This window comes from Brassica napus, chromosome C5 (assembly GCF_020379485.1).
Source record: "Brassica napus cultivar Da-Ae chromosome C5, Da-Ae, whole genome shotgun sequence".
NCBI classification, from domain to species: domain Eukaryota; kingdom Viridiplantae; phylum Streptophyta; class Magnoliopsida; order Brassicales; family Brassicaceae; genus Brassica; species Brassica napus.
Window position 1 is genome coordinate 7561675 of NC_063448.1, and position 115602 is coordinate 7677276.

A 115602-nucleotide genomic window follows, 5' to 3' on the forward strand; every position below is an offset into this window, starting at 1 on the left:
GACTGACTCGATGGGATTGGAAATTGGTGCGATGACAAGAACTCATACATGGAGTATCACTACTCCTACTGATATTCACCTTAATGCAGCACATAAAGTGTTACGTTACTTGAAGGGCACGATTGGTCAAGGATTGTTCTACCCTGCAGACAACAAGTTTGATCTACGTGGGTTTTCTGATGCTGATTGGGCAGCATGTAAGGATACGAGAATATCAGTCAGTGGCATTTGTATGTTCGTTGGTGATTCGCTAGTCTCATGGCGTTCTAAGAAACATGATGCAGTTTCTTGTAGCACAGCTGAAGCAAAGTTTCGAGCAATGGCGTTGGCTACGAAGGAGATGATTTGGCTTGCTCGGTTACTACTTGATTTTCGGGTTCCCTTTCATCCTCCAGCCTATCTCTACTGTGATAATACTTCTGCTATCTACATTGCGAACAATTCTGTCTTCCACGAGAGAACTGAGTGGATAGAATTGGATTGCTACAAGACGCGTGAAGCGATTGAGAGTGGGTTTCCTAAGACCATGTATGTGAAGACTGGCAATCAACTGGCTGATACATTGACGAAAGCCTTACATCCAACACATTTCCGAGATCTCATTCACAAGATGGGAATGAATAACATCTTCATACCTCCATTTTGAGGGGGGGGGGGGGGCTTTTAGTGTAGTTCGGTTAAGGGCTCTGGAATGTTCGGTTTATTATCTTATTTATGATGTAAACCAGTTGGTTATTCTTGGTTTAGTTTAGATTGTATAAAGTCCGGTTGTAACAAACTTTATCATTAATGAGAAATCTGAGATTATATTAATGATAAAGTTTGTTACAACCGGACTTTATACAATATGCAACAAAACTAAACCAAGAATAACCAACTGGTTTACATTATAAATAAGATAATAAACCGGACATTCCAGATCCCTTAACCGAACTACACTAAAAGACTACGCAAACTCTTGAAAGGGAGGTTGTTTTTTAGGATTTGATGGGAACGTAAGGGAGAACGACAATGGCGGCCATTTCTGATTATGAGATTCTCATGAAACGTCGTCAATCTATCGATACGAATGTGTTCCATTGGAAGGGATAAAATATGTTCCTTGTTATAAAAAGAACTGAAATTTTATTATATCGCAGGAATTTAAATAAGGAAATATTTTATACCCGTAGGAAGAAGATAACACTGATAACAAGATAGGATGTGTTATTGAAGGAGAAGGATGGTGTGTAATACAATGAACGAAAAATGTTCGTATATATAGAAAGAAATTCACTGTGCAAATAGTGCAGCGGACCCCACATCTTTTATATTTTCTACAAACGCGGCTGCTCCTTTTTCTTGACTTTCATAACACTCCCCCTTGGGGGCCGGTGTCACTATCCGCTCTCGCTTAACGTCTTTGTTGCCTCGTTAAAAACTTTTCTAAGGAATACCCAATGGGAAAAACCATAGTAAGGTAAAAAGAGTACAACTACGTAAGCTCCCCCTCGTATGAGCAGTCATAGATCCTTCTGATGACGAATTCCAATGTTACGAACATGTTTTCTGAATACCGAAGTCGGAAGTGATTTTGTGAAGAGGTCAGCTGCATTGTCGCATGATTGGACATATCTTACTTCAATCTCTTTCTTCTTTACGAGCTCTTGAGTGTATGAGAAGAACTTCGGATGAATATGCTTCGTTCTATCGCTTTTAATATATCCGTCCTTTGTTTGACCAACATATGCTGCATTATCTTCATATAGAATAGTTGGCTCCGTATATTCGCCAATCCCGCTGCTTGAACAGATGTGTCGGCTCATTGATCTCAGCCATACATATTCTCTACTTGCTTCATGGAGTGCAATGATCTCAGCATGATTTGAAGAAGTAGCCACGAGCGTTTGTTTCTGGGAACGCCAAGATATAGCAGTGCCTCCGATCGTGAAAATGTATCCTGTTTGTGATCGGGCTTTGTGTGGATCTGAAAGATATCCTGCATCTGCAAAACCAACCATTTGACCTTTTGAACTTTTAGGATAAAACAATCCTAAATCAATGGTCCCTTGGAGGTAACGAAAAACATGTTTAATCCCATTCCAATGTCTTCGAGTTGGAGATGAGCTGAATCTTGCCAAAAGATTCACAGCAAATGATATATCAGGCCGTGTACAATTTGCAAGGTACATCAACGCTCCAATTGCACTTAGATATGGTACTTCCGGACCAAGTATCTCTTCTTTTCCTCAGGTGGTCGAAATGGATCACTTTCAATATTAAGTGACCTAACGACCATCGGGGTGCTAAGAGGAGTTGATTTATCCATGTTAAATCGTTTCACCACTCTTTTAGTGTATGTGGATTGATGCACAAATATACCATTTTGTGAATGTTCTATTTGTAGGCCAAGACAATACTGTGTCTGTCCAAGATCTTTCATCTCAAATTCTCCTTTGAGATAGTCTGATGCCTTTTGTATTTCTTTTTGAGTTCCGATAATGTTAAGATCATCAACATATACCGCGATTATTACAAATCCGGATATTGTTTTCTTGATGAAAACACATGGGCATATAGGATCATTCACATATCCTTCTTTTGTTAAATGATCACTGAGACGATTATACCACATACGTCCAGATTGCTTTAACCCATATAATGATCTTTGCAATTTTATTGCACATAACTCTTTAGGTTTGGAACTTAATGCTTCTGGCATTTTAAATCCATCAGGAACTTTCATGTAGATATCAGTATCTAATGATCCATATAGATAAGCTGTAACAACATCCATGAGACGCATCTCTAGATTTTTATCAGCTGCTAGACTCATCAGGAATCTAAATGTAATGGCATCCATAACTGGAGAATACGTTTCTTCATAATCGATTCCAGGTCTTTGAGAAAAACCTTGAGCCACTAGACGAGCTTTGTATCTCGTAATCTCATTTTTCTCATTTCGCTTTCGAACGAAAACCCATTTGTACCCAACTGGTCTCACATCTGCAGGTGTGAGCACAATAGATCCAAATACTTTTCGTTTATTAAGCGAATCAAGTTCAGCTTGTATTGCATTTTTCCATTGTTCCCAATCATGTCTCTTTTGACATTCATAGACAGATTTTGGTTCTGGATCATCGATTTCTTCATTTATTTCACTTGACACAATATATGAGAAAACATCATCAAGGTCATTTTGTTCATTTCTATTCCATATCCTTTTATTATGGATGTAATTAATAGAAATCTCATGATTATCTTTCGATTCATGATGCTCTGATTCATGATGCTCTGATTCATTAGAATCCTTATCATTTATTTCTTCCAAAATATTTTCTGCTATTTTGGGTGCATCATATATTTCAGCTTTCTTCTGTTTCCTATGATTCTTATCCTTAGAACCAACAGGTCTACCACGCTTCAGGCGTGTTTTTGGCTCTCGTGTGTCATCCTCCTTTTCTTGTTCATTTGGCATTTTGATACGAGCAGGAGCATTTGCAGCTGGTATATGAGATTTAGTTACCGTCTTGGTATCTACAAATGCATCAGGTAGCTGGTTAGCTATACTCTGTAAATGCATAATTCGTCGAACTTCTAGTTCTGACTCTTTAGTAGGAGGATCAAGATATAACAATGATGGTACACTCCATTTTATATCACTTCCAACATTTTTTTTTCTCCCCCTAGAACTGGGAATACATTTTCGTCAAAATGACAATCAGCAAAACGTGCTGTAAAGACGTCACCAGTCTGTGGTTCTAGGTATCTTATAATTGATGGGGAATCAAAACCAACATATATTCCCAATCTTCTTTGTATTCCCAATCTTCTTTGTGGTCCCATCTTTGTACGTTGTGGTGGTGCTACAGGCACATATACCGCACAACCAAAGATTCTAAAGTGGGAAATGTTTGGTTCTCGACCAAACGCTAACTGTAGTATGGAATACTTATGGTATGCACTCGGTCTGATCCGAATGAGTGCTTCTGCATGCAAAATGGCATGTCCCCATACAGAGGTTGGAAGTTTTGATCTCATGATCAATGGTCTTGCAATCAATTGCAGACGCTTAATTAAAGATTCAGCCAAACCATTTTGCGTATGAACATGAGCAACCGAATGTTCAACTTCAATTCCCATTACCATACAATAGTCATTGAATGCTTGGGATGTGAATTCACCAGCGTTGTCTAGTCTAACTCTTTTAATAGTATAATCAGGAAACTGTGCTCGCAGTTTGATTATCTGAGTTAGAAATCTCGCAAATGCCACATTTCGAGATGATAATAGACAAACGTGTGACCATCTACTGGATGCGTCAATTAATACCATAAAATAGTGGAATGGTCCACAAGGTGGGTGTATAGGTCCACATATATCGCCTTGAATTCTTTCAAGGAACTTTGGTGATTCTTTATCGATTTTGGTTGGCGATGGCCTTACGATCAATTTTCCTAGAGAACATGCAACACATGTCATTTTATTCCCTTGAGAAATCTCCTGGATTTTCAGTGGATGACCATGTGAACTTTCTATGATTTTACGCATCATTGTAGTTCCTGGGTGGCCAAGGCGATCATGCCATAACGTGAACTCTTCTGGGTTCCGTTCTGCTACAAGATTTGATTCGATCTCATCGATATAAGTATGATGTAACCCCGAAGGAAGCTCTGGAAACTTTTCCAATATGTGTTTTCTGCCACATTTCTCAGAAGTTACATACATGTATTTCTTTCCATCCTCAGTTGCAGACTGAGTATCATATCCGTGGAGATATATGTCTTTAAAACTCAACAAATTCCTTTTAGAACTTGGAGAATATAGAGCATTATTTATGGAAAATTTTGTTCCATTCGGTAAAGTAAAGTTTGCTTTACCAGTTCCTTCAATCACGTCTGCAGGACCTGATATTGTATTGACGACAATTCTTGTCGGTTTTATATCAAGAAATATCTCTTTTGTCTCAGAATAGTGTGCGTTGTTCCACTATCTGATATGCATATTTCACGAATCCGTTTCTTGGATTTTGCTTCATTAGTATTCTGATCCATTTCTGAAATTGTCATAAATATTAATAAAAGAAAAACATAAAATTCATTCATATAAGGAAACACATAATAATTATACAATAAGATGACGTTAAAAACATCATTATTTGTTTAAAACATGAAATATAATAATTATACATGGTAATACTGAAAACTATTCAATACTCTTATCATAGGCATTTCGATTCTCTTCAGGAGTAATCTAGTCCAGCTCATTAGCGAAGTCGGAGGATTCAAGGTATGAGGTCCCTTCAACATTTTCCGTGAGGTTCACCTCTTTAGCCTTTCCTTTTATGGACTCTTGATATAACTTGCACAAATGTGGGGGAGTACGACAGGTACGGGACCAATGTCCTTTACATCCACATCTGTAACATACAGTCTCACTTTTCTTTGTGGTATCCTCTTCAGTTTCTTTGCCTTTAGGAGGTTGTTCAGATCTAACCCATTTGTTAGATCTAATACTTTTAGGATAGTAAGGCTTTCCACGTTTGTTGTTGAAACGCCGACCACGACCTCGGTTGGTCTGGTTTCTCCTTCCCGAATATTCTACCGCCGTAGCATTCACTTCGGGAAATGCCTTGGCTCCCGTAGGTCGGGAATTATGGTTTTTGATTAGTAACTCATCGTTCTTTTCAGCCAACATGAGTGTTACCATCAATTCAGAAAATTTGGTGTACCCACATTTTCTGTAAATTCGGGATAAGACGTTGTGTTCTTTGTGGAAAGTATTGTATGTCTTGTCAAGCATTTCTGCTTCGGTGACAGGGTTACCACAATATTTTAATTGTACAACTATCCTCAAGATAGTGGAATTGTAATCTCTAACCTTTTGGAAATCCTGAAACCTCAGGGTTTTCCACTCTTCAAGAGCGTGAGGGAGATTAATTTCCTTTTGATTATCGAACATATCTTTCAAGGCTTGCCATAGTACGGCTGGGTCCTCAACGTCTCCATAGTCGTGAGTTAGATTCTCATCTAAATGCTTCTTCAGGAAGATTATCGCTTCGGCTATATGCTCGGGTGGCGATTTGTTACCGACTTCTATCGCTTCAGTTATCTTTTTTATTACAAGATAAGGTTTCACATTTGTGACCCATCTGACATAATTTTCGCCGGTTACTTTCAGAGCCGGGAACTGGAGTTTCTCGATGTTTGCCATTTGTATTTCTAAAACACAAAATAATAATTTTATTAGAATTTCATAATTTAAAAACCGTTTACATTAATCATGCAAGCAATTACAAGGAGAAGTGATGTAAAGAAAATTAAACCGATATTCATCTTAAATTCACTCGGAGTAAATTCTCCAACGAATAAACCATAAATAGAAACACAAATAAAAATGGCACATAAAAACAAAAGTGCGCGAATCATCTTTCTTGAAATGAAAAATCGGAGGAGAGCGATTTGAAATTTTTGAGAGAAGATGAAATGTTTTGGATGATGAAATGGAGTGAGAATGAGTTGTATTTATAGATGAAAATTACTGTTCATGACCGTTGGAGAAAAGGGAAAATTTTTGAAAATTTTTCTTTGTGACCGTTGGGGTCAAATCGAGTGCACTAAAAATCAGTATGAAAATATCGTATTAAACAGTCAATCAAATCTATAAAATTTCATAAAAGTAAAAAATTATGGCAATGAAATATTTATGTTATGACAACAAATCATGTGACGGCTCAGCCGATCAATGCAGAGTAATAAATAAATTATACGGCGGCTCGGCCGACCAATTAGCAATAAACAAAATATAAGGCGGCTCAGCCGACCAGTTAACAACAAACAGAAAATAAAGGCGGCTCGGCCGTCCAGTTAACAATAAATAGAATATAAGGCGGCTCGGCCGACCAATAAATTAATTAAAATATTAATAAATAATATAGGCGGTATTCCGACCATTATAACATAATATAAATAATAGTACAGGCGGTATACAGACCATTATAGCAGGGTATATATGATACAATAAATTTTACCGAATTGCAGAACGATCGTGCTGATGACGTGTTATAAAAAGAACTGAAATTTTATTATATCGCAGGAATTTAAATAAGGAAATATTTTATACCCGTAGGAAGAAGATAACACTGATAACAAGAGATGATGTGTTATTGAAGGAGAAGGATGATGTGTAATACAATGAACGAAAAACGTTCGTATATATAGAAAGAAATTCACTGTGCAAATAGTGCAGCGGACCCCACATCTTTTATATTTTCTACAAACGTGGCTGCTCCTTTTTCTTGATTTTCATAACATTCCTCTGTTTTTTCCTTCCAGCTTCTATTTTTTTGGTTGGGTCCTCTGTTTTATTTTTTTAAACGACACAGTTTTTGTAACCCGTCCAGTTACATTGATGGCGTTAATTGGTAATATTTTGGAATTATAAAACTATTTAGCTTTTCAGTTTGACCCCAAAAAGACATATTATAATCCAATTCAACCAACTTTTACTAATTTTGTAAAGATACAATGATTGTTTAGAAAAACAAAATACAGAAATTAATTAAATTTCTCCGATAAATTATAAAGAATCACCATATTTTCATATTAAAGAGACTAGAGGCTTTTCCCGGGCTACGCCCGGGGTATTCGTATAAGTTTTAATTAAATTAAAAAAAATTACAATAACATTTGAATATAATTTGTTATATATACTACAATCGATTTTAAACTATTAAATTGGTAAGAAATTTAAATTCGTTTAAATTTATTGATTGTCTTGTGTCTAAAATATTTCATATAATTTAACTCACAATTTGTTATTAAAGGAAATCATATATAGAATGATCAGTAAGATGGGTCAAAGTTAACTAAACCTTGTTATACTTTAAAATAGATTTATCTTATTAATTTAGGTTTTGTATAAAACAATTGTAAATTTAAAACCGATTTAAACTTTGTTTTAACTTTAGAATTATTGAGTTGTAATACCATATTGAACAGTTTGATAACAGAAATTAAATTGAATAAAAAATTGATCCAAACTAAGGATAATGTTGTTCTCCAAATCAATTCATTAAAATACATAATAAATAAAAATTATAACAGACCAAACCAGTTTTAAGACAATTTTTTTAAATAAACCATCACCGAAACTTTATATTTACATCACATAAACCAATAATAACTCTTTAAATTAAGATATTCCGGCCTCGTCACAAAGAGATTAGTCTTTACTTTTATGTTGATTTCTACCTTTGGTTATTTATTTTAAAGTTATAATCTGGTGTTTTTTAAAAATTTATATATGGTGAGGATTTAGTTTAATATTCACAACTTTAAATTACTTATGAAGATTGTTGTTGAATGAATATAATTTGAAGAAGTGGTCTAAGTCTAAATTCTTAAACAACTCTCCATGATGTGTTTGAGTCTCCATTTTACACTCTTTTCATCGTAACTATTACCAATGAAATGTGTTCAAAATTTCAATCATCGTAATTACTACCAATTTTTGTATTTAATTTTAGACTAACTACATATGTTGTTTTGAGCCCAGTTATTCATCGTACCATGTTACAAAAAGAACATACGAATTATTTGAAAAATGTAATCCATTGGAACAAATTGACAGTGATTAGTTTCCAATATATGGTGTAAGATTAAATACTTTCAACGGCGGGCAAGTCTCACACATTGTTTTCTTAAGTTTTTTTATGCTTTTTTTTGCTAAAATTTGGTGCAATTGTCTTTCTAAGTTCTTTATGTATCTTAGCTAATTTATTAGTCAAATAATTTATAAAAGGTTCCCAACTTGGATTTTGATATATAAACTTTATGTGTATATATGGTCTTGAAAGTCTTCAGAAACATTTAATCTTTCTATCTTTTTGTGCAAAGATCACTTTGTCCCCAAACGATATCTTCTTCTTCTGAGATTCTTCCAGACATCAGCAATAACTCAGGAGAGAGAGAACTAAATTAAAGCTTAAAAATCACTAAACTTAGGAGATAGTTATTAGAAACCTAAAATAAAGATTAAAAAAGGCTGCAATGGTTGCCATGTGCCCCGGAGAGGCAGCAAGAATTACATCCTCCGGCCATGTATTCAATGGATAGAAACAACCGAAGCTCAGGGACACGCGTTGCTAAATTATTTAGACTCCCCCGTCCCATGTCATTTAGCGCCGGTAATTAATTTGACAAATACTTTTGAAGATTGAGTATCATCTTCAGAGGCTTTGGTTTCACCGTGTTCCTGTATTAAAGAAAGAAACAAATCTCTAGTCTCAAGCTCAAGAATTGATTAGTGAATAAAAGATGAATGGTAAATTTGTCCAAAAAAAGATTAATGATAACACTTAGCACCATTGTCTCTAGAGGGAATTTATTGGCAATTGTCTCGGGTTTATCAGTGAACCCATGCAAAAAAAATTAAGTCTTCAACAATCTGGAAATAAAATTTGATTTAAAAAGAAAAGGACTAAACAAAAATATTGCTATAGATCTTTTACAACTCCCGGACACAGAAAGGAGTTTGTTTCTTAAGTTATTACCTCGGAAGCTGGGATCTCTATGTTTACAGATGACTCAGGCTTAACGACAACTTCAGAAACATGTCGTGGAAGAAGTTGAGGGATATCATTACTATGGAAACATTAAGAAGTTGGGTGGTAATATGGAATACAATTTGCTTACTCTTTAGGTTGTACGTGTACCAACAATCTCCTTCCCCGTGATCATGTCAAGGACTGGACGTTGCTGGAGATGATGTCCAACGATGAGCTTCGTGTGCCCAATAAATCTAAAACATTAATGCACCTAATACAAAACGGGGAGGAGAGGTCAAAACTGTTGGGGAATATTAAATAGATCCCTTTTGTGGAGACCAGGTTCATCCCATCTATAATTCAATTCTCAATTTTATAGTCTATATGTAATTATACTACAATATAATTGAATTCCATTTTATTAGTTTGGTAAAACTGTATCTGATTTTTGAATTTAAAAATATTTGCATCATTTATATGGTTTTAGTAGAACCATCTAACAATACTCCCCAAATTCTCCAAAACTCTTTATAGTTTTTTAACATTTTAGAAAACATTAATTTGTCTAAAAAATATCTATCAAGCTGATCAACGTTGATATTTTTATTTGATATTATTTTTAAAAGGGATAAAATTTGTAAATGAACGAAATTCTTCTTTAGAAAGATAAAAAAAACAAAAAGCATGTTGTTGTAAAACAAGAGAATAAAATCTGTATGTTTATATCTTATTCATAAACATAAGAAGTCATTTATATATAGGGAATTACACCGTCATAGAATAATGGAAAGACTAGAGAAAGAAAATACAAATATGGAAAGAGTACAAATCATAAACTAATAAGGAAAAGTGAAACTAGGGTTTCTCTCTCTCCAGCCACCGGCTCTCTCTCTCTCTCTCTAGGGCGCGGCCGTCTCTCTCTCTAGGTATGGGCCGGTTATGGACATCCACAATATGATTTATAACACTCCCCCTTGGATACCATAACCATACAGAGTTTGTAATACCCTTTAGATGTTGTCTCATTAAAACCTTACCAAAAAAACCCAGTGGGACAAAACCATGGTGAAGGGAAAAGAGTACAACACGTATTACTCCCTCTGTTCTGAACATCACTGAAGGTCTTTCAGTCTACGCATTCCAATCTGATGCATGAGCTTCCTGAACGTGCAGGCAGGAAGTGATTTGATGAACAGGTCGGCTGAGTTGTCACTGGAACCAACTTGGACGACTTGGACCTCGTCGGCTTTCTGAAGCTCGTGCGTGAAGAAGAACTTGGTCAGTATGTGCTTCGTCTGGTCTCCTTTGATGTAGCCATCCTTAAGCTGAGCAATGCAAGCTGCATTGTCCTCATACATCACGGTTGGTGTGTCCTTGCCTTCGGTCATAGTGTTGGGTTCGCGGGTCAACCCGCCCCGACCCGCCCCGCCCCGCCGCGGATCGAATCATTTTTTCGATTCAAAAACTCGACCCGCATAACCCGCAAACAAAAACTTTTATATCCGCACCCGCCCCGCCAAAATCCGCGGGTAACCCGCCAAACCCGCGGGTAATATTAATTATATTAAAAATAGTCATTTTAATTAAAAATGATTATTTTCTAACTATATAATAATTATTTTAATTAAAAATAATTATTTTTTATTTATATAATAGTTATTTTAAAAAAATACTATTAAAAAAATATATTTATAATTAAAATTATACAGATATTTATTGTTTTTTATATATTTTACGAAAAAATGTTTTTTTTTTCAAAAACGTTTTTTTTTTTTTTAATTTGCGGGTTGGCGGGTACCCGCGATTCAAATTCGGCTGACCCGCACCCGCCCCGCTCAAAATAATCTCGACCCGCACCCGCACCCGCGATTTAAAAATTTCAAATGGTTCGACCCGCACCCGCCCCGCGGCGGGTCAAACGGAGCGGGGCCCGCGGGCAATGATTAAAATTTCCAGCTCTATTCGGTCATCTCACAATCAACTCGGATATGGTTGGTCATGGACCGTAACCACACAGAGTCGCGGCTGGCCTCGTGAATAGCCAAGATTTCCGAATGGTTTGATGAAGTGGTCGTGATTGTCTGCTTCATGGAACACCATGAGATGGCCGTACCACCATGAGTAAAGACGTAGCCGGTCTGTGATCGAGCATTGCGAGGATTCGAGAGATAACCTGCATCAGCAAAGCCAACTAATCTTTCTTTGTTATGGTTAGTATAAAATAAACCCAAGTCTTTCGTTTCTTGCAGGTAACGAAGAATATGTTTAATCCCGTCCTAGTGCCTTTAGGTTGGACAAGAGCTAAATCTAGACAATATATTCACGGCAAAACATATATCTGGTCGTGTGTGACTAGCCAGATACATCAAAGCTCCTATGGCACTGAGATATGTCACTTCGGGACCAAGGACATCTTCATCGTCCATCTTAGGACGGAATGGATCAGTGTCCAGGCCGAGCGACCTCACGACCATGGGGCTAGATAAGGGGTGAGACTCAGTCATGTTAAATCTCTTGAGTATTTTTTGTGCATATGCCATTTGATGCACAAGGATTCCATCTCTTATGTACTCAAGCTGTAATCCCAAACCGAATTTCGTTTTTCCTAGATCTTTCATCTCGAATTCTTTCTTAAGATATTCAACTGTTTGAGAAATCTCTCCAGAGGTTCCTAGGATATTCAAATCATCAACATACACTGCTATGATTACAAAGCCCTGGCCGAATTTATTTATAAAGATACAAGGGCTGATCGGATCATTCTTATATCTCTCTTTCACTAAGTACTCACTTAGTCTATTGTACCACATTCGGCCTGATTGTTTCCATCCATAAAGTGATTTATTCAACTTTATACAGTGTTTTTCTCGAGTACTCGATCTGTTTTTCAACTCTATACTCTCTGGTACTTTCATATAAATCTCATTATCCAGTGGCCCATATAATTATGCAGTTACAACATCCATTAATCGCAAGTCTAATTTTTCTCTTATAGCCAGACTTATTAGGAATCGAAAAGTAGTAGCATCCACCACAGGGGAGTATGTCTCCTCATAATCTATTCCTGGTCTTTGTGAGAATCCTTGTGCAACAAGCTGTGCTTTATATCTAACGACATTACCATGTTTGTTTCTCTTTCTCACAAAGACCCACTTATGGCCGACTGGTTTAACATCATAAGATGTCCGGACTATTGGTCCAAAGACATCTCTCTTCTTTAAAGAGTTTAACACTACGTTTATAGCTTCTTTCCATTTGATCCAATCTGATCGTTGAGTGCACTCATAAATAGACGTGGGTTCATGATCCTCATTATCATCCATGATTTCAAGTGCTACATTGCATTCAAATATATCATCAATGTCGACATTCTTTCTTTTCCATTGTATCCCAGACAAGACATAGTTTATTGAGATCTCATTATTATCAGGACCTTCAGTACCTTGAATCTTGGCATCCCAAGAATCAGTATTAGATACATCAGGGCTGGCCGAATCTAAGCATTCATGATCGGCCGCGATTGCTATTAGGGTTTTGGGATCGGCCGCGGCAAAGTCTCGGGATTTAGGAACGGCCACGGTCGTGTCTAGGGTTTTAACAACCTCGGTTTCAATCTCTGCACCTTTCTTAGTTTTCCGGGGGTTTTTATCTTTGGAACTTATTGGTCTACCACGTTTTAAACATTGTCTAGACTCTGTAGCAACTTGATTGTGTCCCTCTTGAACATCAATTCTTATTTGTGCATTAGCAGCTGGTATATATGACTTAGCCACTCTTTTCGGGTCAGCAAAGGAATCTGGCAATTGATTAGCTAGCTTTTGTAAATGTATAATCTTTTGGACATCTAAATCACACTCTTGAGTCCGAGGATCTTGCCAAGATAAGGATGTTTGATTTCATGTAATTTCTTTTACCATTTTACTGCTATCTCCCCCTAATGTTGGATGTTCGGATTCATCAAAGTGACAATCCGCATACATGGCCTTAAATAAATCATCCGTACTTGGCTCAAGGTATTTTATAATCGTGGGAGAATCATATCCAACATATATCTTCATCCTCCTTTGAGGTCCCATCTTTGTTCTCTGTGGTGGTGCAATTGGCACATAGACGGCACAGCCAAATGTTTTAAGATGAGATATGTTTGGCTCATGACCCGTAAGCAATTGTAATGGGGAATATCTATGTTCACTAGACGGTCTTATACGAATCAGTTCAGCCGCTTGCAAGACCGCGTGTCCCCAAGCTGTGGCCGGAAGCTTAGACCTCATAAGCAATGGTCTAGCTATTAGCTGAATTCGTTTTATGAATGATTCGGCCAAGCCGTTCTGTGTATGTACATGTGCCACGGAGTGTTCCACACTTACCCCCATGGACATACAGTAATCATTAAACGCTTGGGATGTGAACTCACCAGCATTGGTCTCTATCATTCTGACCTTAGCATAGTAAAAGGTCAGTAGAGAGCGCATGTATAGACTCTAGGACTTTCTTATAGCCTTGGCCGATCTCTATGATCTGAAGGAACTCTTTGTTTTCTTCGCCCTTAGTTTCAATATGAAAGTCATTCATTCAAATGTCTTTAAAGCTCAATAGGCTTCTCTTAGAGCTGGGTGCGTACCCTTAGGCAACATGATATTAGCCTGGCTGTAGCCCTCTATGAGACTTTAGATATTTTTATATCAAAAACTTTCATTCATTAATAAAATACGTTCAAAGCAATCAAAACATAGAAAACCCAAAGCAAAGAACACAAAAACATATATGTCGAATTCAACTTCATTCTTTTAAACAATCAGACGTTTCATACTCCATGAGATCGTCTTGTTCATGATTGAAATCATCTTCACCATCTTGATAAGTCATATGAGCTTCATGATTCTTCCCTTTCAATCTCTCTTGGTAATTCTTCCCTTTCAATCTCTCTTGGTAGAGGTCAACGAGATGTTTAGGAGTACTACATGTCTTATCCCAATGATTATCCATACCACATCTATGGCACACGAATTTGGTCGAGTTTTGTGGTTTAAATGATGTACCACGGCCTCGGCCATGACCACAACCTTCATAAGAGTTTCCTTGGCCACGACCATATGAGTTGCCTCGGCCTCGACCAAACGAGTTTCGGCCTAGACCACCACGTCCATGCCATTTTCCACGACCACGGCCGTGTTGGCTATCACTCTGGACATGGTTCGACTCTTTCTTATACTCTACGGCCGCATGTGCCTCAGGTAACGGGTTTGTTCCAGGAGGTCTCAATTCACTGTTTCTCATCAACAGTTCATTGTTCTGCTTAGCGAGCAAGAGACAAGAGATCAGATTAGCATAAGTTGTGAAGCCCTTCTCTCGGTACTGTTGTTGTAACGACACATTGCTTGTGTGGAAGGTGGAAAAGGTTTTCTCAAGCATATCCTTATCCGTTATATCCTCACCACACAGTTTCAATTTAGAAACTATCTTAAACAAGGCCGAGTTATACTCGTCCACGGACTTGAAGTCCTGGATTCTGAGATTCCTCCAATCATACATAGCCTTTGGTAATAACACCGTTCTCTGGTGATCATATCTCGTTTTCAACTCTGTCCAAAGGTCTAGAGGATTCTCAATAGTCAAATACTGATCTTTGAGACTCTCAATAAGATGATGATGTATAATTAATATAGCTCCATATCTATCTTTCTCACTTGCATTATTGCCTTCGGTGATACATTCACCGAGTCCCTTGGATTTTAGGATGATCTTAGCATCAAGTGTCCATTGCAAGTAATTATCTCCAGAGAGATTTAGGGCAGCAAAATCCAAGTTGTTGATTTTCGACATCTGAAATTATATATTTCATTCCTAAGATTTATAATGTTCTGATAATGTATACAAGACAATCAAATATATAATGCAAATTGGTCACACGACCAAACGGATATGATGCATTTAGTTCATACGATTATGCATGCATGATATGCTAACAAGCCGCACGGCCAAACAATCCGAACATGCATAATGCAAGACAAGCCGCACGGCCAAGAGTATGAACAATCTTAGCAATCGGTTTCTATATGATCTTAATGCAATCGGTTATTCATCTTTAGCAAGAACGATTCTAAGTGATCATGAAACCTCAATAAAACAATCAAGCAATGCATCAAGGGGTTTAGTTACGATCAACCTAACGATCATATTCAATGAGATTAATGCAATTATGGTTTCAATATGAACAAGCCGGTCGGTTTCAAGTTTTAAACAAGATGAGAACTAATCAACTTAGGCGATTTCTATCGCAAGATAACATTCAATTAGTTCATCAATTCAATCAACCAAATTCAAGTATGAGATTAATCAATCCTAGCAATCGGTTCTATGTGATGATAATCAGATTCAAAACATTCAATCAAGTAAACAATCAAATCAAATTTCTATTAGGGTTGCATGGTATGCATGCGGCTAGGCTTTAGGGAATTGGGGTTTCGATTTTAATCAAACAATAAGATTCAATTTAGGTTATTAGGGATTGGATCTGTTGCCTTAGGGTTTGGTTCTTAGGTTTTAGTTTACCTAAACCTCAAGTCGGGTTGAATGGACCACCGAATAGAGAAGAACGCGAGCTGATCGTTGTTGTCGGGTCGCGAACGGGTTGCTGTCTGTCACGAACAGATTGAAGCTGAGACGAGTCGTGAACGGGAGCAAGCAGCTATCGGGTCGTGAACGTGCTGGCTATCGAACGATATCGGGTCGCGTCGAGCAGGCTGAGATCGTGTCTCGCGAACAGGCTGAAGTCGCGAGCTGAGGAACAGACTGAGGTCGCGTGCTGAGATCGGGAACGCCTTGAGTATGGGGTTTTAGGTTCTCGATCAGATTAGGGTTCGTCGTCGGGTTTAGGGTTTATCGCCGGGATGAGATTAGGGTTTTAGGGTTCGGACTTTAGCTTAGGGTTTAGAGCGTAATCGTGCTGATAACGTGTTGTAAAACAAGAGAATATAATCTGTATGTTTATATCTTATTCATAAACATAAGGAGTCATTTATATATAAGAAATTACACCGTCATAAAATAATGGAAGGACTAGAGAAATAAAATACAAATATGGAAATAGTATAAATCATAAACTAATAAGGAAAAAGGAAACTAGGGTTTCTCTCTCTCTCCAGTCACCGGCTCTCTCTCTCTAGGGCGTGGCCGTCTCTCTCCCTCTCTAGGTATGTGACGGTTATGGACATCCACGATATGATTTATAACTCATGTAATATTTTCAAGATGACAAATGAAAATATTCATGTTTATGCAATTTAGGTTAGTGACCACGTGTTGATATAAATAATAATAAAAATGCTGGCAGCTACGTTACATCGGTTACAAGACAAAACACAAAAGTAAGCATTGCAGTCAAATAATACAAAGCTATCGTTATGTAAAGCCACGAGCTAGTGGCGATAATGAAGCACGTCCCTACAACAGTCTTCTTCTTGCTCTCCACTCTCCTCCTCGCCGTCTCCATCGAGTCTCCACCACCGCCACTGTTTCCCGATGAAGCTCTACCCACTAAATCCGGTTACCTCCCGGTTAAACCCGCCCCAGGCTCCTCCATGTTCTATGCCTACTACGAAGCCCAAAAGCCAACCACAACTCTCACCGACACTCCACTCCTCGTTTGGCTCCAAGGTGGGCCAGGCTGCTCTTCCATGATTGGCAACTTCTACGAGCTTGGCCCTTGGCGAGTAGTTTCACGCGCCACAGAGCTAGAACCCAACCCCGGCGCTTGGAACCGCCTCTTCGGCTTACTTTTCTTGGATAACCCCATCGGTGTCGGATTCAGCATCGCCGCTTCAAAACAAGACATACCAAGTAATCAGAGACAGGTGGCAGAGCAGCTGTACGCAGCTCTCGTGGAATTCACCGAGCAGAACCCAGGTTTTGAACACCGACCGGTTTACATAACCGGCGAGAGCTACGCCGGGAAGTATGTTCCAGCTATTGGTTACTATATCCTCAAAGAAAAGCCCAATGGGAAGGTTAATCTAAAAGGCCTTGCCATAGGAAATGGGCTAACCGACCCGGTAACCCAAATCCGGACCCATGCGGTCAACGTCTATTACTCGGGTCTGGTCAACGCGAAACAGAGAGAAGCGCTCGAGAAAGCTCAAGAGATATCAATATCTCTCGTGAAGGCTCGGAAATGGCGCGAAGCAGCAGATGCTAGACTCGAACTATTGACGCTACTAGGCAACATGACAGGACTCGCGACGCTTTACAACACCGCACGGATGATACCGTACAGGACGGACCTGGTGGTGGATCTCATGAACCAGAGGGAGGCAAAACGGGTTTTGGGAGTGAGCGAAACGATGCGTTTTGAGGAATGCAGCGATGAAGTGGAAGAGGCTTTACGAGGAGACGTGATGAAGAGCGTGAAGTTCATGGTGGAGTACGCGGTGGAGAGGACCAACGTGTTGTTGTATCAAGGTATGTTAGATCTAAGAGACGGCGTCGTTTCGACTGAGGAGTGGATGAAGAATATGAACTGGTCCGGGTTGGAGATGTTTTTGACGGCGGAGAGGCGGGTGTGGAAGGATGGTAACGGTGATGTCGCGGGCTACGTACAGAGGTGGGGAAATTTATCACACGTGGCGGTTTCAGGAGCTGGGCATTTCGTTCCGACAGACAAAGCTGTTAACTCAAGGGATATGATTGAAGCTTGGGTTCTGGGTAAAGGTTTGTTCGGTGCTGAGGACGTACATCAGACATTAACGTCAAGCGTTTTAGAGTCCAAGTCCAATAGATTTGATTCTGGAAATTGAGTGAAAAATCTACTGTACTAGTTGAGTTGTGTAACACTGAATAAGAGTCTGATTCTAGTTGTTCTTGTAATTTTTCATTGTACGTGCAATTGATCATTATGTTCTTAAAGTATTTACTTTCTTGGATATAGTATTTCTCCGGGGCTAATCATTTGCCTGTTATATGAAACTTCATCGAGATTTAATATTAACAAACCAAACGGTGGCTGAAAAAAATAATAAGTAAGTAATACTAAGAACTTAATTTGATTGATTATAAGAAAAAAAAGCATGTTATGGCGATTGGAGGCGGGATTGTGATAAGAGACTCAAAGTGAAGAGTAGAAATTACTCAACACAAAGAGAGCACATAGAAACCCGTACTATGAAGCCATTTTATCGTTTTAGGGAAAAAGAAGTAAGGGCACCCCGTAGAAAACCTACGAGTATTTCAGAGCTATTGATCATATATATCTCTCCCCTTTTTAATTTGCTTCATTCCCCGATTCATTTTTTGCGGCAAAAACCATTCAAGCAAACAAAAAAACCAACAAAAGATTGTGAAAAGCAACTCCGACAGAGAAAAAGACCAACATAAACTGAAGCTCTTTAGTCTCAGCTTAAGATTGGAATCCAAAAGGCGGCTCTGGCTCAATTTGTGAAACTTGTAGCTTTTATAGTGCTATAGCCAGTTAGGGCTGACGATAGTCGCTGTCACTGAAGCTGGCTGGGCTTACCTCAAATTGAGTTTGGAGTTAACTATAAAGCCCATTCAGTTTTATTAGAAAAAAAATATGTAACCACTGTTTGATTGACCTAGTAATACGTTCATCAGACTTATTCTGGTTTCACCCCTAGGATAAAATCGATAAATTCACCGACCAATAAGATTGTGTTATTTCATATTCGATATTTTTTTAAAAAGTAAACAAAATATTGTCAAATTATATTATTTTTTAAAAATTAAAAAGTAAAAAAAAAAAAAAAATAGTAATAATTACAAAAAAAAATATTTTTAACGTCGTTAGCAAAACATTAAACCCTAAATCCTAATCCCTAAACCCTAAATCCTAAACCCTAAACCCTAAACTCTAGGATAAATCATAAACTCTAGGATAAATCTTAAACTCTAAATCAAAATCACTAAACACTAAAACACTCAAGGGTTTAGGGTTTAGGATTTAGGATTTAGGGTTTAGAGTTTTAAGGTTTGTTTTTATTTAGAGTTTAGGATTTATCCAAGCGTTTAGAATTTACCCAAGGGTTTAGAGTTTACCCAAGGGTTTAGGGTTTACCCAAAGGTTTAGGTTTACTCAAGGGTTTAGGGTTTAGGATTTAGGGTTTAGGATTTAGTGTTTTGCTGACGGCGTTAAAAATATTTTTTTTAATTTTTTTTCTGTAACTGCTATTTTTTTTTTACTTTTTTATATTAAAAACATAATATAATTTGAAAATATTTTGTTTCCTTTTTTAAAAGATATCGATTTGAAATAATGAAATTCTATTGGTTGGTGAACCTAAACCTAAAGGTTCCAACAATAACTCCGTTCATCACCCTTTCTCTATTATTTCTGGATCCATTATTTCTTAAATCAATGGCTGCTGCTACCTTAAAAAAATGAGATAAATCTATGATTAATTAATCATAGGAGGCACTATCTCGTACGTCAAAAATACATAGAGGTCAATGGTCATATATAATTATTGGTTGATACAATTATGAACTGATATATTTCCAAATTAATACCCATCATCTTTTTTAGCTTCATCTGAACTTAATCTGTTTAGTTGTATGCATAGCTAATCTTGAATGTCCGACCGTGTCCTCCAATTTGTAAAAGACGTGTACCTGATGAAATCGATAAGTGAAACTGGCAGGAACATGAGGAATGTGGTCCTCTCAATACTACGATTAGGCAACGCGTAAAATCATTTTTATTTCTTAAAGCCAAAGTAATCTTTGTCCGTTTTATATCAAAACAAAAAAAATTATTCGAAAACTTCCCTTATAAATAATGTTACTCAATCCGTCAACTTGTCTCCTGAGCAACAAGAACAAAAAAAAAAAGAAATGGAAGGCACACTGATCTCGTCGTCGCCATTCAGGTTCCACCCTTTGACGACGTCACACAGAATCGCCACCATAACTAAGAGGAGAAAACAAACCACCGTGTGTTGCGACTACTACTACCAAGGAGGACGAGCGGTGGACGAGAACATGGTGGTCCTTAGGAAACGGATCCATGAGATTAAGATGGTTGAACGAAACTACGAACCTCCTTCCCACTGGATGCAGTGGGAGAAGCATTTCTACTGCAGCTACGATGCTACTATCTGTGACGCTCTGTGTATTCTCCAAACTTTCCTCATGAACTCTCGTCCCAGCGTTGCGTTTGGAACGTTGCTTCTCATCTTTTTCAGCGTTCCCGTCTCAACTGCTTTCTTTGCGTTTCGCATCTTTGACATTGTTCTTTGGCTTATGAGTTCCATTCACGTAGGATGATCGTGTATAGTGCGTTAATGTGTTGATATTTTCTTGTAGTTTATTGTATCGGTTCCTAAGATAACAAGAATCCTATTTTGATATGGTTTGGAGAAACAGAGTAGTAAGATATATAAAAGAGAGAAAGATCAAAGAGTGATATATATATGAGATCATAGACAATACGGAGACTAGTGTTTCAAGAGAGTTACCAATTGATTTTAGAGGTGGGCACAATTACTCGTTACTCGGCTTATGCTCGTTACTTGGTTCATACTTGGCTCTTAAAACCGAGTACTAGTCTTGATCAAATCGTGTATCAAGTCATTTATTTTAATTACTCGCAAGTACACGAGTATCAAATACTAAAATAAAACAACTATTTGGTGTTGTTGGCTTGTTATCCGTGGCTTGTTACTCGTTTTTACGTTTGAACAATATTTTTAAAAATTGTAATAGAATAACTCGTTTATACAAGTAATAAATTAAAACTTAATATAGAAAAAAATTAGAGTTTTTTATTTTATATATTGGATGTGGATGAAAAACATTTTCTAGTTATTTTTAATGTTATCCTATATCGATTTAGAACATATCAAAAGTATGAAAATAGTCTTTATAAGAAAAAATTGTTTAGCTTATAATTATAACTAAGTGTTTTTTAAATTCATGTGTAAAGTTTAAGTAGCTAAAATAAAATAAATAACTTAAAAATAATTATTAAATAACTTATAAGCAGTTTATAAATAACAAGTAGTAACATGAGACAAGTAACTTGTAAGTATACTATTTTTTAACAAGTACTTGAAAGTGTAAATATTCGTTTTTAACAAACCAAATACAAATTCAAATTTTTATTATTCGAACAAGCCAAGCCAAGTACTAGGCCTGGGCGTTCGGGTACCCGTTCGGGTTCGGGTCGGGTGATTCGGATTTTCAGGTTTTCGGGTGGAGAGGTGTAGAACCCGTTCGGGTTATTTAGGAATTCAGGTCGGTTTTGGATTATTATGGATCGGGTTCGGTTATTTTCGGGTATAATTGAAACACCCAAATTATATAAGACCTGATTTTTTCAAAAAACATTCAAAAGCCTAAAACTTAAATCGATTGTTAAATAACAAAGTTCCAAACCAAAACCAAACATCCTAGCCGAAACAGAGTAATATATTGTGCAATAACAAACCAAATCCAAAACATCAACCAAACTTAAACAAAAAGCATAGAGTTTTGAGTCTTCACCCGAAAACATGAATCAAAAACACCATGCAAACTTAAGAAACTTGAAAGCCATCTGTGACACCAAAAAGAGACAATTTTAAATATTAGTAGAGTAAACAAGCAAAAGAAATGCAACACACGTATAAAATTTATAACATGTTTTAGCTCTTACCTTGAACCAAATTCATATTAGCTTAGTCCTTTAGTCTTGTGGCTGTGATAGATGTTCATACTCTGTTCAAGTAATGCAAAAGTTAGCGTTAGCAAACATAAAAAAAAAATCATAGCAATATACAAGAATTTTACAAACCTCTCTCCATCTTTTCTTCGTACTCAACATCTCCAAGTATCTGAGCATTGGTGAGTACCTTTGATTCAAGTCTGATGTCTTGTTTCATCCACTGTTCTGTACACATGAGAACTTCAACCATATAGTGAGTTAAACAACTCCTGTGTGGGTCTATTAACCTCCCACTTGTGCTGAATGCACTTTCAGATGCAACCGAGGAGACTTGCATAGCAAAAAGATCACGAGCTATCTGTGATAGAATAGGGTACTTTCCAGAGTTAACTTTCCACCAAGAGAGAACATCATAGTCAGTTCCTAGCATTGCATCTGGATTCTCAACATCAGCCTTTAGGTAAGCTTCCAACTCGTTGATGTCTCTCACTCCACTCTCCTTTAGCAGTGTGCTGTACTTTTTCTCAATCCTGTGGTAGCCGAGTTCATCATCAAGCAAGTCTACTGTTGGCTGTTCTTGAGATTGTGAAGACTGAGTAGACTGAGTAGACTGAGTAGACTGAGATGATTGCACATTTGCTTCAGCTTGTTTGCCATTTCTTTCACTATACTCCTTGAACAAATCAGTTAGAATACTAAGAACTGAATCATTTAACTCTTTGGACTCCATACTGTCTTCCCCGTAAAGATCCTCAAAGCACAACTTTGCAAACTTCATCTTTCTGCTAGGATCAAAGACGCTTGCCACCACTAAAATCTTGTTAATGTTCTTCAACCCATCCCAATACTTATCAAACTTCATCAGCATATCCTCAGCCTTAACTTTCAACTCAGTATCGTACTTATTACAAAGCAACTTCAAATTTGATGCTATGTTCACTATCTCACCATAGCACTTGTGGGCACTAAGGGTGGTAGATGCTGAGACTACTAAGGTTGAGTTATAAAAGATAATAAGAAACCTCTCTAACCTTCCAACAGCACACCAATCTTCACTTACAGGAGGTCCGAGTCTTTTTTTCCCCTTGTCTAACTCCATGAAATGATCGTTGTACGGTTTGTCCTCAAAACCCATCTTATCAAATGCAGTCTTGTAAATAAGTGCTCTTTGCAACATCAAGTAAGTTGAGTTCCACCTAGTCACAACATCAAGTGGCAAACTTCCTCTTTTCATCCTACCAGAATCTACCTTAAGTTCAAATGCTCTCTGCCTATTTGTTCCAGATCTTACATATGAGATTGCATTGCGGATTGCAGTCACACTATCATCTACGTCAGACAAGCCATCCTTAACAATCATATTGATAATGTGACCAGCACATCTCACATGCAGAAATTCCCCTTTCATAACTAATGATTCATCAGATATCTGAGAGAAACTACTTTCAAAAAGCATCAAAGCATTGCTGTTCGCAGTTGCATTGTCCACAGTGATAGAGAACACCTTTTCTATTCCCCACTCAGCTAGGCATTCTAAGAGAACAGATGCAATAGTTTTACCTTTGTGATCGGTTACATATTTGAACCCAATGATCAGTTTGTTCAACCGCCAATATGCATCTATGTAGTGAGCTGTTATCACCATATAGCTAGCCCCTGCGCGAAGTAAGAAACAAAATGAAAGATTAGTTATATCAAAAAGAAGATCTTAAACATAATTTAAAAAATGATCCAAAGGCTAGTATTTACTTGTTACTTGAGAGACCCATATGTCTGTTGTGATGGAAATTCTTTGTTTGTTAGCACGAAACAATTTCTTAAGAGCAGCCTTTCTCTTAACATACATCTCTACTATCTTTCTAGTAGCTGTACGTCTTGAATGAGGATCAGGGAGGTTAGTCTACACATAAAAGGACATATATATTAGCATAGATTTAGATAATGAGTGTTTAAATATTTAAAAAATACATTATTAAAATTACCTTATCGCAGAAGTGTTTAAAAGCTACACTATCAACAAAGGAGAGTGGCAGCTGTCCAATTACGAGCATTTCATTTGTTGCTTCTATGAACACATCCTCTGAAATTTTTGCAGGCTTCAAAGAACCTTCCTTACTAATAACTTGCTGCCTTTTTGTAGGATCTTGACCATCTTGCCATGCTCTGAATTGCTTGCAACAATTAAGATGATTACGCAAATTTGTGGTTACAGATTTTGTTGGACAAGTGTAGGTCTTCTGACAATAGTTGCACATGCATTTGTCACGGTTTTCTTCAACTCTTTTGAAATGAGACCATACGTCGGATTTTGGGGCTAGTACGCGTGCTGTTTTACTCTGTTCCTGACTCTCTCCAGGTGGTTGTTTTCGTTTGCCTCTTTGATCAAACTCTAGAGTTTGAAACTCTTCTTCTACAACATCTGCTTCTCTGTTTGCAGTGCCTTGAAAAAGTGATGATGATGACATCTACGAACAAAACCAAATCAAAGTGAGTTCAATACGTTTTCTCGGTCTCAACTAACAAAAGTATAACTTTGTCTCTGTAACTAACATAATCAAGTTGAATGCATTATGGATACAAGTCGTACGACAACAATTAAAAAAAATAAGTAACATAAATATTGAACAATAAACTAATCAACTAACTTTGTATCAACTTGATACTATCAAGTGCATACCTTTGTCTCTGTCTAAAACAAGTATCATACGACAACAAATCAACTAACGTGTACTTCCCGTACAATAAGAAAATCAAAGACATAACATAATCAACTAAGTTTGTCTTTTTCTCTGTCAATACAACAAGACTTGACAACTACCACTACATAATCAAATAGAAATAGATATAACTTTAACAAAGTTAAATAATTTTGATATAGGATTGAAAAAGAAAAAACCTTTGATTTCTTCCTTCTCGTTGACGACGTCAATGAAGGAGACGAAGCTGATGAGAATAGACTTTTGGATTCCAGTTTGAAAATCTAGTGTATCTAAGATTGATTTTCGATGAGGCAATTTCGGGAAGCTTAACAGATTCTCTAGGATTTAGGCAGCAATGAATTAGAAAGTATATATGTGTATAGGTCACGGTATATTAGTTCGGGTGTTTTCGGGTTGTGCTTTGGTTATCGGATATAACCGTTCGGGTACGGGTATCCGGACTTATTGAATCCTAAACCCGTTCGGGTTTTTTTAACTTCGGTTCGGGTTTCGGTTCGGGTTTTTCGGTTCGGTTCGGGTTCGGGTTCGGGTTTCGGTTAATATGCCCACACCTACCAAGTACTATAGTATGCTAAAAATGGCAAATACTTGGCTTGGGCCCACTGCCGATTGATTTTGAATATTATATTAAGTATCCATTAAATGCAAATAAGCCAAGAATATGTTTCCAAACGAACAACTTCAACGAAATATCTCTGTTTCATATTTGACTATGTTAAATTCTATGTGTTCCTCTATCCATTCATAGATGCTTCTCTCCTCACTTTGGCGTTTGAGTCATCGACCACGTCACTGGTTTTTTTTACAAGGCTTATCAACCTGTTCCCATAAAAAAGGCAATGTTAAAGTCACACATATATAGCTACCACAATCTTGCATGCATATATGATCTTGAAAACTTGATGTACATCTTTTAATGAATCCGGCCACTGGATGGCAGAGAAGTCTTCCTCATGGACATGAAAATGGAGAAATTATTTTGATCTTCAAGCCCCCAAAATTTTTGGAAAAAAATTATATAGACCCATAAATTTGTAAAAAGTAAAATTTCAGGTCCCAAACTATGGAAACTTTTTATCAAATGGGCCCCCAAAATCTCAGGGGTGCGGTCCTGTAGATGTGTATTTGGAGACAGCAGAGTGGTGCCATTCTGAGGCTTCCAGGGTTGTGGAACATGGTTTTCTGGGCATGCTTCCATTGTGATCCTTGCAGGTAAGCTTGGTGTTAAGATCATCAACAAAGTGTGTTCATGAGAGAGGACTAGAGTTCTACTGTAGAGAAGGAATTTGACGATGTTGGTTTAGAGTTTGGACTAGGACGTTGTTTTGGCATTGTACCAACAAACTCCTTAAAAAAAACATTCAAAATCAGTTATGCAGCTTGATATACTAGCTGTTTGTCTGCACAGACTAAAAGGCCGTTGATATATAAACTACAGAAGAAGATGGCCATCAAAACAGAATTTTAAAAAGGAGCTATTCTGTTTTGACATATATAGATATCAAAAAAAGGGGTCTAAATGTATATATTCCAAAATCGAAGAGAAGAATCTATACAATCTGTAAGAGAAGAGAAAAAGAGAACTGAGGCAGGCGACTTTGGCATCTCAACCTCAAATGTCTTTGTATCTGTCTGTAAGTTACGACAAAAAGCAAAGCTCAGCTTCAGTTCCAGCTAATTCCTCTCCATTGTCAAAAACATATGAGCTACTTCCTCTGTTAAATTATTATCTCTCCTTTTCCCTCTCGCTTTCATTGTTACTGAACGTGTTCATAACCATAAAGTTACTGTTATATCTCTTTAGATAATGCGGATTATGGTAATACTTCCGGTTCTTTTGCTGCGTCCTCCAGTAGCACGCAAGCGCCCCAAACGCGCAGCTCGCAAGCGCTATCGCCAGCGCAGCTCCCACCGGCACAACTAGAGCGTTGGTGGGAACCGCCATTTCATCTGCAGCTGCTGCAACAACCACCTCCTCCTTGCTCCCACCGTCACCGTTTTTCTTGTGAGATGACACAAGTTTCTCTCCGTAGTACTTCTTCAAGAACTTGTAGACTTCATCGTGATCCCAGTCGGTGCTCGAAAGGTAACACGACGGGCAAAGCTGCTTCGGTGGCCATATCATCTTCGGGAACTTGGGGTCTCCTGTTCCGAGAGAGGCCTCGTCTTTCTTGAGCCTCTCGTTGACCTTGTTGTGAGCGCTCCACAGCCACAAGACGATGTCACGTGACTTTTTAAACGGAGTTTTCACGCTGTCAAAATGAAAAAAAAAAAAAAAACACATTGAGCTCTTAGTTGAGAGAGGATGCAATAAGCCAACACCCGGAGGATCTCTTTTTAGTTTTGACCTTAAGCACATGTCGTGAAAATGCTGGCGGCATTCATCACACATGAAGAAGTTGTTGATGAAATCGCAAATGGCTGTGAATGCAAACTGGCTTTCTCCATCTTCGATCCTCACGGAAAGTGAATGCATCATGATCCATAATCCGCAGCTGCAGTCATACCATTTTGAAAAGAGTTTAATTACTCTCGCTTGAATCTAAAGACCCTGTTTGCAAAAACACTACCTGAATCCTCTAGTTTCGTTCTTGCTGCCACGGCAAAACATCTGGCGATGCAAATATAAAACGGGAGAATTAGATATCTCTGCGTTTAAGGGAAAACATTAAAAAAGCAAAGTTGTTACGCTCACTCACGTAATATCCACGCGGAAGATCCTTTCCACATATATGGAAGCTTCGTAGTGTATTGTTTTCCACTGCAGAATCATGGCCATAAGAGCATTCGCCTAACGGACACAACTCATCAAAATTCAAGAGAATTTCAGCACTTCCCTTGCGACACCTATGGAGATTTCATATTAGTAGATTAGGCATGTGAATGTGAAATATAGAAGATGATGTTTTTACCTTTTTGAAGGATGATGTGGCACTAAAAGCTGGAGGAACCTGATAAACGAAGTGGTGGTTTCAGATGACTTGATTGCCTGTGGTCATCATTCACTAACTCATCAGCAAGGTGGGCTTAAAAGGGATTATACTTGCATACAACAAAATAAAAAAAAAGGACTTGGTCTACCTTATGTGACAAAATGATATCAAAAGCTTCTTCAGTTGCCTCCTCAATGTCATATAAAGCCTGAGAAATCTGTTGATAAATCAACAACCAGCTCTGTTCAGTCTCTTAGAATACCATTATAAGCAAAAGTGGGGGCAGAACAAAATTCTAAGAGACCTGTTCGTGGTCAGACATATTAGGTAGGAGATGCTCATTTCCAAATTTCTGATCATCCAAGCCATAAGAACTGCACAGCATTGGACACAAAACAGATTTGAGTGCTATGTTACCGAACAGAATGGATTTTCAAATTAGCCGACAATAACATAGAGTGAAATTGCTGAATTAAAGCACAATAGATATGACTTCAGTGTAAAAATAAAATAAAAAAGCTATCAATGCATGCTTACCTGCCTATCTGCTTGTTAATCCAGCTCAGCAAAAGATCAGAAGTGCGCCAATCATCCATTAGGATGATCTCACTTTTATCTTGCTTAGGACCCCAGCTGCCACCAACGAACTTTCTGGGAGGGCCCCACAAGAGCACAGGATAATGAGTAATGGAGAACTTGTCACAGAGCTTCACATTCATCTGCGCTGCCACAAAAAATCACAACCAAACCAATTAGAATAAATTGCATTTACACAGCCCACCATTCAGTATTCAATCCCCAAGTAAGTACCTTTACTGCGCAATCAACTCGGGCCATTAAAACGAGGCCAGGATGTACAGCGTCTGGTCCATTGAAGAGCCTTGCCACTTTTTCATAATGCGGCTGCAAGCAAGCAAAGTCACACAGTTCCCAAAACGGCATTTTGAATACAAACACAAGTTGACAAGACAAAGACATTGAATAACGAAAGAGAGGGACATTGTCTGTACCTTGTAGTTTCTACATGCAGGACACCTTGAAGAATCCATCATCAATTTAGCCACAGACAGAACAATGATCAATGTCAGTCACGGCACAAACCAAGCCTTTTCACAATTCATACATTCAAGTATTAAAGTTTAGTTCTTTCAGTAGAAACCAATAATAAAAAAAAAAAGATGGAAACTTTGTTCAGACAGAAGATCAGGAGGACAGACCAGTGAGCGAAGAACTCCAAAACCGCGTATTTGGCGGGTGTGTCTCGGAAGACTGATTCAAAGTTGGTAGCGTTCAATTCAATGGCGTTATCTTTCCGATCATCGGCGATGGCATTGCCGATGTCCCGGAGAATCGAACGCGATCCCGGGGAAAACGACGCCGTAGCTTCAAGGCTCACCAAACCCACGAGCATTAGCAGGTGTGTCAACACAGACATTTTTATTTTCAAATTTAACTTCCTTTTTCCTTTGTCTGGAAGTTTCACTTGATTAACGAAGGAGACATGAAGCGTTACAGAGGGGAAGATCTAAGAGAAACTGAGCTTCCCTCGCTTCCGTTGAGCTTTGACCGGCGTCGATCGATACTTGTTTGTTCTCCGACTACTTTCATAATGGGATTACTAGGCCCATTACAATTTAAGCCCATTATAATTAAAACCCATTAGAAAGATGAATGAATTGGTTGGGGGCCGATTGAAAGTGGATAAAGTACTTGTACTGGCTGTGTAACGGCTGAGTCAGCATGATCTTCGAAAAATCGACAGTGATTCCAACCACAAGTCAACACCATCTCACACATTAAAAATTTATCAAATACGGATATTCCCCCCCCCCTCCAATATCAATTTTTTTTTGTTCATACGGGAAGAGAAAAATGACACTAAAATGTACCGATCATGTGCACATCCTCTACCTCTAATAATAATAATAAAAGAAAAGAAAAATGGAATTGTAACTACAAGGTCCACGTGCATGAATTCATTTTCTGATATCAAGCGAAGTAGCATTCGTCTGACATATTTTAATATTCTCTGTTTTTTTGTGAGTATTAATAACTGATAACCACTTTAGTATATACTGTGTTCTTACTTCTTCATTTCCATAGACGTATTATGCATGTATGGAATACCCATTGCTTGAAAAAGGTTAAATGAAAGACAAAGAAAAATATATCTATATCCACCTTCAGTCCATGTATATTTTTGTGAACTAACTAAAAAAGATTGAATAATTTAGATCCAGTCTTTTTTTTTTTTGTCAAGTCTGCTAAAATAGCATTTCAAAAGTCCAATCTAAATGTGTTTTTGCCCCTTGCCGTCCGTCAATATCTAGGATCCCACCACAGAGCTTATTACTAAGGCCATCGGTGAATTTGTTATATACTCCCTTATATTATGAGAAATTTCCACTTCTTTCTTTTTTGTTTTGAAATTATAACACAACCCTATAATTCCAATTTAGGACATTGTAACTTTTATTTTGAACAGCTTCAAATAATTTCTTTTCCTGTTAGAAAATGATAGAAAAATGTTTGCTAACCAAACAAAATAAAAACTCTTTCTCACATACCCACTCACAGTGGTTTGGGCGTTGGGGGTGTATTACTGATAAAAAAAGAAATGTGGGTGAATAAGTAACTAATCATAACTACAATGGTGGAATTATGCAAAAAAAAAAAAGTAGCGGTGTGTTCTTCTTTTATTTGACTCTCTCCTCTCCCTCTCTACTTTTTTTTTTTATAAAATCAAAATCTTTCTTTCTCCTCATTTTGCTTCAAATTCAATCGTGTTTAAAACTCCTCAAAACTCTCAATTTAAATCAATCTGTACGACTAGTTGGGTGGGAAGAGTGTTACATCGTCGTCGTTTTGAATCCCTTTTGTGGGGTGTGTGTGAGTGAATTGAAGAAGAGATGCTGGGAGGTGGGTTTCAGTTGACTAAGCTGAACGACGTCTCTAATGGCGGATCGATTCACAGTCAAAAAGGGTCTGCATTGGAAGCGACAACAAGTAACGTAGAGCGGTTTTTGGAGTCGGTCACACCATCTGTGCCTGCTCACTATCTCTCCAACTCCAAGGTCAAAGTCGATACCTTTTTTTTTGTTCTTTTTCATAAAGACAAGAACTTTTCGTTTTGTTCAGAGGCAGTAGTGATGTTGTTTAGTTGCAGACTCCTCCTTACTTTGTTCTTGGAGATGTGTGGGAATCGTTTGCTGAGTGGAGTGCTTACGGCACTGGAGTTCCTCTCTCTTTGCATAACAGCAACTACAAGGATCGTGTCGTCCAATACTACGTTCCTTCTCTCTCCGCCATCCAAATCTATACTGATTCTAATACCTTAACCTCATCTCTTCAAGCAAGGTAGAAAGAAAGAAGCTTGATCCAAATCTATTGCTGATGATCAAGCTTCTTGAACCTGTGCTTCAGCCTAAAGCTTGAGTCTTGTCTCTTTTTTTTTTAAAGGGGGGCAGGTGAGGAGAGCGACAGCGATTTCAAGGACTCTAGCAGTGAAGGAAGCAGCAGTGAGTCAGAAAGAGGACTCTCTGCTAGTATGGACCAGCTCTCGTTAAGAAAGGAGCATCTGGAAGACTCTTCTAGTGATGATGGGGAGCCTTTAAGCTCTCATGGTCGTTTGGTATTTGAGTATCTTGAACGTGATCTTCCTTACATCCGTGAGCCCTTTGCCGACAAGGTTTGTCGATTTTAACTCTGAATATCAAGTTACCAAGGCATTGAACAGGTTATTACTAACCATAAGGATTAAGAAAGAGGTTAAGTGTGTGTTTAGACTAAAACATTAAACATCTCATAGTTTGAAATAAATTCTTTTATGCGGCTACACGGAAGTTAGGTACTGTAAGGCTTTTTGCTGTAATTAGTTAAGTTTAACTTTTAAAAGCAAACACTTGAAGTAAAATCAAATATTTATCTACTGAAGTAATGCTATGAGTCAAACTCAACAACTCTTCATGTGTGATGTTCTACTACTGTCTAGCAACTTCTCTAAATGTCAAAGTGAAAATGAAATTTCAAATAGCTGTCTATTATTCAATTGTTACCATTGCAGATGTTTGACCTCGCCTCTAGATTTCCTGAGCTGAAGACGCTGAGAAGCTGTGGTTTACTACCTTCAAGCTGGTTTTCTGTGGCATGGTATTCCTCTTTGTACTTAATCCACGGTGCCCCCCTGGTGTCTCTTAGAGTCCATTTCTATACTTTTGTAGGTACCCAATTTACAAAATACCCACAGGACCAACGATCAAGGATCTGGATGCTTGTTTCTTGACGTATCATTCCCTTCACACACCCTTTCAAGGTAAGCTTACCAGTTCATCATTATGAGGATAGCTAACACTTGGATAAATATTCATTTCACTATCTATCTTTTGGCTCTTTTAGGTGCAGGCGTTACTACAGAGTCTATGTGTGAGGTGCAGCCAAGGGAGAGCGTTGAGAAGACGGCTCTGCCTGTCTTTGGCCTTGCCTCATACAAGTTGAGAGGTTCTGTATGGACAAGCATCAAAGGATCTGGACACCACCAGCTCGTGAACTCCCTTTTCCAAGCCGCGGACAATTGGCTGAGGTTACATCAAGTCAACCATCCTGATTTCATCTTCTTCTGCCGATGATGATAGGATTATTATGACGAGAAATGATGTAGGAACTCTTTAAAATTACTGTCCTGAGGAAACTCATATATGCATACATACATACATATAGGGAACTTGTTCATGTATTGGGTTTTGATCATTAAACTTTATTGTGAACCCTGCTCAAATGGTGATTGATGTATACAGAAAACTAATTTTCTTTTATATGTAAAACATGTTTTTGCAATAAAAGCTAATAGTTAAGAGGAAAAGACTATGTCTCAGTGGGTTCAACTTCCAGCAGCTTCCTCTTGATGGCATCAGAGCAAAGACGAGCCATCATACGGTGAAATGAGAGCAGATCAGATAGACGCTCTGCAGACAACTTGTCCATTGCTCTCTCTTGCACCTCTTTCCTTTTCATATACACACAAGAGTTCCTCACCGTCGCTCCCATCTGCTTCAGCCTGTTCTCTTGTTTCTTACTTAGAGCCGTGTTTGATGCCTCTAGAAGCTCAGCCATGGAGAAGCTTTTGACTAGCCTCTTCTTCTTCGTCTTCAGCTCCATCACAATCTCTGCTGCCTCAAGTTGCTTCTTCTGAAACGCGGTCACAGCTTTCACAAACTCCTGATAAGCAGTTGCACATCCCGGATAATCAAACTCATCAGAGCCTCCCGAGAGCCTCATCCTCTCGGGATGAAACTGGAGACCCACCAAGAACCGACCTTCCTCTGGATCGTACCGGTTCGGATCGTAAAAACCTTCTATCAAACCATCAGGAGCGTACGCCATCGGCACAAAACGTTCCCCCAGTCTCTTAACAGCTTGGTGATGATACGAGTTCACCATTATCTGATCCATCTCGTCGAACCATTTATGCAACGGCGTCTCCTCCACGACTCTAGCCTCGTGCCTGTGCTCGTCGTAGTTGTCGTAGTCTATATGCTTAGTCGTGGTTCCTATCTCTTTGTCAATGTCTTGGTAAAGAGTTCCTCCGGCGGCCACGTTGAGGATCTGAGAGCCGCGACAAATGCCTAAGAAAGGAATGCTTCTTTCGAGGCAGAGTTTGGCTAGAGTCAGCTCGATGCTGTCTTTCTCTCGGTCGATGGCCGTGTCACTCGCGTGCAATGTCCTGATCTCTTCTATGTCCTCTTGCGAGAGTCCTTGTTGTTCTGCGTCTGCGTAGAGAGATGGGTCTACGTCTTCTCCTTCGCAGAGGAGGACGCCGTGGATGGGCTCGAAGCTCTGGAGCATAGAATGTATCCCGCTTACACGTGGGACAATGACAGGAACTGCACCGTTTGAGACGATGAGGTCGAGATGGTACTCTCCCACAAAGTCCACGAACTTGCTCTTGCGTAGAGTTCGACGAGAGACGATGAGAACTCTGGGGAGAATCTTGGACGAGAGATCATTATCATTAGCAACCACCATGTTTAATTAAATCTGTGTTTATGTCTTTTTTTTTTTTTTTGGTTGAAACCGTGTTTCTGTGTTTGTCTTTGTGTTTAGTTCTTGTTTGTATGCTTTTATGTTTTATTAGTGTTGTGTTCGTCTTTGATTGTGTTTGTTATTTATAGAGTGGAGACGCAGCGTACAGGCAATGCACAGACTCCGCACTCTGTCACATCATCATGTTTATCTGTACTTTTATTGGTCAAAGCTTTACAACTGGATGCTGGCGTGGACTTTTCTGGATATAACCAAATTAATCTTCCTTTTTTGTTAGGCTGGTTGGATTGATTTAAAAAAAAAACGTTTCATTTACATTTCTTTGTTATAATAAAATGTGTTTTGTGATGGGTTTTAGGAGGATTGGATATGGATGGATGACTCAGTGACTTGTTGTAACCAATATTAGGCAGGCATTGCATTACTCTCTTTATTATTTTATATTTTGTACGTAAAGCATATCTTCTGTATTTGGAAAGTCTTGAATTAAATTATGGATATCACGTTCTACGTTATATAATTTAAAAAATCATCCTAAACAACCCCTCTTTTGTTAGTTAGTCTCCTGTCACTCATACGTGTAAGATAAACGTCGTAGACTTGAAACCAATTGGTATGAATGAAAATGTAAGTGTAAGAGATTTCCATTGGTGCCATTCCATTCTTAAGCTCCCATGTCTGGTAACTATTCAGATTTCAGACACACTTGCTAAACAATAATACTTTATACTTCGATCGACATTAACTTTTATTTTGGTTGGCAAGACAAGATTCAAAAAGCAAGAACCAGGAAGGAGCTGATATGGACATTAGAGCAAAGAGTAAAGGAAGATGAGAGGATCGTCAAAGTTTTTGAGCTTAAAAGAAAAGTAGAAAATCGTTTCTTCTTGTGATTCTCAGCCGCTCCACGTTTTCTACCAACTCCCTGCCATTTTACAATAATCTCAACTCATTTAAACGCTTTACTTAAGTAAAAATTACAAGTTTGTTGTATATAGAGAGAGTCTTGAGAGCTTACTTCCATGAAACATCCTCAGCATTCCTCCAAGTGCCTTCTTTGTCTTTGTACACCAAAGAGAACTCTGATTCTCTCTCGAACAACCTCAATCCCGTTACACTCTGCATCCCTGCAGAATGCAACCAACATCATAATCAATCCCATATAAGTCTATTAGGAACATTACAACTTATCTTGAGTCCCATGAGGAGTAGAAAATTCTGAAAATACTTGAAAAAGAAACTGGTACTAAAGCTTCTCATCAAAACCTTACCAAACATATCCTCTAGTTGATGAGCAAGAGTTGAATGCCCTCCATGATCAAGAACACATACCTTACGACCTACCACAAACCCATCCATGGTGACCTTTACATAACCCCACTTCTTTCTCCCTCCTTCATTACTCCAACATTCTTTACCACATCTTCCATTTCTGGCTTCGTGCTTCTTCTGCAGAAACTCGCCACGGTTGGACTTTAGCTCATCTGTAACTTCTCGATATTCTCCCACACCTACCGTTTTAATTTACAATTAAACAAAAGAACAGAAAAGAAACTGGAATGTTGATTGCTGTGGAAGTGAAGAAGACACTAAAATGTTGAAGTGCAGACAATCTTGACCATTAGGGGGAACTATTGTTATGCTTCATATCATAGAAACGAGATAGATTTGAGAGAGGATGGTCATACATGTTAATAAACAGTACGTACACATCGTTTCAAAGTTGAGAACCAAGGAAACATGTTCTGTATACTTTGTGCAAAGGAGACTTATTACTCTAAATATATTCCATACGTTTCATTTTAATTGTCGTTTTAGGTTTATGCACACAAATTAAGAAAACATAAAATTTTACATTTTTCCAAAATAAAAACATCATTACTTATATATCTAACCATATTTCAATCAATAGAAAATAAACTGGAAATATAATTAATAAATTTTGCATTAAAATTCTAAAAACAATATTTTTTTAAACGAAATTTTACTCTATAACGACAATTAAACTGAAACGGGGGAGTATATATTAGCTGCGAGGTAACGGGAAATAATAACCAAAAATCTCACTTTGGCCTGATGTGTGGTAAGGCTCATGTTGTATGGTTCTAAGACTGAGGCCTAAATCGATTACGCTGTCACACACCATGGTCTGATACTTGAAAAGAACTTGGGAAAACACAGGTTGATATGAATCTTCTATGACAAACGGAATAAAAAGGTGAGATGAATGATGTGGATTTATAGCACGCAGCTAAGGCTGAAAGTTAAGAGACATAATTGCAGGCAGGGCAGAGACAAAAGACAAAGAAGAACCCATTACCAATCACGCAAGGGTCAGTTTTGTGGTCCTTTTGTTGTTTGTCTGATGACACTAAGTGCAAGGGATGGGGGAGGTCATCACAGGTTCAGTGTTTGTAACCCCATACGTTGCTGTAATATTTCTTGCCAGCTAGCAAAGAAACCTGAAATCATCAGGATTGTACTACTAATCACACAGACAAATCTCCATCTCATGAGCTGCCTCAATAATATCAGAGTGTCGCCAACTCAATGTCTCAAGTCACAAAACCTGGAATCACTCAAAAAGAAAATATCAGAAGTCAGTATGGTCTAACATGATGGGTAGAAACACACTATCTTTCAAGAGAGACAACTCTGTTGTTAAATACTAGACAACTCAGTTGTATCATTAAGTACATCATGTCTCCCACACCTTACTGAGAAGTAGGACTGTGAGGTTAATTAGTAAATTCCAAGACAAACATGATTCATATTTCCATGTCTATACAAATTCTCTCGTGGATAACTTAAGCCCTCCAAAAGAAGCGGTACAAGGGAACACACCCATACTTGTACAGATAACTTTTCAAATAAATAGCTCGTCGCCATAACAAAGGAAGGTAAATGAGCTTCCACCATCTCATTAGATGTCTAATTTACAGGTGTATGACTTCAAAAAAAAAAATTCCTCATAAGCTAACGTACAGTTTTCCCAAATAGTCAATGTATATGTCTTAAACGGAAATGACATCCTTATTAAGATGCGCTTCTGATACACAGACTTGTTAAGTTGTTATGTACTAACTGGAGACCACCTTAGAGCAACGTTTACATGCCAGGAACGGAAGAGCCCATAAAGTTTCACTTATGCAGAATCATGGTGGCTAAGAAATTCAATTATGCAATGATAGACTTGCTCCACTGCCTTCGGTGAGATTATCAGAGATAGAAAACAAACACGAACATAATATGGCAGTGAACAAAGTTCCAACATGAGAGACCTAGATATGCAACATACCAGTCGGCAGTCGTCCTCCCACTAAATCTTAGTGTGCATAATGTGGTCCGTCTGGTTCTCCAAATAACTTATAAGTGATCAGGGAACAGCTTAACAGTGTCTGCCATATTCACTAGCAACTGTAGTGGTGAGAAAACATAAGACCATAATTAACCCGAGATTTTTAGAGTGGGGTTCTTAGCGGAAGTTAAGAAACTGTTTCTTAACTTTTAACTAAAAACCTCATCCTAAGAACCCAGGTTAATCATGCTCTAATGCATGACAACTACGTTAATTGAACTCTGTCTTGTAGTCGTTATCAGTCTTTGGTGCGTGCATCCTCTAATTTTTGGGCTGGGCTGTAATTAAAGGCTATATGGCTCGTAGTAATAGAAAGGAACAAACTTCACACCCGTTAAATGATCATTAGCTAACTAGAGACTAGAGACCCTAGAAAAGGAGGGATACAAAGAAAAAACTAGGAGGGTGTGAACCTCCGACCTTGTGGCTAAGAGCCATCTGAACTATTCCAGTTTATTGTTGACAATTTACAGTTGTGAATCTTAAGACCAAAGCCAGAACTTTGAGGTTTACAGAACACAATATTTATATATTTTCGGGTCCAAATAAATACAGAGTTCAAACTGGATCAGGATGATATGAGGGCATGACTAATATAGACGACTAGGCTACACATTCAGTCGATAAAATATTGTGTTATGATAAGATTTATGATGTGATAACTAGTTTACATGAATTTGTTCTCTTCTCTTGTTCAATGGGCATTTGGGACCTGTTAGCTACTACTATTGCAAGTTGTTTTCTTCTTGTCAAAAGGTAATGAGAAAGGATATTTGTGGGGTTCAAGGCCCATGCGTCGCTTAGGAATTGACCCACTGCCGTTTGGCCTCTTCCTTAATTTTAGGATAACATTATTTTCTCAATTCACACTCTTTTCTCCCTTTGAGTATCCAATGATTGCTTTTATTCAGTAGGAGTATATTTTATGGCTGTTTTAGCGAGCAAATAATAAAATATGAGCCATTTTATTATGCTTTTGATGACTTTGTCCAATGAAGTTTGCACTCTGTCTTGGATTCCTCCTAAAGGTCACTCTTTTTCACCTCCTTTTACTTTTACCTTTGTTGAATTATGCAAAATTTATACTGCCTTATTATATTAAAATACTAATTTTATTTGTATAATTGACTAATCAACTAAGTGAGCTAGCTGTTTATGGACTAGAAACCTGGAAATATTGAGTTCAGCTGAGAGCTGTAATTTCACCATTTTGTATTATTATTCAAGGACACTGAGTAAACAATTTAAAGATTATTAAACGTTAAATGTTCTTTTTCATCCTAATAATATATTTTTCATCTTCTAATGGAGTATTATTTATGTGTGTGTAGTGTAGTGTAGCGTAGTCCGTATAGACCATTTATGACTGATTGTTGTTATCATTTTGAAAACTCAAAAGTGTGGTGTTACTATGATCATGGCTTCCCATACACACACGGGCCTCCTACTACTAGGAAAAGGTAGTATATGCAATATGCTCATATATCACATTTATCATTATGTCGATCATTTAAAGTAACAAGTTAATAGTATGTCAAACCAAAACAAAAAGGTGCTCAACATACAAAAAAAACATATGAATGACGCAGAAAGTGGCGTTGTCATGATGTAATACAGTCTAATCTGAGTAGTGCGGAGTGTGGACGGCCAAGATCGAAGGAAGGTGTGACCGTGTGAGAGTAGTCCACTCACGGTGTAAAATGGGAATATTAATTACGTAAGAGTGGAGGGTCAACGTAAATAGATATAAAGGTGTTACCTTTTTGTCTATTTAGTCACTAAAGTGTAAAGATGTTTGACAAAACTCAGAAAAAGTTTACGACACGATAAAACTGAGACCCACCTCTGACTGCCACCACATGCACGTCTTCTCTTATGTATTGTTTCTACTTTCTTGAATTTGGATTGCTTTGCAAAAAAATAGTGTAGATGTGATTACAATCAGAAAGCCTACAAGACAATGAATAGACTGAGATTAATTACTAGTGAATCTACTAAAGCTCTGCGAGTCGGTGGAATTAATATGGATTGGGATTTGGAAGATGGATAAATGTGCATTGGGCGATGAATGAGTTCACAATCAGCACACAAAAACATACATATGTGTGTGTACACTATAAAGAGAACGTACGGCGACATGGATGGCCAAATGAGGAAGGCCCATTTATTTGTCTGCTTATAACCTAACATCCAAATCTATACTCATTGCTCTCCGCGTCTTCTTTTGTATTTATATGCAAAATGCATATAAATTACTACTCCCATCTTGATAACAAAAATAAGATAACATCAGAAAGAAACGTATGACAAGTATGTCATTTGAAGTGTAACAACAAAGTAATAAAAAAAGCAGAAATACTTTAACTAAACAATTTGTTTTTGATAAATAATCCTGAAATGCTGTTAAACTAATTTTGTAGACTAATGAACTGTTTCCTTTTTAATTATGTTTTGAAATAAATATAGAAAATGTGGAATTGCGTTTTTTTAAATATAAAACATGAGTAAACATTATATTCAACACCGTCGTGGTAGAATTCACGTATGCTCCAATTAGTATAAACACGAGAAAATAAATATACAAACGTTATATTAACTGTATGAACGAAATAAAAAGACAAAAATATAGCATTTGGTATAGTGAGGACTGAGAAAATGAAGGAAGCTGCACAACACTCAAGGCCAAAGACTATTCCACTATCTCTCCATCTACGTGCCTTTCTATGCATTCCTTCCAGATACGTATTTAACTAGTAACCCATAGTCCCATTATCTAATATTAAGTCGAATAACCATGCTACATGCTTCTTAATATTGTAAAAAGGGTTTTAGGGAAAACATACCCTATAGGCTCGGAGATCAAAGTTATTTAGAATTCTTTTACATTCCCCCAAGATTTATAGTTTTAACTTTTGCCCCCTCAGCGTCATTCTAATCTCCAAATCCCACCCCAAACTGTGTGTCAATCACTTGTATATCATTGCTAATACACAATTATATTTACTTTTCTTTATAATTATTTATATCAGTAAAAGGAGGAGGGACATAGCCTCCTTGACCCTTTATATAAGACGCACTCATCATTCCATACTTTTGCACACTGCATACTATATCAGTCTTCTTCTTCTTTAAGTTACTGCTTTTTTGTTTTCTTTAAGAGATAAGCTATGGTGTCCACAGACGAAGAGGACGACGGTCGAAGGAAAGTGATGGAAGGTGTAATATATATGAATTAACATATTGAGAAAGATGGGCTTTGCAATAATCTACGCTCTTTCATAGAGAAGTAAGTCTAGGGAGAGCGAGATTATTGCATTGCTTGCTGCTGGGGAATCGAAGGTTACTGGTCCGATTTTTTCCTTAACCTGAAAAAAAAAACAATTCTTATATCTATTACTATGATGGTGTTTGTGTGTGTGCTTTGTGTCTGTGTGTGTTCAGCCTACGAATACATTTATGTTGTGTTAATGTTATGAAGAGTCTCCTCTTGTAGTAATGGTATAACTTAATAACAAAGGTTACGTTGCAAATTAAAAGAGTGTAGCAGCATTAATATATATCAAACGGGGTTTAACCTAACTAAAACAACACTTTAACAACGTTTTGAGCTCGTACGATTGGCTAAATAATCAAACTCTGCTATACAGAAAAAATGTGGAAGATCGTTATTAATTGATACAGGATAAAAATAGTTCTCTGATCCAACATATAACACCAGATATCCTTCCCCTAGATCTATACCCCGTAAACTCGCTTCCTAAACCTAGCGTGGAAGCACTATAACTTTGAAGATTACAAGTAATTGAAGCATATAAACCACACTTTCCTGAAGATATAGATTCGTTCTCTTCGAAAGCATATTCGAAGCTTCCAATTGCATTCAAAGCTTTGAGATCATCCCTCTTAGCTTTTTTTTTTTTTTATAAAAAATGAACATAAAACCTTTGTATTGTGCCAACGTCGAGTTGGCTCAGTGATGAAGGGGTTGCTACTGTAATTTCCGCCACTTGTGTTTAATTCGCACTGGGAGAATTTCCTCTACAATGCTTGAATTTCTTGCGAAAAAATGAAACCATTTTTTTTGGAAAAAAAAAAAGTTTTGCATTGTTTTTTGAAAAAAATTCTAGATTTTTGAGTCATCAATCCAGGTGTTGACAGACTCATATATTGGAGCCAGAAATAGGCCAACTATGACGTTATTGACCCATTCCCTCTATTTGAAAGCCCATATTACTGTGTTCACACACTTTTTCTGGAAAAAAAGATTCAACTGGATCCACCGAGACGTGTTCAAATTTCTCAACTTTTTGTATACAAACGGAAAATGGAATCTGAAACATTGCAAACTGAGAGTGAAATAACAAAGAAATCCCTCTTCTCTTCGGTCCTTTCAAATTCTATTATAGCGGCAGCCAACTTGTTAAAAAAATATGGGGGACGAGTTTAGACTTTTCTACTTGGACAAAGACGGGTAGGGAGCCCTTAAGAGCATCTCCAATGGTGTACTCACCATTGGAATCCTTAGGTATATTATAGTATTTTTTTTTTAAATAGTTAAACTCTAATCAAATTAGTATGTCCAATAGTGTTATCCATTAGGAATCCTTAAGAATAAAAAAATAATAAATTTGAAAATATTATAAACATTTTTAAAATAAATTAAAACATCTTAAATTGAAATATTTATTTATTAATCATCATCATTTTACCCACTCCTCTGCTCCCTCAAGACCGCTTCATAGCTACCAACAAACTTGCATACTAGCTCGTTAATCCGAGCCCACCTTTGCTTGCACTGACCAAGCTCTCTAGGTATTGTCCCTACCAGATGACAGCTTGAGTTGTAGTACTCTACAATTCTCTTCCAGAAATGAGGAGCCTTCTGCTCATTGCCGACCACAGCGTCTATACTCGTGTTAAGCCAAGCGCTTATGAGGATTCTATCCTCTTTAAGAGACCATTTTCTCCTCTCCTTGGAAGCTGGCGGATCAGAAACAGGGGTGTTATCCATGACTACAGACTGCTCGGTACTAAACCAAACAGGTTCGGGTGAATATAGGTTGTAAGAAGTTTGGTTATTGAGAAGGTTCACAAAACCAGGGGTATCCATGCCTTTACGTTGCTCTGTGTCACTCTACTAGCATCACAGAGCTTTAAGTAAGAGTTTTTTTTATCTAAGTTGCATTTAAAACCTATCAACTCAGAGGAGTTAGGAAGATAGAAAGTAATGCACTTACATTTAAACCTATCAACTCAGAGGAGTTAGGAAGGTAGAAACCACTTAAGTAGCATTTAACAGACAAACACTTACTAGTCTACGTTTATATTATAAAGACAAACATTTACTAGTCTACGTTTTTATTATAAAGACAAACACTTACACAACTACTCTACGTTTTGTTTCTAAATACAAACATTTACTAGTATGCAATCACAACAACTATACATTTTAATTACTCAAAGAAAAGCGAGTTCGAAGTTGTTTCTGCATTACCTTCTAAAGGTCAGACATTCGGTTTTTTCATCCTCTGAAGCTCCTCCTGAAGACACATGAGATAACAGAGTCACAAGTTTATACAAAAATATGAATAATAATTCAGAAACAGAAGGAACGAAGCTTACCAGGCTCGATGTTAGGACGTTGTCTTTCTCCTCAGCCCACTTCATCATGACCACCATACATATTATAAATAATACACTAACCAACACACTAACAACCAATGGATAGCCATTTGCAATCCCAAATTTCTTCTTAGCTAACTCCCCCACACTCTTCTCTAACTTAACAAGCTTCTCATCAATGTCCTCCCCCACACTCTTCTCTAACTTAACAAGCTTCTCATCAATGTCATTAGCTTGATCCTTAACCTCCCTCAGTTGTCTCTGATAGTCACGCAACTCCTCCGTGACGGCCACATCCCACCATTTCCAAATATGGCACTCTCCGTCATCCGCATTCTCACAAGTGAAGTACCTTCTCCCTATATCTTTGCTTGTGTGAGCTGCTGCAACAACAGGCTCCCCACCACAGTAGCAGGTCTTCGGGATTCCATCATCACACTCAGGTTGAGGAGGGTACTGAACCGGCTCTACTATATGGTGGCTACTCTCAACTTCCTTCCCCGTAGAGGTCGGCTTCGGCTTGAAGAAGCGATGTTATATCTATATCATACTCCTCTGATGATGAAGGCTGGCTGTAGCTATATCGTCCCATGTTTCCTTAACCTGAAAGAAGAGCAACAGAGCCGTTAAAACAAATCACATAATCAAAGCACTTTTCGCCAACATTTGTATAAGCTCAACAGACTCAGAGCACATAGGAGAAGAAGATTACTCCCTAATTGAAAGACTAATCTTTTGCAAACACTTATTAGAAACGAAAATATCCCCCAATCGATTTAAACCTGTATCGTTTTTAAACGTTGATTAGAAAAAAAAAGAATCCCTAAATCGATTCAAACAAAAATTGTTATCAAACGCTAACTTCTCTCCCAAAATTCTATAAATCGATTGAAAACAAAAATCTAAAACCCTAATTGCCGACGAAAATAACATGAACCCTAGCGTAAATCCATAAATCAAGAAGAGGACCCTTCCATTTACCTTCGATACCGTCGAGAACCCTTCGAATATCCTCTTTCACCGACGAGAACCCTTCGATTGATCTTCTTTACCGTCGACACCAATATCGCCTTATCGCCTTCTCTGATTTTTTTTCCCGTCTTCACTCCAAATGAGATGAAATCGCGAAACCCGTGAAGAGAAGGAACCAATTCCCCTGCCACGTCAACAAGGACTAACCAATTTTAATTAGGACTCATCCTTAGCTTATCTAAGGTAAATAATGTTATTATATTGTTAATAGTTAAGGATTAACACCTAAGGACTGAGTATAAACCGCCGTTGCGGTTGCTCTAACAACATCCAAGTTTACGAAAGACGGACCATGAGGGCATAAGGAATGCTGAGGGCCCCACAAAAACCACTAAAATCGGTCCTTAAAAAAATCATGAAATAAGGATCGATTTTGGAGTGTTTCTTGCACTGTTCGCGGGTCTCATTTACACAGTGACGATCCGCGATTGATTCTCTTTTTAATTTTTTTTTTTTCAGACCAAAAGAAAAGAAACTTTTCTAAGATAGACCGGTTTCAGCGTTAAAAGATGGTCTGATGAATCTTTCATGAGTTGGTGATGCGGTTTCCGTTTCTTCTCCAGAACACTATAAATACTAAAACTAGACATCGCTTCTTCACCAGTAGAATATTATCTGTTCGCCACTGTAATAGAATTTGAAAGAGAGGTATTGTTTCTAGTAACTTATATGTCGTACTGAAAACGCACTTGACACTATTTTAGCTTCGTGTTGGTGAACAAAAAAAAAAACTTGGTGTAAGAAAAATGCGACATAAAACATGAATACTAGAGATATTGTTTAATCATTCTTCACAAATTTACATATGAGATTGAAAAAAGGAGAAATAAGGGCGCGCATGGGTCAGCCACCGAGTTCTCTGATACTACCTCTCTTTTTTTCTTCTAAATAATTCATATATATAAAGGACAATTAAAGATGGGTGAATTACCGCCGTTGGATTGAAATCTTCCGATCCGGTCACACGCCTGAATTAATGGAGAGAGAAGCACGAGATCAAATCCCTCCCAACGCGCCGCTGCGTTCGGGAAACGCAACAATCAGCGACCAAAGCCCATCTACATAAAGGACACGTGAAATTGAGATGGTGAAGCCATCCCTCTAAGCACCGCTTGTGGAACACGTGTCCACACTCCAGCTTCCTCACCTCCTCTCCTTCATGCAGCTTCGACAGACACACGACGCAGTCTGAACCGTCTTCGCCTGCGCTCCGGTACGAGGAGAGCCGGTTCAGGCTCAGCTGATCGGCGAGGACGATTGTGTTGGCGAGTCCCGAGGCTATGATGGAGCCGTCGTCGAGGGGGAGATTAGAAGCGGAATCGCAGGGAGGGAGGAGGAAAGAGCGGAGACGGCTGAGGAATACGGCGAGGAGAGAGAGGAGCATGAGAGGGAGTGAATCGGAAGAGACGTCGCTGAGCTGACCTTGTAGCCCCATCTTCTTTTCTTCTTCGTATCATTTGCTTAGCTCATTTCCAGTATATATATATAGCTTTCTTGGCTTAAACCTATTCACCCCTTTTTTAATTCATCGATAAATGGTTCAATCGGTAATATTACAAACTTGTTTTTAAGATTTTAAGTTTCTACTAAATAACACAAATTAAATTATAAGCTATGGTAGGAAAGCGTTTGATTATGTTAGATTTAATATATATTTCACCTAATAATTAGGATTGTAACAAGATTTCTCATATCATTGTGTAACTACAGCTGTATCTATCATTTTCTTACCACTCCGATGATTATTATTATCTAATTAAAACACGTATAAACCCACAAATACCAAACTTTTATGCACGTGTTATGGTATGTACTATATACAAACCACTGTCGTAGAAGATGTTTTTTTTTCTCTTCATATTTCAACCTCCTCTATTGTTCTCTATTCAGAACAAATTGCTGAAGTGAAAAAAAAAAGATTTTGCACGATCCTCGCTAAGTTGTTGGCTCACACCACCTTCGATATTTTATTCGTGATGATAACGAAGCAAACACATGATGATAATGAAGGAAACTTAAGCAAAAGATTGAAGAATAATTAACATCATTACTTAGAATAATGGCAAATGGCGCTGTTAAGTATTCACAGGTTTGCTATATAAAATACAACTAGATCTCTTGATCCGTGCAGCTGCACGGAGTGCATGTTTTATAGTACATACAAACTTTAAAAAGCAAAAAATTTAACGATTCCATCTTTAACTACTTTTGTTTATTGGTTAAACTATGTATTTTATCATTGTGTCATGTAACAGAAACGTCCGTAAAATGTTGTGAGCCATAAATATTGTAGTAAAATTTTTAAGGGGAGCGGTAAAATCGATAACATTTCAAATTATTTGATCAGTTGAATAATCAATATAACATTGACCGGTTTTATAGTTCATAAAAAATTAAGGTCTGTATGTTGGGTAATTATGTCTCTAGTATTGTATATCTGGTTTTTTTTTTTGAAACAACTATATGTGGTTTATACATAACTCTAGTGAATTTATATGGTTTTGGGTTTGTATGAAATGATATTCTTATGATCAATTATGGTTTTGGGTGTGTATGACTTGGTTTGATCTCTAATCTCACGTTTACATCTTATATGTATGTCATATTTCTTGTTTGATTAGCATTGGACCAGCACAAAAACATGTCTAAACATATCCCATATATATTAATTGAGAATCATTAAAAAAATTGTAACCTTAAGTTTGTATTAATTAAAAAATAGTCTTGCTTAGGTGTCATTTGATTAGGCTATCAATTTGGCTAACGTGGCATCATTAGAATCAATTGAATAATTAGTAAGTCCAAAATCCAATTGATAGGAAAACTTATACTAACCCAAACATAAATGTATATAATAAATTTAATATTCTCTCATTAACTTCAATACAAATAAAATTGTTTGCCACATATAATTATGGTCGCCCAAGAAACATACGGTTTGCCCCAAAAGTATGCTTATATAATATTATCTTTTATGATTCACAACAATTTTTTTCATTTTGGATTTAATACAGTGCAAACAATTTTATTGTAATCATTTGTTGTCGTTTTCATAACGAACGCATTCCCACATATGATTCTTCCCACTGATTTTTTATGATGAGTTATTTTTACAATGAGTAAGGTTCTTCAATAAAAGTTTTTCACCATTATGTATACCAAGTTGTCTCAAATAATTTAAGAGTAATGTTTTGTTCAAAACTCAACACATACCAACGGATGTTATAGGTTCTTTAACGGTCAAACTTATTTTCACGATATCAGAGACGATATGATGTGTTATAGGTTTTAGATTTCAGAGACAATGTGGTATAAGTTCTTTAGAGGTCAATTTTTTCTTTAAGCAAATCATACAACGACTTAGAAGTGAGTGTGTTTTATTCAATAGTAACTTTTCTAATTTATTTATTAAACCAAGTAGTAAACAATGAAAATTGTATAATATGGAAGGAGTGGATCATTGATTGTTATATATCCGAGTATAGAACAATGAAATATATTTCAAAACAATATCAATGGGCTCTATAATTATTATATGATTTATACACTGTTGATTTTGGTTATGTGGCATTGAAATTTCAATTTAACCGAACCATAAATCAATCAAATAATTTCAAAATATTAATTTTATAACGAAAAACAAATTTTCATTAACCGTGTTACCTACTTTTAGAATTAGTGTGATTTAGGTTGGTATATATATTATATATATTATGTTTTTATCTATTAAAGAAAAAAATAAATATATAAAGCTTAATCAAATAACTATTATATACATCGAATATATTTGCTTGACACACATTTCTGTATGACCTATATATGGGAATTTATATTAGGTTGTGCGACAGTTAAAGCTATTATACCTTCACCTTAACCTTAACCTAACTAATAATCTTATATAAATTATTGGTTGTACTCCAACGATATCATCATCATTCGATGTAATCATATGTCTATCAGCGACAACATTTTGATGTATAATAATTTACATAAAACTATACTACTATAGTTTGATTTGGTAACATTGTAAAAACCAAATAGATATTATTTCTAGAAACCGTGGTGTATAGATATGGTTTCATTATATAAATCGATTAAACCATATAAACCGAATAAACTGATTAATTAAAATATAGTAGTATAGTTTTATGTAAATTACATAATATAGTTATATACATGTAGTTTATTTTATTTATATGATCTTGAAATTTAAGACGTTAATTTGAATAATTACATTTTTCTTAAATTTAGTATATTACTAATCATTTTTATTTTCTTCTTATGAATCTATAATAACTATAAATTATTTAACAATTATTTTTAATAGTTAAATATAATAGAAAAACATTCTATTTAAAATTATAGTAGTATTTAATAAAATTGATTTTTAATCATACAAAATTAAATTGACAAAATGTAATAAAAGATAAATATAGTTTAAGTTTTTTTTGGTATAAACCAAAAGCCGACAGTATATAAACCGAACCAAACCAAAATAAATATGGTATCTAATTTTTATAAACCAATATATCGAAAAACCAAACCATGCCAGACTAAAATTGAATAAACCAAAAACCGACAATATATAAATTGAACCACACCAAAAAAAAATATGATTTTAATATGGTGTCTAATTTTTATAAACAAAAATATCAAAAAACTGAGCCGAGACCAGACCAAAATCTGGATTAAACAACCATATTTTGAATATATGATTTTATGCATGTTTCAACCCAAAGCGTGGGTCTTATCCTAGTTACAAAATTACAGGCCTATTCGTGTATGTTTGTTTTTTATATAGACTCATTCGTATAGTATATGTAGATTTAGGAAGTTAATTATAAAATATTAAATTAATACATTGCTATCAATGTTTCCAAACAATTTTTTTTAAACTACTATACATGTTTTCAAACATATCTAAATGGTACTTCTACTTTAATAAGATAGATTATAAGTTTAGGTTTATAACAAAGAAAAGAAAGTGGAGAAACACAAGTCTCAGTTTTCGCCGTTCAGACGATCTTGAGAATCCACCGATTGATAAAAGATATATAGCACAAGTTGGGATTAAGAAATTTGATTAACACATTAACTAGGCAACTAACAAGACCGTATCATTGAAGCATAGTAGCTACTAGCTGATAACGAAATGCTATATGGGACTCTGATTGCAGAGATTCAGCAGACTATTAGGCTCAGGTTGGATCCATTGGCTCGATGACAGATAGTTCCACTAGGTCAGCTTTCAGTGTTTGCTACTTGGTTATCAATTTTTGCCGTTTGAAGTTTTTGCAGGTTTTAGTAACGTTCTTTTAGGATGGAGGAAGTTTTTTGTTAGCAGTTGGGCTGTGTAAGCCGGCTAAGTTTTTTTTATGCACAAAGTCCAGTTTTTCGGGCTCGTGATTTTTCTTTGTAAATTGATGATATAAATAAATAAGAATAGTTAAAAAAAATGCTATATTGGGCAAAATTTAAATAAAGAGAAAATCCAAAAAGGGAAGGTTTAAAAGCAATAGACGGAAAGGATATTTTGTCTTGTATATCGTAATTAGCAAGGTTTATTTATTGGTGGTGATCACCTACTCCAGTTATCGTGTGGTGATAAAACATTGAATAATAAAGTAATAATACAAAGAGCATCTCTTGTTTTTTTCATACTTGAGGCAGGTAATGCAGAGGCCATTCATTTCAAGCATATGATGTGGCCAAACGGAAGCCATACAAGTTTAACAAATGATGCTGTTGAAAAAGGCAAGTCGCACTCCTAGCTGAAGTAATCAGACAAATAATATCAGATGGATCCAACTTGGGCCTAGTCTACATCGGTATGGGCTTAATTACTTTTGTTTTGCAGTACTTGATGGCCCATTTTGTTGTCAAATATCTTTGTTTAGAACACATTGAAAGGGGTTATTTTCTCATTCTTCTCATCTTTCAATTTTTGTTGTTTGCTTATTAAATAGCTCGAGTAACTTAGTTACATTATTCATGATTGGGCTGGTCATTCTAAAAACTGCAAACGTGACAAATACGCATATAAACTTGTTAACGGTGTTACTAGGTCAAATTGATTTTAGACAAGTTTATAAGTTTTAACTTGGCATGGGCGTCTGCCACTGCCGTGTCCATGGACATAACAAATATGCACAGAAGCCATACAACTTGTAGATATATTCCTTTATTGATATATACGGTTACTTCTTCTACATGCATTTTCTTGTTGAACATTTTTTTGGTTTTTTAGTGAAGTTTGGGTAATTTTTTTTATTCTACGAAATGAATTGTTAGTTTCTATTTAGGATTTATAAAAGTGAGTTAGGTTCTAGATAATGCAGCTTTACCAAATAGATTGGAAAGAAAAGGGATCACATGATAGTTGGATCTAACAAGAGGCAATATTAATTGGTGGTTAATGTAGCATTTCAATGTACCGATTGACAAACTTCTGACCTGAAAGCAGCAATTTATAAGAAGAAGATATGTTGTGTTATTGGTGGCGTTGCAAGGCAATTAATGGAGATAGTTATGCGATAATATTATATGTGAATATGTTTGTCGCATTTCTCGTCGCACTATATTGTTTTGTTATTCACTGAATTTGCGAGTGAAAATTTTCTAAGTTTGACCGGCCAGTGAGAGAGGAATCATTTGATTTCAGTTCTTGTATTTCATGATCTTTGACTGAGTGATCAGAAAACTTCGAAAACATAATAAGTATGTCATTAATTATCATAAAGAATAACAAACAAAAAATGACCAAATTCTAGGGGTTGGTGGTCTTAGCAATTAGGAGCATGTGGGTGGATCAGACATATATGCATATAGTAGAAACTATAATTAAAGTCGTCCGGACGGAACCATAAACCAGAATGGACCACTCTTGATGCTTGTCTTCATGTGCTAACACTTATACTTGAGACTGACTATTTTGAGGTTGTCCTTCCTCACATCATTTCTATATGTAGACCACACCTCCTTCTCGTTTTACCATTTACGTGAGATTAACTCGCTTGTGTAGTAATTCTATGTGTTACAGTTTCGTCAAAATCATAGTTCTTACAGGGTGGTATGCAACTTATGACGAAAGCATTATCACATCATTATTGCTGTCAATCAATATTTGGTAATAGCGATAATACTATATAGTTAGAGCTGTAATGCTTTTTATTCTGCCAATCATTACTACCTCAATGATTTCCGAATATCATCAAATCATTTATTCCTAATCCCTCTAATCTAATCCCATCATTTACTTTGACCCTAATCATTATTATCTCTCTCACACACACGTTCTTGTACTATTCCTTTACTCTAGATATATCTTCACTTTCGTTCCAAAGATTCCATCTAATATCAACTTCTTTTTGTTATTTTCAAAACCCATTGTTTATTATTTGTTAATTATTACTAGTGAAAAGGTTAAAAAAAAACAGAGAGAGAGAGAGAGAGGAGCGTAATGTTGTGGCAAGTGACCACAAGTGGCGTCTCCATCTGCATGTTCTTCTTATAAGTATGAGCTGTTTAATTTGTTTCTATTCAAATTCAACTTCTTCGATATTTCCTTAGTGTTTAAAATTTTACTCTCAGTTCTGTGATCTAAATCAAGAGGTAGATGCATTAGTTAGGGTTTCAGTTCTCTACATTTTATACGAGTATGGTAGAGTTGATTGTGATGACTTTCAGACTTTATGCATAGACATGTCTTATATCAAATACTATGACTTTCATTTCCCCCTTTTTGTATTTTTTAGTCATTCAGTAAAATAAAAAATAAATGATTATATACTAATAAGGGTTGTTATTCTCTGCTTCTCCGTTGTACTTTTGGGAATATCTGTCAAATCAATTACTTAAACAAGAAAATGAATATACTAACAACTGATGTGTTTTATTTGGTTGCAATGAAACAATCGCTTTAGTTATTGCAATTGTACATCATGCTCAAGCCATTAATGTTTGAAGTTATACTTTCCCATCGACCCATACAGTATATCATATATTCAGATTATATAATACTAGGGGGGTGTTCGCGCGGAATATTGTTTTATTGTTGGTAATTATTATTTTTCGGATGATATAGCTAGCTAATTATATGATCGTCTTTATTTGCTAAGAACATTATTTGATATTTTTATTATGTTATGTAGTAATAGGTGATATGCTAACATATTATGTGTTTGTTTTTTTAATAGTGTGTTGGTGTGGGTATAATAGTACCTTATTAATGGTGGAGTAAGTTTGTGATGTAATGCATATTGAATTTCAATAATTTTACATTTAGGCATTTGTTGAATTTAAGACTAATAGTTTCAGGGTAAAAATTAATATTTTTTCTAATTATTTGAACATTACCTTTTAAAGATGTTTTGTGCTCTCTTCCTATATTTTTACATTGAGCCGTCACAATCTATGCATTTCGTTTACCTTTCCGTTATGCTGTGATTCTCGCCATCACCGAAAAAAACTCACATATGTCCTCTTGTTTTTCCTCAACTTTTATCTCCTCTTTTTCCTTAGATTTCGGCTCATGTTAGGAACTGCATCTCCTTGGGTTGGGTCAGAGTTTAGTCGTCTTTGAAGTTGTTTTCCTCGTCGTTGGCTTACCATCGATAATCCCTTCTCGTCTTAGTTTTCAAGATATGGTTTTTGGTGATCTGACTTCTATATCTCGAGGACGGCTCCGCGATTGAATGATTTCGTTTTGTCTAACCTTCCATCTATGTTCCCCCATATCGTTGCAACTTTCATGGCTGCTTGCGTCTCTGTGACTCTCCCTTTCGCCATGTTTACCATTCCAGATTTGGATAGTGTTCTCCTCCGAATATACTCTGTAGATTTGGAAGATTGTTTTTGGTCTCAAGTCTGGGCTCTGGTTTCTCGGGGGTTGGCTTCCGTTCTCCCTCACTTAGGTTGTTCTCTTCTTCCCTTGCTTCCCTTAGTATAAGTGTGTGGTATTAGTCTCTTGGAGCTTTGGTCCCTTCTATCCAGAGTTTTGTGGTTCTTCACTTGCATAGACGTCTTGTTTGTGCTTGTTTAGTTTGTGAGGTGATTGTTACCTCTTAGCTGGTGGTTGTCCTTATCGTTCGTTATGTATGTTTCTTCCTGCTTCGTGGTGATTTTAGCCTTCTGTTGATTATTTTTCCTCTAACCCGCTTTCTTGGTTCTTTGCATTGGTCTTTGATCACGCTCCTTTGTGTTCGAGTGATTGCTTTATCTCAAGATTATCTTTCTACATTTTTCTGACTTTTGATTGTTTTGGCCAAGACACTCAATGATAAAGTGTGGTAAGTTAATTTTCGTTCTTGGTCGCCTTTGAGCTCTGGACCTTTATTGAGTTAGTGTTACTTTGGTATTTTTTTTCTCTATGATTATGGAGGTTTTATGTTTAGATTATATGTTTTGCTTTAGTTTGGTTAATATTAAGATAAATATATAGTTGTAAATGAAATAATAGAAAATAGTAAAAAAATAATAAAATAGCGAAAGTTTATGTTATTTTTAGCAGTGAATAAATTAAATATTAAAATACATTTATATTTTTTACTTATTTCTTTATTCGTTTTGCAATTTTTTGAACAATAAAATAGATTATCAAACTTCAAATGATGATAGTTAGTGTGAGAAGGATTAGATAGTGTATAATTTGAAAATAATGAACCAAATTGCAATAGTCTAAAAGAAGAAGGATCTAAAATGTAAAAAAAACAAAAAAAGATGACACATGTCAACAAACTCCCCCTTCCACATGTCATAAGAAGAGAGAAAATTCTACTTTATATATATAGATATTCTTTCCAGCCGGATCAAAACCTCAATCATGGTGATTTGTTCAAGGGTGAATTTGCCGAATAACCAAGTTTGCAATAAAAAGTAAGCCAATAACATTGATTTTGACATTATTAACCTAGTAACATTTTGCCCATAATTGAGTCGGTTATACTCTTTCTTTTGACAGGTACCCGGTGAAAAAAGAAGATTGTGGATAACATCATCAATTATAGTTATGGCTAGAAATGAGACACAATTATTATAATTCCATCGCGTAGTGGAAACCACACCAATCATTTATTTACCACATACTTATTTATTATAGTATGCAATTTATGATAGTGCAACTAAACTTTACTATAAACCTAGACTCATAAAGCGTGCAATTTATGATTGTGCAATTTATGATAGTGCAATTAACCATGCACAGTAAAGCGTGAATAAAATTAGAACACCTTTGAAATAAATTGTATATTTCATTACTTACTAAACAGAAGTGTTCTATTTAGTATAACAAAATAGTATAAGAGATCAACTCTATCTCAACCCCTAAATAATAAATTTTATCCCAACCCGACCTATTCCAAGCCTCTAAATACTAAACCCTAAACACTAAATCTGAAATCTAAATACAAACCCTAAACCCAAATACAGAATGTGTTTCATATCACCGAAATAGTATAGAACTCTAAGTCTCTAACTCAGCACACAACTCCTAAATGCTAAACCCAAACCCAACTTTTGAATACTAAACCCTAAACTGCTATCAATAAACTCAAACCTCAACCTACACTTTCCAAATATTAAACCTTAAATCCTAATCACTAAACCCTAAACCTAAGTATAAAACCTAAACCCAAATAGAATAAAACAAAATACATAGTATAGTACATATTGGTGAACAAAATAAAACATTTTTTTATTAATCATCAAATGGAACAATACATGATAGGGTCACTAAACTCAAACTTCAACCCCACTTTCTACATACTAAACCCTAAATCCTAATCACTAAACCCTAAATCCAAGTATAAACCCTAAACCCAAATAAAATGGAACAAAATATATAGTATAGTACATACTGCTGAATAAAATAATACATTCTTTATTAATCGTCAAACGGAACGATACATGATAAAAAGGTATAGTAACATACTATTTTGCATTACATAACATGAATAGCACATTCATAATACATATTACAACTCTTAATTACTAAACGCAAAACAAACTTTAAAATACTAAACTCAAATATAAACCATAATTATCATCCCTAAATCCAATTATTAAAATCTGAAAATAGTATATAATATTGTGTAATGTTAAACTAAATCCAAACCTAATTTTTGAATAGTATTGGCTCTAACCCAACACACAACTCATAAATGCTAATTCCATATCTAACTTTTGAATACTAAACCCTAAACTGCTATCACTAAACCCAAACCGCAATCCCTAACTTCCAAATACTAAACCTTAAATCTTAATCACTAAGCCCTAAACCCAAGTATAAACCCTAAACTCAAATAGAATGGAACAAAATACATAGTATAATACATATTGGTGAAGAAAATAACACATTCTTTATTAATCATCAAATGGAACGATACATGATAAATAAGTATAGTAACAGACTATTTCACATTACATAACATGAATAAAACATTCATAATACATATTGTTTTACATTTCTATTCCATACGCATAAAATAGAATAGAACACAATGTTACAAAAACTGTTCATCTTCTCCGATCAATTCAAGGACATTAACAGCGAGAAAGATATGTGTAACTCGCAACATCCGTGGGAATAGTACATGTAACCGCCTCGTAAACCGAAAAGATTAAGGCGATTGAAGGAAGAGTTGACGAACCTCACGGCGGTGTCGTTTACGTTGTCGGCGACTCTATAGATTTCAGATGCGCAAAACTTTCCGTTCGTACCCAAGCGAGCCGTTACAGATAGCCATCTCGTAGGCAAAGCTACTCCAGAAATTGTTTTTGTGGTTACACAGCAAATCGAAAATGGAGAAGAAACAACTCACGTTGTACAAGGTATGTGATTTTCGTAAGGCCACAGTGTATTTGTGTTAGGTAAATATTATTAATTTAGTTTTTTTTTTGTCTACAGGTTTTACTAGTTGTGTAAGAGGGCATAGTAGTATTATTATATAAAAGATACATGGTGTATTGGTGTGTTAGGGTATTTGGACATGAATTATAATTTGTTTGATGGTTATACAGTCCAATTTCAGCACATGTAATTTTCTTATTTTTTGTTCGTAATTCAAAATGATATTTTTGACGTTTATTTCTTCTAAATTATAAAATTGTATTCATAATTTTTATTTGAGAAAAAGACAAAAATAGCACTAAATCAAGTTTTTGTTCCCAAACTAGCACTCAAGGTCAAAAGTCACAAAAATAGCACTTAATGTTTTATCAAAAGTCACAAACTTAGGGTTTAGAGTTAAAGGGTGGGGTTTAGGATTTAGGGTTTAGGGTTTAGAGTTTAGGGTTTAGGGTTTAGATTTTAGGGTTTAGGGTTTAGGGTTTAGAGTTTAGGCTTTAGGGTTTAGAGTTTATGGTTTAGGGTTTATGGTTTAGAGTTTAGAGTTTAGGGTTTAGAGTTTAGGGTTTAGAGTTTAGAGTTGAGAAATGAGGTTTTGGGGATAAGATTTCAAATTTTGAAAAAAGAAAAAAATTAAAACTTTCAAAGGATAAACTTAGAAAGGTGCTATTTTGGTCATTTTAGTTTTTGAGTACTATTTTTGTGATATAAACTTAGAAAGGTGTTATTTTGGAGATTTTACTTTTTTTATTTTGACAAACAATATTTATAAGGTGGTAGTGACGCACTGACAACAAGACGTATTATATATATATATATATATATATATATATATATATATATATATATTTATTTATTATGCAGTATAAGCAGATGAATTAGGTGAAAAGGGGAATAAATGGTGAATAAGACATGAAATAAAAATTGTTTGAAATAGTATATCATTGTCTGTCTGTGATAAATTAGACAAATGCTAACAACATAATAATAATAATATACTCCAATAAATCGATGAAGAAGTAGAAGAAAGGGGTAATTGTGGAAAAAGAAAAAGAAGGAAATCGTGGGGGAAAGAAAGAAAAGCAGAGTCGTTTTCAGATCGTGAATGAAGCAGAGAAGCGTATCTCTCTCTCTCTCTCTACTTTGACCATTCCTTTTCCTTTTTATTCCTCCTCATCATCATCATCTTCGAGCTTCCTACTCCGATTCTTACTTCTTCTTCTTCTCTTATCCCATTAATCAATCAATCTCTCTACCCGCTCTCTAGGGTTCTTCCTCTTCAGGTATCCCAACCTCGTCTCTTTTTCATTTTTCTTTTGTTTGTATATTAGCTTTTATTTTTATTACATAAACCTTCTGATTATTGCGTCTGCTTTTTTTTTCTTTTTCCTACCTCTGCAAAGACAGAACCTTTCTCTGTCTCTCTGCTTGTACCTTGTACCTTGTACCTTTCCTCTCCCTATCCACTCTTGTCACCCCTTTTTGCTTCTTAATCTCATCTCTCACTCTGTTTTTTTTTTTTTTTTTGAATATAACTTTTCAGAAGCTGGTTTATTAGCCATGGAGCCCAATGGGTATAATAGGAAAGAAAGAAAGAGAGAACCTTTTGGGAGAATGAATGGTAATGGTGGTGGTGATGTTGACGCTGACCTTGATCCATGGACTGCATGGGCTTACAGGCCTCGCACTATCTCCCTTCTCCTCATTGGCGCTTGTTTCCTCATGTGAGAGTCTCACTTCTTCCTTCTCCTCCTCCTCTGTCTCATTTCTTCTGATCCTCAAGCTTTTTTTGTTTTTTTGAGTTGAATTAGTTGGGCTAGTGGCGCTCTTGATCCTGAGAGCACTACTTCTGATGATCTTGTCACTTCTGTCAAAAGGTTTCCTCTTTCTCTTTATTTAAGCATTTTTCTTCATTTGAATCCATTTATTGACACTACTATGTCTCTTTCTCTATAGGGGAGTGTGGGCTATGATTGCTGTCTTTCTTGCTTACTCTCTGCTTCAGGCACCTTCAACGTAATCTTCCTTTACTTTTTTTTGTAACGATGATTACTTGTACTGCTCCTGTCTTTTAATAAAGTTGTTTCCTTTGTGCAGGGTTCTTATCAGGCCTCACCCTGCACTCTGGCGCTTAGTCCATGGAATGGCCGTTATTTACTTAGTTGCACTTACTTTTTTGCTCTTCCAGGTTCACTTTTCTTATAGTTTCTTCGATACCCTTTACCTATGCATGTGACTATAGTTACAAACTCTAATAGTTACAAAGTATTATTCCTCCCAGAGACGCGACGATGCTAGGCAGTTCATGAAGTTTCTCCACCCTGACCTTGGAATTGGTAAATATATATATATATATACTGCTGTTTTATTCACCACTTATTCTTATTGAGTTTGCTAATGTTTGCAGAACTTCCTGAGAGATCATACGGTGCTGATTGCCGTCTTTATGTGCCTGATCACCCAACAAACAGGTTTAAAAATCTTTATGTATGGTATCTTCTCAATCTCAACAACTCTCTCCCCCTTTATTTTTTGTTAAAACAAAGTTGTCTTTATCATAGGCATAGCCTTTGTATTATTAATCTAAAGGCTTATTATGCTTTTGGTTTACAATTTTTCCAGGACACTATATTTGACGAGTTTTTCTTGGCCCACATCTTTGGATGGTGGGGAAAAGCAATTTTGATAAGGAACCAGCCGCTTCTGTGGGTGCTTTCCATTGGTTTTGAGTTATTGGAGGTTGGTCTCTTTTGTCTTCCTTCTCTTATGTGTTTCCTGGTTTTAATTTGATACCAGTAATAAGTATGTTCTATGTTCTCCAGCTTACTTTTCGGCACATGTTACCAAATTTCAACGAGTGCTGGTGGGACAGTATTGTTCTTGATATCCTGATATGCAACTGGTTTGGTATGATCCTTAATCCATTTTTTCTATTCTATATATATGTCTTGCATTTTAATTGTTATGTAGAGGAGCTGAGTAACGTTTTGTATTTGTTTTATAATGTTGGTAGGGATATGGGCTGGAATGTATACAGTACGCTACTTTGATGGTAAAACATACGAGTGGGTTGGCATTAGCCGCCAGCCTAACATTATTGGCAAAGTAAGGTTTTGTTCATACACATGGTTGGTTCCTAGCTGTTGTACGTTTGATGAGAGTTTTTGATTTTTTTCTTCTTCTTCTCAGGTTAAAAGGACATTGGGGCAGTTCACACCAGCCCATTGGGACAAAGACGAGTGGCACCCACTGCAAGGACCTTGGCGTTTTATTCAAGTGCTCACTCTTTGCATCATCTTCTTGACGGTTGAGCTGAACACATTCTTTCTCAAGTTCAGCCTGTGGATCCCTCCTCGAAACCCTGTGATTCTCTATAGGCTGATCTTGTGGTGGCTCATAGCGATTCCAACAACACGGGAGTACAATTCATATCTCCAAGACAGGTATAACTATTAGCCACTGTGATATTGGCTTGGTGCTAGTTGAAATATATATATATATATATATATTAACCAGTGTTCAAAAAATTGGCCTAGGTGCCCGATTAAACAATAATCTTCATTAAAGCGATTAACCACCGCCTAGAAATTTCTTCAACATTGCATATAACTAGTTCTTCTGGTTATTGACAGGAAACCTGTGAAAAAGGTTGGATCATTCTGTTGGCTGTCACTGGGGATATGCATTGTAGAACTTCTCATCTGCATCAAGTTTGGAACTGGTAAGTTGTTGCTTACATATGTTCTACTTTATTCATTTTAATGTTACTTATGGTTACATGCTTGTGATGTGACACCAAAAACAGGATTGTACCCAACGGAAATGCCAGTGTGGGTAGTGACGCTTTGGGGAAGTGTGGGACTTGGGCTTGTGGCCTTCTTGATGGGTTGGACATGGAAGATTCAGAAGACACTCGAGAGAAAGAGACGCTAATAAGCTCATAAATTATTGTTGCAGCAGAGGTGAGACAGTCAAATGCCATTGTAGGTTTTTTTTGGTTATTTTGTAAATAGGGGAGAGGAAAGAACAATGTAAATGCAATTTTCTTTTAGGGATAGTTGTGTGATATTTACATTACAGAGCTGTTTCCAATCAATTCTTTCATGCATCAAAATTGCATTTCATTGATCTTTGTTCTCTTCTACTCAAACTAGCAAACATTTTTGGTTTGAATGGTGTAACATGTTAGTGACATTAATATAATCAATGTTGATTTGGTTATCAATATCATTCACACACTTTTAAAATTTAACGCACGTTTTGATGCATTTAAATCAAGTCAGCGCCAACAAGCGTTATTATTACTTCTACTGTCAAATGCCGATCTCCACGTTGATTTTAATGACATTAAATGCTACTATCATTTAAGAAATTCAAAGCTGTTGTCTTCTTTTGATTTGGTATGTTATATAGGTACCACGACATAGATAATACACATACCTATATGGCTATATCTCATAATGACGCAACGACATTCTTTGTTACATTTACACATTTAAATACTACAAAACAGTAGCAGGCTAGGCTGTCTTGAGACCAATGCAATCGAGTATCATCTCCCCCTATTATTCTGTGTTATCACAATCAACATAATTAGTTTTCTTTCTTGTACGAAAAAGTAAAAAAAAAAGAAAGACGGAATCAAATTTGATATTGGTTGGGTGGATAATAATATTAAAGATTGCATGACGTGCCGCCCCAACATGTCACATGTGTTTTGATCTTTCTTAGGTTTGCAAAAATGTTAAGTTGGCATCTAGACTCCGACAATGTTGACCATCTTTTTCTCACTTTTCCAACATCATATTCTATTACAACTTCCTTAAAAGCCAAAAAGATGTCAGAAGAAGTCTTTATGTAAAACGAATATGTCGTCCTTACGGGGAATCTTGGGAGAATCTAGTTTTCGAGTTTTAATGGGCTTGGGCTTTTGAGATTGTAGATATTTTGGGCTTAAGTTCTATCAGAGGCCTGTAGAGACACTAAATGAAATGAATCTGGAGCCACAAGAATATGTCGTCATTACAGGGAATCTTGGGAGATTTCGGGGTTTTAATGGGCTTTGGGCTTTCAAGATTGTAAATAGTTTGGGCCTAACTTGCATTAGAGACCTGTTGAAATGAATCTAGAGACATCTAAAGACGGACCGACTCAGAACTCAAAACAAATCTGTAGGGTTCGTTGTCTCCTTCAGGTCTCGATCTCCGCTCTAGGACAGGTCAGATTTTGCCAAGTAGATCTAACTTCCGTTTTGATTTTGATGTTATCTCCCTACAAACCTATCGGTTCTACTTTTTTTTCTTTCTCTGACAAGAATCTCATATATGTGTTGCAGTTCTACAAGCTTCAAATTTGACTTCTCGCCATGTAAGCTTCGATACCATCCTTTTATGTAGATTACCAATCGATACATCATGTTGAGTAGATAGATCTTATGTAGCTGTCTGAATTTGTTGACTGGAATCATCATCTCCGTTTTTAGATTTGTGCTATATGGTCTGTGGTGGTGCTAATCGAGATGTAGTGTATCCTTGTTTAAATTTGACGCGACTACTAGGTAGTGTTGTCGTTGATAATCAAATGAACCGAGCCTCATCTTGCATCATATGAGCATAGCTTCGTTTTGCTTACACGGGTTTGATTTTTAATAAAAGATGTTTCTTTCGTTTTTTTTTAATATTTCAGGGCAGATGAGGAAGTTGTTGATCCAAAGAAGTACCTTGAGGAATCTTGCAAACCAAAATGTGTGAAGCCACTACTCGAATATCAGGTGAAAACTGACGATGATGACATTGATGTTGTTTTGACAATATATGAATCATATAAACTAGTTCGATACTGTGGCATGTGTGTGTGAAGATCATTGTTGGCTGATACATATTTTTTTTGTTGGGTGTGGTTCTCAGGCGTGTGTGAAGAGAATCCAAGGTGATGACTCTGGCCACAAGCATTGCACCGGGCAGTACTTCGACTACTGGCATTGCATTGACAAATGTGTAAGTAGTAGCTCTGGTTTTCCCTTTGCTGTTCACATCATCTTCTTCTTCTTTCTACGTTACAATACTGAGATGAAGCTTGATTTTGTATCTCCAGGTTGCACCCAAGCTTTTTGCGAAACTGAAATGAAAACAACGCGATTCTGGACACAGTATCTTCTTGAGTTTGCTTCATGTTATTTTTAAGAGGATGTATAAAACGCAGTGGATGTTGAATACCTGCAAACCTGAATATGCCAAATGGCTTTTGTTTCTATGGCCGTGTGCGGTTATTACATTTTTTTGCTACAGATTTTTTTAAAGTAATTGCGTACCTAATAACGAGAATCTGTCTTTATCTTGGTCTTGATGTCTCACGAGAGACGAATCAACAAATTGATCAGGATTGGAGTTTCAATAAAGATAGATTTTGGAGGCCTCTAACCGCCCCGGTAGGATAAACCGCACCAAAGTGTAAGCCTCAACTTTGAAACTTCTTAGGCTTCTAAAGAAACACTGATGGGGACGTATAACTAGGGGTGTTAATTCGGGCTGGCCGTGCCAGCTCTGAACCCGCTAAACCCGTAAATATTTGAGTCAGGTCTGGTCCGGCTCGAAAATATTTTGGGTCTAGAATTCAAAGCCCGGCCCGATCCTTATAGATACTTTTCGAAAAATAATTTGTCATTATCACTTCCATCGTTTTACTACATGTGAATTTTCGTTAAAAAAAAGTTTCATTTTTTTAAAAAAATATATAAAATGAGTTCAAAATTTTATTCTTTATCACAAATATTTTATTTTTTCGTATGATTTAAAACATATTATAGACAAATCAAATTTAATAAAATTTAAATAATCAAATATCAATTAAAACTTAACATATAAGAGAAACGTTTCATACTTTGTATTTTGAAATACAAAAATCATGTTGTACATGAAAGAAGAATATACATTTGCAAAATTTAAAATGTAACACTCGTAATGATGAGACAATAAAGTGCATTAACAACTTCGATTACAAGGAAAAATAATAATATTTAAGCTAAAATACAAAATTTCGGATTTTTGGACCGACCCAATCCCAAATGGATTTAGCCCAAAATACCAAAAGCTCAAACGGACTTAGCTCGAAAGATCCAAATTTTTTGGGTTTATAAAACTAAGCCCAAGTCCGGTAAATTTTAAGGCTAGGCATGATCGGGCTGCGGACTTCGGCCCTAATTGACATGTCTACGTATGACAAAGAAAATGGCCTAACATGAACTCTAAAACAGATGGGGACATATAACTGAGAAAATGGCCTAACATGAACTTTAAGGCTATGAATGCAACACGGTTCAAATGCAGTACATATCCAGACCATTACCAATGCAGATTGAACTGCAATTTTTTTTCCATTCAACTTTTCAAATGCAAAACAAAATAAAATTATAAAATAAAAAGAATCTGCATGCAGAATAAATTTGGTTATTGATTTAATGATCTGCAGGAAAGAAAGAAAAAACACCGAAAACATGCTGAGGGCCAATGAGAATAATTTGTTTTTGTTTTGTTTTTGTTTTTCTTTCCCTCCTACCAATAAATATATTCATTTAATTTGTTTCTTTCACTTTTAAATCACATAATAATTCATTTCAAAAGTACATTTAATATATTGTTCCAGCTTTTCATTTTATTAGTAGTTTATTTTAAACGAATTTTACAAGCATATTTTATATATTCAATAAATATTTTAATAGAAAATTATGCATATGTTGATTACATATTCACAATTTTATATAATTTTCAATAATAAATAGTCATGAATTTTTTTTATATAATCTAAGAATATATGCTTATAATATTGAATTATATAATGTTTAGTTAACGAAACATATATGTTATAGTTTATTTTTTTATAATTGATAATAATTAACATAAATAAAATAATATTAGTTTTATGGTTGAGGAAAATGATATGAAAACCAATTTTCAGATTCAGATTATATCAGATCAGTTCGGATATACCCAAAATAAATTCTAAATTCTAAAATTTAAAATAAAACATAAAAAATATATAGTTATTTACATAGAATGAAGTAGTTAAGATACTTATTTAAATTTTAAATATTTATTGATAGATATCATATCAAAATAAATATGAAATTTAATATCTTAAGTATATATTTATTTGTTAAATATTTATATTTATATAAATTTGGACATTCAGTTCAGTTTTTTCATATATTTTTCACCCGTTGGATTCAGTTTAATAACACTTTCGGTTCATATATGTTTTATAACACCCTACAAAACCCATTCATGTATTGTTTTTACATTTTGGACTTGGTACGAGTCAGTTTTTGGTTCCGGTTCGGTTCGAAATTCAGGTTAAAGATTTTATGTCCAGCCCTAATTAACGTCTTTGGATCCTAATTAGATTTTAATTTGGACTATAAAAATAATTAAAGGGACAAGGAATACTCTTTGTCATTTTAATGAATTTTATATAGTTTTTAAGTTTCAATATATTTATTAGAATGATAATTTTTTTTACGGTTTTTTGTTGTTTACCTTTTATATAATGTTTAAAATTTCTTTGTATTTATTAAATTAATAAAAAAAATTGATAAGAATTTGTATTTTTGTTTTAGATATTTAATTAAAAAATTTATTTTAAACATTTGGTTAAATACATTAATTCGATAAACTAGCTTAACCAGTTTGTTCTGCATGATCTGCTTGAACTGCATTTGTTCTGCTTGATCTGCATTTTGGGTTTGATCTGCGTTTTCTTGATCTGCTTACCATTCGAAGCCTAACTTTGTCTTTTTCTACCTTAACTTTTCATATTCCATACTGAACTAGACATAAAATGTTTCTTTTGTCCCTTCCAGGCGATCGAAAATACAACATGAATTTACGCGTCGTACTTTTTTATTCCTGAATTTTATACTAATGCATATTTCATACTGAACTAAACAAAAAATCAAAAATACTACATGAACTTTCAAAATAGTGATTATATATATTGACGGTCAAAAGTGTTAATCATCCTTTGAGTGAAGTAGGAGTGGGCGTTCGGGTATCAATTCGAGTTCGGTTCGTTCTATACGGATTTTGAGTTTTCGGAGTTAAAAAATTTAAACCTCATTCGGATATTTATAAAAAAATCAGTTTGGGTTCGTTTCGGATTTTTTTCCGGGTTTGTATAACACATTTATATTATTTTAAAAAAAAAATCAATTCAAATACCATAAATTTCTCAACTATATAAAAAAATATTACATATAAATTTTAATAATGAATTCCAAAATATTTAAACTTAACATATAAATTAGTTTGGATTAAATATTTGAATAGATAATCAATAGAAATTTCAATTATTTTTGATGTTTTGAGTACTATTGTAGACATTTACTTTTTACTATTTATATATATATTTTAAGTATTTTGGAAAATTTCAAAATATTTTATATATTTAGGATATTTTTGTGCCAAATCTACAAATAATTAATAAATTTAGGAAGATAAATTGGATTCGAATATATTCAGATTCCTAAAATATCACAGTTCGTGTCGGCTCCGGTTTTGGTTTTCTAGATACCAAAATTTTGAACCGGTTTGGATATTTAACCAATTTTGGTTTGGATTCGATACTACTTTTTTGAATCAGATTTGGTTCGATTCTTCGGATTCAGATTTTTTTGTCCAGTCCTAGTGTGCGAGTTCAAACCTCCAATTTTTTTTTTAATTTAATAGATGACTAACCTCTTTGACGGTCAATATATATAAGCACAATTTTGAAAGTCCGTATAGTATTTTTTTTAATTTTTAATTTTATAGAATTTATCTAAAATAACGTCGTTTTGATAAATTAACCGATGACTTAACACTTTTGAGTTTTTGTTTAGTTCAATATATAATATGCACTATTATAAAGTTCAAGAATAAAATTACATGATAGGTAAATGTACTTTAAATTTTTGTTTAATTTAGTTTGATATACTCGCTATTACAAAGTTTAGGTGGGAAAAGACACACGCCTAAATTTCAGGTTGAAATAGACCTTTTTCACACGTATAACACATGGGAGCCGCCGCATTTAGACTGAATCGAATCTTTCCAAGTGGCAACAGTTCTTTGTTTCTTATAATTTACACACATTCACTCTACAACTACAATGTAGTTTCTCCCATCCTCATACAATACATCACACAGCCATGAACGGTGGAGACGGTCCTTCTAGCTATGCTCGCAACTCCTCCTATCAGGTTTAGAGTAGATATACATCACCCCCAACCACTCTTTTTTTCTTTTATTTATTTATTCTTAAGTATACCAACATGTTCAACTGTGTGTAGAGGGGAGCCATTGACGCTGCTGAAGCACTCCTTAGGAAGGAGATCCAGAAGCGTCTCGACCTCACCAACCATACATTCTCTACATTCACCATCGCTGACTTTGGATGTTCCTCTGGCCCCAACACCCTTCTTGCTGTAGACATCATCATTCAAGCTCTCCTCCACAAGTTCAGATCCTCTACGGCTAATGTTAAAACCCCTGAGTTTCAAGTCTTCTTCAACGACCTCTCGCACACTGATTTTAATGCACTCTTTGCTTTGCTCCCTCCTCAGAGTCAACGCCCCTACTTCTTGGCAGGTGCATTACTTTACTTTGGTTTTAATCGGCACAAGTAACAACTCTACTTAATGGTCATAATAATGCTTCACAGGGGTCCCTGGCTCTTTTTATGGAAACTTGTTTCCCAAGGCATCTCTCAACTTGGCCTATTCCTCTTGTGCTCTCTGTTGGCTCTCCGACGTGCCACCAGAGCTAAGTGACACAACCTCTCCTGCTTACAACGGAGGCAGGATTCATTACACAGGAGCATCAGCAGAGGTTGCACAGGCCTACTCTCGTCAGTACAAAAAGGATGTCAAGTCTTTCCTTGTTGCAAGATCACGGGAGCTCGCAGAAGACGGGCTGATGGCATTGATTGTGCCCGGTGTACCAGATGGGTTTCTCGATTCTCAGGCTTCAACGGGATCCGAGTTCGATCTCGTGGGCTCATGCCTCATGGACATGGCCAGAGAGGTACTTGGTGGTTGGTTTTTCTTAATAACGCATATACGAGTAAAATGACTCTAAAACACTTTACTGCAGGGACGAATCAAGGAGGAGGATGTAGACAGTTTCAACCTGCCTATCTATTACACAACTCCAAAGGAACTGGAAGAGATCATCAGAAGCGACGGGGAGCTCAAAATCGAGAAGATGGGGACACTGGATGGTGTGGACGCACACGACACCATGCCTGACCTTGAATCGAGGGTCCTGTACCTCAGAGCGGTCCTGGAACGTCTCATTCGCACCCACTTTGGCCACCAAATCCTTGACGAGCTGTTTGACCGCTACTCTCTCAAACTTTCTCAGTCCTCTTTCTTCCTCTATCCTCAAACCCACAAATCCATCATGATCTTTACCTTTCTCACTCGCCTTAGTTACATTTGATACATGTTCTCCAATTTCAACTAATAATAAGCAAGGGTTTACCTTCTCTATGGATATAATAATAATGTGTTTACACAACTGATATCACATTGTCTATATTTTGAATATTCAAAGAATTTGAGTCATTATTAAACAAGACTTCAAGTTCATTCAAGAAACATGTAAAGGAGATAGATATTCATCAAGTACTCACAGAAAACAAAAAAAAATAAGAACAATAACACAACAGTTTATTGGTTCCACGGTAGAACTCAATGCCTGTAGTATCCACTGCCTTGGTGAGGAGGCTGAGGCTGAGGCGGGTGTAGGTACGGATTCGGGGCGGTATAAGGAGGCCGAGGCTGCTGTCCCTGAGGATCATAGTACGAGCCTTGTTGCCAAGATGGATAAGGCTGTTGCTGTTGCGGGGCCTGAGGAGGGTATGGTTGTGGTGGCGCCTGGCCATGAGGTGTGTGGTACGGGGGAGGTGGACCATAGGGTGGGATAGAGTAGCCAGGTCTTGACAGTTGTTCGGGCGGTCTATAGTATGGTGCTTGTGGGTGAGGATGAGATGGATTATGAGTTTCTTGTGGAGGAGGCGAACTTGTAGCTGTCGGCTGATGTACAGATGGGTATGGACCGGAGTTTCTACGATCCTGAAAACTCAGACCAGACATCTGTCGTTGCACATCTTCAATCATTTCTCGGCACTGGATACTCCTCGTCATCACAAAATCACTGCATTGCTGTTTGACATTCGTGATTGCATCCTATTGACACCAATAAAGACAATGTCTCAGATTGCAGAGAAGTACAATCGCATCCTCAATGTAGTGTAAAAATTTCAAGACCCTCCCAGACAAGTGACATGGTATTAAGAGTGAAGACATGCTTATACAGAGGTTGCAATTATAAAAAGAAAAGAAACTCACTTGGAGAGTGACATAGAACTTCAAGCCCTCATTGACATTTTCCTTGATCTCTCGATACTTGGATATAGCCGCTTGAATCTGGTTATAGCACTTCTCTCTGGATGCTGAAGAACAGGGAAACACATAAAACAAATAAGTGGGAGCAAATGAACCGAAACACAGGAGCATAAAAACTCTCATTTTCTTCAAAATCAGAATGTACCAATTTTATCATGGATTACGCATTAACCAACATATAGAATTCTAAACACAAACTACTTTGATTCATCATATTTCTTAAACAGTTCTAGAGTTCATGCAAGACGGAAGCTGCGAGCTCACCTTTATAATCTTCAAGATTAAAAACAGTTGAGAACTCTTCATTTTGAGCCTATAACCAAGGAAAGAAACCCATTATGAGTAGTCAGTTTCTACTACCAATGAGACATGATCACTAGATATTGATTACTATCACCTTACATTCATTGGTTATCAGAAAAGGATAAAAAACCATGATGAAAAGTAAAGTGCTACTACAAGAGTGGTCAAAAAAGGTACACCTGAATTTGCCTCAACAACTGTTCTTGAACTTCAATGTTTTGAGAAATATCTTCACAGATGTGATCATACTTTGATATCTCTTTCCTGAACATATCTTCATATGAACCTGTAATCGTCATCAGCTTTGGCAGTATGTCATCCTAAAACAAGTATCCAGTAAAAGTCAAATGAGTTTTGCATTCCAATATCAAGAAACACAATGATGACCAATCAATAGAAAATTATTTCACCTTTCTTTTCATCTCTTTGAGCATGTCTTCAAGACCTGCGCGCTGAGCACCAAGATTTTCCAGTTGCCTCTGTGCAAAAAGAAACAAAATTGTGAGAATAATGATTCGTGAAAGCTGCACAAATCCCTTCCTAAGTATATAATCGCAGCTTCACCAAAGGAAATAGGATATACCAGACTCTGCTTCAGAGTTCCCACGATGGCATCCTCCGTTGCGTCCAGAGACATCATTGGCTTAGCTAGAGATGGGATGGCAGATTCTATCTGATAATCAAAACAGAAAACCATAACGTCTAAGTGTGTGATTTGAATAGGCTGCACCCAAAGATTTTAGGTACTAGGATAATCGAAACGAAGAACCCTAAGAGACAAGTTTTAAGCCTAACAAAAAATATATTAAAAAACTAGGAAGTACATACCGGCCTTCGATCAAGAATTGACATGAGGGCGGAATTCTCTCTCACAGAACGCTCAATCTTCACATCACTTTCTCCAGCTTGTTTCAAATTGGCTGCAAAACGATTTAACCTATCCTGCAAGTTCTTTGTCAGAGTGCTAGACTGAGGCCTAGTCCACCGAGTCCCAAATTGGCTTCTAAATTGAGTATCTTCAGTTGCTTCTTTCTGCAAAAGCTCTTCGGTGTGCACCAACAACTCCTGATTAACCCTCTTCAGATCTCTAAGTTGCTGGAGTTCAGCTTCCAAGCTAGCAGGACCACCACTGATCTGAACAGCTTCTACATCTTCTCTAAGATCAGCCGGAAGAGTTGAGTGACCATCCACAGCAAGAATAGAATCAGGAAGATCCATCTCTTTGAGCCTCACCCGAGTTAGCTCGCTCGCTTGCTGTAACCTCTCCGCCTGAGTCCTAATCACATCATCCACCATCTCAGTGTATCTAGAGAGAGCTTTCGCACTGCTGTCCGGAACAAGGATGGCAAACATCTTCTCCTTGCTTGCATCCAATATCTCAGTCATGTTCATTGGCTTAACCATTGAGAAAGTCGGAAGTGGAGACAAAGAAGCAGGAGACGGAACCCTCATGAGGTACACTCTATCGTTTTCCTTGACAGCCCTATCCAAATTGCAATTAATGCTCGCCTCTAGTTTGTTCATGGCTTCTATAAGCTGAGCAGGAGCTCCTCTCGAAGACTTCTTCGCCTCTGCCAAACGGCTGCTTCCGCTCCTCAGCCGAGCTATCTCTTCTGCAATTTCCTCTTTCTCGTGCAACTCCATTCCATACCTATAACAAGCTTCACTATAGAAGAGTGCTGCTTTCAGCTGCACATGAGAAATCCAGCCTTTCTCAAAATGATCCTTCAATGGTGGAGCGGTTAACGCAGCCAAAGCTTCCTCGTAGTATATACCAACCTGATTACAAGCAACCAAGAATTGCAAATTCAATCTAATCCACCAAAACCTAAGTTTTTTTTCCGCATACATGCTCATACTGAATCAAATTCTAAAGATCTTGAGTCAATAAATGACCACAAAATTGCATAGTATTCACCAAAATTGCATAGTACACACTAACCTGTCTAGCAATTTTAGCACAAACACCAGGAGTGCTTCCTTTAGCAATGGTATTCTCAAATACACATTCCTGAGCCTGAGCCAACATGAGCCTCTCCAACATCCCCACGCACTCCACCGACACATCCACGGTGGTGCTGCTCTGCCCGATCGACGCCTTAGTGGACTCGTTATCCCTCAGGTACGCGAACGCCCCCGCCGCACCGATGAACGCATGCGAAGCCTGACGGCGCCCATCCACGGTGGTGCGATCGTGACCGAGCCCGATCTGGCTGTAAGTAGCGCCGAGGTTGAAGAGAACGGCGGCTTTCTCCAGATGAATGTTCTGCTGAGTGGCCTTTTGCTTCTGCTTGAAGGTATCGTGCCATAGGAAAGAGACGGCGTTGACGTGGTGCTTCTCGGGGGAGATTGGAAACCGCGTCTCCACGAGGCATAGGGCTTTGTAGTAGGAGATGAGAAGGTCTCTCCGGGCGGAGGGAGACGGATCTGGGACGCGTTCAACGTCGGAGCGGAGTTGATTGAGGGTTTCGAGATCGTCTTCTAGAAGCTGAGCTTCGCGCTCGGAGTAGGTGAAGGTTATGTAGTTGCGGAGAGGACGGTAGAGATCGACTGAGCTCGTCTTCTTCTCGTGGATCGCGAGCATCAGATTAGAGAGCGCCGACGAAGCCATGGCGAATAATTGATTCGGATCAATCGCTCTTTCGATTTTTCTCTCCTCTTTGATCCTTAAACTCCTTATTGACTAAGGATTGATCGTGTTGGAGACGGCACGAAGTCCTGCGCTCAAATATCGAAACGGCGTGCTGTTTAATTATGTGACTAATGCCGCGTTCAGGACTAATCTTTTCGGTATTAATGAGACAATTAATGGATGTAGAAACTCAATACATTATACTTTTCCACCTTAACAAAAAGTCATTAGGAAGAATGTTGTGGTGTTTATCTTTTTTGTTTTTTCTCAAAAAAATAATAAAGTTGTGGTGATAAACAATACATATCATTAATCTTAAGGGATTACAAAAATCTAGATGTGTGTACGAATTAGAGGGGGCTTTGGTAGCAAAGAATATATCTGTCAAAAGTTTTTGAGCATCTTGTCATTTGACACTCCATCGGCAACAAGCATTGCTGTTATCTCCTGCAAATACACACAAATGATAAAGATACATATCTTCTACATAAGCATTTAGATTTCAAGCAACAGAAAACAGTGCATACTTCAGCCATTTGTCTCTGTCCGCACAACACCACTCCTGTGGCCGAGGGATCTGAAACTTGCTTAGCCCTTGCGAAAGCAGCCTATACACATAGATGATATATTTATTAATTTCATCCACACTGAGTTAAGCATTTATATTTGATGAATCTCAGTCTCACCTGCACATATCCGGTTTCCCCTCTCCACCCATCGTCTGGCTGTGACAACACCGGCACAACTTTGACACCTGATGATTCCCACTCTTCAAACTTTTCCTGTAAATCGAAGAGCACATGTAAATCCTTCTATAGATCAGATCCAGAGCGATAGATAGAAAGACTCTAGCGCTTATCATCAAAAGATTTTAACAATTCAACTGCTCATATTTTTATGCACCGACAACTGAGGGAATGAACCAAACCTGATAAGCCATTCTTTTCAGGTTCCTAGCTCCATAATAGAGTCTTACATCAGATCTTCTATCAGCGCCAAATCCTGCCTCAATTAGTGAGCGGATGGGACTGCAGAGAGATATAAGAACATGAGAGATTACATTCCAAGTAAAAGACAGTTGCTATAAGTCCCCTATCACCACCATCACTAGACATTGTTGATTCAATCAAGCACAGAACAAACCTAACGCTTTCTAAGTATTAGATAAAACAAAGAGCCCAAAAAACCTCATACAAGATACGTTGTGCACTTAAACCTTTAAGCTAGACCAAACTGAGATCATGGAGCATCAGCTAAGACGATGAACGATCAAACTTGGAGTAAAAGATTCTAACTTTATCCTCTCACCTAATTCCAGATCCAGTGGCGAAAATCAAAACCGTGGGATATTCTCCAGGAGGATCGATCTGATCGACGTCGAAACCATTACCCATCACGGAGCTAAGCTCAACGGTCTCCCCTCTCTTCAACCCGCAGAGAATCTCCGCCGTTGACCCAGCGATGCTCTTCACCAAGAACTCGAACGCACCGCTCGCAGCCGCGAAGGAAGGAGGAGAAGCGATCGCCAGAAACGAAGGCTTCTCGACATCAGGAACGCGGAGCTGGAGATACTGACCGGGTCGCGTGTAAGAAGCTGCGAGATCCGGGGAGTTGGAAATGTCGATCGAGATGTGGAAAAGCGATTCAGCCGCAGATTCGACGAGAGAGAGGGGAGCTGGGGTCCAGAGGGTGGCGTCCTGACGAACTGCGGCGGCGGAGGAGACGACGGAGGCGACGCGGTTACTGCGTGAGAAGCGGAGATGGCGTGTGAGGTGGGGACGGCGCAGGATAAACATGGGAGAGAGGGAGTTGCTAAAATGCGCACGGGTGACAGGAGGCGCGAAAGAGAGAGAGTGGGCATGGTGGAGATGAGTGTTTTGGGCTTATTGGACCGTCAAAATTAGCCGGCGGAAGAAAGGGGCGACACGAGGTTCTTTTTTCAACACTTAAATCGGCAACAGGTCTTATGTTTCACCACGTGGACGGTTAAGATATCGTTTACTATATCTTCTTCTCAGCCACTTGTTTACTAGTAAAAGTTCCCCAGTTACTTTGATAACCAGAACAAACAAATAATCTAACAACTCTTTGAGAAATGGCAAACTTTTGTTTGATATCTTTTTCGAGAAGATTCCAAGAAAATTTTACCAGCAATTGTATTCATTTCCAAACTTGAACACAAATTCTTTACTGATTTCTGGAACAATCGTTTGGTTTATATTCTTTTCAAGAAGATTCACAAAATCATGGAACTATGAATGACAACAATGGGATCAACACTACAGTGAATCAGTGATTTACAAAAAGACAAAGGTTAGTAGTACACAGAAAGTTAATGGAAATGTCTAAGAAACGTTGGTTACAAAAAGACAAACGTTACTAGTACGTTGATTTGATATATATTAAATCAATTTGTATAAAATTAATAAAAATAATATAAAATTGTATAATTATCAAATATTTAACATAAACAATATTTATAAAATTTGTAGATATGTAAGACTAATGATTTTACGATTAGATTTTTAAATTTTTAAAAAATTGTAGAAATTTTTGAAAATTTTAGTAATACAAATTATATAAATATACAAAATAATAATATTTCGAAATTTGAAATCTTATATATGAATATATTTATTTAATAGAGCCATGTCATATTTATTTTTTGAAATTGATTATAAAAAGACATGTGACAAAATCACTTCGCAAATATAGTCCGGGATTTGTTCATTTTTTTTGTGCATGACTAAACTAATGCCATTTATCAACCAAAAGCTACATTATAGTTTTATTATTCTCTCTTTTGTGGGATCGACTTTGTTTTTAGAGGCTCTTGTTTTAAAGTATCAGTTTATTATAAACCCCCATTGGTTGAATTTCACTGGTAATCAAATTGTGGTGGGTCATAATATTTGATCTTGGAAATCTTGTAATGATAATATAAGCATCATTTATATCAAAACCGATAGACTTGATGAGAATACTTGGTACATCGTGTATTAGTGTATATACGAGTTGATGAACCAAAGCTATAATATCAAATGCAAAACATCAATATATTAACATTGGAAGTAACAAAATTTGTTACATAAACATGTACTAACTTGTATTATATGTATAAATAAGGTATTATACATGTTAAAATACATAAAAAAAATTCCCGCATATTCCCTGATTTTTTTCCGCTTTTTCAATAAATCGCTAGGTGTTGGTGCGCCGCACGCGTAGCGTCTAGCGAGTTACCGAACATGGGTAAAAGGTCATTTTCTCTAAAAGTCAAAACAAAACTCATTGGGATATACTACAATATATATATAGACGCGAAACCCTGTCACCCGTGAGGAATTTGGCTTAAAAGGTGATGTAAATTTTAATATAAAGTAGAAAAATATGAAACTGTGAACCACCCACGACGATGGACAAACAAACAAACAGCAAAGATACAGAATTGTGAGTTTAAATGACGTTGGGATCTCATCTTAGACTTAAGCCGCATATAAAATTATTTGTTTACTTGGTTTTGGAAAAAAATATTAGTTGAACGGAGACATGAAGGCAAGCACACAACATCATCAACACCGCCTTGTTTGACACTTTCACCACATATAACTCGGTTTCAACATTTTTTAAACACAAATCTCTCTCTCTCTTTTTCTCTCTCCGGTTCGCCATGGTGGACGCAGAGAGCAGCGCCAAGGATATCTTGCTACTGCCGGTAGACAGAGTTCAGGTAGTGACATGGAGAAATCTGCGAGACGGATCATTCACCGAAGAACTCAAACGTCTCATCTCCTTCGCCACTCCTATGGCTGCTGTCGTCATCGCTCAGTTCAGTTTACAGATCATCTCTATGGTTATGGTTGGTCACCTCGGAAACCTCGCTCTCGCCAGCGCCTCCTTAGCTTCTTCCTTCTGCAACGTCACTGGCTTCAGCTTCATCGTATATGCTTGCTTACACCTCTAAATTTGAATATATTCACTTTATCTTTGTTATACTCAGTAATCAAGAACCTTGATTGTTATTATTTGTTTGCCTGGTGATGCTACTACTAGATAGGATTGTCATGTGCCTTGGATACTCTGAGCGGTCAAGCTTACGGAGCTAAACTCTACCGTAAACTAGGCGTTCAGACATACACAGCTATGTTCTGTCTCACACTAGTCTGTTTCCCTATCTCTATCGTATGGTTCAACATGGGGAAGCTTCTTGTTTTCCTTGGCCAAGACCACTCTATTGCGCACGAAGCCGGCAGGTACGCCGCCTGGCTCATCCCTGGTCTCTTCTCTTACGCTGTTCTACAGCCACTCACTCGCTACTTCCAAAACCAGAGCATGATCAGACCCCTCTTGATCACCTCCTCTTTTGTGTTCTGTCTCCACGTTCCTCTCTGCTGGCTTTTGGTTTACAAGTCAGGGCTTGGTTTCCTTGGTGGAGCCTTGGCTATGGGTTTGTCGAACTGGCTCTATGCTATTCTTCTTGGGTCTATCATGTACTTCTCCTCTTCTTGTTTTGAGACGCGTGCGCCTCTTACCATGGAGATATTCAATGGCGTTGGAGAGTTCTTTAGCTATGCTCTTCCTTCTGCTGCTATGGTTTGGTATTTCACTATTCTATGTGCCTTTCAACTTCTCAATGCCACCACTCTTTTTTTTATTTTTGAAAAATTATTTTTATCTGTTGCAGCCTAGAGTGGTGGTCATATGAACTCATAATATTACTCTCTGGTCTCTTACCCAACCCAGAACTGGAAACTTCTGTGCTCTCTGTTTGGTAACTTCATCTCATCTACATTTCATTTTCTTGTCATCTGCCAAAATAATATTCAATCTATTGTGCAGTCTCCAAACAGTTGCTACAATCTATTCAATACCACTTGCCATCTCGGCTGCAGCAAGGTTAGAGCTTGATTCATATGGTTTTCATCTTCATAAGCTGATGTTTTTGAATGTGTAGCACAAGAATCTCAAACGAATTAGGTGCTGGAAACTCAAGGGCGGCACATATTGTGGTCTACGCGGCAATGTCTCTTGCAGTAGTGGAATCATTGGTAGTGAGTATGTCTCTGTTAGTCGGAAGGAATGTTTTCGGGTATGTTTTCAGTAGTGACAAGGAAACAGTCGACTATGTTGCAAAGATGGCTCTGTTGGTCTCTATCTCTATCATACTAGACGGTTCACAGGGTGTTCTCTCAGGTCCTATTCCTCTATTGTTTTACTTTCTTAATCTCCAAAGTGAAGTGTCTTTTACATGTTATATACTAATCCATCACTTATAATTTGCTTCTGGATCCTCACAATATAGGTCCATGTCTTCATGTTGTTGTCCTTCTTAATCCAGTCATCCCAAAGTTATACTCTTCTCTGCCACTCCTAACTCTGGTTTTAAATGGTTAGCAGGTATTGCAAGGGGATGCGGATGGCAACATATAGGGGCTTACATCAATTTAGGATCTTTCTATCTCTGGGGGATACCCTTTGCAGCAACTTTAGCCTTCTGGGTTCATCTGAAAGGTGTTGGCCTTTGGGTTGGAATACAAGCTGGTGCCGTTCTACAAACTTTTCTGCTAGCTCTTGTCACTGGCTGCACAAACTGGGAACACCAGGTCCATTTCCTTTTCTCATCTCTCCTTCTTCATGACTTGTTTTTACTGTGAAATAGACGTTCATCGAATAACCTTTTTGAACTCTAGGCCTTTGAAGCAAGGAAGAGAATGGCTTTAGCCTAAAGGTTAAGCCGCCGGCCCTAAGAGCATCTAAAGATTACAGGGACCATGTTTTCCTCAAGTTTTACCATTTTGGTAGCAGTTTGATTGATGTATGTTACTTCAGGACTAGTGGTTGCTGCAAAATAACGAGTCTTTGTTTGGTAACAATACTTCATTACGAGTGTACTTGTGAGGTCGTTTCATTCATCAACATCATATCTTTTACTGGAATCAGACGGTGTTCTTTCATCAGCTTGTAAGTAGATAAATCTACAAGAAACTAGTAATAGCTCAATAATCAAATCGCGTAAGCGCGGGAAACTAAATAACAAACTCATAACCGCCTTAACGGTCCCTTCTCTTCCCTATACAACAAACTCATAACCGCTTTCTTCTTCCTTCTTCTCTCTCGCTCTCTTCGACCTCGATAGTAAACAACAATGGCGACTATCTCGTTCTCCTCCTTCGCCATCTTTCTCGTTGCTCTCGTTCTCTGTTTCCCTCATCCATCCGCCGGAGTACCTTTGGAAGAACTGGAAAGAGCCATCACGGTGCTCCGCGTCAGAGGCCGAGCTCTCTTCGCTAACGCCATCGTAACCTCCGATCTCCTCTTCGATTTACTCTCCGCCGAGACCCTCACACTCTTCGCCCCCACCGATTCCACGCTTTTCGATCTCGACATGACTCGTTCCTTCTCCTTCTACGTTTCCACCCTCCGCCTCCACTCCGTACCCGTCCGCCTCCCGTTCTCCGATCTCCGATCACTCCCCAACGCCACCTCTCTCCCGACGCTGCTTCCCTCTCACCACCTCCTACTCGGTAAGTCTTCTTCCTCCAACGAGTCCGTCTATCTCGACGGCGTTCACATTTTCCTCCCTGGTTTGTTCTACGGTCAGCATCTCGCCGTACACGGTATCGACGGTCTTCTTTCGCTCACGACTCCTTCGTCTTCGGAACTTTCCGTTGATTTGCCTCCCGTGGTTGATTCGCCGGCGGAGTCACCGTATGCTGTGGTTTCTAGATTCTCACCGGCGCCACAGCCTTACGCCTCCTTTCTTGGTCGTACACCAGCAGAGACTCCAAGGGTTGAAGAAGTTTCACCGTCGCCGTGGAGAGAAGGCATGATCGTAGGCGATGAAGGAGGTCCGTTAGATTGGAGGAGTAACCACTTCTGATAGACACGTGTCATAATCTGTGCAAGTGGAGATTTAGCTGTAAACAAGTCCTTTCTTTTTTCTTGAGAAATTTGTAATCTTTGATTTTGTAAACACTTTTACTCGTTCTTGAGCGTTAAAGCTTGTAGTTTCAAAAGTAATAATAGCCCAAGTATGCAAAGTTAAGGCCAAAACTAGTTTTTATATAAATTAAATCACAGCACAAAGGCAAATCCCTTTTACAATAACATAGTCCAGCATAGTCTTCTTCTAACTCGTAAACTCCAGGTGTCCTATAACACAAGCATCAAAGAACAACACACACTAAGACATTTGACAATCTATTGTTCAATTTCTCCTTCCACTCCTGCTTCCGCAGTATCAGTTGCCACTTCTTTGTCGTTTCCATCTCCCTCTTCCAGTACATCATCCATTGTCATTTCATCCTCCCCACCATTGATATCCTCTACTTCATCTTCTTCCTCTTCATCTCCTCCTCCACCTCCAGGTATCTTTCTTTTCTTTGGCCCGTGCTCCATTATATGCGTCTCTAACTCTTTATCCATTGTTTCCTGCAAATTCATATCCCCGTTGTTTGCTTTCCTCGCCTTCCTTGCGTTTTCCCACTTTTCCAGCTCTTTCTCCACATTACTCAGATATTTCTCTTCTATCTCCTTTTGATACTCACTCACGTCTTGTCTCTTTGCCGCCTTCCATTCTAAGAATGCCTGCGCCCACACATATCAATATCATACAGCATGCGTGTCAAAAGATTACATTCACAAAAGCTACACTGTACCTGCTCTTTGCGTTGCTCCGCCTCAGTTGTATCTTCTTCCAAAGGCCTCGTTGGTGCATAGTATATATGTGGCTCTGCTTTAGTCCTGAAACAGCCGTCGACATGCAATCGAATGAAAAGGATGTTAAAAGAAACCTATATATCAGCTATCAATCTCTACCTATGGCCTTGGCCACCAACATTTGTATGCACGTGAATGGAAACTTATCTTTGCTTCTATTAAATTTTGTGAGAATATGCACACTTTGGACCGAAATTAAAAATAACCTGCACATAGTACAAAGCAAACACATCATTAGGATTCATCACGCAGAGGCAGTAAGGGTACTATGGAAATAAAGACAGCATCTCAACTCTACCTTATAAAATTGCCAAGTTTTTTCTTCTGCTCACACCACCGAAGGAATAGCAGTTCCAACTCTTTTTGTTCAGCCTTAGCAGCAACACGGGCTCGAAGCGTCTGATTGACAAGTTAATTTGTATATCAGAACACTAGTATACGAGAATAGGCCTAAACAAGAATGCCCTTTCGAATAGAAAGTACAAAAAAAAATCGTAGCTGTGTGCTTACAAGATCTCTTCTCCTCTTTTCAGTCAGAGTCTCACGCTCTTGCAGCCTCAGTCGCTCACTTTCTTCACGAGCCTTTTGCTCAGCCTATATGAGTAGGAGGTATACACGGTTAATGCATTGTAGAACTAAGAAAGAAGTTTATATATAACCTCACTCCTCACTGGACATATAATGATATCTTACACCTAACATCTTAGCAACATTATAATCATCCCCTACATTAAAGGTCAAGAAGATCCAATTCCAAAAATAAATCATATCAAGATAAAATTATGCTCCTTTACAAATGCCACTCATGTAAAAATAAACTAGAGGCCAATCCTGCATTGGCTAGAAGATGAAGACTATCACATCCAAGTACAATAAAGTGACAGTTCCCCTCACTAAACAGCAATAACTTAGAAAAATATCTCGTCGTATCTGGGTTTCAAGTAGATGAAGACTATCACATCCAAGTACAATAAAGTAACATTTCCCCTCGCTAATCAGCAATAGCTTCGTAAAATATCTCGTATCTATGTTTTAAGTACATGAAACAAGCCATGTGAATATGAGTCTGTGCTTACCTTTTGTAGCGCAGCGGACCTTCGAGCATAGGCATCTGTTCCAGAAAGCTGTTTATCCTCTTTTCTAAACCTCTGCAGAATAGAAAGGAATGTAAACAAGCGAGACTACGAAAAACTTGAATAAACGAACGACATATCTGCCATGGAAAAAGCTAATCCATGAGGGACTAAAGAACATGAGCAAAAGAGCAATGTCCATGTAATGTAAAAAAATACCTCCAAAGTCCCTAGAAGATTCCCAAGCATTCTTCTGTTCCTATTAACCAGTTTAGGATCCTCATTCTTAGGTAAATTCCTTGGTGCAGGCTCAGGCAATGCCATATCTTCAAAACCCTGATAAAGAACATAGCGACGAAGACTATTGAGTAAATCCCAACTATAAAAACGAGTAAAGAGACGATCTTTGTAAAAACTGTAGTGGTTATCGATTACCTTCTTGGCCCCTCTATGTTCTGCATCCCTCTGCGACCAACTTCCACGACGATGACCATCTAGCTTCCTGTCCCTTAGATCAGAGTTCCCATTTTCACCAGCTGAAACATGAGTTTCGTTGCCAACATCAACCTTACTAACATCTTCACCTTCGACTAGAGTCTCCTAATAATTACAAAAAAAACATTTTTTTTTACAATCTATTAATAAGAATGCATTACTTTCTGAGCAAGAGAGTCTTCCTTCAGATACCTTAACAACGGCGGAAGACAATCTCCGTTTAGCAGGAGGCTCATCCTCCACGTCATTCCTCTCCGCCTTCAAAATCAAATAAACCTATTATTAAGACAATCTCAAAGAAGAGAACGATAGCGAGGCGAAAGGATAAGTAAAATTTACAGGTCGAAGAAAGCCTCTACGGGCTTGGTTGCGCGGACCAGCGCCTGAGAGTTCTCCTCGTCGGATTCCACGAGGATCGCGAAGCCTCTCCGTAATCTGATTACGATATAGAATCGCCGTCAAAAAAAAAAAAGAGAATTGGAATGGAGATTTAAACTGAGAATGAGATTGAGGTGGAGATGATTTTACCTCGCGCTGCTGACGGCGAAGCTCATCGATCTCATGCCGTAGCTCTTCGGCGGTTTTCTCCAAGGCGGTGTCTCCCATAGTCACAGCTTAGCTAAGAAGTTTACTGGAAACCCTTGCAACACTCTTAGAAGAGACGAATATTTTTTATATGGGCTTTAAACCGATTCAGTACCGTTTTGGGCCGTAGTTTTCTTTGGCGGTTCGAGTCCACTTACCTTAACATCAGAAAAAGGTTTTATTCGTTTATTATATTTAAACTAATTTTAACTAAAAGTTGACAAACAAAATTTAACTAATAATTTATTTTTAAAAAGATTGCTCAAAAAAATATTTTGACTAATTTCAAAACTGAATAAAATTTACAAATTCAAATAAATTTCAAGTCTTACTGATTTTAATTAATTTTACAAATCTGGAAGTTTCCACTCAGGTTTCAATATTTATATTTAGATAATAAAAAATCAAATACACATCAATCTCGATTTAAAATAAAATCAAATACACATCAATTCCGTTGTAAAATTAAATTCATTAATAAATCTGTATGATTCAATAATACACAAAATAATAGTTACACTTGTTTTTGTTTTAAGAGGTATATAAAAACTAGAGAACAACTCATGTGGTAATTACAATATACTTATATTATCACAAATTTCAGTATATCACAAATAATAAAAGAAGGGAATAAAAAGTTTTATTGCAACAAATATTTCACACCAAAAATAAAACAGAGAGCAGGGTTTCTATCTAGTCTGGAAGTTGAGAGTCTTGATGCAGAAGGCGAAGACAAAAGCAAAGAAGACAGGGAAGATAACAAGGACAGCTGCAACAGGTCCCATGAAGCTTGACTCAAAACCATATTGGTCCTTTAGGTACTGTTTCACAGTGAGGTTAGGAGGACCACCAGGGAAAGCGATGGGAGTCTCAACGTCACCATACTGAGAGGTGATCAAACCGTATATGGTCCAAGCGACAGGACAGATCCAGTAGTACCATATCCACCACTTTGGGATTTTAGGTCTTGGGATAAAGAAGCCAGAGAAGAGATTAAAGATACCATAAAAGGCTGATGCAAAGATGGAAGCAACTTGTTGGTTAGGTGTGAGGGAGACAGTCATCATGCCATAGTAAGTCCAGTAGAGGAAAGAAGAGTAGTTGATGAAGAGGAACCACAAGAACTTGGAAGCTTTCCACTCGAATCCAACCATTCCGTAGACGATAAGTGAATAGTATGTAGTCTGGATGAAGACATAAGGTAACTCGCATGTCACTTGGGAGATAGCATAGGGTATAGCTGAGTACATCCCAGCTGCTTTCTCTCTGTAGAACACGGTCCGTTCCACTGCCACCAGTGGTTGCACCGTGGAGCAGTTGTTTACTCCAATGAATATAACTGCTGAATAGATTGCTCCTAACACCATGGTCAGGTCTTGTACGTTTGATCTCTTACCTCCTATTTGCCAAAAGACAGAACCGATCATAAGAGCTGTTGCCAAGGTGAAGATGAACCGGACAACGTTGTAGTCAGGTGATCTCCAGTAAGTCCACCACTGCTTCCATAGACATGATTTGTATTGCCCCCATGTGTCCTGTGAGAACTGTGTGGCAAAGTAGAGATCAGATGCTCCTTGTGGAGGCACGCTTAGTTCTTGTACCAGCTGCTTGTTTCTCCTGTGACAATAAATAGATGTTAGTAAGTTTGGATGTAACACATAGAATAAGCAAATTTTCTAAAAAGACTTAAAAATGTTTTTATGACCGAAAGAATAAATAAGGAAGAAAATGACTAATATAAGTTTCATGAGGTAAACAAATTTGTACTCTTACTATGTATATAAATAAATATTAAAATAATATTTTGACTCTTGCAACTTTTTTGTGATTTAAAAAATTTGGTCATTTTGCCTTTAAAAACTATTTTGTGATAAAAAGTTTTTTATTGCTATTCTAAAGTATTTCTCTATAGAATATTGTTGTTATGTTTACTCACTGGCATAGAGAAGAAGACTTGTAGAGCTCAGCAAAGTCAACTCCAAGCTTCAACTCTGCAGCAAGGGAGCTAGCTTCAAGCATCCACGTGGCTGGATTGTACTTTTCAGGAATCTTTGGTACTCCAGGAATGGCTTCAAAGTACTCAACGATCTTGTGAGAGTCTCTGCCTAAGGGACCAGAGTATATCACTTGTCCTCCTCTCTTCATTAGTAGTAACTCATCAAACGCCTCGAAAATATCAATGCTAGGTTGGTGGATGGTGCAGACCACAGTTCTCCCTGTGTCCACAGTGTTCCTCACAGCCCTCATCACAATGGCAGCTGCTCTAGCATCCAACCCTGAAGTAGGCTCGTCCATGAAGATGATTGAAGGGTTGGCCACTAGTTCAACGGCTATCGTTAGCCTCTTTCTCTGTTCAGTGGAAAGTCCTGTGACACCTGGTATACCCACAATGGCGTCTCTTAAGTCCACCAACTCAACCAGTTCCATCACTTGTTCAACAAACATCATTTTCTCCTCTTTGCTTACTTCCTTAGCAAGGCGAAGGAAAGCAGAGAAGATAAGTGATTCTCTTACAGTAATTTGTGGAGAATGAATATCTGTTTGTTCACAGTAACCAGAGATTCTAGCAAATGTCTCTTGTTTCTTGGGGAAACCAGACACTCTTATGTCTCCTTCTATGTATCCTCCTGTTTTTCTCCCGGCTAAAACGTCCATCAAGGTTGTCTTACCCGCACCACTCACACCCATCAATGCGGTCAACACTCCTGGCCTAAACGTGCTTGTTACTCCTTTTAGTAGTTGCAGTCTTGTTTCTTGAACTCCTTGGTCCCTCATCTCCTGCACCATCATAGTCTTTTATGAGTCTTTTTTTTCCACTTAGTAACAAAATAAAAAGAGAAATTCCATATAATAGTTTTTTAATTTATTTTCACAAAAATAGCTCTCAAAAAGAAAATGACCAACTTTTTTTTGTTAATAAAAAGTAAATAGACACTTATACTCTAGGATTAATTATTTAGGGTTTAGAATTAAGGAATGAGATTTTGAAGGTAGAATTTCAAAATTTAAAAAATTAAAAAAATTAAAATTAAAATTTTAAAATTAAAATTAAATTTTTAAAATTAAAAAAAAAAAGATATTTTGGTCATTTTCCTTTTAAAGTTATTTTGGTGACAAAAACTAAAAAAAAAACTATTTGAGAGAATTGTCAAAAAAATAAAATAAATCAAACTAGTGTTTCAAAAGATTACCACAGGCATGTCAACAAAGTATTTAACATCGTCGAAGGACAGAGCTAGTGGAGTGAAAGGAAGAACCATTCCTTTCTTGGTGTTCACATTCTCCATTGGAATCTCCTCTGTTTTGCAATATACATTAGTATTAACTTTCTTTCTTTTTTCTGTTTTTCTCATATAAGTTATTGTATAAACAAAGTAATACTCACTCTTGGATTCATCTTCTTCTTTTGGGAGTATAGCTTGTGGCTTCCCAAGTGCTGTTGTTGTGATATATACAGTTAGTATCTTTATGAGCTGGTGCTGGAAGTAATACTAAAAAGGAAACTTACGGTCTAGATAAGAAAGTGCAAGTGTGAAAAGACCGTTGAAGAGGACAGCAAAACCAAACAGAGCTCCAATGCCTATCCAATACCAGTTCTTGTCATCAAATACACCCCACATGTTAAGCATTGCTGTCCCTAACCTCGTCGTGTTGTCGGAAGACTGCAAGTATACAACAGCATGAGGTCTTTGCATTTTTTTTTTAAACTTTAATATATGATTTTAAAAGATAGTTACCATTTTATTCATCCATCTAGGAGCAAACAGTTCATTGACGCTTATGGCATTGAAACCGTATGAAAGTGGAGAAGCCCAAAAAGCCCACCTCCACCAAACCGGGATCTCACGGCGAGGAAGAAGGAACCCTCCGGTTAAGAACACGACTAGTAGAGCGAGCATACCACCTGTGTTAGCTATGGTCATGGTTCTACAGATAGATGCAATAAACCTGAATATCCCTGCAGCCATTTGTTGGACTAGAAATATGATGAGGAACTGTTTGAAGAACCGTTCTGCCTCTGGTGCAAGTCCTATGGAGTAATACGTCACAACCATCCATGCAGTTGTCTCAAAGATTGAGATTGGGATCCCTAGCAAGAAAGTAGGAAGCGTGTATGCCCAAGGTGGATGAAACAAAAGATCTCTTTGCTTGTAGAACACGGGAAGTCTCTGTATCGTCATAGCCATCTCCGCAAGACCGTTGAACATGTTCATAATCAAACCGAACAGAAGTGCACCCATGTACATGTTCGCGTCAGCCTCGTTCCTTGTGTTCATCTCTGTTCTGAGGAAAACACTAGACAAGATCGCAGCGATTATGATGATTGAAACTGTTTTGAAGACGTAGAAGAAGGAGTTTCGCTTCATGAGCATCCACTCCTTGTCCCAACAGGTTTTGAGAAGCTCAGACTTCTTCACTGAGTACTTGTCAAACACTAGAGCTGCTTTGTGTCCTTTGGATTTGTCAAACGGTACTGATAGCTCGTTGGAGAGTTTGTTACCAACATGGAACGTCTTGAATTTGCTGGCGAATTCCGGCACTGGAATGTATCTGTATGGTTTGGTCTGATCCACCCAGTACTGCTCTTGATCTTTCTTAGAGGTAACCTGTTCCACACGTCAAGTGTTGGTATTATTGCTGGGAATATCATATGCGGATATCGGCTAATCAGTAAATTTAAAAATGTTTTTAAAATAACATATATTCGTAAAAATATTACAAATATTTAAATTATTTAAAGGGCATTTCTCTTAAATAATTATTTTTAAGTTTTTGTCTTCAAAAAAAGAAAATGATCAAAATATATTTCATTAAAGAGGCAAAAGACAATTTTATCTCTTGTTTTATAGATTTAGGGTCTGATTGGTAATGACTGTAGTTTTAAAATTTTTGTTGTTGAAAAAAATCTGTAGATTTTTTATTGTGGCTTTAAATTTTATTGCTGTAGAATTTTATGAAAGCACTAAAAAATTGTTTTGGATATTTGGCTCTGCAGAGCACTTGTACAGCTGTAAGTTATTTCTAGAGCTGTGGTTTCAAAAAAAAATTAAAAGCTTGATTGCTCTGAATTTGGTGTTTTAGAAATAAATAGGGTTGTGGACAGAACCACTGCAACTACCAATCATCTCCATATTTGAATTATATGTTTTCAAATTTAAAATTTCTTATAAAAAAAATTTCTATCTTTTTTAAATTCTTTTTTTTGAATCTGTAAATACTTTTTGAAGTTATTTAAAAAAAAAATTCATATGTATTTTCTATTTTAATATTTTAAACTCCACCCACTAATTATAAACCTTAAGTTTAGGGTTAGTTAATCTTAGGGTACAAGAGTATACTAGATCTTAATCCGCACGGTTCGCGGATTTTATTTTTAATTTTTAATATTTACTTTTCAATAAAACATCTTTTAATCACTTTTTCTTGTAAAAACTATTTTTGTGAAAATAAATTAAAAAAATATCATAAGTGATTTCTCTTATTTCAATTATAAATATATAATTTATATTATATTTTAGAAAATAATTAATATATTTATAATACTTATTTTTATGATAAGTAGTTTTATTTGCGGATTTCGCATGTTATCTGCAAATTTTGGTGGACGGATACGGGTATAAAATATTTTCTTAGCTGGTCAATCGTATTTTTTAATAACAAACTACTAGATTAAGACCCGCGCCTTGCGCGGAATAAACATTATATATAAAAATTATTTTATGTATTATATGTTTTTACATATTATGAAATAATAAATATATATTGAATAATTAAAATTCAGTAACTATTACATATATAATTAAATTGGTGTGAACGTATAAATCAATTTTATTAATCCAAACAATTGTTTAAAAAATTTGATAGGATATGTAATTAAATTTAAATGATATTAACATACATAGTATATTTTTAATATTAATGTCTATTAAATGATTTTTTCTACTCATATGTTTTTTGATCATGTGTATCTTTAATAGTAAAAACTTTAAATTACCGATAACAAAATTTTCATTGTGAGATTAATAATTTTAGTAATTTATAATTTAAAAAAAAATTATCAATGTTAGTTCAAAACTTTTATCAAAAAAAATTATTCAAAGTAAATTTTGAAATTAAAATATTTATTTATTCAATATGGTTTATAGTTTAATTTAGAATGATATATATATATATATATATTTAAAATATTAATGATTAATTAAATTAGACTTTTATTTATATGATTTTTTAATCATTTGTATTTTGTCATAACAAAAATTTTAAACCATGGATCACAAAAATTTGAATGTGAGACTTTTAACAGTTTTAGTAATTTATAGTCGTTTTTTTAAATTCAAAATATAACATATACAGAAAAATTTTAATTTTTATAATATGGTTATTGTGATTTTTTAAAATTATTTTAATATTTTAAAATTAAACAAATTTGATAGAAGATACATTATTTTTTTATCAGATCTTTATTATTCAAAATCATTAATTGTCATATATCATTTAGCCACATTAGGCAATTCCGTAATCTTTATTTAAGGAAATAATAAATGACATTAATAATGAATTTATGGTTAGTTTAATAAAAAGCTTATTATATAATTAGATGGACCAACATATTTCTCTAATAATTCTAAGAATCATCTTAGTAATGACACGTGGCTACAAAAAGAAGTCGTAATGTTTCACAAATAATATATAGGGGATTTTAATCGGTGGGTTAGCGTGTCAAGCGGGGCGAATTTTACCCGGCTCCAATTGGTATGAGTACGAATCTAGCTAGAAAAATGTGTATTTTACCTCTTGTAAGAAATCAGCAGTTCCTTTTCTTTCAGGACACTTGAAGCCAAAGCTCTCAAAGAACTCAACAATGTGGTCTCTAGGTCCCTGGTACACAATCTGTCCTTCGGACAATAAGATTATATCATCGAATAAATCAAACGTCTCAGGAGCAGGCTGCAGAAGGGAAATGACCACAGTGGCTTCAGTGAGGTGAACGATCTGTTGCAAGCATTTCACGATTTGAAAAGTTGTGGAGCTGTCAAGCCCTGTGGATATCTCATCCATGAACAGCGTCTTAGTTGGTCCGACGATCATCTCCCCTGTTGTCACACGCTTCTTCTGACCTCCTGAGATACCTCTCATCATGTCATCTCCTACTATAGTGTCCTTGCATATGTCAAGCCCTAGAATCTGTTTCATCAAACATTAATTTATAAGAACCTTCATAAATATCATAACATAAGAGCACCATTAACCTTTAAAACCCCATTTGGGTTCTTTTTTTTTTTTTTTTTTAATTAAAACCGAACCAATCGCGGGCCCATTGACACGTGGCGGCCCGTGAACAGTACAAGAATCCACCAAACTTGCCTCTTGGAGAAGAGAAGGAAGAGGTGGTTTTAGAGAAAATTGTGGAACCCACATCTTAAGAACCAACTTAAGAGGTGGGGTTAATCATGCTCAAAGGGATGTACTAAAAGATTCAACTGCTATGTTGTATGCTTTGTAGCTAACATACTCTCATGTTTCATAATCTATATGATTTACACGTTTGAAAATTGGGCTTAAATGGGTCTCGGCCCGCCGAATATCCCAGGTTATAAGAAAAAAACTAGGGTTTAATGTTGAAAGAGGCTAACTTTGAGAGTGTAGTCAGTGATGAGACTACTCTTGACTCCTTGAGCAGCAGATGCCTTCATGAACAAGTCAACATCAGCTTCCGGAAAAATACCAGCGTCCTTTTCTCTCCTCGCCAGCTCGTTTAATAGATCTGCCATAGTAGATAAATAACTTGTCAGTTGTCACACAATAAACTTGTTCATTTGACAAGAGAATTCAAAAATGGTTAAATGAATTATACCGTAACGGGTACCAACGCCTTGACACCGAGCAGAGAAGTCAAGAGTCTCCTTAACGGTCATGATACCGACATGAAGATCGTTCTGGCTAATGTAAGCAGATGTTTTGATGGGAACAAACTCGTTGAGGCGGTAACCATTGTAAGTTACTTCCCCTGAGATGTCAAGAGACTTGTCGAGTTTCCCAGCAAGAGCCAACAAAAGCGTTGTCTTCCCCGAGGAAGGAGGGCCTAGCAAAAGTGTCATCCTCGAAGGCTTAACAATCCCAGAAACTTCTTTAAGAATCGTAAGCTGCGCTTTCTTGGCGAGATTGATCCCGACCAAGCCAAGAAGAGACTCCCCCATGTTCCTCACCGTGTTAGTAAGCGAAGGAAGAGATCTATCACCCGTGTAACAGTCAGCTTTCACATTCAAATTTTCGTACCTCACTTCCACTGTCGGAAGTGTTATCCCAACTCTATCGATCCTGTTCCTTAGCTTCGTTAAGATCCGTTCGTTGTCCTGTTCCGCGACTTTGAAGACCATGTCGATGAATTTGGCACGTTCTTCGCCGTCGAGCTTGGTGACGTCGACTTCTTTGTTGAGGATTTGGTTACCGTAGATGTCGTCTTCTCCTAGCGCGGGCATGAGGCTTGTCCGGAGACGGCTGTATGTCGGGAGTTTCTCGATGGCTGCCCATTTGAGAGCTTCTTCGTCTTCGTTGGTTGACTTGGTTCTTCTTGCGCTCGGTGAGAATATGTCTTCGAGGTTTCTGCTTGCTCTGCTTACGCTACGGCTTATGCTTTTCCGCATGCTACCTCCTCTGCTCATTGCTTGACCTGGATCGTAATCCATCTTGGATGAATCTCTATGTTCTTGATTCTTAGATATTTCTTCTTCTTTTTTTTTTTTTTTGGTAAAATCTTATTCTTTTTTTTAGACTATAGTCTGGTTGTGACTGTAATAGAAAGAGATGAGAAAAACAGAAGAAGAAGAAGAAGAAGACTGTTGGTTCCTCCTGCAACAATTCGAATGTTAAATAGCAACGAAACAGAAGAGTAAAGACTTTGTCAAGTTAACTTTGAACACTTTATTCATAACAATAGAAAAAATAAATAAAATATTCCCATAAAATATCTGGTTGAGCCATTTAAAAGTTGTGATTATTTTAGTAAGTTATATTATAATGGAACCTCTTTTTAACAGCGACTCCGGCGACACTCCATCTCCTCGGATGTTGTTGTCTGGCTTTTGATTCTGGCGACGTTGACTAGTCTTTCGGTGACGTCGGCCGGCTTGCTCTCCAGTCTTTTCTGGAGTTTTTTCCTAGTTTTTGTTCGATCATCGTTTTTGTCGCCCTCTGTTTCAACTGTCTCTTGATCCGACTCTTCGATTGCTCTTTCCTTTCCCTCGCGTGGGATGTTTCATCTTCAAGCTTATTTTTATCATAAAAGATGTCTGGTCTACCTTTCAGAAAAATCGAAGTTTTGTTGGTTCAATTGTAGACGGTTGAGTTTATTTGATGAAACGATTGATCTGTCAGATTAGGTTTCTCGACTTCGATTGGGTGAGGGCGGTTCTGTTTGAACGGCCTTCTTCTCTGGTTGGTCTCTGCTGTTTGTGGAGCTCCGTCGTAGCGCCTCCTCTCTGACTCCGGAGGAAGATGATGCATCCTTACCTTGACGTGTGTTTCTCTATTGATCGGCGTTAGAACACGTGCTGGATGTCCGATCGTTTCTTCCTCGACGGATGTCCGATCGTTTCTTCCTCGACGGATTTCCTCTTGATGGGCATTTGTCCTTGAGAGTTCTGTATAGACTAGGCCTTTGTGTTGGCCTTTGTTATGTTTGTGTAGCCCATGTTTGGGCCTTGGTGTTCTTTGTAAAACTCTGCCGGTTTGGACTTTGCTTTAATAAAATTTCGGTGAAAAAAAAAAAAAAAAGAACCTCTTTTTAACAGAGTATAATCCATGTGGGAGTGATGAAGGCTGCTTAAAATCAATCATACACACTTAAATATTTGATATGATACGTCTGTAGCTGGTGGTCTAACCGTCTAGCCAGGTTGCTAATTTTTTTGGCACTATTTGTTTTGTCTTTGCCTCACCTTCTCTTGTAACCAATTATAGAAAGGTGGCTTTACTTTTAACGATTCATGATTATAGAAACGCACTAGGAACATGATTGATAGTGGTAGTCGTTACGAATGTACAGTGGACAACCGTAACAAAACTGTACCACGAGAATGACAGCTATGAACTGTGTACAAAACCTTTAAAATAAATTGACAGATATGATGTCCCTCTGTCAGATCGCCGCTCAGGCTCTTTGCAATCTTTTCAGCTACATTTAAAATATTTTTGTGCACGTTTATTTAACCAACGAACGATTTTTTTTTCTTTTATGTCGAGAGTTTGAGACGATGTCTTATAAACGAATCTTGCATGGGAGAAATCACGTGGCCTCCCTTGATTGTCGGGGGAGGAAAAGGAAGAGGCCGAAGTGAGGATTAGCTGTGATTAAATTAAATATATATGATAATTAGATTAGTCGTATTATTAGATATCATATTAACGGTGTTTTCTTTGAAACTAACTATCTAATACAAAAAAAAAAACAAAATGACGGTGGTAAGAAACTGTACACAGAGATTTTGACCCTCTTGGCACCTTTTTTACCTGTCATAATCTGAGAGAGAGACTTTTTTTCAATTTGAGAGACTTTTAATATAATGGAGAATGGACTTTAGAAGTGCCACTAAACAACACCAACAGAAAGACTAACGAAACAATATGTTAAATTATACAGACTAAACATAACAAAAATGACTAGAAAGAAAGAAAGGTAACGTTCAACCCCTGTATCCAAACGTGAGCATCAGTATCAGGCGTCCTTATGGACGTCCTTATTAATTTAAGCCCAAAAAGAAAATGAAAAAAGGAGTTAATTGTTAAGGATTGTGTCCGAAAGTCCCATAATAAGAAGTTTGTGGGCTCGTCCTGGGCTCGTCCTTCGTCATACGTGGCGAAAAAGAATTAGAGAAGTGTGGTGTAGGGCAACACACGGTTTCGTCTCATCACAACTCTCTCTCTTTCTCTCCTTCTCTCACGAAACTCTCTCGACGGCGATAGAGGTAGACGGCGATCCTCCCCTGATTTGAAGAACCGATCGATTATTTCGCGATCTCGAGACCGATCTATTGTCCGACCGAAAGCTTCTCCGCCGATCACTACAAGAAAACAGCAAGGATACTGAGGGAAAAAATCGTCGGAATTTCGTCGGAATAACGTTATTCCGACGACATACCGACGAAACAAGTCCTCGGAAATAATTCCTCGGAATTTCTTATTTCCTCGGAAATCCCTCGGAATTTTCCGACGGAATTCCGAGGAAACAAATTTCCGAGGAAATTCCGAGGATCACTAGTTTATCGGAAATCTCCTCGGAATATACCGAGGGAGAACTTCGCCGGGATATTTTCTCGGAAGTTCATCGATCGATGCGTTTTTGGACATATATATATCCATCGATCGATCCGTTTATAAAAAAATGTTCGGAATATACCGAGGGACATCTTCCTCGGAATATTCCGAGGAACATTGATACGCCCAAAACGGGAAGGATGGCTTTGGCCGGGTGTTGGATATGATCCGAGAAGGCAAACGGCACTTCTGGAACTGAGATGGATTGAAAGGATCGTCAAGAGATGCGGAATGGCTCTTGATATACCCAAGATCTAAGGCTAACCACCTAAGAAACGATGAAGGTGTGTTGGCTAACCACCAAACGACACAAAAGATGATTGGCTGACCACCAAATCAACAAGCCGGTTCAAACCGATGAACTAGCTAAGAACTCTCTCTCTCACTCAAAGAAAAGAAGAATCGAAAATAAACAACCAAAATGAACTGCTTTTATTCATCAAAGGGACTACATATTTATAGTGTTTTGTAGTCAAAGACAATAAATAGAAATGTAGAAAAACAATGCATAGAAAATATAAATTTGACTAGATCTAGTCAAGGCATGGAAAATGGAGAAGACTAGATCTGGTCAAGACACGGAAAATGGAGAAGACTAGATCTGGTCAAGGCACGGAAAATGGAGAAGACTAGATCTGGTCAAGGCACGGAAAATGGAGAAGACTAGTCAAGATGTCCAGGTTCATCCGAACCAGATGGATGCACGGGGTAAAGATAAGGACGCTTGCGGGACTGTCCGGATGGTCCGCCAGATAAGAATGCATGTCCGTCTTTGGTTTCTTCACGACCCAAGCTAAGTCTGGCTCGACCGTGGGTTTTAGAATGTCGAGTTGGTTGGGGAAGACGGGTTGTGGTTCGGTCGGTTAGGTCGTCTGGACGTGGTTCCAGCCGAAGCTCCAATCGGGACGCACGCGGAACGGCTTGGTCAGTCTGATCGGTACGGTCGGATGAACGAACCTCGGTCAAATTGTTCAGAACGTCCTGATCTCCATGCTGGTTGGCTCCAATGGACTGATCCACGAACCAGGGCACATCATTCCCTTCCTCTTCAAAAAGATTTGTCCTCAAATCTGAAACATTAAAAGGAAAAGGATTATAAGCAAAAGAACCATAATCAGCACAATGCTCACCTTGAGTTTGGTCCGGTATTTGAATTGGCAAAGGCTCTTCCTTTTCTGGCTCGGTTTCAAGGTTCTCATTCTCCAAAGTCACCAACGGTTTTTGCTTTTGACACTTGTTAGCATAATGACCGATCCTATGGCATTTGAAGCACCTGGTGGAATGAGCTTTGCTTGTGGGTTTCACAGCTTTGCTTTTATCAAAAGAAATCTCATTAGTTTTCAAATCAGAATTTGAAAGATAAGAAGACTTACATTGTTGTTTTGGTGCCGAAGAAGTGTTGGTGTTTCCCTTCTTTTTGAGCTGTCGGATAGCATGAATTGCCTTATGCAACATCTTCTCCAAACTAGCATAAGTTTTAAGCTCGTTTTGATCAAGCACTACAAGGTTGCTTCTCTTGGCTTTGGTGAAGGGACGATCACCACTTCTGACCCACTTCTCATCATTGGACCTGTTTTGTCTCTTCCTTTGTTTCTGCACAAAATCAAATTCGTTAGAAGCAAACTGTCTCTTGTCAAAAATCAATTGCTTCTTTTCAACAACAGTTTTAAAAGGAAAGTAGACATCATCTTGTAGTGGTTTTGATTTTTTGAGAAGTCCGAACATCCTGAAACACTTAACAAAGTTAGCAAATAAAAATCCTCACACTCTCAAAGTGTTTAGCTCACGATTTTTAGATGGTCACTTAGAGTTCTTTCACTGGTTCAAAGGATGATAGGCAGTCAAAATTCAGCAATCAAAACCCAAAACAAACTTTTGTGAGAAAAAGAAAAGAGAAGGTAAGATGAAGAGATTTTTGATATGGATCCGCCTTAACTGTCCTAAGGCTGGATTTCTCTTCAGCCAGCAGGGTTTCTCTTCCACCACTCCCCCTGGATTTCTCTTCAGAAGTGATTCACGCCAAAACTTTTTTTTTTTTTTTTTTTATCGATTTTTTTTTTTTTTTTTTTTTATAATAGGCGATCACAAGGGAGTAAAGGAACAGCCCGGATCCAAGAAATAAGAAAAGAAATAAACGTGGAGAGATGAGAAGATGAGAAGATGAAAGATGAAAGAAAACAAACCAGCCAAAGTGGCTCTGATACCAAGTTGATACGCCCAAAACGGGAAGGATGGCTTTGGCCGGGTGTTGGATATGATCCGAGAAGGCAAACGGCACTTCTGGAACTGAGATGGATTGAAAGGATCGTCAAGAGATGCGGAATGGCTCTTGATATACCCAAGATCTAAGGCTAACCACCTAAGAAACGATGAAGGTGTGTTGGCTAACCACCAAACGACACAAAAGATGATTGGCTGACCACCAAATCAACAAGCCGGTTCAAACCGATGAACTAGCTAAGAACTCTCTCTCTCACTCAGAGAAAAGAAGAATCGAAAATAAACAACCAAAATGAACTGCTTTTATTCATCAAAGGGACTACATATTTATAGTGTTTTGTAGTCAAAGACAATAAATAGAAATGTAGAAAAACAATGCATAGAAAATATAAATTTGACTAGATCTAGTCAAGGCACGGAAAATGGAGAAGACTAGATCTGGTCAAGACACGGAAAATGGAGAAGACTAGATCTGGTCAAGGCACGGAAAATGGAGAAGACTAGATCTGGTCAAGGCACGGAAAATGGAGAAGACTAGTCAAGATGTCCAGGTTCATCCGAACCAGATGGATGCACGGGGTAAAGATAAGGACGCTTGCGGGACTGTCCGGATGGTCCGCCAGATAAGAATGCATGTCCGTCTTTGGTTTCTTCACGACCCAAGCAAAGTCTGGCTCGACCGTGGATTTTAGAATGTCGAGTTGGTTGGGGAAGACGGGCTGTGGTTCGGTCGGTTAGGTCGTCTGGACGTGGTTCCAGCCGAAGCTCCAATCGGGACGCACGCGGAACGGCTTGGTCAGTCTGATCGGTACGGTCGGATGAACGAACCTCGGTCAAATTGTTCAGAACGTCCTGATCTCCATGCTGGTTGGCTCCAATGGACTGATCCACGAACCAGGGCACATCAAACATGTCCCTCAGTATATTCCGAGGAACATGTCCCTCGGTATATTCCGAGGAAAGGTGTCCCTCGGTATATTCCGAGGAAGATGTCCCTCGGTATATTCCGAGGAAGATGTCCCTCGGTATATTCCGAACGTTTTTTTATAAACAGATCGATCGATGGATATATATCCAAAAACGCATCGATCGATCGAGTAAAAAATATAATTAATTTCCTCGGAATGTAAAAAATATTAATTTAAAAAAAAAATAAAATTTTTGAAATTTAAATTCGAAAATATAAAATTAAAATTAAAATTGAAATCATATTAATTAATATTCAAAGTTTCACAAATAAAAGTAAAACATTGCGAATTTTTGGAAAAAAAAACTACGGGTCTGGCACGTCCGGGAACACCTCGTTCGGGTACATCCTCTGCATCATCTCCATCATTTGCTGGCGAAGGGGAATCCTGAAAATGGCTGGAATCCCGAGACTGGTTCCCCGTACCACCACGACCACGACGCTGTCGAGGCCGGGTTGAGACCTGTAAATTAAAAAAATATATTTAATAAATACAAAAATATATAAATTATTTTTTTTAAAAAAAAAAATCCCAAATAATAGTTTTTAATCAGAAAAAAATATTTATAGATATTAAAAATATTTAATAAATATATAAAAATAGTTCTAATAAACAAAAATAGTTTTAATAAATAAAAAATAGTTTAATAATTACAAAAAATAGTTTTAATAATATATATATATTAAAAATATTTTTAAATCCCAAATAATAGTTTTTAATCACAAAAAAAGTTTTATAGATATTAAAAATGTTTTGTAAAATCCAAAAAATCGAATTTATAAACAAAAAAGATTTTGTACAATCCAAAAAATCGAATTTATATAGAAAAATCGTTTTGTAAAATACAAAAATCGATTTTATATACAAAAATCGATTTTAAAAATACAAAAAAAATAAAAAAATTATAAAAAAAATTCTAAATCAATTCAACAAAACAAATTATTCAACCAAATCACAATTCTAAACCTATTATACAACCATATCACAATCCTAACCAATCACCCTAACAAAAATCTATCAAAACTACACAAAAACCTAACAAATAGAACCTAAGATAGTGGGATAGAGTCCTTACATGATTTATGTAAGAGAAGGGGGAGATCGCCGGAGATATCGTCGGATTTCAGGGGGAAATCGCCGGAGGGAAGAGAGGAGTTGCGCAGAGGAAGAAGAGAGAAATGGGGAAGAAGAAGGGGCTCGTGGTTATCAAACCTAGGGTAAGACGGATATTATCCGTCGGAATTCCGTTGGAATTCTAATTTCAATTTTCGCGAAATATTTGCCCGGTAAAATGAAAATATTCCGAGGAAATTCCGACGGATAGTAAAATATCCGTCGGAATTTCTTCGGAATATTCCGAGGAAATACCGAGGAACTAGTGTTTGGGGTTTCAAAACATCATTTTTTTGCCGTATTTCATTTCTTATACAATTGTAATGCATACCATTGAGGATTCTTTGTATAGATGAGCATAAACCATGAAATAACAAATTTCAAAACTAATTGAAAGTATTCCCTTTACCGTTCATTAAAAGATATAAATGTTTCTCTTATGTTGTGGGATTTCGTTCATACAATCGGAAAAGTGTTAATTATACGGTAAGGAACAAATTTTTGACTTCATAATGAACGTAAGACACTTAATAAGGGTTATATAGGTGTTATTCAAACCGCAAAACGTTGTTTTCGGTTTAAAAACCCTATTTCCTCGGATTATTCCGAGGGAATTCCGAGGAAACCCTTTTCTTCCTCGGAATTCCGTCGGAATATTCCAAGGAAATTCCGAGAAACTAGTGTTTGGGGTTTCAATACGTCAATTTTTTTTAAACGGATCGATCGATGGATATATGTACCAAAATGCATCGATCGATAGAGTATATCAGGTGTTCCTCAGAATATTCCGAGGCTTTTCCGAGGAAACATGGTTTGGGGTAACAATGTGATCGACCGAGAACAAAATCTCGTACGTTTTTTTATAAATGGATCGATCGATGTATATATATCCAAAAACGCATCGATCGATCACTAAGATGGACCAAAGCGTAACAATGTGATCGATCGATTAGATTATCCCATCGATCGATCGAGAATCTCAAGCGTTCCTCGGAATGTTCTCGGAAAATCTTGTAAGTTTTTGTATAAACGGATCGATCGATGGATATATGTCAGAAAACGCATCGATCGATCACTAAGATGGACCAAAGCGTAACAATGTGATCGATCGATTAGATTATCCCATCGATCGATCGAGAATCTCAAGCGTTCCTCAGAATATCCTCGGAAAATCTTGTAAGTTTTTGTATAAACGGATCGATCGATAGATATATGTCAGAAAACGCATCGATCGATCACTAAGATGGACCAAAGCGTAACAATGTGATCGATCGATTAGATTATCCCATCGATCGATCGAGAATCTCAAGCGTTCCTTGGAATGTCCTCGGAAAATCTTGTAAGTTTTTGTATAAACGGATCGATCGATGGATATATGTCAGAAAACGCATCGATCGATCATCTTGGGGCTTGGTATACACTAGGTTCGCTAGTACTACCATGTTCATAATCAGTTTCCCCATGATGATACCAAATTTTGTAACTTCGTGTAAACCCACTCAAATATAGATGAGTCCGAACATCCCACTCTTTAATAACCTTTCTATTTTTACAATTAGAGCAAAGACATCTTAACATACCTGTTTTTGCTTCCGGTTGTCGGTGAACTAACCCCATGAATTCGGTTATACCTCGTTGGTATTCTTCCGTAAGCAATCTCGTGTTCGGATCCAAATGAGGTCGATCGATCCTAGAACGAAAATAATTTGAAGAAGACATATTTTTTATGAATCAAATTCATGTGTAAATAGAGTAAAAGGGAGGATGAAGATATGGAGTGAATGAAGAGGAAGAGGACTGCTTGTATTTATAGTTTAAATCATGCCGACAGACCGAGGAAATTCTGACGGAATTCCGACGCCAACGGCTAGTTCGTCGGAATTTCCTCGGAATTTTGTAAAATCCCCCAACGGCTCTCTAACGGCTATAATATTTCCTCGGAATTCATCGGTTTTTTCCGAGGAACACATTTTTCCTCGGAATTTCCTCGGAATATTCCGACGGATTGATATTTCCTCGGAATTCCGTCGGTATATTCCGAAGAAATTCCGAGGAAACCAAATTTTGTGTTTCCTCGGAATTTCCTCGGAAATTCCTCGGGATATTCCGAGGATTTCATTTTCCGCCGGAATGTCCGTCAGAATACCGTTGTTTTCTTGTAGTGGATTAGAATCAGAAAGGTATGTCTTTCTCTACCCTAAACAAGAATGCGTTAGAGGTTTATGTCGTTGTCTGGTTGTTGTTGTTGTTTGTTGTTATTGCATGATTGAAGGAGATTATAGCCATTGTTAGTTGTGCTTTCTTAGATTGGCCAATGAATTTTGATGAATCATTATAAAATTGTTGATGAAAGAGTAGTTCTTATTGTAATATGGCCGACGAACCTCTATAGATTCATTTCCAATTAGAGTAGTTGTTATTGTCTTAGCAAATACTCTTTTGCATTGACAATTGTAGGTTATGGTTACTTTTCATGTCAGGGAACTGTAAGTATTAATGGTAAAATGAAGGAAACCAAATACTCTTTTGCATTGCCATGATTGATTGTGAATAGTTGTTACTTAAATGCCTAGTTACAACGATGTGTTCGTAGTTATATTGATTTGTAACTAAACTGCATTGCCATCTCTGATTGTGTAACGAAATCTCTTAATAATTCACATAGCTTTGTACTTCTTAGTTGGTAATAACTCTTGATTAGACTTAGGTAAATAATGGTTAGGTGGTTGTGAGTTATTATTCCTCCATCAAATGTGAGCTATTAAATCCCAACTTTATGTCAGCTTTGCTAATTATCTCCATACTCTTCTTTCTCTCCTATTACTTGGTATGGCTTCAAGGAAACCTGATATGGATTCAACGAATCCTTATATGGATTCAACGAATCCTTATATGGATTCAACGAATCCATATAGCCAGTATCGTAGTTACGTAGGGCTTCTTAACTCTCAGAATCAACAAACCTTTCCATCTACTGTAAACATTGGAGCCTCACAAATCCCTTCTTTTGGTTCCCAAAAAACTGAGGCTCCTGCTGTAGGTTCAGACACACCAGTGGACCGTCGGGGGAGAAAGACATGGACCCCATCTGATGACGAGGTCCTAATAAGCGCCTGGCTTAATACTTCTATGGACACTGTAGTTGGAAACGACCAAAAGGGAGGAACCTTCTGGCAACGGGTAAGAGATTACTACGAAGCAAGTCGTAATGTTGGTGAGGGTGGTGATGCGAACTCTCATACCCATTGGAAGCAGCGGTGGTCAAAGATCAATGATCAGACCAACAAGTTCGTTGCAGCATACGCTACTGCTGAGAGACAAATCAGTAGTGGACAGAATGAAAACGATGTTCTAAAGTCGGCTCATCAGATCTTCCACTCCGACCACAACACAAAGTTTACACTGGAGCATGCGTGGTGTATCTTGAGGCATGAGCAGAAATGGTTGAGTCTCAACACTGCTGCACAAAAAAGAAAGGCAACTGAGTCCTTTTCGCAAGCTACAAACAACAATGTTGGTGACCAAGAGATGCGGCCCGAAGGTATTAAGGCGGCAAAAGCAAGCAGGAACAGTGGTAAAGGGAAGGCTTATGGAGATTATAAGAGCATGTGGGATCTGAAGATGGAAGATTTGGCACAGAAGGAGAAGCTATCCAAGCTCGCGATTCTTGATACTCTCCTAGCTAAGAAGGAACCACTTAGTGAGAGTGAAGAAGTCGTGAAGAATAAACTCCTTGCCTTGTATTTTTAAACTAAGCATTTGATGTTTGAACTTGTTGTTTTTTTTTAATTTGCTGTTTCAACAACTTGCTTCTGCGGTTTATGAAATAATATTCCTTGTTTTAAATCATGGGAGTTTATTTACTTTGTTCACTGTCATAATGTATGCTTGATGTTATGTGACATACAAAACTTATGTGTGCCATCTTTATTATTGACAGGTTATGGGTTTGGATTATAGCTACACGCAGCCGTCTGATTCGGAGGATTATGGTTTACGGAACTCAACAGACAGTGGAAACAGCTCGACAGAAATGAATATCATGCTAGACCAAGCAGAGATTGAAGCCGCGCAGAATCAGTACCCTCTGCAGCCTGAAGTGGAGTTTGGCTTCCCCAAGGAATGCTACTGTGGCCGCGAGCCGCTTTTAGCTACTTCTTACAAAAGAAATGACCCGGGGAGAAGGTTCTACACCTGTGACAACATCGACGACGGAGACTGCCATGTATACAAGTGGTGGGATGTCGCGGTTACAGAGGAGATCAAAGCCTTAGGTACACATTATGCTCAGCTTTCTGATAGGGTAGATTACCTTTCGTTTCTAAGTGACGACGACACCCATATGCGCAAGTTTAAGGATCTGCAGTTTGATTTAGAGCAGAAGTTGTTAAGGGTTGAGAGAATTGGTTGTGACTTAGCGAGAAATACATCTAGGTTATTCAGAATTGCTTGTGTTATGGTTGTTGTCGTAGTGCTAATAGGCATTGGACTAGCTGCTCGTATGTAGGTTTTATGGTTCTTGTTGTAGGTGTTACTCATGTGTTTTTTAAGTGGAACTGAACAAGGATTTACTCATGTGTTTTGTAATATGCACTTCTGAATTCGTATTTTAATATAAACTCTTGTAGTTCTACCTGCTCATTTTGTAATTTTAATGTGATATCGTATTCTATTATCAACCAAACAAGAAAGTATAATTGTTTCTTTCATCACCAACCAATGAAAACGAATCAATCACATGTATCTCCAACACGCTTTTCTTAATAACCCGTGAATACATCCTCCATCAAAAGTCTTTGTTTCTTTCATCACCAACCAAGGAAAAAGTATCACACATCTAAATCATAACCTCACGGACTTTCACACGGGTCTTGTTTCTTTCTCAAATTCATTTCTATAAATATGAGCTTCTCTTGTGTTTACAAATACATAAATCTTTCCTCTCCTTATTTCCTTAACAATTACACTATTTCTCCCTTCTCGATATATTTATAATGGCATCTTCATCCCATTATCATTACCACAAAGATGATGATGATGATATTGATCTTGATACCCCTTTTGAAGATTTTTTTAATAACTATGCTCCTATTCCAGAACCAAAAGAGAGAAAAAAAACGTATTGTGATAGAGAGAAACCGGGAAGAAGGCCACAACCACCTTTGGAATGATTATTTTAGCGAGAATCCAACATACTCTCGCAGTTTATTCCGGCGACGGTTTCGAATGAACAAATCTTTGTTCCAGCGTATTGTGCATCATCTCTCCACAGAAATACCGTATTTTCAACAATCAGAAGATGCAACCGGACGGTCGGGTCTAACTCCGCTCCAAAAATGTACCGCAGCAATTCGACAATTGGCATACGGTTGTGCGGCTGATACAGTAGACGAATATGTCCGAATTGGTGAAACAACAGCTCGAAAATGTTTGCACAATTTTGCCGCAGGAATAATCACCTTGTTTGGCGATGAATACCTAAGACGGTCCACACCGGAGGATCTAGAAAGACTACTACATATCGGAGAAGAACGTGGATTTCCGGGGATGATTGGAAGCATCGACTGTATGCATTGGGAGTGGAAGAATTGCCCCACCGCTTGGAAAGGAATGTATTCACGAGGAACTGGAAAACCAACAATTGTGTTGGAGGCCGTAGCTTCCTATGACCTCTGGATATGGCACGCGTTTTTTGGAGCTCCAGGTACTATGAATGATCTTAATATTCTTAATCGATCACTTGTTTTTGATGACGTTATTAACGGCATCGCGCCACAAGTAATCTTCTATGTTAATGGTAATCCATACCATTACGCATATTATCTCACGGATGGTATTTATCCGAAATGGACGACTTTTATTCAATCTATCCGACTCCCGTAAACTCAGAAGCATTCATTATTTGCTCAAACCCAAGAATCAGTTCGAAAAGATGTTGAGCATGCATTCGGAGTCCTGCAAGCTAGATTTGTAGTTGTCAGAAATCCGTCTAAGTTATGGGATAAAGAGAAATTATGAAATATTATGAGAGCATGTATCATACTCCATAATATGATTGTCGAAGATGAACGGTCATCATTCAGTCAGTTTAACAAATTTGAGTTTCAAGAAAGAGAAGAAGTGGATACATATTCCGTCAACATGCCTTCGAATCTCGGCAGTACAATGGATCGTCGAACGAGCCTTCGTAATAAACAAGCCCATGAACAATTAAAAAATGATCTGATTGAAAATATATGAGCTAAATTTGGACATTTTTAATGATTTTAATAAGTTGTTTGTTTCCTTTTATTTCAGAAGTTTGGAAGTTTTTTTTTTTTATGAAATGTAATAAAATGTTTGTAATTTTCTATTAAATGAATAAATTTATTTTTCTTAATAGTTATTCAACTTAAAATGGTAATATGTTTTATCTTATATATGATATTATTATTTCAAAAAAAAAAAATTACCTAAGGACCAACAAAAAGTCCCACCTATAATCACCATTTTCATTAAAAATCCTTAACAAAGTCCTAATCTACAAATAACAATATAAAACTCTAAGAACTCTCAAATAAGTCCCATTGATAATCATGCTGTAAGGTACTTTTTTTTTTTGACAACGTAACGTACTTTTACTTATATAAATAGTTCTATCATAGCTAGTGGTTTATTTGTATATAAATATAAAAGTGGCAGATATCCTGGAGGAGGCTAATGATTTAAGATAGTGTTCTAAATGTCCATAGAATAAAAAAAATTTGTTTTCTGGTTTTCTAAGTTTTTTTTAAACTTATATATTAATTCAACCCGAGAATCGAGAATTTAGATCCGGTTACAAACAGGTTTTGAACAAAATTTCTAAGATCGAACTATTACAAAACTAGTTTCGCCCGCTCATTAAACCCGGCACATTCTACTAGTCCAGTTTTCCAAATTTCTTAGAATTGGTTACTGTTTTCAACCATCGAGGAGAATCCCGAAAAACTGAAACTCTCTTTGTTGCCTCAGATGCCAGGATTTCTCAGGTCGTCTTTGGAGTAGCTAGCTTCCAATGAACTCCACCGAAATTTTGACTGTCAGTATCTATGAAGCGCTACGGGGAAGGTTCTAGATACTTACCACAACAAGGCATGGCTTGTACGCAACATCACACAACGCTTGAAACCGCCTCCCAACCAAGCAAAGAGCTCGCTATTGCCGCCACCAAATCTTTACACCAAACGGGCCTGACCTCTTTGTCACACACCAACAGAGAGAGGGCGCTAATGACATGCACAAAATTAGCCACGCTACACTATCAATGTAGAATCAAAAGACCCTTCACCGGTACTGGAATGGTAGCTACGACCAAGAGTGACACCGCCACGACCAAGACCAAAGCCGGAACGACTCTTGCTGCCTTCGAGAACCGAAGAACAATAATTGTAACTTGCAAAGTGAACACCGGTGTCAACAGTGAAACAAACAACATAAGCCCAAGAGCCCAAGCTTCAATAGAGATGCGGCTGCAATCTATCAAAGAACTCAAATTGATGACGATGATGTTGCTTCCGGAAAGGCTTGAGGTTTACAAAGAAGAAATTAAATGGCCATAGACGACCGCTTAACCAGTCCACTCAACACTCCCACACGAGTCAGGGTCGGGTCCGGTGCCATCTCCGCCTGCACACCAACACCCGCGGCTCATCTCTGAGCAAATCACCGGAGAAGCCTTAGACTTCGCCGAGAAGGAGAAGAACCCCAACAACACCATTGAAACTCGCAGCACCAATCATGGAAGCCACACGCCACCATCGGACTCGAGCAGCACCGCCGCACCACTGAACCCGAGAAGCAAGCCTTCAACACCACCACGAACTCAGAGATCTAAAGGAGGTAATACAATCCTCTTTCTCTCAGCCATAAAAAGCCGACTCAACTGGCCATAACCCTTACTCTCCACCGCGTCGTGAGACCAGATCTGGTCACACCTCCATCGCAGTCGAGAACCTCGCGAGCGGAACCTAAACGGCAAAGTTATGCCGAACCAGAGCCAACAACAAGACAGTCGAGGAGGAGAAACGACCGTGAAGCAAATACGAAACAGAGAAAGAAGAGGAGCGGTCACCGGCGCCAAACACACGTGCCGCCAAACGCCGGTGAAAGTTTAGATCTGTAGATTTGCGAGAGAGAGAAGCGAAGCATTTTTTTTTTATAAAGGGCTCGAAGCGAAGCGTTTTAATTCCTGGTTTTCAAAGTTTGTAGTATACTTGTGTTATTATCATGTACGTATTATGGTTTCATATGTGAAAGGTCAGACTGCTGACCGTTATGGAAACAAAAGGAACGAATAGGAAATGAACGAATATGAATAAAATTGTAAGAATAAAAAAAAAATGGTTGTTTCATCCCATATTTAACAATGAATACCTTTTTTCTTTATTTCTCTGCAATAAAGAATGGTAGAGAATAAGAAAGAAAAATTACTCCTTATGAATGTTGATTTTTTTAGGAATGTTAGAGAATGCATTATTCCTCGTCGTTCTTTAGTCACCATTCATATCCGAAATATTTGAGGTGCCATCTGTTGTTATTATTTTTTTAATCTGTTAATTTTTCTTTCTTTGTGCATAATATATTGATGTATGTTAACCTGAATTTTCTTGCAGATTGCGCATTATAGGAGGTCCAGGTTTCAATTCCCGTTGAAAGTGATTTATTAAACAATTATGTAGACTATGGAAGAAAGACTTACAAGGAATCTTTAACGTAGTGCAAGTAAATCCGGTCAGGCATAGGTTTTCGTAGGATGGCTCAGGTGATGCAGTTAGGCGTAGATACTCATAAGGCATGTAGTATTGTCGGTTGTCGAATCGTCTATATAATTTTTTTTATAATTATAATATCATAATAAATCAGATGTTACAGTTGCTTAATCATTATTGTGAAGGAAACGAAGAAACATCTCTGTGGATGAAAATATGATAGTATATCTGATTAATCGTATTTGATTTATCGTTTAATAAGTGGAACTGTGGAAGATTCCCCGAGGAAGGGTTTCTAGAGTTATTTACATCCTAGGTCAGTTTTTAAGTTTTTATTACACTAAAAGACAATTGTTGCTACTAAGGTAGTTTTTTTTAACCAGATAAAAACTAGAAACTGTTTAGTTTTGTTTTTTTCGTAAGCAAATTAAAAAAAAATTGAAACAAAAAAATTAAAACAATTGAGACAATGGCAGCTAGTGCTCACCGGTCATGGCGTCTCTTGAACCGCGCGGCCACCCACAACGCAACCATCTCCGCTGCGGCCACCCACAACGCTAACCATGCTGCTGCAAAAATGAGGTTGAAGGAAGATGAACTCGAGGCCAACAAGTAAGGTTTTCTTGTTTATGTTTTTTTCTTATTGATTAAGTGATCTTCTTCAATTCTTCTAAAAATTTTAATTTTTTTTTAAGAACTCTTAATTAAGAAACTCCCATTAAACCACTCAAAATGGGAGTTTCTTAACTAGAGTTCTTAAGTCCACTTAAATACATTTATATAATTAAATAATCATTAAGAAACCCAAATGGGTTTCATGGGATAATCATGCTCTAAGAACAAACTCTTATATGAACAAACCATGGTGAGTAACTAGATATTTGTTGTATAAGTATTGAAACTTGAAAATGTATGTTAAACAACTTATTCGGTGTACATGTAATCTTTGTACATGTAATCTAGTTACTCGCCATGGTTTGTTCATATAAGAGTTTGTTCTTAGATATTTGTAGAAAGCTCTAGATTTTGGGTCCTCCGGTGGTTTTCTAAAAAAGTTATAACAGTTCTTTTGACTTGTCATGATCTAAGCATTTGAGCGAGTTAGATTGGTAGTACAAATTTGCAAAAGTGTGTTAAAACTTATTTAGTGTACAAGTGAAATGGTGTACATATGAGTTTTTGTGAATTATCGTACATGTGAAAAGTGATATTTATATGTACACGCTAACGATATTTGTCATATAAGTATTGAAACTTGAAAATACATGTTAAACAACTTATCCGGTGTACAAGTGAAATGGTGTACATGTAATCCTTACACATGTGGATATTAAAATTTGTGTGTATATGGTATGGTGTACATGTGATTTCATAAAAAAAAAACAATGTACATATAGATATCGAAGATTTAGCTTCGTTGTGTTTGTGAATCGAAAGAAAGAAGAGACGCGGCGAAGATGGTTGCGTTGTGGGTGGCCGCACGGTTCAAGAGACGTCATGACTGGTGAGCACTAGCTGCCATTGTCTCAATTGTTTTAATTTTTTTGTTTCAATTTTTTTTAATTTTCTAATGAAAAGGAACGAAACTAAACAGTTTCTAGTTTTTATCTGGTTAAAAGAAACTACCTCAGTAGCAACAACTGTCTTTTAATGTAATAAAAATTTAAAAACTGACCTAGGATGTAAATAACTCGAGTTTCTATACCATTTTTCTTCATGTTGAAAGACTGCTTTTGTGGAATTTCATCTGAAACTTTTTTTGCTGCTGACGTAGATAACTCATTAGTGATCTTAATTAAAAAATTAATCATCTACGGTCAGGAAGATCAAAAGGTTAAATATGAACTTACGAGGATGTATATATACTATTATTTGGTAAATGATTTTTTGCCATGAAGCTTTCATGTTAAATGTTATAGCGGTTAATATCGTTTATATTTTTAATGAATAAAATATACAAATTACGTAAAAAATAAAAAAAACAATTTAAATTCTTTTGATTAGATAAGTGATTAAAATTAATAATAATAAGAATTATCTAAAATCTATAAAAACGTTTTAAAATAAAAAGATAATGTTTATATATATTGTGTTGTTATCCAAGAAACATCTTTTAAAAAGTTTAAAATTAAAAAAAATCAGAAAACACATAACTAAATATTAATCAAGTAAAATTATTAATTTTATATAATAGAAAAAATAATATTGAGTAATTTTTAAGATTTATTTATTAATTATAAATATAGTATACATAAGATTTTTTAAAAATCATAATATGTAAAAAAAATTCAAATGAAAACATATAATCTTTTAATTAGTAATAAATGTATTAATAAGTAATTATAAAATGTTTATGCCCGCATATACAAGTTTAAATAAGAGATAATTTGCCGTATATACATAAAGACAACCAAAATTAATAAACTACCCTAAACCCATTGAAATCCCTAGACTCTGTAGACATTTACACATAAAATGATTGTTTTACCCCTGCCCAAACTTTCATCTTGTTCCTCTTTCTTTCCTGACCTCATCTCTACCACTTACCTGTTTCTCTCCTTTTTCAATCGTTATTGAAAAAGCTTCTTGTCAAACAAGCCAATCTTCTTCTTCTCCCTTAATCATTACTTACTCTATTTTATGCACCAATCATATGCTAACCTCCCTCTCTTCCTCGTCCTCCTCCTCAGTTCGTCATCGTCACCATCGCCATCACATCGAAACAGTAATATTTGAAGCCATATGTATATCAATTAATCACAGATTCAAAGAGAACCAAGCTTCCAAACATGAATTCTGTAATATCAATTCCAATCACGGTTAGAGATTTTTCTTCTCCAGTTTTTATATCTCTCATTTAATGCTTCAAACTGAAAATCAATGGATGAATTACGGATATAAGTTACATATATAATGATTAAGTTAAAACGGTAACCTATTTTATAGCCTCTAACAAATTATGTATAAGCTAAGTCCAGTTATTTTTGGGCATCTCACCAACTAGTTTAAAATGCGTCTAACATTTTTGATAACATCTAACTAAAAACATAGATGCTAATGATTAAGTTATCATGGTTAATTATTAAGAAAAGTCTAACAAACTTTGTATCGTATGAACAAAACTATTTTGTAACAAACCTAAGATGTTATATAAATTGTTAGTGGGTAACTCTAAATTGTTAGTGGGTAACTTGTTTATTATAAAAAATATACTTATCATGTAGCACTAGTGATCTGTAAAAAATATGGTAGATATAGCTTATGATATGATTATAATGATTAACCGTTAAAAATATAAAAGTTAAACAAATAATGGTTAAGTTAGCCTGATAATCTATTTTGTAGCATTTAACAAAACATATATAGCTAACTCAAGCTATTTATAAATCATCATACCCACATATTTTGAAAAGCGTTATCATATTTTGTAACTGCTAAAAAAGTATGTATCATTTAATACAATATGTTATGTGGAAATTTGCAATCATGTATCAAATCACAGTTTTTTGGAAATATATATCGACATTTTTAAACCGGTTGGTTAGAACTAACTAAACATGTATTTGCTCACAAGGATTAATTTGTAGCATATAATCAAATATTTATCAGGTAAAACTCTAGTTGTGGAAAAAAAATTCATTTGTATAAGAAAATTGTGTAAGAGATCAGAGAAGATATTAAATAGAAAATGAAATATTGGAGAAGAGAAAAAGAGACATGAGAAAAAGAGAGAGTTAGTGATGGTTCGGGGATAGTGTTGGGATTTAGAAATGCCAATAGTGTCTAGAGTATTTACTTAAATATGAGTTTTCCTAGGTATATGTGGCCTAATTTCTCTTTAAATAATATGAGGATAAAGTAGCGAATCTCCTATTTAAATATAATTTTTTTTATAAATTTAATGTTACAAATTTAGAGGGTTCATTCAGATTTCAATATTTGTATTTTTTTAACAAATAAAAAAAATTCAAATTCATTCCTATCTAAAACCAATTCAATAATCTGTATGATTCAATAATTTTGTTTAGATTTTCGATTTCATTATAATACATAAACTAATAATTCCACTTGTTTTTATTTTAAGAAATAAATTAAACTAGAGAACAACTCATGTGGTAATTAACATATACTGATATACTTATATCATCACAAATTTCAGTATATCACAAATAATAAAAGAAGAAGGGAATAAAAAGTTTTATTGCAACAAATATTTAACACCAAAAATAAACACAGCGCAGGGGTTTATCTAGTCTGGAAGTTGAGAGTCCTAATGCAGAAGGCGAAGACAAAGGCAAAGAAGACAGGGAAGATAACAAGGACAGCTGCAACAGGTCCCATGAAGTCTGACTCAAAACCATACTGGTCTTTAAGGTACTGTTTCACAGTGAGATTAGGAGGACCCCCAGGGAAAGCGATGGGAGTATCAACATCACCATACTGAGAGGTAATCAAACCGTATATGGTCCAAGCAACAGGGCAGATCCAATAATACCAGATCCACCACTTGGGAATCTTAGGTCTTGGTATGAAGAAGCCAGAGAAGAGATTAAAGATACCATAAAAGGCTGATGCAAAGATAGAAGCAACTTGGTGGTTAGGTGTGAGGGAGACAGTCATCATGCCGTAGTAAGTCCAGTAGAGGAAAGAAGTGTAGTTGATGAATAGGAACCAGAAGAACTTGGAAGCTTTCCACTCGAATCCAACCATTGCGTAGACGATAAGAGAATAGTACGTGGTCTGGATGAAGACATAAGGTAGCTCACAAGTCACTTGGGAGATAGCATATGGTATAGCTGAGTACATCCCAGCTGCTTTTTCTCTGTAAAACACTGTACGTTCCACTGCCACCATTGGTTGCACCGTTGAGCAATTGTTCACTCCAACGAATATAACCGCTGAATAGATTGCTCCTAACACCATGGTCAGGTCTTGGACGTTTGATCTCTTACCTCCTATTTGCCAAAAGACAGAACCGATCATAAGAGCGGTTGCTAAGGTGAAGATGAACCGGACAACATTGTAGTCAGGAGATCTCCAATAAGTCCACCACTGCTTCCATAGACATGATTTATATTGTCCCCATGTGTCCTGTGAAAACTGTGTAGCAAAGTAGAGATCAGATGCTCCTTGTGGTGGCACGCTAAGTTCTTGTACCAGCTGCTTGTTTCGCCTGTTACAATAGTTTTCATATGTTAGTTAGAATGGATGTAGCACATATAGAATATTGTTAGTTACAGGTTTCGGCCCAAACCTCCTGGTATTCAAAAAAATAAAAATAAAAATAAATATATTGTTATGTTATGTTTACTCACTGGCATAAGGAAGAAGACTTGTATAGCTCAGCAAAGTCAACTCCAAGCTTCAACTCGGCGGCAAGGGAGCTAGCTTCAAGCATCCAAGTGGCTGGATTGTACTTTTCAGGAATCTTTGGCACTCCGGGGATGGCTTCAAAGTACTCAACAATCTTGTGAGAGTTTCTGCCTAAAGGACCAGAGTAGATCACTTGTCCTCCTCTCTTCATTAGTAGTAACTCATCAAACGCCTCGAAAATATCAATGCTAGGTTGGTGGATGGTGCAGACCACAGTTCTCCCTGTGTCCACTGTGTTCCTCACAGCCCTCATCACAATGGCAGCTGCTCTAGCATCCAACCCTGAAGTAGGCTCGTCCATGAAGATGATTGAAGGGTTGGCCACTAGCTCAACAGCGATTGTTAACCTCTTTCTCTGTTCAGTTGAAAGTCCAGTGACGCCCGGTAAACCCACAATGGCGTCTTTTAAGTCCACCAACTCAACAAGCTCCATCACTTGATCCACAAACATCATTTTCTCCTCTTTGCTTACTTCTTTAGCAAGGCGAAGGAAAGCAGAGAAGATAAGTGATTCTCTTACGGTAACTTGTGGAGAATGAATGTCTGTTTGTTCACAGTAACCAGAGATTCTAGCGAACGTCTCTTGTTTCTTTGGGAAACCAGACACTCTTATGTCTCCTTCTATGTATCCTCCTGTTTTTCTCCCGGCTAAAACGTCCATCAAGGTTGTCTTCCCTGCACCACTCACACCCATCAATGCGGTTAACACTCCTGGCCTAAACGTGCTTGTTACTCCTTTTAGTAGTTGCAGTCTTGTTTCTTGAACTCCTTGGTCCCTCATCTCCTGCACCATCATAGTCTTTTATGAGTTTTTTTTTTCACTTAGTAACAAAAAAAAATATTAAACAAGTTTTTCAAAAGATTACCGCAGGCATGTCAACAAAGTATTTAACATCGTCAAAGGACAAAGCTAGTGGAGTGAAAGGAAGAACCATTCCTTTCTTGGTGCTCACATTCTCCATTGGAATCTCCTCTGTTTTGCAATATTAAATTGTTAACTTTCATTTTTTTTATAGATATGTTATTGTATAAACAGATGAGTACTTACTCTTGGATTCATCTTCTTCTTTCGGGAGTATAGCTTGTGGCTTCCCAAGTGCTGTTGTTATGATAACATGTTAGTATTTTTTTATGAGCTGGTGGCAGTAAAAAGGAAAACTTACGGTCTAGATAAGAAAGTGCAAGTGTGAAAAGACCGTTGAACAGGACAGCAAAACCAAACAGTCCGCCAATGCCTATCCAATACCAGTTCTCATCATCAAACACATCCCACATGTTAAGCATCGTTGTCCCTAACCTCGTCGTGTTGTCGGAAGACTGCATGTATACAACAACAACATGAGGGTTTTTGCAATGTTTACTTTGTTATGATTATAAAAAAATAGTAACGGAAGAGTTACCAATTTGTTCATCCATCTAGGAGCAAACAGTTCATTGACGCTTATGGCATTGAAACCGTAAGAAAGTGGAGAAGCCCAGAAAGCCCATCTCCACCAAACCGGGATCTCACGGCGAGGAAGAAGGAAACCTCCGGTCAAGAACACGACTAGTAAAGCCAGCATACCACCTGTGTTAGCTATGGTCATGGTTCTACAAATAGATGCAATGAACCTGAATATCCCAGCAGCCATTTGTTGGATCAGAAATATAATGAGGAACTGTTTGAAGAACCGTTCAGCCTCTGGTGCTAATCCAATGGAGTAATACGTCACCACCATCCAAGCAGTTGTCTCAAAGATTGAGATTGGGATCCCTAGCAAGAAAGTAGGAAGCGTGTATGTCCAAGGTGGATGAAACAAAAGATCTCTTTGCTTGTAGAACACGGGAAGTCTCTGTATCGTCATAGCCATCTCCGCAAGACCGTTGAACATGTTGACAATCAGACCGAACAGGAGTGCACCCATGTACATGTTCCCGTCAGCCACGTTCCTTGTGTTCATCTCTGTTCTCAGGAAGACAGTAGACAAGATCGCGGCGATGATGATGATTTGGACTGTTTTGAAGACGTAGAAGAAGGAGTTTCGTTTCATGAGCATCCACTCCTTGTCCCAACAGGTTTTGAGAAGCTCTGATGTCTTCACTGAGTACTTGTCGAACACTAGAGCTGCTTTGTGGCCTTTTGATTTATCGAACGGTACTGATAGCTCGTTGGAGAGCTTGGTACCAACATGGAACGTCTTGAATTTGCTGGCGAATTCTGGCACTGTAATGTATCTGTAAGGTTTGGTCTGATGAACCACCCAATACTGCTCTTGATCTTTCTTTGAGGTAACCTGTTCCACACGTAAAGTGTTGTTGGTATTAATGCTGGGAATATGAGTTATTATACGTGGGTCCCACATCGCTTGATCCGCTGCGGAGCGGATGCGCTTGAACCGATTTAAAAACTTTGAATTACAGGCCGGGTTAAGCTTATAAACAGCAGTCGGCAACCAGCAAATTTGAATTTTTTAGAAAATAATATATTTTCGTAAAAATATATAAAAATATTATAATATTTTAATTATAAATATCTAATTTATATATATATTTTTTTTAAAGAGATGTGTGTATTTTACCTCTTGTAAGAAATCAGCAGTTCCTTTTCTTTCAGGACACTTGAAGCCAAAGCTCTCAAAGAATTCAACAATGTGGTCTCTAGGTCCCTGGTATACAATTTGTCCTTCCGACAACAGGATTATATCATCGAATAGATCAAACGTCTCAGGAGCAGGCTGCAGAAGAGATATGACCACGGTAGCTTCCGTGAGGTGAACGATCTGTTGCAAGCATTTCACGATTTGGAAAGTTGTGGAACTGTCAAGCCCTGTGGATATCTCATCCATGAACAGCGTCTTAGTTGGTCCGACGATCATCTCTCCTGTTGTCACACGCTTCTTCTGACCTCCTGAGATACCTCTCATCATGTCATCTCCTACTATAGTGTCCTTGCATATGTCAAGCCCTAGAATCTGTTTCATCAAACGTTTAATAAGAAACTTCATAAGTATCATAACATAAGCGACAAACTATATGATCATAAGAACCATAATCTATATGAATTTTGAAATGGGTTTTAATGTTGAAAGATGCTAACTTTGAGAGTGTAGTCAGTGATGAGACTACTCTTGACACCTTGAGCAGCAGATGCCTTCATGAACAAGTCAACATCAGCTTCTGGAAAAATTCCAGCGTCCTTTTCTCTCCTTGCAAGCTCGTTTAATAGATCTGCCATAGTACATAAATATCATTAGACTACTTGTGACACAAGAAATCATTAGACTACATAACTTGTCACACAAGAAACTTGTTCTTTTGACTAGAGAATTAGGAAAAAAAAAAAAAGATTATATGAATTATACCATAACGGGTACCAACGCCTTGACAGCGAGCAGAGAAATCAAGAGTCTCCTTAACGGTCATGATACCGACATGAAGATCGTTCTGGCTAATGTAAGCAGAGGTTTTGATAGGAACAAACTCGTTAAGGCGGTAACCATTGTAAGTTACTTCCCCTGAGATGTCAAGAGACTTGTCTAGCTTCCCAGCAAGAGCCAACAAAAGCGTTGTCTTCCCAGAGGAGGGAGGACCCAGCAAAAGCGTCATCCTCGAAGGTTTAACAATCCCAGAAACATCTTTAAGAATCGTAAGCTGCGCTTTTTTAGCAAGATGGATCCCGACCAAGCCAAGAAGAGACTCTCCCATGTTCCTCACCGTGTTAGTAAGCGAAGGAAGAGACCTATCACCCGTGTAACAGTCAGCTTTCACAGTCAAATGGTCGTACCTCACTTCCACCGTCGGAAGCGTGATCCCAACTCTGTCGATCCTGTTCCTGAGCTTGGTCAAGATCCTTTCGTTGTCTTGCTCCGCGACTTTGAAGACTACGTCGATGAACCTCGCACGTTCCTCGCCGTCGAGCTTGGTGACGTCGACTTCTTTGTTGAGGATCTGGTTACCATAGATGTCGTCTTCCCCTAGCGCGGGCATGAGGCTTGTCCGGAGACGGCTGTATGTCGGGAGTTTCTCGATGGCTGCCCATTTGAGAGCTTCTTCGTCTTCGTTGGTTGACTTGGTTCTTCTTGCGCTCGGTGAGAATATGTCCTCGAGGTTTCTGCTTGCTCTGCTTACGCTACGGCTTATGCTTTGCCGCATGCTACCTCCTCTGCTCATGGCATGAGCTGGATCGTAATCCATCTCTGGTTCTTGATTGTTTGATGTTTCTTCCTCTTCTTTTTTCTCACACTACGGCTTATGGTCGTGAGTGTAAGAGAAAGAGATGAGAAAAAAGAAGAAGAAGATGGCTGGTTCCTCCTACAGCAAATTCAGATATTAAATAGCATAAAGCAACGGCCAATGGTCATTTACTATCCTTCGAGGAAAAAGCAGCAAAGACTTTGTCCAAGTCTGCTAAATTGAAATAGGAAGAAGAGTAAAGACTTTGACAAGTCAATGTTGTCTACCTTTGGTTCTTCATACGCTGCCTTTCAACACTTTATTTTAAACAAAATAAATAAAATAAAATATCTGCAATAGATTGAGCCATTAAAGTTATTATTATTTTAGTAATTTATGTGATAATGGAAGTTAGACCTAGGACGGATTGGATATCCGGACAATTTTAAGGTATCCGGATCCTTATCCGGCGGATCCATAATTTACTATCCTTATCCGGATTCAGGGTTCTCGGATATCCGGGTATCGGATATCCTTCTAAAAATTGTAATATCCGGCGGATATCCGGATCCGGATTTGGATCCTTAAAATAAATAAAATAATAATATTAATACATATAAAATATTAACAATAATTTAAAAATAAAAAATATATAATGTTTTTAATTATTTTTATGTATAATATTACAAAATTTACATAAAATTTACATATACTATTATGAAAATAAAAATATATTAAATAAAATTAGTTTTTATATATAGATA

The 115602-nt window shown here is 37.2% G+C and overlaps 21 protein-coding genes across 26 annotated transcripts; 10 read left to right on the forward strand and 11 right to left on the reverse strand.

Annotated features, from left to right (window-relative positions):
* Positions 1 to 16816: 16816 nt before the first annotated feature.
* LOC106439974 (serine carboxypeptidase-like 50) lies at positions 16817 to 18430 on the forward strand. The gene has a single exon (XM_048758103.1). It carries the CDS (start codon positions 16957 to 16959, stop codon positions 18316 to 18318), a length of 1362 nt encoding a protein of 453 aa, XP_048614060.1. The 5' UTR covers positions 16817 to 16956; the 3' UTR covers positions 18319 to 18430.
* A 1842-nt stretch (positions 18431 to 20272) lies between these two features.
* Positions 20273 to 20883, forward strand: BNAC05G11320D. Its single transcript, XM_013881543.3, has one exon. It carries the CDS (start codon positions 20369 to 20371, stop codon positions 20798 to 20800), a length of 432 nt encoding a protein of 143 aa, XP_013736997.2. The 5' UTR covers positions 20273 to 20368; the 3' UTR covers positions 20801 to 20883.
* A 5526-nt stretch (positions 20884 to 26409) lies between these two features.
* Positions 26410 to 29297, reverse strand: LOC106377061 (sulfhydryl oxidase 1). Its single transcript, XM_013817216.3, has 11 exons — positions 29049 to 29297; positions 28842 to 28866; positions 28642 to 28734; positions 28369 to 28550; positions 28136 to 28205; positions 27980 to 28048; positions 27811 to 27887; positions 27598 to 27745; positions 27469 to 27509; positions 27247 to 27393; positions 26410 to 27150 (listed from the first exon to the last, which is right to left on the reverse strand). Exons 1-11 carry the CDS (start codon positions 29264 to 29266, stop codon positions 26625 to 26627), a joined length of 1596 nt encoding a protein of 531 aa, XP_013672670.2. The 5' UTR covers positions 29267 to 29297; the 3' UTR covers positions 26410 to 26624.
* Positions 29298 to 30554: 1257 nt separating this feature from the next.
* BNAC05G11350D lies at positions 30555 to 32642 on the forward strand. 2 transcript variants are annotated; one of them, XM_013881545.3, is made up of 6 exons: positions 30555 to 30905; positions 30998 to 31188; positions 31291 to 31519; positions 31895 to 31980; positions 32052 to 32143; positions 32227 to 32642. In XM_013881545.3, exons 1-6 carry the CDS (start codon positions 30741 to 30743, stop codon positions 32454 to 32456), a joined length of 993 nt encoding a protein of 330 aa, XP_013736999.1. In that variant the 5' UTR covers positions 30555 to 30740; the 3' UTR covers positions 32457 to 32642. The 2 variants fall into 2 exon arrangements, with proteins under 2 accessions (XP_013736999.1, XP_048614062.1); XM_048758105.1 differs by having other exon boundaries at positions 30589 to 30905; positions 32233 to 32642.
* On the reverse strand, positions 32545 to 34047 carry LOC106377063 (putative glutamine amidotransferase GAT1_2.1). The gene has a single exon (XM_013817217.3). It carries the CDS (start codon positions 33850 to 33852, stop codon positions 32692 to 32694), a length of 1161 nt encoding a protein of 386 aa, XP_013672671.2. The 5' UTR covers positions 33853 to 34047; the 3' UTR covers positions 32545 to 32691.
* Positions 34048 to 34590: 543 nt separating this feature from the next.
* LOC106444285 (auxin-responsive protein IAA34) lies at positions 34591 to 36293 on the reverse strand. The gene is made up of 4 exons (XM_013885775.3): positions 35938 to 36293; positions 35142 to 35381; positions 34889 to 34997; positions 34591 to 34795 (listed from the first exon to the last, which is right to left on the reverse strand). The coding sequence occupies exons 1-4, from the start codon at positions 36014 to 36016 to the stop codon at positions 34729 to 34731; spliced, it is 495 nt and encodes a 164-aa protein (XP_013741229.1). The 5' UTR covers positions 36017 to 36293; the 3' UTR covers positions 34591 to 34728.
* A 4087-nt stretch (positions 36294 to 40380) lies between these two features.
* Positions 40381 to 45651, reverse strand: LOC125587495 (E3 ubiquitin-protein ligase RHA2A-like). Its single transcript, XM_048758106.1, has 2 exons — positions 43832 to 45651; positions 40381 to 43453 (listed from the first exon to the last, which is right to left on the reverse strand). The coding sequence occupies exon 1, from the start codon at positions 45315 to 45317 to the stop codon at positions 44856 to 44858; it is 462 nt and encodes a 153-aa protein (XP_048614063.1). The 5' UTR covers positions 45318 to 45651; the 3' UTR covers positions 40381 to 43453; positions 43832 to 44855.
* On the reverse strand, positions 41934 to 42338 carry LOC111206073 (glutathione S-transferase T3-like). Its single transcript, XM_022702394.1, has one exon. The coding sequence runs from the start codon at positions 42336 to 42338 to the stop codon at positions 41934 to 41936; it is 405 nt and encodes a 134-aa protein (XP_022558115.1).
* An 11109-nt stretch (positions 45652 to 56760) lies between the features above and the next one.
* On the forward strand, positions 56761 to 59945 carry LOC106439980 (CDP-diacylglycerol--serine O-phosphatidyltransferase 1). Of its 4 annotated transcripts, none has more exons than XM_013881548.3 (14): positions 56761 to 57007; positions 57128 to 57168; positions 57268 to 57448; positions 57536 to 57601; positions 57681 to 57740; positions 57822 to 57912; positions 58006 to 58060; positions 58132 to 58211; positions 58347 to 58463; positions 58547 to 58631; positions 58738 to 58829; positions 58914 to 59167; positions 59357 to 59445; positions 59530 to 59945. In XM_013881548.3, the coding sequence occupies exons 3-14, from the start codon at positions 57285 to 57287 to the stop codon at positions 59655 to 59657; spliced, it is 1281 nt and encodes a 426-aa protein (XP_013737002.1). In that variant the 5' UTR covers positions 56761 to 57007; positions 57128 to 57168; positions 57268 to 57284; the 3' UTR covers positions 59658 to 59945. The 4 variants fall into 4 exon arrangements, with proteins under 4 accessions (XP_013737002.1, XP_013737003.1, XP_013737001.1 ...); XM_013881549.3 differs by having other exon boundaries at positions 57132 to 57168; XM_013881547.3 differs by lacking the exon at positions 57128 to 57168 and having other exon boundaries at positions 56762 to 57007.
* Positions 59946 to 60819: 874 nt separating this feature from the next.
* Positions 60820 to 62057, forward strand: LOC106444289 (cytochrome b-c1 complex subunit 6-1, mitochondrial). Its single transcript, XM_013885776.3, has 5 exons — positions 60820 to 60942; positions 61060 to 61091; positions 61410 to 61494; positions 61631 to 61720; positions 61818 to 62057. Coding segments are annotated over exons 2-5 (210 nt in total). The 5' UTR covers positions 60820 to 60942; positions 61060 to 61089; the 3' UTR covers positions 61851 to 62057.
* Positions 62058 to 65773: 3716 nt separating this feature from the next.
* LOC106381214 (loganic acid O-methyltransferase-like) lies at positions 65774 to 67277 on the forward strand. The gene is made up of 4 exons (XM_013821099.3): positions 65774 to 65955; positions 66046 to 66343; positions 66417 to 66778; positions 66848 to 67277. Exons 1-4 carry the CDS (start codon positions 65905 to 65907, stop codon positions 67193 to 67195), a joined length of 1059 nt encoding a protein of 352 aa, XP_013676553.1. The 5' UTR covers positions 65774 to 65904; the 3' UTR covers positions 67196 to 67277.
* On the reverse strand, positions 67265 to 71159 carry LOC106346688 (vacuolar-sorting protein BRO1). Its single transcript, XM_048758108.1, has 8 exons — positions 70409 to 71159; positions 69295 to 70245; positions 69050 to 69139; positions 68877 to 68945; positions 68646 to 68786; positions 68428 to 68476; positions 68107 to 68210; positions 67265 to 67944 (listed from the first exon to the last, which is right to left on the reverse strand). Exons 1-8 carry the CDS (start codon positions 71075 to 71077, stop codon positions 67447 to 67449), a joined length of 2571 nt encoding a protein of 856 aa, XP_048614065.1. The 5' UTR covers positions 71078 to 71159; the 3' UTR covers positions 67265 to 67446.
* Positions 71160 to 71325: 166 nt separating this feature from the next.
* On the reverse strand, positions 71326 to 73155 carry LOC106439983 (fruit protein pKIWI502). The gene is made up of 5 exons (XM_013881551.3): positions 72407 to 73155; positions 72027 to 72126; positions 71785 to 71880; positions 71626 to 71706; positions 71326 to 71545 (listed from the first exon to the last, which is right to left on the reverse strand). Exons 1-5 carry the CDS (start codon positions 72892 to 72894, stop codon positions 71483 to 71485), a joined length of 828 nt encoding a protein of 275 aa, XP_013737005.1. The 5' UTR covers positions 72895 to 73155; the 3' UTR covers positions 71326 to 71482.
* Positions 73156 to 74578: 1423 nt separating this feature from the next.
* Positions 74579 to 77052, forward strand: LOC106439984 (protein DETOXIFICATION 12). The gene is made up of 7 exons (XM_013881552.2): positions 74579 to 75038; positions 75152 to 75696; positions 75783 to 75869; positions 75938 to 75994; positions 76053 to 76291; positions 76496 to 76701; positions 76789 to 77052. Exons 1-7 carry the CDS (start codon positions 74769 to 74771, stop codon positions 76822 to 76824), a joined length of 1440 nt encoding a protein of 479 aa, XP_013737006.1. The 5' UTR covers positions 74579 to 74768; the 3' UTR covers positions 76825 to 77052.
* A 164-nt stretch (positions 77053 to 77216) lies between these two features.
* Positions 77217 to 78098, forward strand: LOC106439987 (fasciclin-like arabinogalactan protein 19). The gene has a single exon (XM_013881554.3). It carries the CDS (start codon positions 77244 to 77246, stop codon positions 77976 to 77978), a length of 735 nt encoding a protein of 244 aa, XP_013737008.2. The 5' UTR covers positions 77217 to 77243; the 3' UTR covers positions 77979 to 78098.
* A 41-nt stretch (positions 78099 to 78139) lies between these two features.
* On the reverse strand, positions 78140 to 81061 carry LOC106439985 (pinin). The gene is made up of 10 exons (XM_013881553.3): positions 80914 to 81061; positions 80725 to 80820; positions 80578 to 80643; positions 80326 to 80490; positions 80110 to 80226; positions 79894 to 79965; positions 79328 to 79411; positions 79116 to 79216; positions 78757 to 78841; positions 78140 to 78685 (listed from the first exon to the last, which is right to left on the reverse strand). Exons 1-10 carry the CDS (start codon positions 80989 to 80991, stop codon positions 78299 to 78301), a joined length of 1251 nt encoding a protein of 416 aa, XP_013737007.1. The 5' UTR covers positions 80992 to 81061; the 3' UTR covers positions 78140 to 78298.
* Positions 81062 to 81481: 420 nt separating this feature from the next.
* Positions 81482 to 89856, reverse strand: LOC106439988 (ABC transporter G family member 35-like). Of its 2 annotated transcripts, XM_013881555.3 has the most exons (9): positions 88826 to 89854; positions 88605 to 88735; positions 87763 to 88155; positions 84708 to 85577; positions 84479 to 84632; positions 84356 to 84406; positions 84162 to 84268; positions 82907 to 83748; positions 81482 to 82587 (listed from the first exon to the last, which is right to left on the reverse strand). In XM_013881555.3, exons 1-9 carry the CDS (start codon positions 89655 to 89657, stop codon positions 81660 to 81662), a joined length of 4308 nt encoding a protein of 1435 aa, XP_013737009.2. In that variant the 5' UTR covers positions 89658 to 89854; the 3' UTR covers positions 81482 to 81659. The 2 variants fall into 2 exon arrangements, with proteins under 2 accessions (XP_013737009.2, XP_048614067.1); XM_048758110.1 differs by having other exon boundaries at positions 84162 to 84406; positions 88826 to 89856.
* A 2990-nt stretch (positions 89857 to 92846) lies between these two features.
* LOC125587496 lies at positions 92847 to 94322 on the reverse strand. Its single transcript, XM_048758111.1, has 2 exons — positions 93414 to 94322; positions 92847 to 93353 (listed from the first exon to the last, which is right to left on the reverse strand). The coding sequence occupies exons 1-2, from the start codon at positions 94006 to 94008 to the stop codon at positions 92947 to 92949; spliced, it is 1002 nt and encodes a 333-aa protein (XP_048614068.1). The 5' UTR covers positions 94009 to 94322; the 3' UTR covers positions 92847 to 92946.
* A 5091-nt stretch (positions 94323 to 99413) lies between these two features.
* LOC111206074 (glutathione S-transferase T3-like) lies at positions 99414 to 100334 on the forward strand. The gene has a single exon (XM_022702395.1). The coding sequence runs from the start codon at positions 99414 to 99416 to the stop codon at positions 100332 to 100334; it is 921 nt and encodes a 306-aa protein (XP_022558116.1).
* Positions 100335 to 100490: 156 nt separating this feature from the next.
* Positions 100491 to 103529, forward strand: LOC106382311 (uncharacterized protein At4g04775-like). The gene has a single exon (XM_048758113.1). The coding sequence runs from the start codon at positions 100528 to 100530 to the stop codon at positions 101089 to 101091; it is 564 nt and encodes a 187-aa protein (XP_048614070.1). The 5' UTR covers positions 100491 to 100527; the 3' UTR covers positions 101092 to 103529.
* Positions 103530 to 109426: 5897 nt separating this feature from the next.
* On the reverse strand, positions 109427 to 115103 carry LOC106452077 (ABC transporter G family member 35-like). The gene is made up of 9 exons (XM_013894099.3): positions 114028 to 115103; positions 113763 to 113893; positions 113245 to 113637; positions 112087 to 112959; positions 111850 to 112003; positions 111735 to 111785; positions 111553 to 111659; positions 110629 to 111470; positions 109427 to 110486 (listed from the first exon to the last, which is right to left on the reverse strand). The coding sequence occupies exons 1-9, from the start codon at positions 114857 to 114859 to the stop codon at positions 109559 to 109561; spliced, it is 4311 nt and encodes a 1436-aa protein (XP_013749553.2). The 5' UTR covers positions 114860 to 115103; the 3' UTR covers positions 109427 to 109558.
* Between the last annotated feature and the right edge of the window lie 499 nt (positions 115104 to 115602).

What these genes read in the sequence shown, in the direction of transcription:
- LOC106346688 (XM_048758108.1), bottom strand. Translation starts at nt 71,077, where the DNA reads ATGGCTTCGTCGGCGCTCTCTAATCTGATGCTCGCGATCCACGAGAAG. An exon ending in CAATTCTTGATCGAAGGCCG is followed by an intron (nt 69,140 to 69,294) that starts GTATGTACTTCC and finishes TTTGATTATCAG; the next exon opens with ATAGAATCTGCCATCCCATC. An exon ending in TAATCTTGAAGATTATAAAG is followed by an intron (nt 68,211 to 68,427) that starts GTGAGCTCGCAG and finishes CCTGTTCTTCAG; the next exon opens with CATCCAGAGAGAAGTGCTAT.
- LOC106377063 (XM_013817217.3), bottom strand. Translation starts at nt 33,852, where the DNA reads ATGGTGGTTGCTAATGATAATGATCTCTCGTCCAAGATTCTCCCCAGA.
- LOC106444285 (XM_013885775.3), bottom strand. Translation starts at nt 36,016, where the DNA reads ATGGTGTGTGACAGCGTAATCGATTTAGGCCTCAGTCTTAGAACCATA. An exon ending in TCAACTAGAGGATATGTTTG is followed by an intron (nt 34,998 to 35,141) that starts GTAAGGTTTTGA and finishes TGCATTCTGCAG; the next exon opens with GGATGCAGAGTGTAACGGGA. An exon ending in GCTGAGGATGTTTCATGGAA is followed by an intron (nt 34,796 to 34,888) that starts GTAAGCTCTCAA and finishes GTAAAATGGCAG; the next exon opens with GGAGTTGGTAGAAAACGTGG.
- LOC125587496 (XM_048758111.1), bottom strand. Translation starts at nt 94,008, where the DNA reads ATGTTCGGACTTCTCAAAAAATCAAAACCACTACAAGATGATGTCTAC. An exon ending in AATACCGGACCAAACTCAAG is followed by an intron (nt 93,354 to 93,413) that starts GTGAGCATTGTG and finishes TTAATGTTTCAG; the next exon opens with ATTTGAGGACAAATCTTTTT.
- LOC106439987 (XM_013881554.3), top strand. Translation starts at nt 77,244, where the DNA reads ATGGCGACTATCTCGTTCTCCTCCTTCGCCATCTTTCTCGTTGCTCTC.
- LOC111206073 (XM_022702394.1), bottom strand. Translation starts at nt 42,338, where the DNA reads ATGGATACCCCTGGTTTTGTGAACCTTCTCAATAACCAAACTTCTTAC.
- LOC106452077 (XM_013894099.3), bottom strand. Translation starts at nt 114,859, where the DNA reads ATGGATTACGATCCAGCTCATGCCATGAGCAGAGGAGGTAGCATGCGG. An exon ending in CTAGATGGATGAACAAATTG is followed by an intron (nt 112,004 to 112,086) that starts GTAACTCTTCCG and finishes GTATACATGCAG; the next exon opens with TCTTCCGACAACACGACGAG. An exon ending in AAGTCTTCTTCCTTATGCCA is followed by an intron (nt 110,487 to 110,628) that starts GTGAGTAAACAT and finishes CTATTGTAACAG; the next exon opens with GCGAAACAAGCAGCTGGTAC.
- LOC106439988 (XM_048758110.1), bottom strand. Translation starts at nt 89,657, where the DNA reads ATGGATTACGATCCAGGTCAAGCAATGAGCAGAGGAGGTAGCATGCGG. An exon ending in AGGCGTTGGTACCCGTTACG is followed by an intron (nt 88,736 to 88,825) that starts GTATAATTCATT and finishes CTACTATGGCAG; the next exon opens with ATCTATTAAACGAGCTGGCG. An exon ending in CTAGATGGATGAATAAAATG is followed by an intron (nt 84,633 to 84,707) that starts GTAACTATCTTT and finishes GTATACTTGCAG; the next exon opens with TCTTCCGACAACACGACGAG.
- LOC106439985 (XM_013881553.3), bottom strand. Translation starts at nt 80,991, where the DNA reads ATGGGAGACACCGCCTTGGAGAAAACCGCCGAAGAGCTACGGCATGAG. An exon ending in GTAGAGGCTTTCTTCGACCT is followed by an intron (nt 80,644 to 80,724) that starts GTAAATTTTACT and finishes TTGATTTTGAAG; the next exon opens with GCGGAGAGGAATGACGTGGA. An exon ending in GGTCCGCTGCGCTACAAAAG is followed by an intron (nt 79,412 to 79,893) that starts GTAAGCACAGAC and finishes CTACTCATATAG; the next exon opens with GCTGAGCAAAAGGCTCGTGA.
- LOC106382311 (XM_048758113.1), top strand. Translation starts at nt 100,528, where the DNA reads ATGGGTTTGGATTATAGCTACACGCAGCCGTCTGATTCGGAGGATTAT.
- LOC106439980 (XM_013881548.3), top strand. Translation starts at nt 57,285, where the DNA reads ATGGAGCCCAATGGGTATAATAGGAAAGAAAGAAAGAGAGAACCTTTT. An exon ending in TTACTTTTTTGCTCTTCCAG is followed by an intron (nt 57,913 to 58,005) that starts GTTCACTTTTCT and finishes TATTCCTCCCAG; the next exon opens with AGACGCGACGATGCTAGGCA. An exon ending in AGCCTAACATTATTGGCAAA is followed by an intron (nt 58,830 to 58,913) that starts GTAAGGTTTTGT and finishes TCTTCTTCTCAG; the next exon opens with GTTAAAAGGACATTGGGGCA.
- LOC106377061 (XM_013817216.3), bottom strand. Translation starts at nt 29,266, where the DNA reads ATGTCTGTGTTGACACACCTGCTAATGCTCGTGGGTTTGGTGAGCCTT. An exon ending in CTGCATGTAGAAACTACAAG is followed by an intron (nt 28,735 to 28,841) that starts GTACAGACAATG and finishes GCTTGCTTGCAG; the next exon opens with CCGCATTATGAAAAAGTGGC. An exon ending in CCACATCATCCTTCAAAAAG is followed by an intron (nt 27,746 to 27,810) that starts GTAAAAACATCA and finishes AAATCTCCATAG; the next exon opens with GTGTCGCAAGGGAAGTGCTG.
- LOC111206074 (XM_022702395.1), top strand. Translation starts at nt 99,414, where the DNA reads ATGGCTTCAAGGAAACCTGATATGGATTCAACGAATCCTTATATGGAT.
- BNAC05G11350D (XM_013881545.3), top strand. Translation starts at nt 30,741, where the DNA reads ATGCTGGGAGGTGGGTTTCAGTTGACTAAGCTGAACGACGTCTCTAAT. An exon ending in ACCTCATCTCTTCAAGCAAG is followed by an intron (nt 31,189 to 31,290) that starts GTAGAAAGAAAG and finishes TTTTTTTTAAAG; the next exon opens with GGGGGCAGGTGAGGAGAGCG. An exon ending in CCTTCACACACCCTTTCAAG is followed by an intron (nt 32,144 to 32,226) that starts GTAAGCTTACCA and finishes TGGCTCTTTTAG; the next exon opens with GTGCAGGCGTTACTACAGAG.
- BNAC05G11320D (XM_013881543.3), top strand. Translation starts at nt 20,369, where the DNA reads ATGGAAGGCACACTGATCTCGTCGTCGCCATTCAGGTTCCACCCTTTG.
- LOC106444289 (XM_013885776.3), top strand. An exon ending in AGCCACTACTCGAATATCAG is followed by an intron (nt 61,495 to 61,630) that starts GTGAAAACTGAC and finishes TGTGGTTCTCAG; the next exon opens with GCGTGTGTGAAGAGAATCCA. An exon ending in GGCATTGCATTGACAAATGT is followed by an intron (nt 61,721 to 61,817) that starts GTAAGTAGTAGC and finishes TTGTATCTCCAG; the next exon opens with GTTGCACCCAAGCTTTTTGC.
- LOC106439974 (XM_048758103.1), top strand. Translation starts at nt 16,957, where the DNA reads ATGAAGCACGTCCCTACAACAGTCTTCTTCTTGCTCTCCACTCTCCTC.
- LOC125587495 (XM_048758106.1), bottom strand. Translation starts at nt 45,317, where the DNA reads ATGGGGCTACAAGGTCAGCTCAGCGACGTCTCTTCCGATTCACTCCCT.
- LOC106439984 (XM_013881552.2), top strand. Translation starts at nt 74,769, where the DNA reads ATGGTGGACGCAGAGAGCAGCGCCAAGGATATCTTGCTACTGCCGGTA. An exon ending in ACTTCTGTGCTCTCTGTTTG is followed by an intron (nt 75,870 to 75,937) that starts GTAACTTCATCT and finishes TCTATTGTGCAG; the next exon opens with TCTCCAAACAGTTGCTACAA. An exon ending in GCACAAACTGGGAACACCAG is followed by an intron (nt 76,702 to 76,788) that starts GTCCATTTCCTT and finishes TTTGAACTCTAG; the next exon opens with GCCTTTGAAGCAAGGAAGAG.
- LOC106381214 (XM_013821099.3), top strand. Translation starts at nt 65,905, where the DNA reads ATGAACGGTGGAGACGGTCCTTCTAGCTATGCTCGCAACTCCTCCTAT. An exon ending in CTCGCAACTCCTCCTATCAG is followed by an intron (nt 65,956 to 66,045) that starts GTTTAGAGTAGA and finishes AACTGTGTGTAG; the next exon opens with AGGGGAGCCATTGACGCTGC. An exon ending in ACGCCCCTACTTCTTGGCAG is followed by an intron (nt 66,344 to 66,416) that starts GTGCATTACTTT and finishes AATGCTTCACAG; the next exon opens with GGGTCCCTGGCTCTTTTTAT.
- LOC106439983 (XM_013881551.3), bottom strand. Translation starts at nt 72,894, where the DNA reads ATGTTTATCCTGCGCCGTCCCCACCTCACACGCCATCTCCGCTTCTCA. An exon ending in GCCACTGGATCTGGAATTAG is followed by an intron (nt 72,127 to 72,406) that starts GTGAGAGGATAA and finishes ATCTCTCTGCAG; the next exon opens with TCCCATCCGCTCACTAATTG. An exon ending in GACAGAGACAAATGGCTGAA is followed by an intron (nt 71,546 to 71,625) that starts GTATGCACTGTT and finishes GTGTATTTGCAG; the next exon opens with GAGATAACAGCAATGCTTGT.